General features: G+C 35.6%; 5 protein-coding genes across 9 annotated transcripts; 3 read left to right on the top strand and 2 right to left on the bottom strand.

Moving 5' to 3' along the window:
- Positions 1-36,976: 36,976 nt before the first annotated feature.
- On the bottom strand, positions 36,977-40,021 carry LOC141668710 (calcium-dependent protein kinase 17-like). The gene is made up of 8 exons (XM_074475701.1): positions 39,298-40,021; positions 38,990-39,133; positions 38,727-38,879; positions 38,464-38,579; positions 38,061-38,228; positions 37,833-37,960; positions 37,615-37,714; positions 36,977-37,374 (listed from the first exon to the last, which is right to left on the bottom strand). The coding sequence occupies exons 1-8, from the start codon at positions 39,968-39,970 to the stop codon at positions 37,246-37,248; spliced, it is 1,611 nt and encodes a 536-aa protein (XP_074331802.1). The 5' UTR covers positions 39,971-40,021; the 3' UTR covers positions 36,977-37,245.
- Positions 40,022-41,817: 1,796 nt separating this feature from the next.
- Positions 41,818-49,242, top strand: LOC141668720 (transcription factor TGA2-like). Of its 5 annotated transcripts, XM_074475718.1 has the most exons (10): positions 41,843-42,155; positions 44,493-44,575; positions 44,726-44,854; positions 45,038-45,097; positions 45,209-45,268; positions 46,827-46,904; positions 47,019-47,067; positions 47,429-47,700; positions 48,466-48,711; positions 48,811-49,242. In XM_074475718.1, exons 3-10 carry the CDS (start codon positions 44,786-44,788, stop codon positions 48,955-48,957), a joined length of 981 nt encoding a protein of 326 aa, XP_074331819.1. In that variant the 5' UTR covers positions 41,843-42,155; positions 44,493-44,575; positions 44,726-44,785; the 3' UTR covers positions 48,958-49,242. The 5 variants fall into 5 exon arrangements, with proteins under 5 accessions (XP_074331842.1, XP_074331819.1, XP_074331811.1 ...); XM_074475741.1 differs by lacking the exons at positions 41,843-42,155; positions 44,493-44,575 and adding an exon at positions 41,818-41,836; XM_074475710.1 differs by lacking the exon at positions 44,493-44,575.
- A 3,589-nt stretch (positions 49,243-52,831) lies between these two features.
- Positions 52,832-55,429, top strand: LOC141708615 (uncharacterized). The gene is made up of 4 exons (XM_074512329.1): positions 52,832-53,504; positions 53,582-53,700; positions 53,839-54,039; positions 55,181-55,429. Exons 1-4 carry the CDS (start codon positions 52,832-52,834, stop codon positions 55,427-55,429), a joined length of 1,242 nt encoding a protein of 413 aa, XP_074368430.1.
- Positions 55,430-56,848: 1,419 nt separating this feature from the next.
- On the top strand, positions 56,849-60,333 carry LOC141668703 (pentatricopeptide repeat-containing protein At5g40410, mitochondrial-like). Its single transcript, XM_074475688.1, has one exon. It carries the CDS (start codon positions 56,896-56,898, stop codon positions 59,782-59,784), a length of 2,889 nt encoding a protein of 962 aa, XP_074331789.1. The 5' UTR covers positions 56,849-56,895; the 3' UTR covers positions 59,785-60,333.
- A 2,484-nt stretch (positions 60,334-62,817) lies between these two features.
- LOC141708606 (uncharacterized) lies at positions 62,818-143,231 on the bottom strand. Its single transcript, XM_074512317.1, has 4 exons — positions 142,737-143,231; positions 64,417-64,524; positions 64,249-64,304; positions 62,818-64,059 (listed from the first exon to the last, which is right to left on the bottom strand). Exons 1-4 carry the CDS (start codon positions 143,229-143,231, stop codon positions 62,949-62,951), a joined length of 1,770 nt encoding a protein of 589 aa, XP_074368418.1. The 3' UTR covers positions 62,818-62,948.
- Between the last annotated feature and the right edge of the window lie 948 nt (positions 143,232-144,179).

The following is a 144,179-nucleotide window of genomic DNA, read 5'->3' as shown; positions in this document are numbered from 1 at the left end:
ATTGGTATGTTATCCCATTCTATTGGCTCATCCTTGGGCACAATAGGTTCACCATGAATATTCCTGTAGGGATCCACCACCCTTATATCTTCAAATACCACAGAGGGTTTTGATGCTTGAGTTGTAGCTGGTGTGGGTTTCTTAGGAAATTGATCTTCCAATTCCTTGTCAACAATATCCAGTTTCCTTTTTGTTCTTTTAGCCAATTCTTTCTTCCTTGGATATTTCTTCTGTTCTTCAACTTGCTCCCTTGATTCAGTACCTTCAGATGGTTGAGAGGGAATTTGTTGGGATGAACTCACAGCCTGTAGCTTGGCTAAGATAGCAATCTGCTCTTTCTTTTGTTTAGCCTTCTTTGCATCTAGAGCAGCTTGCCTATTTTCCTGCTTCAATCTGGCTCTTTCTTCTCTCTTTGCTTGAGCAAATTGAGGATGTCCAGCTACCACATAAATCTCCTTCCCATTTCTAAATATCTTAGCAATCCTCTTTTTAGAAGCTGAATCAGTTGGATCTTTGTAGAAAAAAATTGATCTTGACAGAAGCTTCTTTTCATCAGGCTTGGGTGTCTCATACACAGTATCCAAGGGGTTCTTCAAGGATGATTTTGAATAGTTTGCCCTTGGTTTAAGAATCATTTCAGCCTTTGGAGACTTGATGCATGAAGATTATCCTCTTTCCAGATAGTTCATGCTCATCTCATTCACACTTATTTGCTTGACTTGAGAGTGATAGATGGCTGACTTAACTGGCTCCTTGACAAGTTGGAACTTCTTCTGTATCTCCTCATCAATCTTCTCCCAGTTGATCAAACTCAACTTTTCTTTCTCATCAACTTTCAAGTTTGCTACTGCTGCTTGAATCAGATCTATACCATCTGCAACTAGTGACTTTGAGATAGTAATTGATGGCACAATTACCTTAGTGATTTGTATCTGAAGCTTCTCTCCCTCACTTGGTCCTTTCTCCCCCTTTTTGTTATCATCAAGTTGAGGAGTCAGGCCTTGTGCTTTAGCCAGTTGCATTAGAAGATTGGTCTGAGACTGTTGATTTTAAAGAATGGTGGCCACAGAATTTTCAATAACTTAAATTCTGTCTTCCAAATTGACCAGCTTCTTTTCAGCATCTGATTCTCTTCTCAGTCTCAGTAATAGATCCTGCATGGTACCATATGGCATGACTGAATCCAGCTTCTCAGAATTGTAGGTCTTCAAGTCAGCTATATCCTTTTTGAGTTCATCTACACTCAGATTCTGTCTTAATTGATGTAGCTTCATTAGATGTAGAGAATCTAGGTGAGCTTAAAGAATGGCCTTGGTACCAGCATTTGAGCTCCTCTGAATGGCCTTTTGGATAGACATGTTTTGTTTGACCAAGGATACATTAAATTGCCCTGGTGTGGACTCCTTTGTCAAGGCCCATTCAGGTAAATCTGGAATATAACTTGGGACTTCATCCCCACCTAAGTTCATGCTTCCATCAAATGAAATAGAGTCATCATCATTAGAATTTACTCCAAATTCCTCAGATGGCTCACCAGCTGTAGGAGGCATTAAATTGACAACAACTTTATCCCTTTGTAGAGATTCTGAAGTATGCACCAGATTCAAAGTCTTTTCTGCCTCCTCATTGCCCTGAGTAGCCAACAATTGATAGGCTGACACGGGATGAGTAAAAGTGTCAGCATCCAAGGAAATGTGATCAATTGCAGCTTTGTAATATTGCTGAAATTGTCTTTCCTTTTCAGCATCATCCACAATCATTAACTCATGAGCAATGGCTGGATCCACCCTTATACCCTTTGTACCTGCTTTTCTCTTATGTTCTCTCTTTTATTGCATCAGGGTCTCACCCTGGCTCCCCACCCTCACACCCTCACCTTCACCTACTAAGGTGGGACTCCTCTTACTCCCTTTTTCCAATCCTGAATAAATGGATTGCTGATTTTCACTCATTTCCTCTCCTTTTGCCTGGGAGCAACCCAATCTCTCACTCAAGACACTCTCCTCTCTCAATCCTAAGAGTGACTGTACAACCACTAAATCTTCTGCACTTGAAATAATTGAAATTTGAAGATGTGCAGAGATACTCGACGGATGAGTGATATCCATCGAGTGAGTGGTAATGCTATCTGACGGATAACTATTGTTAGGCTTATCCGTCGGGATTCAATCACTACTCGACGGATGAGCAATATCCGTCGAGAGAGTAGAAATGAATGAGTTGGGAAGAGAAACTATTGTTAACTCTGTGCTGATTGAAGATATTTGGGGCACAAATGTCATAATAGTTTCTGAAAGAATTGGCAAGTGAGCCAACAGATCATCTAAAAGATGATGCTCACTTGTACTAGATTTTGGCTTCCCCGACAGAGTTAAAGAAGGGGAATCAGGAATTGATGCGTGTATCATATCCACATCCAGAGAGTTTGTTGGTGAGCACGGTGTATGAGGTGCTTCTATAACTAAATATTTTGGCTGTGACTCCATATTTATTGGAGCAACATCAAACTGAATTTGAGAGAGTGCAGAGACTGTGTCTTTAGCGCCAGTTTGCACTGTGTGTGTGCCCTGTGCATCCCCAAAGGTTTTAGATTTCTTCTTTCTTGTATAAGTTTGGGGTGAGCTTGTGTCCCTAACCCTTTTGGCTTGTGCTCTTGGATGAGAGCTTTGTTCAATAACCACACCCTTTTGGGATGATGCAGCTAGAAGTGAGCTTTTGTCCTTTTTAAGCACTGCAGTCTACTGGGAAACTACAGTGTGGTTAGGCTGGGATTCACTCAACTCTCCAACCTTATTCTTGGGGTTTCTTTGATGTTCACCCCTTCCCTCACCTGACTTACCCTTCTTCACACTCCCCTCTTTGGCTTTGGTGGATTTTTCAACTGATATCTTTTGAGAGATACCAGAGGGGGTTTTCTTTGATTTGGTTTTGGAAATAGTAGTAGGTTTGGAGGCTTTGGTAGGCAACTGTTTGGTCATTGACACAGTTGCCATAGCTACTCCTGAATTCAAAGAAATAGTGGAGGTTGGAATAGTTGTAGGGATGGATGAACTTACCTCACTTACCTGAGGTGCCTGCATTACAGGAAAGTAGAACATTGGCACATCCTTGTGATGGTTGGCCCTGTTCAAATCTGCAATGATCCTCCTCTCTTGAACCCAACAATCCAGTTTGTTGTTAGAGTTCTCAAGAAAATTTCTTCACAGAGGTGGTTAGCCAATAACAGAAAAAATCTGGCATAATAAACATTCTTCCCTCTTTTATTTAACTCTCCTAATTTATAACCTAACTCAAACAAGATAAGGTCACTGAAGTTATAAAATTTATCTGTAACTAGCATGTATAGCATGTTAAGCATGAAAATGTTCACTGAATCAAAATTACTGATTTTTCCAGAGAAAACTTTTGTAACTACATCACACATGAAACTCCATTCCTTCCTAAGACCCATTCTCCTAATATCACTCATTTTAGAAGTGGAAAGTGCATAGTGAATGGAATTAAGCATATTGATTATATCAGTGTCAGTGTGTGGTGAAGTCACATTGTTATTCGGTATTTTGAAACATGCTTTTATCATATCACTATTGATACAGAATTCTTTACGTTTAATGGTTAGAGTGATGGTCTTATCTGTAGAGTTGTAGGTAGCAGTGGTCCACATCTCTTCAACAATTTCACAAAAGATTGTGGGTGATTCTAGCATGGTGTAATTGAGCTTGCAATTCTTCACAAATTCCATCATCTTGTGATAGTCCTCTGATTGCTGAATACCCTTATTGACCAATGCAGTGAAATTGTTCTTCTCATAAATGAACCCAGTTTGAGACATAATCTTTACTACAGGTGCCATTGTTAGAGAATGAAAGCTTGAAGAGAAGGAGAGTATTTTCTTGAGAGAGAATGAAATTAGAGCAGTTGAATTTGAGAATGATAAAAGAAAACAATTGCAATGAAATAAGCTTTTATACTATCTCAAGAATAACTGATAAAAATAATAAAGTAAAGTAAATTAACCAATAGAAAATTGCCTAAAATAAACGTTTAAAAATAAACTGTAAAAATTCCACCCATTATCCTTCGTGTAATGCTTACAAACTGTAAGTATACTCGATGGATAATGTACAGGGAATTAACGGCTGAAATTAAGACACTTCGACGGATGAGGATAAACTGTTATCCGTCGAGTTTTAAAAGATTCCAGAAAAATAATTGATTTTCATTAGCAAATAGTATATCGACAGATGACTAAACTCGATAGATAAGGGTCATCCGTCGAGATGTAAATTTTGACTTAGCCAAAATTTCATCCAAGTCTGAAAAATCAATTGAATTTCTGGTTGCATAACAACTTGCAAAATAACTCAGATAGATTTAAGAGTAATTAAGCATACCTAAATCACTTACCAACCTTGAAAAGGTGGATTCATCTAGTGGCTTGGTAAAGATATCTGCAAGTTGCTTCTCACTTGGAATAAGATATAGTTCCACAGTACCATTCATTACATGTTCACTTATGAAATGGTACTTGATATCTATGTGCTTTGTCCTTGAATGTTGTACTGGATTTTCAGTGATGGCAATTGCATTACAGAAAATAGGAATTCTCTCAACTTGCAAACCATAGTCTAGCAATTGATTTTTCATCCATAAAATTTGTGCACAGCAACTGCCAGCAACAATATATTCAGCTTCAGCTGTAGAAGTAGAAACTGAATTTTGCTTTTTACTGAACCAGGACACAAGCTTGTTTCCTAGAAATTGACAGGTTCCTGTTGTACTCTTTCTATCAATTCTACAACCTGCATAATCTGCATCTGAATAACCAGTTAGATCAAAACCAGAATCTCTAGGATACCAAATGCCAAGGTTTGGTGTTCCCTTGAGATATCTGAAAATTCTCTTAATAGCTATCAACTGAGATTCTCTAGGATTAGCCTGAAATCTAGCACATAAACATGTAGCAAACATTATATCTGGCCTACTAGCTGTTAAGTACAGAAGTGAGCCAACCATGCCTCTATAACTTGAAATATCCACAGACTTTTCAGTAGTGTTTAATTCAAGCTTAGTTGCAATAGCCATGGGAGTTTTTGCAGATGTGCAATCCATTAGATCAAACTTCTTTAAAAGATCAAAAATATATTTAGTTTGATTAATGAATATTCCATCACTAACTTGCTTAACTTGTAAACCAAGAAAGTAAGTTAGTTCTCCCATCATACTCATTTCATACTTACCTTGCATCAATTTGGAAAACTTTTTGCAAAGTTTCTCATATGTAGAGCCAAAAATAATATCATCCACATAAATTTGAACAAGTATGCTAGAGCCATTAACATTTCTGAAAAATAAAGTTTTATCTACAGTACCTCTTGTGAAGTGATTTTCCAAAAGAAACTTTGATAAAGTGTCATACCAGGCTCTAGGTGCTTGCTTCAGTCCATAAAGAGCTTTCAGAAGATAATAGATATATTCTGGAAAATTTGGATCTTCAAAACCAGGAGGTTGACTGACATATACTTCTTCCTCCAAATCTCCATTCAGAAAGGCACTTTTGACATCCATTTGATAGACCTTGAAATTGGCATGGGCTGCATAAACTAAGAAGATTCTGATGGCTTCAAGTCTTGCAACAGGAGCAAATGTTTCATCAAAATCAATTCCTTCTTGCTGACAATAGCCTTAGCAACCAATCTAGCTTTATTCCTGACTACTATGCCATTTTCATCCATCTTGTTTCTGAATACCCACTTGGTGTCTATTGGATTCTTTCCTTTAGGCTTGGGTACCAGCTTCCATACATTATTCCTTTCAAATTGGTTTAGCTCCTCCTGCATAGCTAAAATCCAATCAGGATCCAACAAAGCTTCTTCAACCTTCTTTGGTTCTTCCTTGGAAAGAAAGCTGCTGTATAGACATTCTTCCTGAGTTGCTCTTCTTGTTTGAACTCTAGAAGAAACATCACCAATGATAAGCTCAAAGAGGTGATCTTTTGTCCATTTCCTTTGTTGAGGTAGATTAGCTCTAGATGAAGAGACCTCAATGTTGTCTTGATGTGTGATTGAGTTTTGATTGCTAGAAACTCCTACTGAGTTTGTGGATCTTTGATTTGAGAGAGGAGAATTTTCTATAGGTGATCTGTCTTGACCTCCTGCTCCTTTTGATAACCCGACGGATGGTGAATTTTGAGTACCGACGGATGAGGCAGGTTGTCTCCCGACGGATAACGCAGGTTGTCTTCCGACGGATGAAGCATTATGCAACTCGACAGATGTTGAGTTTTGTGCTTCATTGGTAGTAGATTTGTCTGCATTATCCTTAGACACTGTTTCTTGATCACTTTCATCATCACTGTCATCACTAACCATCTCCACATTGTCGAATTTGAGGCTCTCATGGTAATCTCCATCTTTCAGTCCTTCAATCTTTTTATCATCAAACACAACATGTATAGATTCCACAACAATGTTGGTTCTTAGATTGTAGACTCTATATGCTTTATCAACAGCATATCCAACAAAAATTCCTTCATCTGCTTTGGCATCAAACTTCCCATTTTGATCAGTTTGATTTCTCAGGATATAGCATTTGCAGCCAAAGACATGAAGAAAGTTTAGAGTTGGCTTCTTGTTCTTGAATAATTGATAGGGAGTCATGCATCTTGTAATATCCCGTATTTTCAGAATTATTATTAGTAATATTTGAATATGTTTATGTGATTTTCTGATTTAGAAAGAATAAAATGGTGGATATTTTATTCCTATTTGACAAGTTTGTGTTATTAAATGGTAATGTGCTAATTGTTGAGTGTTATATCGATCCTTGTTAATTTCTAAAAATATTTGCTTAAATGTATTATTTTCAAAAGTTATTTGAAAGCCGATTTTATTGATATCAGTAAATTGAGTTCGTTTAGTAATTTTAGGGATTGAATGGATATTTTGTCTGCTATGTGTTATATGTAATATTAATTGTGTGGGACTCAGTTGTGATTGAGGATTATTTGTATTATTAATTACTGAGTCGTATCGTTTTGTTTTCGTCTTTAAAAGTGATTTTATTGAAAATCTAATTTCATAAATATTTAAATTATCTTTAAAAAAATATTTTTATGACTTTATAATTACAATAATTATTTTTGGGATTTTATAAAATTTAGAAATCAATATTTCATCAATTATTTAGCCCTGTATGATTTTCTGATTGCATTTATTTGTAAAATCCGTATTTAATTCCAAAATTCTTCAAAAATTATGAAACTCATATTTATTTAAGTTTGAAATATTCTGAGAATTTTAAAATTATTTTGGGAGTTTTTAGGATTAATTTTACCCGCGCGTTGAATCGTTTAATTGCTAAAAGCGGGTATAAATTGCGTTTCAAAAATTGTTTTAAAATTTCGAAATTTATGTTTTTATAAACTTCGGGATATTTGCAATATTTTAAGACTATTTTCGTAATTTTCTGAATTTGTTTCAAGTACAGCTCGGTTCATTAATTGTAAAATGCGGGTATAGCGCGCAAGTCAAAAATACTTTAAAAATTATGAAAATTTTATTTTATTAGTTTTAAATTATTCCGAGAATTTTAAAACTTATTTGGTAATTTTTGGGTTAATTGTACCCACAAGTCTGCTCGTTAAATTCTAAATTTCGGGACAAAATTAGGCTTGTATGTTGATAAGTACTGCAAAATACAGTGGATAAAAGAAAAAGAAAAAGAAAAAAAAAACAGAAAACGTGTCAGCCTCTCCCCACCCCAGCCACGCACACCCCCCACCCCTGTACCCGAGTATACCCCCTCCCCATTTCCTTTAAAAAAAAAACAATACTCCCTCTCTCTTCTCTTCTGTCTCCCCTCTCCCGTATATTTATATATACTTTCAACTTTCAAAAATTCATATCTTACAAACCGTTCATCCAAATTTCAATTATTATATATATAAACGATCAGCGCTTCGATATCTACGCATAGGTATATATATTGCAAGGTTTTGATAAAAAAATTTGCGGGACATATTTCCGTTATATTTCCGTTTTAATTTATTTTCGGGACATAGAAAAGGAGTTTGAAGGCGTTGATTACTCCACATGGCATCTCAGCGTGTATATATCTACCGCTATTAATTTCGGATTTTTCTGGAGATATTTTCCGGACATCAGATTTTCTCTTCGGGGTGATCAGAATTTATTTTGGGTAACGATTCCGAAATTCCGCCTTCGTACTTTTGTATATTATAACATGTTCGTGTTTATATATTTATTTCATAATTTTTAGAAATTGTTGGAGAAGTCACTTTTGGTCCGAGTTTTGGTTCAGGTGGCCGTGTTATTCATTTCTGGAGTGTTTATACGCGTAAATATAAATTATTGTGTTGATTTTTGTTGGTTGTGTCGATATGATATCGACTGGCAGTCCGAGAAATAGAGGAGGTGCTGTCCGATTTCCAAGAAAATATTATTTTAAATTATTTTTCAGGCTCGATAATTCTTATAAAATTATTTTCGGGTATTCGAGCCCTATTATTTAGTTATAAAATGATTCAGAGACCTGTTTTAATTCCGAAAAATGTTCAAAAATTCATATTAAATAAACCGTTCGTCCGTTTAATACGAAACGAACGCGTACAGACTTAGAAAAATATTCCGCTTTCATTTAAAAATACTTTCGAGACCCAAATCCTTTTGTTTCGAAAGGTCGTTTGTTTTACGAATCATTCCAAGTCGATTATTGATCGATAAATCATATTTTTGACCCGATTTCAGTTTTAAACGTATCGAGTCGAACCTTTTGACGAACTGAGTCATATGTGATATGAATTATGTGATATATGAGTTATGTGCTTATGTGTTATGTGAATTAGGTGTGTATGTGGATCAAGGGTCCTATGTTTGTCTGTTATATTTATGTGATGGTCATAAGAATCTTGTGTTGGACTGTTTCTTTTATGTGCGGGTTATCGTATGGGTAGACGATAGGCTTTTGACGCGTAGTTCGTCGAGTGGTTATCATTTAGACGATTAAAGTTCTATATTTTAATTATAGATGCGGATCTCTCGAGTTGAGCGGGACAAGACGTTGGATAAAGAATGAGATGGAATGGTATTGGGTATCTGGCTTCTAGCAATTGCAGGAGCAGCATATCGGTGAAGTGTTGAAAAGAAGGACGGTGATGTCTTGAGACAGAATATCAGAATAGATGCGTGTTTGCGAGTGTGACTAACTGCTAAAACCCAAAGGCAAGTACCCCTGACTTCACCTATCATTCAAGTGACGTTTATTTCGAATTATATTATGCAAGTATTGTTTTCCCTATTCTCTGTTCGGAATAGATAAATGTTTTACATATCGCTGAATTAAATAATTTTGTTTATGCAAATACTCATCTGCTATTCTATATTCAGAATAGTCAAGTGATTTTACTTATCCAATTTCTGGATTTATAAATGTTTTGGATTTTGAGAAAAGTGATTTGGTTGTGAATATTCCTACCCAAGTTAATGGGGGAATAAAATTATTTCGGGTGTCGAGTATTATGACCCCTTTTCAATAAAAGGTTTTGAGATTTGATGGTTACTGGTAGCGTAAGAGGCCGAGGCACCGGTCCAGCGTGAGCTATTATACGGAAGTGCAATACAGAAGTGTAATATCTTACAAGGCTAGTTATGCCTTTTTCTGGCGCCCTATAGGTACCGTATGTCTTCGGGATACGGGTAGTACCTATATTTACGGTATACTGCGGGATACCGGTGCTGTTTCATGACTGATCATCAGGAACAGCATAGTGCATAATTTGGTTCCAATCGAAATTATTATATTGATTTTGACATCTTACAAGGAATGATTTATTAAGTATTTTATTTTCGGATAAAAGATGAAATGTGGTTTTGATTCAGTTTCTTATTTTGAGGATACTTAGTTTGTTGTTAAATATCAAAGATGGTATTAGTACAGATGATTGGTGTTGACTTCAGTATGGAATGTTGTGAGCATCAAAGTTCGTAGTGATATCTAATTTGATATGATAACAAAATAAGTATTAATTTCAAGAGTTCGGTTTTGAGTAAAGTTTACGATTCAATCCATAATCATTGTTTCATGTTAGAATTGTTTACGATATTTCCGTAAACACTGTTTTACGAGTTTTATTCTCGTCAAGATTCAAAGTAGTGCTGAAGCATTTCGCTTGAAAATATCAAAAAGAGTTTTATGATTCAGCAATTATGATTTCTAAATGTTCTGCACTGATGCAGATGTTAGTTTTTTTTATCAAAATGACCCGATATTTACTATAATGAACTTGCTGAGCATTTCTTTCGCTCATACTTGCCTGTTTTTAAATTTAACCTCCAGTGAGGATTAGCTTGCGCTGTTTAGCTGCATAATTTGAGGAAGCAAAGAAGAAGCTCTTGGAAGGTGGTTGATCCAGGGTTTGCGGGCTAGTGTAAGTTTTATTGTGTAAAATTGTTTATATTATATTATATTATATTATAGTTTTGTATTTTATTTGGGCCTAGTATACTTCATTTCGAAGTTATACTAGTGGGTTTAGTTTTGAGTTGGAATTTATTGAAAAGAGTTTTAAAAGAAAGAGAAAAATTTATTATGGAATTTGGATATCTTATTTCTAGAACTGTAACCTTAAAAGATCTTGGATTAGTTTGGGGTCATAAATGATAAATATCTTCCGCTGGCATTTATTTATTGATTTAACAGGTTATTTTGGATTGAGATTTCATCGTGACGACCAAATCTCTTGACCCCGGATTTGGGGGCGTTACACATCTTGCTTGATTAACCAGAGAAATTTTCTGAGTGTAGCATGCAGTATTTACAGCTTCAGCCCAGAAATATGTTGGTAGTTTAGATTCTTCAAGCATTGTCCTTGCAGCTTCAATAAGTGATCTATTCTTCCTTTCCACTACTCCATTCTGTTGTGGAGTCCTTGCTGCTAAAAACTCATGCAGAATCCCATTTTCCTCACAAAATGCTCTTATGACGAAATTCTTGAACTCAGTTCCATTGTCACTCCTGATTTTTCTAACTTTGAAATCAGGATGATTGTTGACTTGCCTTATGTGATTGATGATGATTTCACTAGCCTCATCTTTCGACTTTAGGAAATATGTCCAAGAGAACTTCAGAAATCATCTACAATTACTAGGCAAAATCTTTTCCTTGAGATGGACAATACATTGTCTGGTCCAAACAAATCCATGTGAAGCAGTTGCAAAGGCTCTTCAATTGTTGAATCAAGTTTCTTCCTGAATGATGCTTTGATCTGCTTCCCCTTTTGGCAGACATCACACAGTCCATCCTTTGAAAACTCCACTAGAGGAATGCCTCTTACCAGTTCTTTCTTTACCAGCTCATTCATGGTCTTGAAGTTTAAATGAGATAGCTTCTTGTGCCATAGCCAACTTTCATCTTGACTTGCTTTACTGAGAAGACAAGTTACAGATTCTGCATTAGATGAGTTGAAATCAGCTAGGTACACATTTCCTTTTCTCACACCAGTGAGTACCACTTTGTTGCTTCTTTTATTAGTCACAACACAGGCTTCTGAGTTGAAGGTTACTGAATTGCCTTTGTCACAAAGCTGGCTGATACTCAACAGATTGTGTTTGAGACCATCCATTAAGGCAACCTCCTCAATGATGAAATCAAGCCATATCACACAGTATAACCCTTGCTGTCATCTCCAAAAGTAATACTTGGGCCAAATCTCTCCTTAAACTCTGTGAGCAGGGTAGAATCACCAGTCATGTGTCTTGAACAACCACTATCCAAGTACCAAAGATTCCTTCTGTTTCCCTGCACACATCAAAATCAAATCAAGTTGATTTTAGTACCCAAGTTTCCTTGGGTCCTGCCTTGTTAGCCTTCATTTTCTGTTTCTTAGGCTTTATCTCATTTGACTCAGAAATTTCAGATTCATTTTTAGTCATTTGAGTTGAGCCTTTGAAACCATTCATTGCAACAGAATTATCGTGCATATTATGACTAACAGGAAATGGCATGCTATGAGTAAACATGTTATTCCAGTAAGGCATGCTAAATGACATTTGTGGCATACTATATGCAGCATAATAAGGATTATGTGCAAATGACATATTAGCAAACTGTGCATTCATGTTCTGTGTAGGCATATCATTAACAGGCATGGGAGCCATGGCATTCATGTTAGGAAATTGAGACTGAACAGACATGGGAGTAGGCCTAGCAGATTTGCAATTAACAGATAAATGATTTACATTACCACACTTGACACAGATTTTTCTAGGAGCATATTTATCAGGTGTGTAGTTATTGTGTTTGTTAATCCCTACTTTACCATTCCTATTTGTTATTCCTAGTGGACTAACAATGAGATTTACAGAAGGGGGGTTGAATGTAAATCTCAAAACTTTTTCAAGTTTTGAGCAGTTTATGAAAGTTGTGTGTTCAAGAAGAACAAGTGTGTGAATTGCTTTAAGCTAATACAGACAGATATATATTCAAGCACAAATGTAAAGAACACAACAGACCTTAAAAACTTTTCTGGTGGATTTGTTGTTCCACCAGAGATGGTATTTTAGAAAATCTGTGATTAAACAATGTTGATCACAGCTGCATCCTAGTACAAACTAGATGAATTTTCTCTCAATATTTTTCTAAACAGCTCTGGAAAATCTCTCTTCTAATTACTAGCTTCTACTTGGTTTATATATTACCAAGTGTACAAGTGAAGAACAATATAAAATACAGTAATAAAATACGATCTTCACTTGCTTCTTTTCCTGTTCACTCCAGTACTTTGTTGACTATTGCATCTTTGTACTAAAGAAGAACGGCTGCTTTTTCTGTTGTTCCTGAAATTCGGCTACCACATCTCAGTTGTCTCTATCAACCCATGTGCCTCTGTTTGTAGGTACAACTACCCCTTATCAACGGCTAATCATCAGAACATCAGTTGAAGCTTTCATCCGTTGATGCACTCATCCGTTGAAGGATGTTATCCGTTGATGACTTTATCCGTTGAAGCTTTAGAGACATCTGTTGAAGCTTAGCTTCTCATCCGTTGAAGGTCTTTAAGTCATCCGTTGATACCACTTCACTTATACAAAATTACAAGGCATGAAGTATTTACAATTGGCCTTCCTATCTGCATATCATCTAGTAGTCAACATGACTCATAGTTTCTCTCAACTTCCAAGAATTACATTTTAAATACAGAGACTGAAATGTGCTACAACACTAGACTTATTTCTAAGTAAAGCTACACCATCAACGGATAGCCAAAGTGGTCTTATCCGTTGAGGCTACAGACACTAAATTTCTACTTAAGTATTTTGTTAAACATATCATCAAACTAATGCACATACATTCCTAACAATCTCCCCCTATTTATGTCTATAAGACTTGTAGGCATAAATTCAGGGTTGACTTGATGATAACAAAACACTTAACAGATATATGAATTGAAACTAAGTAGAAATTTAAAAATGCTGCAAAAGTGTATGTACTAGGAGATAATTGAAGATTTACAGTGTTTCCAAGGACACTCCTTTAGTCTGAGCAAATCATCTTTTTCTTCTTTGTTCCCTGGTTTTCTTTCCTAGCCTTTTGTCATTTTCCTCAATTTGGAGTTGGAGTTGTCTGAAGAATTCAGCTTCATCTTCAACACTGACATCCAACTTAGATTGCATTTCTTTGAGAGTTTCATTGCTGGCAATCTTGAGTTGGTCTTCAAGTCTGAAAAATCTTCTGACTCCTTTATCATCTCTAAATTCCATCAACCAATGAGGTGATTTGTGAATTTTCATTTCCCTTTCTTGAATGAGTAAAGTCCTTGGTAAAGCATTGGGCTCCCTCCAAGTTTTCCTTATATTGGCTAGCTGAATAGACTCTAATCAAGGTAGAGTAGCCTTCATCCAGAATCCTGTGGAGAGGCCATGTTCTTTCCCCAACTCCTTTATATCTGAACACTAATCTCTCTGGTAGCTGTCTGTAGGCAGCTATTCCCCTTACATCCTCCAGCTCATCCAGATAGAGTTCAATGTCTGAAATTTCTTTTATGTCACAGATGTGAACATAATCATCTTTAGAAATGGGTGACTTAGGCTTAGGTTTTTGTTTTTGAGTGAATTTCTTAGAGGTTATGGGAGGTGTAGATTTTGGTTTTCTTTTCTGTTTCTTTGGTAGTGGAAGAGTGGTTAGAAAGGTAGGCAATTTGATAGTGTCCCAATCAATAGGTTCCTCTTTTGGAATGATTGGTTCACCATGGATGTTTATTGTGGGATCAGCAACAAGGGGTTCAGGTATGGAAGGTAGTGGTTTAGATATAGATTTGGTTACTTCAGTGTTATCTCCACTCCTTCTATGTGCCTTGGCCTTTCTTCTGTTTCCCTTCTGCCATTCCTCTCTTTCTTCCACACTCTCACCAAATATACTCCCTAAAACCTCATCTAGGTTTGTAGTCTTGTCTTCACCCCTGACTTCAATCCCTTTTTCTTTTTCAACTAGACTTGACTTTAGCTGTTGTTCAAGCTTTGCTTGTGCTCTTTTGTCAGCCTTTAATTGCTTGTCTTCTTCCTTTTTGGCTATTGAGAATTTGGGATGTCCTTGCATCACACATATGCTCTTTCCCTCTCTAATGATAATAGCTCTATTTCTCCTTACAGCCTCATCCATGGTCTTTTTGAGATAAGCAATACTCCTGCCTAAAATCTTGTTCTCATCAGCTTTTGGAGGAGGAAAGTCCACTTCTTTTAAAGGATTCTTTGTTGAGTCCTTATTGGATCTTTCATTGGGCTTGAGAATTATAGCTTGTAGTTCTTTGGAAGAAGCTTCTCCATCCTTATGACTCCCTACTGGCATGAGCTCCATGTTGATTGGTTCAATTTTTGTGCTGTATTTCACAGATGTTGATTTGTCTTGTGTAGAACCAAACAACAGTTGCAACCTTTCATCAATTCTCCTCCTTTGTTCTTTCACTTGAATTTCAGCTGCTGCTAGCTGAATCAAATCAATTCCATCAGGCTTGCCCTTGATTTGAATGATTGGAGAAGTAGTGATGGCAGGAACTAGCACTTTAGATATGTTAACTTTTGTAGATGGCTCTCCTTCCCCTTCCCTTTTACTCTCCCCCTTTTTGTTATCATCAAGGAGAGGGGTCAAGCCTTGTGCTTTTGCCAGCTGCATCAGGAGACTGGTTTGAGATTGTTGATTGTGAAGAATGGTGGCCACAGAATCTTCAATAACTTGAACTCTGTCTTCTAACTTGGCCAACCGTTTTTCAGTAACAGATTCTTTCTTTAATCTCAAAACCAAGTCCTGCAATGTACCATAAGGCATGACTGAATCCAATTTTTCTGAAGTATAGGTTTTCAAGTCAGCAATATCCTTCCTGAGATCATCCATACTCAGATTCTGCTTCACTTGCTGCAGCTTCATGAGATGCAGTGAGTCCAGGTGAGCTTGAAGGATAGCCTTGATACTTGCATGTGAAGTGTTCTGAATGGCCTGTTGAATAGTGTTGATTTGTTTGACTAAAGAGACATTGAATTCCCCTGATCTATACTCCTTAGTCAAGGCCCATTCAGGTAGATTTGGAATTGAACTAGGGCCTTCATCTCCCCCTAAGTTCATGCTTCCATCAAAAGAAATAGAGTCATCATCATCAGAATTTGCTCCAAATTCCTCAGATGGCTCACCAGCTGTAGAAGGCATTTTGGTAATGGCAGCTTTATCCCTTTGAAGAGATTCTGTTGTGTGCACTAGATGTAGTGACCTTTCTGCCTCCTCATTGCCCTGAGCAGCCACCAGTTGATAGGCTGGCACAGGATGAGTAAAAGTGTCAGCATCCAAGGAAATGTTATCAATTACAGCTTTGTAATGTTGCTGAAATTGTCTTTCCTTTTCAGCATCATCCACAATCATTGACTCATTAGCAATGGCTGGTTCCACCCTTGTATCTACTGTACCTGCTTTTCTCTCTTTTTCTCTATGTTCTTGCATCAGGGGCTCCCCCTGGCTCACACAACTCACTCCCTCACCTTCACCTACTAAGGTGGTACTCCACTCACTTACTTTTGCCATGCTGGAAGAAATAGCATGCATTTTTGAGCTCTCAATCTCTCCTTTTGCCTGGGAGCAACCCAGCCTCTCACTCAAATTGTCACTCCCTTCCCTCAATCCTAAGAGTGATTGCACAGTATTCATGTCTTCTACACTTGGAATTAATTCAGTTATTTGTGTAGAGACTGTCAACGGATGTGGAATATCCGTTGAAGGTGAAACTGATGTTATCAACGGATAACTGCTGTTAAGCTTATCCGTTGAAGAACAACCACTTGTCAACGGATGAGTGATATTCGTTGAAGAAGGAAAAGAAGTTGAAATTGAAAGTGATATAACTGTTGAATCTGTGTAGATTGATTTTAGATGTGGTGACACAGATCCTTCAATTATATCTGAAAGAATTTGCGGGTGATCCAACAAATCATCTAAGAGATGATGATCACCTGTATTTGAGTGGGGCTTCTCCCTGAGTTGTAAAGAGGGAGAATCAGGAATTGATGGGAATAACATATCCACATCCAGAGATGGTGATGAAGTGTTTGGTGATTGATGTGTGATTATTGTGAGAGAATGGGGCTGTGACTCCACATTTATTGGAGTCACATCAAACTGAGTTTGAGAAGGCATAGATACAGATGGATGTATCTGTGCAGTGTGTGCACCCTGTGTAGAAGATTGGGTTCTGGCCTTCTTTCTTCTAATAAAGGCTTTTGTTGGTGAGTGTTTGGCTTTAGTGTCCCTCCCTCTTTTGTTCTGTGTTCCTGGTTTGGAACTATTTTCAATAGTAACATCCTTTTGGGAGGATGCTACTAGGGATGTGCTAGATACCTTTTCAACCACCACAGCTTTTTGAGAAACTGTGGCTTGGCTAGCTTGGGAAGCACTCAACTTTCCTTCCTTATCCTGGGGGTTTCTTTGATGTTCACCCCTCCCCTCACCACTCACACCCTGTTCACTCACCTCAGGATTAATAGTTGGTGTTACAACTGTTGTCTTTTGAGAAACAACAGAGGTGGATTTCTTTGTCTTGGATTTTGAAAGTTTAGTTTTGGTGACCTTGGTAGAAATCTGTTGGGGCATCACAGATTTCATGGCCACACTAGAAGATAAAGAAATAGAGGGGTTGGAGGAAGTAGGAGTTGTAGAAGCAATTACCTCACCTACCTTAGGTGCATTCATGATTGGTAAATACACCAATGGCACACTGCTGTTAAGATCCATTCTCTTCAAGTCTGCAAGAACTCTTTTCTCTTGTGCCCAGCACTTGAGTTTATTATTCTCATTGATTATGACTAAACCTTCAGCAACATGGTTAGCCAATAACATAAAGAATCTAGCATAATAGATGTTATTAGGTCTATTAGCTTTATTACCTAATCTAGTACCTAATTCTAGCATCACATAGTTGCTAAAGTTAAAATACCTATCAGAAACAAGCATATAGAGCATATTAACCAGAGATGAAGTTATGGCATCAAAATTACTAATTTTCCCAGAGAAAACCTTTATAAAGGCATCCCCAAGGAAACTCCATTCTTTCCTAAGGCCTTTTCTTCTAATACTCCCTAAATTAGCAGAGTTAAGAGAATAACCTATGGAATCTAACATGCTGGATACATCACTATCAGTGTGTGGTGTCATGGCATTGTTCTCAGGCAATTTAAAACATGCTTGTAAATCATCACAGTTAATACAGTGAGTTTTACGTTTGAGAGTGAAGGAGATAGTCATATCCATGGAGTTGAACTCAGCAGTTGTCCAAATCTCCTCAACTACTTCACAGAAAATTGTTGGGGCTTCCAGCATTGCATAGCTAAGTTTACAGTTTTTGATGAAGTCCATCATTTTGTGATAGTCTGAGTGGGCTTCATTCTTTTCTACCAAAGCTATGAAATTGTTCTTTTCATAGATGAACCCAGATTGAGACATAATCTTCACGACTGGTGCCATTGTTGTGAGTAGAAATTGCAGAGAATAACTTGAAGTTTTTGCAGAGAGAAAATGGTAAATGCTTGAAATTTCAAGAAAGCGTAAAGTAAAAATGAACAATCAGAAGGACTTATATGCTTTCTCAAATTAATAAACAAAAATATAAAATAAAGATTTATCAATAAATATGCGTTAGTGAATTTCAGCCGTTTAAGAATAAACTGTAAGTATTCTAAAAACTACCTTTAAAACCAATACATACAGATGTATGTATGAGTATCAACGGTTAAGAGAATAGAATCAACGGCTGTTAAACACCTGAATCGATTGATGTGACATTTCAACGGATAAGGCAAATTGTCATCCGTTGAAAGGTACTTCAGTTTTATCCGTTGACGGATAAAAATTCCAGAAATGTATTTGTCTTTCAACGGATAATGACTATCCGTTGATAGAGCAATTTTGACTTTCAACGGATAGGGAACATCCGTTGATGGAATAAACTATGTTAAAAGTCAAATTTGTTCTTAGCAACTAATATATTTCAGGCTTCAAATCAAATTGCAATAAAGACATGAATTTTAAGAGTAATTAAGCATACCTAGCTCACTTACCAATCTTGTGAATGTTGATTCATCAAGTGGCTTGGTAAATATGTCAGCAATTTGTTGTTCACTTGGAACAAAATGTAGTTCCACTGTACCATTCATGACATGCTCCCTAATGAAATGGTACTTGATATCAATGTGCTTGGTCCTTGAGTGCTGCACAGGATTCTCTGTTATGGCTATGGCACTTGTGTTGTCACAAAAGATAAGAATTCTATCAACATGAAGTCCATAGTCAAGGAGTTGGTTCCTCATCCATAACACTTGAGAACAGCAACTTCCAGCAGCAATGTATTCAGCCTCAGCTGTAGAAGTAGAGACTGAATTTTGCTTTTTGCTAAACCATGATACAAGCTTGTTTCCCAGGAATTGGCAGGAGCCTGTTGTACTTTTCCTATCTATTTTGCAACCTGCATAGTCTGCATCTGAATAACCAATTAGATCAAAGCCAGATTCTCTAGGATACCAAATACCTAAATTTGGTGTACCCTTGAGATATCTGAAAATCCTTTTGATAGCAATTAAGTGAGACTCCCTAGGATCAGCTTGGAATCTAGCACAAAGACATGTAGCAAACATTATATCTGGTCTACTAGCAGTTAAATATAAAAGTGAACCAACCATGCCTCTATAACTTGTAATATCCACAGACCTTTCAGTCTTATTTAATTCAAGTTTGGTGGCAGTGGCCATGGGAGTTTTTGCAGATGAACATTCCATTAAGTCAAACTTCTTTAAAAGATCATAAATATATTTAGTTTGACTAATGAAAATTCCATCACTAACTTGTTTAACTTGTAAACCAAGAAAATAGGTTAGTTCTCCCATTAGGCTCATTTCATAATTACTTTGCATTAGCTTAGCAAACTTTTTGCAAAGTTTATCATCTTTAGAGCCAAATATTATGTCATCTACATAAATTTGAACAAGTATACTAGAGCCATTAACATCCCTAAAGAAGAGAGTTTTATCAACGGTACCTCTAGTGAAGTGATTCTTCAAAAGAAATTTTGATAATGTTTCATACCAGGCTCTAGGTGCTTGCTTCAGTCCATAGAGTGCTTTCAACAGATAATACACATAGTCTGGAAAATTTGGATCTTCAAATCCTGGAGGTTGACTTACATAGACTTCTTCCTCTAATTTCCCATTTAGAAATGCACTCTTGACATCCATTTGATAGACTTTGAAATTGGCATGGGCTGCATGGGCTAGAAATATTCTGATGGCTTCAAGTCTTGCAACAGGAGCATATGTTTCATCAAAATCTATTCCCTCTTGCTGAGAATAGCCTTTAGCAACCAGTCTGGCTTTATTCCTTATGATAATGCCATTTTCATCCATCTTGTTTTTGAATACCCACTTTGTGTCAATAGGACTCTTGTTCTTTGGTTTGGGTACCAGCTTCCATACTTGGTTTCTCTCAAATTGGTTCAGCTCTTCCTGCATAGCTAATATCCAATCTGGATCCAATAGAGCTTCTTCCACTTTCTTAGGTTCCTCCTGAGACAGAAAACTACTATACAGACATTCATCTTGAGTGGCTTTTCTTGTTTGCACTTTAGATGATGCATCACCAATGATCAGTTCAAAGGGATGATTCTTGGTCCATTTCCTTTGTGGTGGAAGATGTGCTCTAGATGAGGTGGCCTCAGTATTGTCATGATGTGAGACAGAGTGTTGACTAGTTGAAACTCCCCCTGAGTTGTTAGTCCTTTGCAGGGAACTTGGAGTTCTATCAACTGATGATGTAAATCGATTATCCGTTGATGAACTATGATCAACGGATGCTTCATTTTGTACTTCAACGGATGATGCACTATGTCTTTCAACGGATACTGCATTGCCTCTATCAACGGATGCAGTATTTTGTGTATTATCCAGGGGCATGTTTTGAATCCCTTTTGAAGTGTCATCTCCATCAGTCTCCTCTTCACTATCATCACAATATATCTCAATGTTGTCAAATTTGAGTCTCTCATTATGTCCCTCATCTGTTAGTCCATCAATCTTTTCATCATCAAACACAACATGCACAGATTCCATAACAATGTTGGTTCTTAGATTGTAGACCCTATAAGATTTTCCAGCTGAGTAACCAACAAATATCCCTTCATCAGCCTTTGCATCAAACTTCCCTTTATGGTCAGATTGATTCCTCAGTATAAAGCATTTACATCCAAAGACATGAAGAAAGTTTAGAGTTGGTTTTCTTCTCTTGAACAACTGATAAGGAGTCATGCCTTTAGCTTGATTGATCAAAGAAATATTCTGAGTGAAGCAGGCACAATTAACAGCTTCAGCCCAGAAATATGTTGGTAACTTTGATTCTTCAAGCATTGTTCTGGCAGCTTCAATTAAAGATCTGTTCTTTCTTTCAACAACCCCATTTTGCTGAGGTGTTCTTGGAGCTGAGAACTCATGCATGATTCCATTTTCTTCACAGAACAGCCTTAATGTCGAATTCTTGAACTCAGTTCCATTGTCACTCCTGATATTTCTAACCTTCAAGTCAGGATGATTGTTGACTTGCCTGATGTGATTGATAATGATTTCACTTGCTTCATCCTTTGATCCAAGAAAATAGACCCATGAGAACTTTGAGAAATCATCTACAATCACTAAGCAATAATTTTTTCTTGCAATAGACAATACATTGACTGGTCCAAACAAATCCATATGTAGCAGCTGTAATGGTTCATCAATTGTTGTTTCAAGCTTCTTTTTGAATGATGCTTTCCTTTGTTTGCCTTTCTGACAAGCATCACACAAACCATCCCTTGAGAATTCAACTAGAGGGATTCCTCTAACTAAGTCCTTTTTGACTAGATCATTCATTGTCTTGAAATTCAAGTGAGATAGCTTCTTGTGCCATAGCCAACTTTCAACTGTGCTTGCTTTGTTGAAGAGACAAGTAATGGATTCTGCATCTGTAGAGTTGAAGTCAGCTATGTACACATTTCCTTTTCTAACTCCAGTTAGAACCACTTTGTTGTCTTTCTTACTAGTGATAACACAGGCTTCAGAATTGAAGGAAACTGTATTCCCTCTATCACATAGTTGACTGATGCTCAGTAAATTGTGCTTGAGACCATCAACTAATGCAACTTCATTAATGATGACATTCCTTGTTGAAATCAAGCCATATCCCATAGTAAACCCTTTGCTGTCATCTCCAAAGGTTATGCTAGGGCCAGCTCTTTCCTTGAACTCTGTGAGCAGGGAGAAATCTCCTGTCATGTGTCTTGAACAACCACTGTCCAAGTACCATAGATTTCTTCCATTTCCCTGCACACCATAAAATCAATCAATTTGATTTTGGTACCCAAGTTTCCTTGGGTCCATCCTTGTTAGCCTTTCTCCTAGACTTCATTCCTCCTGCATCTTTAGACTTAGGTAAGTTTGAGTCAACCTTGGTCTTAGATGTAGTTGGTTGAGGTGTAGGGTTAGTCACAGAATCATTTAGCACATTTGTAAAATTATTAGGCATTGATTGTGCAAACATGTTATTCCACATGGGCATATTGTATGGCATTTGAGGCATACTAAATGCAGCAAGATAAGGATTGTTAAAATATGGCATGTTTACAAAATGTGCATAAGGATTTTGTTGAGACATAACAGGCATAGCATGCAGAGGTGATGCAGACATATTAGGCATAGAAGAGGGTACAGTTATGGGAGTCTTCTTAATGGATTTACAACTAGCAGATAGATGATTAACACTACTACAATGCACACAACTTTTTCTAGGAGCATACCTATCAGGTGTGTAATTGTTGTGTTTATTAACTCCTACCTTCCCATTTCTGTTGGATTTTCTTTTAGATTCCTTTTTATCCTCAACCATCTTGAGCCTATTATTTAACTGTTCTAAGGTCATGTGCCCTACATTCACCTTACTGACATCTTTGGATGTGCTTGCTTCTTCTTTGACAAAGTTCTTTGAAGTTGAACCAAACTTTTTGTTGAGTTTCTTTAGATTCTCTCTTTTAGAAACATCTGCTTGTTTTGATTGAGGAACCTTCAACGGATGCTCCTTTTCTTCCTTCAACGGATAACTTTCATCATCCGTTGATTCCACATCCGTTGACAGCCCATCAATTAATTCCAGTTTCTTTTTATTTTTATCCCAGGCAGTTTCACAGAATGATTCAATTCCTTGGACCTTAGCAATTTGAGCACTTACATCCCTAGATGTCTTCCAGGCTTTAATCACCTCTTGCTCTTTCTCTAATTGATTGGAAAGTATTTCTACTTTCTTAACAGATTCAGCTAGTTCATTTTCAACAGATATACAATGCAACTTTGTTTTCTCTAGGTCAATCATCTTATCTTCTAACAAAGCATTTCTATTACTTAAAAACAGATTGTTCTCTCTAATCCTACTATTTTCTTTAGCAAGAGATTTAAGAGACACACGCAAATGATACAATTCAGTAGACATGTCATTAAAAGCATCATTGCACTCTTCTTTAGTAAGCTGTGTTAAGTCAGTAGTGATTACCTGATTGCTTGATGAACTAACTTCATTTTCTTCAGAATCAGCCATGAGAGCAAGGTTGACATACTCCACATCTTCATCCTCTTCATCTCCATTAGCTGCCCAGTCCCTTTCTTGAGTAATGAAAGCCCTCTCCTTTTGCTTGAGTAGATCAAAATATTTCTTTTTGTAATCTACTTGCTCAAATTTCTTCTTTTCAGAAGTTGGCTTTCTGCACTCACCTGCAAAGTGTCCACTTATACCACAATTGAAACACTTGAACTTGGATTTGTCCACAGTGTTTTTGTGAGGTTTAGTGGCTCTAGTGTTTTTCTTGAATTTCATCTTTGCAAATCTTCTGGACAGAAATGCAAGATGCTCATCAATACCATCTGAGTCATCTTGGCTGGAGTTGTCTTCATTTTCAGCAACTTGCTCTTTCCCTTTGCTTGATTCCTGATTTCTTATTCCAACTTTGGAGTTTGATGTAGATCTCGCAGTTTCTTGTCTGCATTTCCTCTCATCTTCAGCTACCAATGCAACTGAACTTCCTTTCTTTCTCCCCTTCTCCAATACCTCATCCTGTTCCAGCTCTAGTTCATAAGTCTTCAAGATTCCATACAATCTTTCAAGAGTGAAGTCCTTATAATCTTGAGAGTTTCTTAAGGAGACAGTCATGGGTTTCCATTCCTTTGGCAAGGATCTTAAAAATTTAAGATTTGAATCCTTTACCTGGTACACTCTTCCATACAGCTTCAGTCCATTCAACAGCTTTTGGAACCTATTGAATGTTTCATTTAAAGATTCATTTTCTTCAAAATGAAAGTATTCATACTGTTGAATGAGAAGCTGCATTTTGTTTTCTTTCACTTGTTCTGTACCTTCACACAGTAGTTGAACTGTGTCCCAAACCTCTTTGGCAGTTGTGCAATTTATCACATTATCAAACATATCCATGTTAAGACCATTAAACAAAATGTTCATAGCCTTCTTATCCTTGTGGACTTCTTCTGTGTCTTCCATTGTCCATTCTGCTCTAGGTTTTGGAATGGATTGACCAACAGCAACTGTGGCTGTAGCAACTGTTGCTACTTTGTGGGGAATGTGAGGACCATTCTCAATGCAGTTTACATAACCTTCATCTTGGGAGAGTAGATGAAGGTGCATTTTCACCTTCCAATGGTGATAACTGTCTTTGTCAAGAACTGGGATCTTTACTCCAATATCCTTCTTACTCATCTTTGTTAGATTCCAAGACCTTTAAACTCTTTGTATGTCAAGAGCCTGCTCTGATACCAATTGTTATTCCTAGTGGACTAACAATGAGATTTACAGAAGGGGGGTTGAATGTAAATCTCAAAACTTTTTCAAGTTTTGAGCAGTTTATGAAAGTTGTGTGTTCAAGAAGAACAAGTGTGTGAATTGCTTTAAGCTAATACAGACAGATATATATTCAAGCACAAATGTAAAGAACACAACAGACCTTAAAAACTTTTCTGGTGGATTTGTTGTTCCACCAGAGATGGTATTTTAGAAAATCTGTGATTAAACAATGTTGATCACAGCTGCATCCTAGTACAAACTAGATGAATTTTCTCTCAATATTTTTCTAAACAGCTCTGGAAAATCTCTCTTCTAATTACTAGCTTCTACTTGGTTTATATATTACCAAGTGTACAAGTGAAGAACAATATAAAATACAGTAATAAAATACGATCTTCACTTGCTTCTTTTCCTGTTCACTCCAGTACTTTGTTGACTATTGCATCTTTGTACTAAAGAAGAACGGCTGCTTTTTCTGTTGTTCCTGAAATTCGGCTACCACATCTCAGTTGTCTCTATCAACCCATGTGCCTCTGTTTGTAGGTACAACTACCCCTTATCAACGGCTAATCATCAGAACATCAGTTGAAGCTTTCATCCGTTGATGCACTCATCCGTTGAAGGATGTTATCCGTTGATGACTTTATCCGTTGAAGCTTTAGAGACATCTGTTGAAGCTTAGCTTCTCATCCGTTGAAGGTCTTTAAGTCATCCGTTGATACCACTTCACTTATACAAAATTACAAGGCATGAAGTATTTACAATTGGCCTTCCTATCTGCATATCATCTAGTAGTCAACATGACTCATAGTTTCTCTCAATTTCCAAGAATTACATTTTAAATACAGAGACTGAAATGTGCTACAACACTAGACTTATTTCTAAGTAAAGCTACACCATCAACGGATAGCCAAAGTGGTCTTATCCGTTGAGGCTACAGACACTAAATTTCTACTTAAGTATTTTGTTAAACATATCATCAAACTAATGCACATACATTCCTAACACTATTGTTTTTCCTTTTAGTCTCTGTTTTTACCTCAATTTTCTCAAGTCTGTCACTTAACTGTTTGACAGTCATGTGACCAACATTAGCCTTTTTCCCTTTCTTAACTTGACTTGACTCTCCTCAAACAAAGTTCTAGGAAACAGACCCATACTTCTCATTTAGCTTAACTAGTTTGGCTTTGCTACTGGGCTTGCTCACAGCCGACGGATGAGGATTTTCATCATTCGACGGATAACACTTTTTGTTATCCGACAAATAGTCCTCATCATCCGTCGAGTCTACATCTGTTAGCAGTCCATCTACCAAATTAGGTTCTAGTTTCTCTTTGTTCTTTTTCCAGGCTTCATCACAGAAGGACTCGATTTCTTGAACTTTGGTGATTTGAGTATGGACATCCCCGGATGTTTTCCAAGCTTTAATCACCTCTTGTTCACGCTCGAGCTGCTTCTTTAAAATTTCTTCCTTTTTCAAGGACTCAGTTAATTCTTTCTTAACAATCTTACACTCAATTCTTAATTTCTCAAAATCAATAAACTGAGACTCAAGCACATTATTCCTCTCACTTAAACACAGATTGTTTTCTTTGATTTTAGCATTTTCTTTAGTAAGAGACTTAAGTGTAACACGCAAGTGATATAACTCTGTAGACATGTCATTTATAGCATCATTACACTCAGCTTTAGATAAATGTGCAAGGTTTGTGGTAATTACCTGATTGCTTGAGGAACTTATCTCTGTCTCATCAGACTTGGCCATTAGGGCTAGATTGACATAGCTGACATCTTCATCTTCATCCAGACCATCTGCTGCCCAGTCATTTTCTTGTGTAATAAAATCCCTTTCCTTTTGTTTGAGTAGATCAAAGTATTTTTTCTTATAATCTACAGACTCAAACTTTTTCTTACTGGAATCTGACTTTCTACATTCATTGGCAAAATGCCCTGCCAAGCCACATTTGAAATATTTGAATTTTGACTTATCCACCATGTTTCTATTTGGCTTGGCTGCTCCAAAGTTCTTCTTGAACTTGAGCTTGGAAAATCTCCTGGAAAGAAATGCTAGGTGCTCATCAATGTCCTCCATATCATCTTGGCTCAATGAATCTTCACTTTCTACTGCAAGCCCCTTGCCCTTGTTCTCACAGACCTTTGAAGTTGATTCAACAGCTTCCATCTTCACTTCCTTCTCCTTTTCCAACTCAGCAACTAGTGCAATGGATCCTCATTTCTTCTTTCCTCTCTCCATCCTTTCATCCTGCTCTATTTCAAGCTCATAGGTTTTCAGGATGCCATACAGTCTCCCCAAAGTAAACTCCTTATAATCTTGTGAGTTTCTTAATGAGACTGTCATTGGTTTCCATTCCTTTGGAAGAGATCTAAGGAATTTCAGATTAGAGTCTTTAGTCTGGTAGACTCTCCCATGCAACTTAAGAGCATTTAGTAGTTTTTGAAATCTACTAAATATGTCAGTGAGAGACTCACTTTCCTCATTGTGAAAATGCTCATATTGTTGAATCAAGAGCTGCATCTTATTTTCTCTAACTTGCTCAGTGCCATCACAGATTATCTGTATAGTATCCCAGACTTCCTTGGCAGTTTTGCAGTTGATGATGTTGTCAAACATGTCTGCATCAACTCCATTAAACAGAATATTCATGGCCTTTTTATCCTTCCTGACTTGTTCAATGTCAGGATCAGACCATTCATGCCTTGGCTTGGGAACTGATGGCTCGTTTCCTGTTGCAGCTCTCATTAGAACATGAGGGCCTCTTTCTATGCAGTCCACATAGGCCTCATCTTGAGAAAGCATATGAAGATGCATCTTTACCTTCCAATGATGGTAATTATCTTTATCTAGAAAAGGAATCTTGACTCCAACATCCTTCTTGTTCATCTTGCTGAATTGGTTTGATCTTTAAACTCTTTGTTGATTAAGAGCTTGCTCTGATACCAATTGTTAGTCCCTTAACAATATAGCAAGAATTACAGAAGGGGGGTTGAATGGAATTCTTGAACCTTTTTCTTAAAATAAAAATATTCAAACTCGAATACAAATATAAGTGTTTTGATTAGCACAATGCGGAATAAAAACTTAAGTGAATCAAAACATAAGTAATTAAAAACAAGAGTCTTTAAAAACTTTCTGGTGGATTTAAACAATTCCACCAGAGGTATATATTATATCAAGAGAACTTTGTGTGCAAGAATGCTCACAGCTGCTTACAAATTTGAACTACTGAGAATACAGAGAAATGCTAATAATTCTGCTTACAAATGTTTCTCACTTTTTGTATCTCAGAGCTTTTTTTCTATTTGCTACTTCTTGGTTTATATATTACCAAGATTATAAAGTCAAAAGATAGAATCATTATAAAAACTATCGGGTCTAATGCTTTGTTACTTTGTTCTCTATTACCCGGTTAATAGGCTTCCTCATTCCATTTGCATACATCCCGACGCATGTGACCAGTTGTCACTGTCAACTGATGTTTGAATTCTTTATCCGTTGAATACATGATTATCCGTCGACTTTATGATCATCCGTTGATGGCTTCATTGATCATCCGTCGACTGCTATATAAAACATCCGTTGATAGCCATTTGATCATCCGTCGATGGCTTTGTTAATCATCCGTCGGTAACGATTTTGACACTTGACTTCAATTCATTTATGCAGAATTACAAGACATCATCTATGTACAATTAATCAACCTATTCTGCATATCTAAATAATGTCAACATGACTTATATGCTACTACAGAATTTATACAAAGGTGTATGCAGAAATGTGCTACCGACTCATTATTACATAAGCTACTCACTCGATGGATAATAAGTCATCATCCGTCGGGACTATAATGAGTTATCCGTCGGGACTATAATTCTTATCCGTCGAGTGCTACATTATTTCACTAAGTAAAATCTACTTAGGTGTTTTGTTTATGAAATCATCAAGTACACAACATATACACAACAGTATAAAAGCCCCTTGAATTCTTATTTTCACTTTACGCTTTCGAGTAATTTTTCAAAAGCTTTTACTCTCTTTCTCTCCTAAAACTCTCCACTTTTCTCTGCAACCTCTACCCACTACAATGGCACCAGTAGTAAAGATAATGTCCCAGTCTGGATTTGTCTATGAGAAAAACAATTTCGTAGCTTTGGTGGAAAAGAATGAAGCCCACTCAGATTATCACAAGATGATGGACTTCATCAAAAATTGCAAACTAAGCTATGCAATGCTGGAAGCCCCCAACTATTTACTGTGAGTTAATTGAGGAGATTTGGACAACTGCAGAGTTCAACCCCACTGATATGACCATCTCTTTCACTCTCAAAGGTAAAGATTACTGTATTAACTGTGATGATATATAGTCTTGTTTCAAACTACCTGAGAACAATGTCATGACACCACACACTGATAATGATGTATCTAGCATGTTAGATTCCATAGGCTATTTTTTGATTCTGCTAGTTTAGGGAGTATTAGAAGAAAAGGCCTTAAGAAAGAATGGAGCTTTCTTGGTGATGCCTTTATCAAGGTTTTCTCTGGGAAAATTAGTAATTTTGATGCAATAACTTCATCTCTAGTTAATATGCTCTATATGCTAGTTTCTGATAGGTATTTTAATTTTAGCAACTATGTCATGCTAGAATTGGGTACCAGGTTAGGTAACAAAGCTAATAGACCTCATAACATCTACTATGCTAGATTCTTTATGTTATTGGCTAACCATGTTGTTGAAGGTTTGGTCATAACCAATGAGAGTAATAAGCTCAAATGCTGGGCACAAGAGAAAAGGGTCCTTACAGACCTTTTGAGAATTAACCTCAACAATCAGGTGCCATTGGTATATTTGCCAATAATGAATGCACCTCAGGTAAGTGAGGTAAATGCTTCTTCAACTCCTACTACTTCCAACCCCATTATTTCTTTACCTTCAAGTGTGGCCATGGAATCTGTGTCCTTGACCCAACAGATTCCTACCAAGGCCACCAAACCTAAAGTTTCAAGACAAAAGTCAAAGAAAGCCACCTCTGTTGTTTCTCAAAAGACAACAGTTGTAACAACTAACATAAACCCTGAGGGGAGTGAACAGGGTGTGAGTGGTGAGGGGAGGGGTGAACATCAAGAAACCTCCCAGGATAAGGTAGGAGAGCTGAGTGGTACCCCAGCTAGCCAAGCCACAGTTTCTCAAAAGACTGTGGTGGTTGAAAATGATTCAAACTCATCCCTAGTTGCATCCTCCCAAAAGGGAGCAGCTATTGAAAATAGTCCCCAACAAGGGACACAGAACAAAAGAGGGAGGGACACTGAAGCCACACACTCTCTTGTAAAATCCTTTACAAGAAGAAAGAGGATCAAAACCTTAGTTTCCACACAGGGTGCACACACTGCACAGATACACCCACCTGTATCTATGCCTTCTCAAATTCAGCTTGATGTGACTCCAACAAATGTGGAGTCACAGCCCCATTCTCTCAAAATTGACACACATCAATCACCAAATTCTCCATCACCATCTCTGGATGTGGACATGATATTCACATCAATTCCTGATTCTCCCTCTTTACAACTCAGGGAGGAGCCCCACTCAAATACTGGTGATCATCATCTATTAGATGATTTGTTGGATCATCAGCCAATTCTTTCAGACTTAGTTGAAGAATCTGTGTCACCTAAATTAAAATCAATCTACACAGACTCAACAATTGTGTCAATTTCAATTTCTACTTCTTTTCCTTCTTCAACGGATATTCCTCATCCGTTGACAAGTGGTTGTTCTTCGACGAATAAGCTTAACAGCAGTTATCCGTTGATACCGTCAGTTTCTACTTCAACGGATACTCCCTATCCGTTGATAGTCTCTACATAAATAACTGAATCAATTCCAAGTGTAGAAGACATGGTTACTGTACAATCACTTCTAGGTTTAAGGGAAGGGAGTGAAAATTTGAGTGAGAGGCTGGGTTGCTCCCAGGCAAAAGGAGAGCTTGAGAGTCTAAATATGCATGCTATTTCTTCCAGCATGGCAAAAGAAAGTGAGAGGAGTGCCACCTTAGTAGGTGAGGGTGAGGGTTTGAGGAGTGTGAGCCAGGGGGAGCCCCTGATGCAAGAAAAAAGAGAAATTGAGAGAAAAGCAGGTACAGAAGGTATAAGGGTGGATCCAGCCATTGCTAATGAGTCAATAATTGTGGATGATGCTGAAAAGGAAAGACAATTTCAGCAACATTATAAGGCTGTAATTGATAACATTTCCTTGGATGCTGACACTTTTACTCATCCTGTGTCAGCCTATCAATTGTTGGCTACTCAGGGCAATGAGGAGGCAGAAAGGACCTTAAATCTAGTACATACTTCAGAATCTCTACAAAGGGATAAAGCTGCTGTCAACTTGATGCCTTCTACAGCTGGTGAGCCATCTAAAAAATTTGGAGTAAATTCTAATGATGATGACTCTGTTTCATTTGATGAAAGCATGAACTTACGGGGAGATGAAGGCCCAAGTTCTATTCCAGACTTACCTGAATGGGCATTGACAAAGGAGTCAACACCAGGACAATTCAATGTCTCCTTAGTCAAACAAATCATGTCAATCCAAAGAGCCATTCAGAACACCTCCAATGCTGGTACCAAGGCTCTTCTTCAAGCCCACCTAGAATCTCTACATCTCATGAAGCTACAACAATTAAGGCAGAATCTGAGTGTGGATGAGCTCAAGAAGGATAGAGCTGACTTAAAGTCCTATAATTCTGAGAAGCTGGATTCAGTCATGCCCTATGGTACCATACAGGACTTGTTACCGAGACTAAGAAGAGAATCAGATGCTGAAAAGAGGCTGGCCAAGTTGGAGGACAGAGTTCATGTCATTGAAAACTCTGTGGTCACCATTCTTCAAAATCAACAGTCTCAGACAAGTCTACTCATGCAAATGGCTAAAGCACAAGGCTTGACTCCTCTCCTTGATGATAACAAAAAGGTGGATAATAAAGAAGGGGGAGGGGAGCCATCTACAAATATCAAAATATCCAAAGTGCTAGTTCCTGCCATCACTACTTCTCCAACACTTCAAATCAAAGGAAAGCTTGATGGAATTGATCTAATCCAGCTAGCAGCAGCTGAGATGAAGGTGAAGGAGCAAATAAAAAGAATTGATGAAAGGATGCAACAAGTGTTTGGCTCTAAAACTTCAAAATCATTATCTGTGAAATATAGCACAAAGGTTGAGCCAATCATTATGGAGCACAAGCCAGTAAGGAGGAATAAGGGTGGAGAAACTTCCTTCAGGAATTTGAAACCCATGGTACTCAAGCCATCCACTAGATTCAACAGGGACTCTACAAAGAACCTTCTAAACTTTAGTCAATCAAAAGAAGTAGATTTTCCTCTTCCAAAACCTGATGAAGACAAAGTTTTGGGTGGCAGCATCATAAAGCACAAAGAGACTAATGATGTAGTGGAAAGAATGAATATGGCTATCATTTATAGAGAGGAAAAGAATATCTGTGTGATGCAAGGACATCCCAAATTCTCTAAAGCCAAGAGGGAAGAAACCATGAGGTTAAAGGAAGAAGCTAAAAAGCTGAAGGCTGACAAAAGAGCACAAGCAAAGCTTGAAAAATAGCTAAAAGTCAGGATGAAGAAAAGAAGAAGATTGAAGACAAGAGTGGAGAAGACAATATTGAAAGCAGAAATGTGGATATGGGGAATGTGGTTCGTGAGAGTGTGGAGGAAAGAAAGGAATGACAGAAAGGGAACAGAAGGAAGGCCAATGCAAAAAGGAAGAGTGGAGATGACACTGAAGAAACCCAATCAAAATCTAAACCACTACCTTCCATTCCTGAACGTTTTGTTGCTGATTCTAGTATAAATGTCCATGGTGAACCAATCATCCCTAAAGAGGAACCTATTGATTGGGACACCATCAACTTGCCTACCTTCCTAACTACCTCTCCACCACCAAAGAAACTGAAAAGAAAATCCAAATCTACACCTCCTCTAACCTCAAGTAAATTCACTCAGAAATATAAACCTAAGCCTAAACCACAAGCCTCAAAGGATGATTATGTTCACATTTGTGACATAAAGGAGTTTACAGATATTGAACTCTATCTGGATGAGCTGAAGGAAGTAAGGGGAATAAGTACATACAAACAGCTCCCAGAAAGGCTAGTGTTCAAATATAAAGGAAGTGAGGAAAGGACTTGGCCTCTTCAAAGAATTCTGAATGAAGGCTATTCTACCTTGGTTAGATTCTACTCAGCTATCAAAAGGGTTTCTGGCTTTACCAGGACTGCCAAAACTGAGTTTCTCAACAAGATTGCCAGCATAAGGAAAACTTGGTGGGAGTCTAATTCCTTGCCTAGAACATTACTCATACCTGAGCATGGAATTAAAATTCATAAATCACCTCATTGGTTGATGAAGTTCAGAGATAATAAAGGAGTCAGAAGATTTTTCAGACTTGAAGACCAGCTTAAAATTGCCAGTAATGAAACTCTCAAGGACATGCAATCTAAGTTGGACATTAGTGAAGAAGATGAAGCTGAATTCTACAGACAACTCCAACTCCAAGTAGAGGAAAATGACAAGAGGCTAGGGAAGAAAACAAGGGATCAAAGGAAAAGAAAATAATCTGCTCAGCCTAAATGAGCATCCTTGGTAACAATATAATTCTTCAATTCTATCTCAGTTCATACACTTTTGCAGCACTTTTGAATTTCTACTTGATTTCAGTTCATATATTTGTTAAGTGTTTTGTTATCATCAAGTTAAACCCAAATTTATGCCTACAATTCCAGTAGACATAAATAGGGGGAGATTGTTAGGAATATGTGTATTAATTTGATGATAAGTTAAACAAAACACTTAAGTAGAAATCTAGTGTTTGTAGCCTCAACTGATAAGACCATTCTGGCTATCCGTTGATGGAGTAGCTTTACGTAGAAATAAGTTTAGTATTATAGCACATTTCAGTTTCTGTATTTAAGTTATAATTCTTAGATGATTATGGGAAATTATAAGTCATGTTGACTACTAGTGGATATGCAAATAGGAGGGCTAATTGTAAATATTTCACGTCTTGTAATTTTGTATAAGTGAATTAGTATCAACTGATAAATTAAAGGCCTTCAACGGATGAGAAACAAAGCTTCAACGGATGTCTCTAAAGCTTCAACGGATAATATCCATCAACGGATGAGTGCATCAACGGATAAAGCTTCAACTGCTAATGCATCAACGGATAAAGCCATCAACGGATGAAAGCTTCAACGGATGCTCAGTTCAATAGCAGTTGACAGTGACAATTCATAAGCTGACAGAGGCACATGGGTTGACAGAGACAATTGGAATGTGGTAGCCTCTTGGAGGAATCAAGAAAATGCAGCATTTCCATTCTGGTGCAAACAAGAAAGTATTCAAAGATTCACAGATCATCCTAGATCGCATTGGATAGAGAAATGAAGAAGAAACATGCGAAGAATCTTTTTAATTATATTTATACTTTTGTCTTCACTTGTAAACTTGGTGATATATAAACCAAGTTACAGCTAGTAATTAGATGGTGAATTTTCCAGAGCTGTTTAGAAAAACATAGAGAGAAAATCATCTAGTTTGTACTAGGACGCAGCTGTGATCAATTCTTTTGAATCACAGATTTTCTGAAATACACATCTCTGGTGGAACAACAAATCCACCAGAAAAGTTTTTAAAGCCTTTGTGTTCTTTACATTTGTGTTTTGAATATATATTTGTCTGCACCTGCCCAAAGCAATTCACACACAACTGTTCATCAAAACACTTAGCCTTTGAAACTGCTCAAAACTAGAAAAAGTTTTGAGATTTACATTCAACCCCCCTTCTGTAAATCTCATTATTAGTTCCTTGGGAATAACACTCTCCTATGCCTATTTCCTTACACATTGAGTCCAAATCAACCATTCTAAAATTTCTAAGAGAGCACATATCAAAAAAATTGCATTCCCCGTCAATGTACGCAGTAAAATCTTGATTAAACTATCCCCCATATAACAGTTTAATGGAGAAATTAAGTGAATAATCTGAAAAAAAAAACAATTTTGTATACATGTAAATAATAATATCACAACATAAACACATTATCACAGTTAAAAAAGAACACGAATTGGACAAAAAAAACCCTAAAAACTCAGATGACAAAATAACCCCACAACTGATAACTGAAATTGCTAGATGACAAAATATTTAGGGACCACCAATTGTTCAATAAACCATAGAAACCCTAAAAATCATGCATGCAAACATATTGGGTTTAATCGACACTATACAAACACTATAACCAGACTTGGAATAGAAATTTACCCCCATATTCTGGTATTTCAGCATCATCTTCGATTATTGGTGCTTCAATCACCGGGATTTCAACTCCTTTGTCCAACACTTGCAGCCAATAATCCTCTGGAACTTCATTCCAACTTATTGTTCTCAAGTTATCATCACTTACTACTCGCATACGGCCTCTCATTTTCTCACAGATGCCTAGGGTTCACAAATTAGGGGTTTCGATTTGGGGATGGAAATGAGAGAGTCGTTGATGTGGAGTTTCTTTTGTTTTTAATTACGGTTTCCTGTTTTGGTTTGTTTTACTTTGTTTTTTTGTTTTTAATTAGTAATTGACTAAAATGCCCCCATTCCCGTTAACGTTAACGGCACAGTTGGATGGAAAAGCGACCATGAGATGCAAAAAGAAGCGAAAATAATTATTTAGGTTCAAACTGACAGGAAAAATAATATAGGACCAAATCGGAAAAATGAAAATAATAGTATGGTACAAACTGCTTTTAATTACTCTGATAATAATGAAAAATAATTTCCGCCAAGTCAACTAGCCAAAACTAACACTCAACTGCCTTGACTAACGATGTTGTCGTTACTCTCAACTAGAGTGGTGCAAATGAGACCCCAATAATTAGAGTGTGTTTTTTGATATGTGGTCTTCTGACTAATTTGAGATTTAATCCAGATTGTTTAGGAAAATACTAAATACCCCAAATTTTTAACCCAAAAATTTTCCCAAATCTAATGTGTCACATGAATGGTTGGCAACCTTCCTAATAATAATAATATGGGACCCCGCGTGTATTTATATGCGCCCACAAATCAAAATCAGCCATTTATCAGCCACGTCATTTGATAAAATTTTTGGGGAAGATATTTGGGGTACGTAGCACTGCTCGATTGTTTATAGTCCTCTTTGCCTTGTCAATTGTTTATAGACCTCTTTGACTTGTCATAGAGCAAGTCACTAATCACGTGTATTCAATCCAAATTTTAGATTTTTTATAATAATTCATTGATTTTGACCGATTTTTGAGGATTTATAATAATTTTAATTGTACGCGGATTTATCGAATTTTAGCGGAGTTGTTGAATAAATCTCGTAGAGTCTTGCTGATTTAAGTAGTGATTTTTACACATTCATCAAAATCTCTTGGATATTTATAAGATTTCTTTAAATATAAAATACACTAGCAAATTCATCAAAATCTACAATTTTATAAATACTATAAAAAATCCATGGACTTTTGAATTAGAGATGCACAAAAAACTCATCGGGCCGGATTTTATCCGGGCTTTAAAAAGCCCGTTAATTTTGAAAACGGATCGGGCCGGGATTTTTAAAAATCGGTCAGGGCCGGGCCGGGCTTGCTAAGAAATATAAGGCCCGTTTTAGGCCCGTCGGCCGGCCGATCGAGCCGAACCGGGCTTTATCCGGGTTATTTATATATATATATATTTATTTATTTAATATTTTATAACTCGAATTATGAGTAGTTTAAATACGGGAGAAAATAATATTTTGATATATCAGATAGAGTAGTTTAGACACTGAAATAAATATTTAATTTTTAATATAATATATAAATAATCATTTATACCTTAATTGCTTCTAATCTTATAATATAATATTTTAAAAATCATAAAAAGTTTTGTATATTTTCAAATTTTATATAAAAATTCGGCTTTTTAATTAGGCTTTTATCCGGGCCGACCAGACTTTTATCCGGACCGACCGGGCTTTTATCCGGGCCTTTTTTTAGATCTGGGTTTTTATCAAGTTTTTTTTAGATTCAGACTTTTATTCGGGCTTTTCGGGCTTCGGACCGGGTCGAATTTTCGAGAAAAAATGAGGTCCATTTAAGGCCCGTGGACCGGGCTTTTTTCCGGATCGGGTTTTTCGGGTTTTTTTCCGGATCAGATCGAATTTCGGGCTTCACATTTTTTAAACATCTCTATTTTGAATACCACCATATTTTAATGGATTTTTTAAAATCCAAATTGAATATCAACAGATTTTAATGGACTTTTTTAAAGTCTAAATTGAGTACCATCAGATTTTAAAAAAATTTTAAAATCCAAATTAAATATCCTATCAAAATCCAATTTTTTTTAAAAAAATCCCCATTGCTTACACCCCTCTAAGAGTCAATCGCCCGTATATTTTTTTCATTCTTTCTAATATATTATATTTAATAAAAAATCAAAATTCAGAAGAACGAAATTACTCTATATCTAATATTACCAGAAAAAAATTAACAATTAAAAAGGATAAAATTAGTCTATACCTAATGTTACCAGAAGAACTGTACAATTAGAATTAACTTTTCCTAATCTACTGCCAAATTACAACTGATCCCACAATTCATGAATGTATTGAACTAAACTATTCCAAGTCCTTGTATGCACTCTACGTAAATTGTTATCTCAAAATACTTGGCCATTCATCAAGCTATAATCACAGGTGACCAACTGCTAATCTTCGGCACTAAAAAAATGCAATACGAATTTTATTCTCCGAGTTTTGGCACGATATCTGTTGAACTTGAAAGTTCAGGTCGCTTTTTAATGTTTGTGGTAACCTCTTGGTGACCTTTTCTCATCATGGTTACGAACTCATCGTAGTTTATCCGACCATCCTGCAATATTCAAAGCAATTCATTAGTCTCTATTATTTACCTTCATCCTGAAATGATGGCTTGAATGCACTCCGATGAGCAAATTATGTACACTGGACTGTGCAGTTGCATTCTTTCGGGCTCTTGGTGGGTCGTAAATTGTACCTTTTTACTGAGGATCGAACTCTGAGTTCTTATATTACGTTATCAACTTGTACGTGCTTAAGTTATTAGTATATTTTGTGTTCTTGTTTTGCTTACGTTGTCACTATCGACTTCTGATATAATTTCCTTGATGTCACTGTCATCATTCATGCCATACTCTCTCAGAGCATGCTCTAGTTCCTCGATTGTAATGTACCTGGCAACAAAAAATGTCAGTATCTGGATGAATAGAAAGCCACATTCAAACAAAAAAGGCGCTACTAACTGGCAATTAAACTAGCTGATAACGACGATATAATCATGATCATAATTACCCGCTATTATCTGTATCAAAGTATTGGAATGCAGTGTAAAGATGTTCTTCCTTGTCCATTCTGTTCAAATGCATTGTTGCTGTGATGAACTCGTCATAATCAATAGTTCCATTTCCATCAGCATCAGCCTATTGTAAGATTTTTTAAAAGAAAATGCACAGAGTAAGTAGCAATCGACAAATTTTATGATATCTATGTATATTTATATTTGGATTTTTGAGAATTTACAGCTTCCATCAACTGTTTAACTTCCAAATTTGTTAGGCTTGTCCCTTGTTTTGCAAGACCTTGCTTTAATTCGTCTAGTGTTATGGTACCACTGTTGTCACTGTCCATGCCTTTGAACATCTGTTTCAACCCCACAATCTCTTCTTCTGATAGACAACCTGCAATAATCTGCACATTGCCAGAGACATGAACTTATTAAGAGTAATTAAACATCTTAAACAGAGGTGAAACTAAGTTTGGCTCAAGCTTATTTGGCCTAAATGAGTCATTTATTAAAAGGCATCTCCCGTGTGAGTGACACGTTAGAGTTCATAAGCAACCCAGGCCATCATAAGCTATGTTTCTAACTATGAACATATGTATTTTATCCGCACACAAATCAAGGTATGAGAATGTGTTGTACCCGAAGAGCAACTTTTTTGAATTTATTCATTGCTCTGAACTGTTTGAGCCTATCAATAACAGCATTATCAAGCGGTGTATCAGGTGCTTCTCCATCCTCCATAATCCAGGGATGAGCTGAAACAAAATATTCAGAAGAAATTAGAAATATGAAGTTTGGAAATTGTTAGTAGTTCTTATTTTGCTTTGTGTCCAACTTCTATTGATGCCTTGTATATATGCACAAATCTTTCTATGCATAAATTTGTTACTGATTATACTTACCGAGAACTTGACCTGCTGTCAGTCTTTTCATGGGGTCTATCGTCAACATCCTTTTTACAAGATCTTTTGCTTGAGGTGAGATTGTAGGCCATGGATCACTAGCAAAATCAACATGACCACGCAAAATTTCATTGAATATCTCATGCTCCGACTCTGTCATCGTATAAATTTCACTATTTTTTCAGCAGACTGATACACGTAAAAATACAGAGAGTACAAGAAGAAGATGTCACCCTTTTGTTTTGAAGAACACAATATGTTACCTGCCCAAAATGGAGGGACACCACATAGAAGAATATATAACATGACCCCAATGCTCCAGATATCAACTTCTGGTCCATATTTTCTCTTTAGGACTTCTGGTGCAATATAATATGCACTGCCAACAATATCTCTAAATTGATCTCCTGCCACGAGTAAGATAAATCAGTTCATTTTTGAATCAGATTTTTTTGATAAAATTTTATATTTTTATGTTACTGTTATTTTATGGCGCCATGTATAAGAAAAATATATCATGAAACGGATAATCAAGAATATCAAACAAGCATTCCTTATCAAAATATGTAACCTTGTTTGTAGAAAACTGATAATCCAAAATCTGTTGCCTTAAGAGGTGAATCTTCATCTCCATTTAGAAGTAAGAAATTTTCGGGTTTAAGATCCCTATGAATGACTCCCATTTGATGACAAGTGCGAACTATTTGAACAATGGTTCGTAGCAATGAAGCTGCAGCTCTTTCTGTATAATGTCCTTTTGCAATGATCCGATCAAACAATTCTCCACCAGCACATAACTCCATCACCAAATGTACATCATGTTTGTCCTCAAAAGCACCCTTAAGTTCCACAATATTTGGTTGTCCTGTTAAATGATGCATTATTTGAACTTCCCTCTTAACATCTTCCACATCTTCTTTACTAGTCAGCTTTCTTTTCGCTATTGTCTTACATGCGAATTTCTCTCCAGTTTGTTTATGAGTACAAATGTGTGTGATGCCAAATTGTCCCCTTCCAAGTTCTTTACCAATGTTGTACTGTGCCTTAACATCGTCCATTGGCCTGCCTAAAACTGGTCCTATAGGATTATTTTTTTTGGGAGCACTTTCTCCCTTTGGAGAACCCTGTTTAGCTTGTTGATTACTCTGTTGGCTAGCCTGTTGATTTTTTTGGTTTTGGTCATTTTCAGCGTCTTCTTTAGCTGCATTTTGTGCCGCCTTTCCTAGGGAACAGCAGTTTCCCATCGGAGAACACAAAAATTCTGATGAATTTAGTCTCTGTGGGATGAATGTGATCAAACAAAAGAAACCTGACCTTTGGGGCGTGGAAAAAAAAAGAATGCTGGAGGATTGATAGTGAGGGATTGTAGGAGTGTTAGAAATTACAGAGAACAAAAGGATCAGAGGTTTTCCCGGGAGAAGATGCTGGTTTTTGTGTTGTTTAACGTGCAGTAAATTCATTCCTTATCATACATTCTAAAAGCAAATCATTATAAATGATAAATATTGAGCTTCCCACAATTTTAATTAAAACAAGATAATAAAACCTTATTTTAACGGTGACATAAAATGCATGATTTTTATGAATTTCTTTTTGTTTCTTCACATGATATGAACTTTAGGTAGACAAAAACACAAAAAAGATGGGTTAAAGTAAGAGGTCAATGGTGTATTTTTTTGAAATAATGTTAAAAATAACAATTTTTTAATATAAATGGTTAAAAATACCCATTCTGTAAATGAATGGCTGAAAATACCGTTTTGGAGACGCATTTGCCATTTGGATATCCTATTTTCTACTAGATACGCATTTGTCAAATGGGTATCCAATTTATTATTTTTTTTATTTTTAAGATACTCATTTGGCAAATGCGTATCCCAATGGTAATACCCAAACCACAAATGCGTATCTTTAGTAATTTTCTTGGATACCCAATTCTCAAATGCTTATTACACTTACCCAATTATAAAATGCGTAACCAAAACGGTATTTTCATCAATATATTTTAAAAATGGGTATTTTCCGCCATTTACCTATAAAATGGGTATTTTTAAACATCAGCCTATTTTTTTAGAACTAAAACACTAAACATGTTTGAAGATAAATTTGAAAGCCTTAAAAAATTATGGCACAAGTACTTATAAGTGAAATATAAAAACCGTAACATTTTAATATTTGATAACAGTACATAAATGAATTTAAACATAAGTATGAAATAACATGAAAAAAATATAATTCTACTTAAGATGAGAATGGAAATGGGGATGAACTTCCTTTTTGATTTTATTTTTCTTTATCTAAAATAAATGAGGATGCAATTAATATCTTTTTGTGGGCTCAAAATAAAGAATATGTGAGAAAACCTTTTTTATTATTAATAATACGTAACATCATAGATATATTCACACAAAATCTAAACGTATTTAATATTTACTATTCTTTTGTTTTTTCTTGCATATGTGATAAGATATAAACGATAACGTATTTTTTGGGATTAGTATTGATAATTTTTATCTCATTCAAAGCATATATTTTGTCAAATTTAAAACTTAATTCAAAAATAATGCATAAAATTTAAAATTGAATCAATATTTAATTAAAATTAAAACGAAAATATAATTTAAATTTATTTTAATTGAATATTTTATTAAAATTTCATATTGCACATGTTTTCACAATATTAAATTTCTTTATAGATAAGATTATTATTTTTTATCTTGTATAGTTTACATTTTGTTAGTGACAAAATATATTTCATTCTTGTAATGAAAATATTGTATCAAAAGTTTTAAGATTTTTAAAAAGTTTTATTTTTGAAAGTAAAAACATGTTTTACAATTTAATTATTAAATAGAAGGATGATTTATTCTTTTTAGAAATATTTTTTTTAGAAATAAGATTTAGCACATATTCTACTTAAACTCATGTTTACCAAAAAATTGTGTAAAAATGGTAAATTAATTTTTATAAAATTTGTGGGACCCTGTGTATTCATAATCTTATCTGTTGAAATCATCATTTTCACACATATTTTTAAATTATTTTAATGATATTACAGCCAAAATGAATGATGAAAGCAAAGATGGGAAAAAGAAAAAAAGTCAAAACAAGTGAGACTCTGCAGATTTTGTACATACATACAAAATCAAATATACAGATTTTTACATACATGTTCTTGTTCTTAAACCAGCACTTACAAAAACTCATAAAAATTTGATGTTTTTTAACCCCATCCAATTTTACCATCTGGGTATTTATTAACTCAAGCTCTTGTTTCTACTGTGGCCCACTTTTTTTTACTGCTCTGGTTAATTTTTTATTAAGGCCTAGAAGAAGCTGGTGCTGTAAATTTAAGTTCTTTAATTTGGGGTTGTAAATGTTGGTAAAGCGGAGATTTTTGTGTGTTTGAGTGCACTTTTTACATTCACTGTAAGCCCCCTTTCTGTATCTCTCTTTTACTGTATGTGTTTGCATATGCTTATGTTTATTTACATGTGTTTTGTATGTTTATGAAGGATTTGCGTTTTGTTCAACATGTTTTTTTTATTGGATTTTGCTGAATTATGTTCTTGCCACTTACCAGCAGTCCTGTACTATCTCTATTATTTTTTCGATTTCGAAAGAATTTATATTCATTTTAATGTGTATCTTATGTATTGTTGTCGTTGTTGTTTAATGTATGGTTTATATCTGTGTGATGTGATGTGTCTGTTATTCTGTTGCACAGTAATATGTTGTAGTTTTTTATATTTAAGGTTTTACTACTAGTATAAATGAAGGATGTGATGTACATAATTGCTAGTGTTTATGTTGTGTTGATGCTTCAAAGTATAAACACTCGATTTTTGTAGTTACCTTAATCTTAGATAATCGAGCATTGGATTCTTTTTGTTCTTGAAAATGGTTAGTTGTAGATATTAATGAAATCACACACACCAATGCCTCCATTGAGGTTGGCAGTCTTGAACTTTTGTTACCCGAGAAGATGGGATCTTGTTCATTGGTAAAATGGTGATTGCATTTTACATTTCGTTTCTTGCTATATGATTGATACCTATACTACACGAATGTATGCAAGTGTGTCTGAAGAGATTGGATCTATAGAGTTAGACGTATTAGTGTCTTGTTGTTCATCTTTTTATTGATAGATTTGGTTGATCTTTCTAGGTAAGTAGTTTTATTAAGGAAGTTTTATTAAGGTATTAATAGATACATATGATATTCTAGTAAAGCTTTTATTTAATGTATTGAACTTCTCTTTCTGCATTAGCTTGTTTTATCCGGTCCCTAGGCCCCTTGATTTGGTTTATCCTGCATTGCGATGTACAAAAGTAAGTGGTTTCGTTAGAGACAGACATGAATAAATATTTGAATGTGGAAAGAGCTAACCTCCTTTTGCAAGTCACAATTTAAGATCTTATGCCCTAAATTTTTTTCGCTGTAAGCTGCAAATAAACTAGACCATTGTTATCGCGAAGATGACAAGTTGACGACTATTCAACGCAAAGGTACTCGCCGAGAGCCTCACAGCCCAACTTGGTTCTTCATAACCATGATTGTGGTGTACCATGACCCAATCCAGCCAATGATAGTACACAAGAAAGAGACGGAGATTATTATGATATTAAGATAGAAAACTTTGTTTGATATTCATCATACTTATGTTTTTATTTGCATGGAAATCTTTGTTTGGAATATGAATGTTATTATGCAATAACTATGCATGTTTTGAACTTATATTCTATTACTTTTGATTTAAATTATGGAATTTATGTGTTTAGTTAATAAATCTAGTTTGTTGACCTTTTATGATTAGTCGGACGACTTGTTGACTAGTCTTTTCGAAGGTATTCAGGCGTTGAGGCTTGACTTGGCTCTGTTATAACCATGAACTAGACATGATTTTTAAGCAATTTCGCTTGGTTACCGGGCCAAAAAATTACCAGAATAAGACAACTAAACGATGCCTTTGGTTATTATGTTAATGTTGTTTTTTATTGATATAGGGTGGAAAGGATGAAAACCGTCATGCTAAAAATTAAAGGACCTCAGTTTTTTCTATTCGAATCATATGTATACATATAGAAGAAATAAACCTAAAGTTATATGAACAAATGCCTATCATTATTTACTCCCATATTTGTTTTGGTTCTATTTAGGTTATAAAATTTACGTAACCGGGAAAAGAGATGGATACGCATTAAACAGTCAAGTTCTCTGTCCATTATTTTGTCTGTTTGTATATTTTACTAACTAGCAACACGATTTGAATGATGAATATAAACTGAAGAGAGGTTTATCAATATGTTTCAACATTTTGAAGAAGTTATTTAGGTTAAATTACAACAAGACGCTTTCTGCTTACTCAGAGATCAAGTGGTAGGTAATTAACCTGTACCAAGAACTAATTATGAAGATCCTTTAATTTCTTGATCTTTTCTGGAGCTACATTACTTCATGGGATTCTATAATCTTCCATGACACTGACTGTATATTCCTAAAAGAAGTAATTTACTTGTCACACATGTTTATGTTAGTTACGTAACTTGGTACTAGGCCCTTGACGGTTTTCCTCTACACCTTTATCGAACATGTTATTCAACTTATTGAACTGTCTTACTGGTTTTGCTATATTTTAATCTTTACATTAGTTTTTTTTGTTCTTTATACATTTCCTATTTTATTCCTCGAATATAGAAAACCAAAATAGTCATTTTTTTTTCTAAAATTGGTTTATTGTTATTTTTTCCTTTTTCCCATATATAGAGATCCAGGGTATCGTTCAGAAGTGTCAACGGTCAAGTGCCAACTCAATTCTTCTAGAATCGCTTGGCATAAAAGGCGAACTTGTAACTTATGCTTTTTAGTTTTTACGTTTTAGTTATACATGTCTTAATCGTGAGGATTTAAGATCATGCTCTCGATCTTTAGAAATGTTGTGTCAAGTAAATCATTTGCATAGTTATCTATCAACTCCATCTCTTAATTTTTATCTGCAGTTAGTTTGGGAAGTCAGCAGTAGCATATATTTATTTCAATAATTCATTTTGAGGAAGAAGATGTTGAGGATTGCAAGTCCTAGGACTGATACATCTACAGATGGGGATATCGACGACAAGGCTCCTGGGGTGAGATTCTTAACAACAAACTTCAGCTGCATTATTCCTACCGCTCTATATATTTCTAACAAATTCTGGTTCCTTCCATTATTTGTAACATATTTTAAATAACTTCTTTTAACTGTTACATTTTAATTTAATATTTGGTTCTTAAAGTTTAGTCATACTTTCTTTTGGTTTTCATGGTTGCAGTTCCAAAGCAGTCAAGGTATGGTGGTTTCTGATGCTAGCGAGAGGTCAAGGGATCAAAAGGTTTTACTTTCTGGCCTGTTTATATCGTATATCCTATATTTGTAATATAAATACATGTATTTTAATCGTTTTCCTTAACTTTATGAGCTATTGTTAAATTTTATATTACAGACCCTTCGTAGACTTGCCCAAAATCGCGAAGCTGCAAGAAAGAGCCGGTTAAGGAAAAAGGTATACTTTCTTGTAATATGCTGCCTCCATAATCTATTTCAAAAGAATGATTTATGCACATTTTGAAGCTGTCAACTGAATTGGGAATGTCAGACTAACTCATATCCATATCGACAGACACACCCACACACATTATCCCCTTCTCCCTTCACAGTAATCCCCAATCACCGGTATACATTTATAGCGGTTTACAAGCTCTACTAATTTATTATAGTAAAAAGAAAGAAAGAAAGATTAAACTCAAAATTAAACCATATAGAAGGCTGTGGTTGGCGCAATAGTCAAGTGTCTGCTTGCTATTCACAAGGGACATGTTTCTTATTATGAAGAGTAAGGGTATGGCTGCCTATAAAGGGAAACTTCGCCTGATGATCCTGGATCCTATTAAAGCTTCCAGTTGCCTCATTTTATTTTGATGTTCAAGTCAAATTTTTTTTTTGGTCTAGATTGCACTGCACAGGTTATTTCATTTGGTTAGTTGTCCCCTCCCCCTTCCCCGGGATTTTGCAAAAGGCTTACCTTAGTTGATTTAAGTAGTTTTAAATATTAGAATACACCCTGGTTGAACTATTGGCATGGAAATAGATGTATTTGATAGTAGCATTTGCATAAGGGTCTGTTTCTCCTTGCTTCATCACACCTCCCTCTTCATTATTCACGGGATTGGCATAAAATTCAAACCTAATTTATAGTTTTTATATTTAGTGTATGTGTGCAGAACGTGCTAATGCCTATTTATTCTTTAATCAACCTCATTTCATTTTGTGAAAGCCGATTCTTATATATATGAATTGTGAGTGCGTGTATTATTACGTTGTCTTTATCTTAATTCTGCATTGTTCATATAGCCGCCACCAACTGGTTCTGCAACAAGGCTTAGAGTTCATTAGAGTAGTCTTAATTATTAGAATACACTTAGTTGAACTATTGACATGACTATATATTTTGTCCACTAGCAGATTGCATCAGGGTCCATTTCTCCTTCTTTCTTTCTTTCTTTCTTTCTTTCTTCATCATACCTTCAATTGTTTTGCATTAAAATGGTGTAAATTTAAACATAATCTATTTTTGGATACTATCCTTGATCTGCGCTCACACACGTATTAGCACATCTTTTTAATTTCATGGTGAATGCACAAGTAGCTATCATGTGTATTTGGAGAGACTAATGTAGGTAAAGATTTAGTCACAACATTCGGGCTTTTCCTGCTATTTTGTAGTGATAAGAGTCTTCATTGCAAAGTACTAAATCAAACAATGATTTTAATCATGACCACTACCATTGTGGTCTTTAAAGTGTCATACTTCTCCCTGTATTCATCTTTGTATGGCATTCCTCGCATTTTAGGTACTTGTAATCGCATTCCTTCCCTGATAGTTGCACACTGTAGCATGCATTATTAGGTTGTACTGCATAACCCCTTTCTACATTTCTACATTATTAGGTTGTACTTCTTTTTTGCATTTAGTAATCAGCATCTATTTTTTAATTTTCCTCAGATTTTAATGAAGTTTAAGTAAATGAAGTTGTTCCCTATTTATCTATGCTCTGTTTTAGGCTTATGTCCAACAACTTGAGAGCAGCAGAATGCAGCTGACTCAACTCGAACAAGAGCTTCAACGAGCTAGGCAACAGGTTATATCAATATCCTTGGTAGCATGATCTCTACTATCTAAAATTAGTAGTATATTCTCTACTATCTAAATGTTTGCTTCCAGTTGATGATTTTTTGTTTTCTTTCGTATGAAGGGTAAATATATCTCAAGTTCAGGGGATGCTCAGTCGATTAGTGGAAATGGTATGGCCATTTTCTTATGTTTTTTTTCTATTTATTGAGAATGAAGACGTTGATAACAATAACCTCACATATTTGAATTCGTAGACATGTTAATGGTTTGATCTGCTTCTGCATCTATATTCATTAGATGCATCAGATTTTTGTTTCTTTTCTAGGGGGGAGGCTGTTGCCTGTCGATTAGGACTAGAGGTCTGCACTAGTTGTGTAGCATGTCAAATTGGGTACCGTAAACCTGCCAAACTTACGTGTCACTAACTAATCTAGCTAGCTGTAGGAACTGTAGGAATATATTTCCATTAGTAAACTGTTATTTTTGGATTTGTTTCAGAAACCTGAGCTAAATGGTCCAATGACTTTGCAGGAGCCTTGGCATTTGATGCAGAATATGCGCGCTGGCTGGAAGAGCACACCAGGCGAGCTAATGAGCTGAGAGGAGCTCTCAGTTCTCATGCGGGTGATGCTGAACTACGCATCATTGTGGATAGCCTCTTGACACACTATGATGACATTTACAGGATTAAAGCTGAGGCTTCCAAGGCTGATGTTTTCCATATCTTATCAGGAATGTGGAAAACACCTGCAGAGAGGTGCTTTCACTGGCTTGGAGGATTTCGTCCATCTGAATTACTTAAGGTGAGGATTCTTTTTTGGGTGAACACTTCCACATGTTGTAGATGTCCCATTGATGTCAAGTATGTACTCAGTCTGTTGTTTTTAATCTCTTTCATGCAAGTATAGATTTGAAGTTGATATATATTATTTTTAGTTTATATATCTTTTTGTTCAAATGATAAAAAGTTGCCTAGGATTGTGCAAAATTATAAGACTTTGTGCAAGGAAGGAAGAACTTGATGAAAAGGAGTTATTATAATGTTACCTTTTGTTTCAATTTCTTTGCCGTGGATTTTAGGTCAGATTTATCAAGTAGGAATATAGAAGAATTAATATGAAGCTAGACGAATAACTTGCCTCAACCGAGAATATAGTTAATTATGTGCAATAGAGTGACAATGTCCTAAAGCTATTTTATGTTCAACTTTAATTCTACTCTCTCGCCAACTATAATACCAACTCAACGAGTTTCATATCTCTGTATATCGTGTCTCAATTTCCATTAGTTTGGGCATGGAAATAATAGATGACTGGTTAAATTGAAGTGAAAATTCATGAAGTCCTGTGGCATTAACATTCTTGGTCAGATCCCCAATCTGACGTTAAAGTCACATTTAATTCTCTGATGTTATTATCTCGTGTTGACATTCTTATCACTTATGCATTCATTTAATATATATGTGATATTTAATTATGAGTTTTAATTTGATTACTTTTTCTTTAATCATTATATTTCAGTATTATGTAAGTATACAATTATCTATACTTTAAATTTCATGGTTGTAGCTGCTTGTGAATAAGCTGGAGCCTTTGACTGAGCAACAGTTGTTAGCTATCACCAACTTGCAGCAATCCTCCCAACAGGCAGAGGATGCTTTGTCACAGGGAATGGAGGCATTGCAGCAGTCCTTGGCCGACACATTGGCCAGTTCAAATGCTCAATCAAATTCACCAGGAAATGTAGCCAGTTACATGGGACAAATGGCTATGGCTATGGGAAAGCTTGGAACACTTGAAAATTTTATTCGTCAGGTAATCCTTTATCATTTTATGCATAGAACCAATTTATTATTAATAATTATTCTAGATGAACCAAAAACAAAATGTCAAACAATCATTTTCCATTACCAGGCGGACAATCTTAGGCAACAAACGCTCCAGCAGTTGCATCGTATACTGACAACTCGCCAGTCTGCTCGTGCTGTCATTGCAATCAATGACTATTTTTCTCGTCTCCGAGCTCTTAGCTCTCTCTGGCTTGCCCGCCCCAGGGAGTGAGAATGTACTTGTTTGTTACACCATATAGGATTTTAGTGCTGCCTTTCGGACTTAACTAAACTGAGTTTTATAGCAGAGGCAACCAAACAGGGCATGAAGACAAAACATCAACAAACTTAACTTTGTTACAGATGATTTTTAGTTATAGCTGAATCCAGCCTAGCTTTGTGTAGCTTGGATATGTGATTCCAGCAAGTCGTTTTCTTGAATAATTACAAAAATAGTCATTGCTTTTTATATTTATTGAATATTTGGTATAGATACTCAAAATCAGATTTGTCTTTTGTTTTTCATGCGTTGAAGTAGTTATTCTGTGTAGAATATTTTTTGCTAAGTGTTATTGTGGGAAGTTACTGTTGTCTGAGTTTGAAAGAATTGTTATGCTTTATGTCTTCCAACTAATCAATGTTTAATAAGCAGAAACTTCATCAATTTTAACTAATGAGACCATGAAACTTATGTTATACATGCAATAGTCCCTTAAGATTCAGAAATGTACACAACGCCATGGAGAGCGAAAATCAAACTCCGTTGTGAAGCGGAGGGCGAGTCTTTGGTGGTGAATAATCCATGTCAAACAATAGCTTCCAACTTTTCATTTGCGGCGCGCGCCTTTCAGCAGAAGCATGAGATTCAGCTTCTACATTGGCATCTTTACTGTTAACATTCACATATTCATCGCTTTCTGATCGACGATCATCTCTACAATCGGTTTGTATGTTACCATTGTCTTGGGCCACTACAAGTTTTGTCAACGAGGAAGGTGGAAGATAATCCTCGTGGTTTTTCTGCCCAGAAAACATCAGACATTAGTTTTCCAAGTCAACTAACTACTATTTATTTTCACCAAACTGTCACTTTCGTAAATGAAGCTCCATTAATGGAGTTTAAGATGCAGATATGAAACATATACATACGGCAATCATGAAGAAGAAGAAGATATTCATTCAGTAAAAACAAGTTCATTTTACAATTCTAATCTTTACTTCTCTCTGAGTGACTTGTATACTTGATACAAAACTCATTGTGAGTCACTAATCTGTAACTAACTTTTGCTTGCTGAGCTGTGTTGTGCTGAAACCGAGCTGTCATATGCTGGACCTGAGCTGACATATCAGAGTTTATATCAAATTTTATCATATCAGATTTTAGCATATCAGAGTTTAGCATATCAGAATTTATTTTTGCTGTGTCTGAAGACTGCAGCTTTTGCTGCATCAACTTTGGCTCTTGCTATTTGCCTATATGATTAACATCCCCCCTCAAGTTAGGAGGGGAAAACAGATTACAAACTCCTAACTTGGAGTTCAAGAAAAGCAACTGAGCAGAAGATAAGGCCTTTGTAAAAATATATGCAGGTTGTAAAGTAGTGCTGATGTAGGTCGGTTAAATCATGCCCAGTTGTAACTTCTCTCTAACCAAATGACAATCTAACTCAATGTGTTTTGTTCTTTGATAAAAAACTGAGTTGAAAGCAATATAAATGGCTGACTTATTGTCACAATAAAGAGTAACAGGAGTAAGAGACTGGATTTGAAAAGTTTTAAACAAATTCAACAACCAAGTCAGTTCACAGCAAGTATCTGCCATACTTCTGTACTCAGCTTCAGCAGATGACCTGGAAATAGTTTGTTGTTTCTTCCACTTCCAGGAAATTAAAAAATTGCCAAACTTAACACAGTAGCCAGTAAGAGAATGTCTAGAAGTTTTATCACCTGCCCAATCTGAATCACAGTAAGCAGATAGAGACATTGAATTATGAGAAGACATTAAAATACCTTGGACAAGAGCATTTTTGAGATATCTAACAACCTTATGAGCAGCTCGTAAGTGATCAGACCTAGGAGTTGCTATGAACTGTGATAACACTTGGACAGAATAACAGATATCAGACCTGGTGACTGTAAGATATAGTAATCTACCCACAATTCTTCTATATGAAGAGGCACTGGAATCATGTAATAGAGGACTGACATTATCCAGAAGATTGTGATTTTGCTCAATAGGAATCTTGGATGGTTTAACAGCTAGTAAACCCGAATCCTTGAGTATGTCAAGAGTATACTTACTTTGATGTAAGTAGATGCCAGCTGAAAACCTGGCAACCTCAATGCCAAGGAAGTATTTAAGGGATCCCAAATCTTTAACTTTGAACTTTGTAGCCAAAAAATCAATCACTTGCTGCATAAGAGACTTGGATGAACCTGCTACCAGAATATCATCTACATAGACTAATATTGCCACAAATTGATTGTTGGATGTCAATGTGAATAAGCTGTTGTCAGAATGTGACTGACTACAACCATACTCTATTAAGGCCTTGGAGAATTTAGTAAACCAACATCTTGGAGCTTGTTTAAGACCATACAAGGACTTTTTGAGTTTGCAAGCAACATTTGAAGAATCTGTGATACTAGTAAGATCAACACAGGTGGAAAATTGAAGATATCCAGGTGGAAGTCTCATATATACAGTTTCATTCAAATCACCATGTAAGAAGGCATTTGTAATGTCCAATTGAGAAATTGGCCAATCTTTAGCAGCTGCAACAACAATAAGTAATCGAACGGTAGTCATTTTAGCAACTGGTGCATAAGTTTCAAAATAATCCAATCCATAAGTCTGAATGAAGCCTTTGGCCACTAATCTTGCTTTGTACCTTTCAATACTCCCATTTGGATTGTATTTGATTTTGAACAACCATTTGCAATCTACTATATGGCGATTCTTTGGTTTAGGAACAATTTCCCAGGTGTTGTTACTCTCTAGTGCATTCAGCTCAATTTTCATAGCTTGTAACCAGTTGTGATCAGTAGAAGCTTGCTTATAGGTGTATGTTATAGATGACTGAACAGTAGCAACTAAAAATTTGGAGTATGATGATGACACATTGTCATATGATATGTAGTTTTGAATTGGATAAGAACAAAAAACAGTGTTTACCTGATCAGTTATAGTAGTTGCAGAGTTGGGAATTAGATGCCTTCGCAAACCTGTAAAATCTCTTAGTTTGACAGGAAGAGTTTTGTTTCTTACTGGTCGAATGACAGAAGTAGTTGTACTGTTAGTATCATGATTAGTAGCATGATCAGGAAGATGAACAACAGAATGATCAGTGTCATGTTGTAAAAGAGATGCTTATCAGAAGGAGTATCAGAAATAGGAGCATATTTTTCTTTAAATAGATAAATATCCTCTTTAAAGACTATATCTCTGGTAACATAGCATTTCTTAGTATCAAGATCAACCACCTTATATCCTTTTTTATTGAAAAGGTAACCAACAAAATAGGCATTTGAGTGCTTTAGGAGCAAATTTATCACCATCGGTATCAGAGCTAGATATATAGTATCAGCTAGTTAAATACATATTTATGTACTCATACACATCTGCTCTTCGATCAAACTCATCAAATCAAGATAATCGAACATCTACAATGGCGAATAATACAGTCATTGATATAAATCATCCATATTATCTCAGTTCATTTGATCATCCAGGCTTATCACCAGTTACAGAGTTGTTAAACAACCAAAACTATCACCAATAGAGTCGTTCGGTTACGATCGCACTATTTGTAAAATTAAAGCTTGGATTCATCGATGGTACACAACCAAAACCTGTGAATAACTCTCCTCAGTTGAGTTTGTGGATGAGAAGTAATGATCTGGTTATATCCTGACTTCTCAATTTCATCTCATCAGAAATTCGCAAAAGTGTTGTTTATCTCACCACTACAAAGCAGATCTGAGATGATCTTTCTGCAAGGTACTATCAGAGTAATGTTCCTCGCCTGTTTCAACTTCGAAAAGATCTAGCATCTCTAAGTTAAGGTACGAAATCAATAACTACCTATTTTACAACATCTCGAAGTATGATTGATGAACTTGACAATCTATCACCAATACCTAAGTGTGTTTGTACTTCTACTACTTGTGCTTGTGGAAATGCTCAAAAATTGTTTGAGTATGAGAAATTAACTAAGTTGAGTCAGTTTCTGATGGGATTAAGTGAGCAATTCATATTTGTTAGAGGTCAGATTCTACTCATGAATCCACTACTTGATATTAGCCAAGCCTATTCAATATTGTTCCAAGAGGAAAATCAGAGAGACTACTCTAGTAATGTGATTGTTGTTCCTGAAAATATTGCTATGAATGCAAAAATGCACAATAGCTTTAAGGCAAAGCAAGTCAAGAAATTCACAGATTCAAGTGTGATGTGTGATTACTGTAAGATGCAAGGTCATATGAAGGATAAGTGTTTTACACTTCATGGATATCCTGATTGGCATAGGCTGTATGGTCAGCCAAAACCAAAGGTCAAATCAGCACAAAGAAAGTTTAATGCTAATGCTGTAACAACTACTGATGTTGAACAATCTGAAATTTTTGCCATCACTGGTACAAACAAGGAGTCTACTTCAATGTTCACTGAAAGTCAATATCAGCAACTTTTGAATCTACTTCAACAGACTCAGGGCAAAACACCTGCTATCTCTAATGCTACATGGATGAATACTGCTAAGTCTGAAACAAACTGTGCAGGTACACTTCAATGCATGTTCCTGCTTGTCAAGTCAATAATGTTCAGTTTAATAGTCTTGCACATACTTGGATTCTAGACTCTGGTGCTACATATCATATAACTCCTCATAAAAATCTATTAGTCAATATACAACATGTTGAATCTGAATTGCTTCTTCCAAATGGCCACATAGCTTGTGTTACCCAAACTGGACATGTAATTCTTAATTCATAAATTACTCTGAAAGAAGTATTATATGTTCCAGATTTTTAATGCAATCTGTTATCTATACCTAAACTCACAACAAATAATTCTTGCATTATTTCTTTTTCTTCTTCAAAATGTCTGTTTCAGGACCTTACTGTTCAGAAGAAGACAGAGATTGGTGAATTAGATGCAGGCCTGTACAAACTTCATACAAATCATCTCATTCCTTCTGCTAATATGTGTAGTGTCTCAAGTAATCAGTGGCATATAAGATTATGGCATCCTTCATTGTCTGTTCTTAAAAACATTTCAGAATTAGGAGTTCATGATAATGCTGATTGTTGTGATGTTTGTCAATTCTCAAAACAAACTAGAATTCCTTTTCCAGACAAACAGTCTTCTGTTAGAATGTTAATCATATAGGCAAAAAGTAAGAACCAAATTTGATGCAGCAAAAGCTGTAGTCTTCAGACACAGCAAAAATAAACTTTGATATGCTAAACTCTGATATGCTAAACTCTGATATGCTAAAATCTGATATGATAAAATCTGATATAAACTCTGATATGTTAAACTCTGTTATGCTAAACTCTAATATGTCAGCTCAGGTCCAACACATGACAGCTCTGATACCATGTCACTTTTGTAAATGAAGCTCCATTAATGGAGTTTAAGATGCAGATATGAAACATATACATACAACAATCGTGAAGAAGAAGGAGATATTCATTCAGTAAAAACAAGTTTATTTTACAGTTCTAATCTTTACTTTTGCTCTCTCTGACTGACTTATATACTTGATACAAGACTCATTGTGAGCCACTAATCTGTAACTAACTTTTGCTGAGCTATGTTGTGCTGAACCTGAGCTATCATGTGCTGGACCTGAACTGACATATCAGAGTTTATATCAGATTTTATCATTTCAGATTTTAGCATATCAGAGTTTAGCATATCAGAGTTTATTTTTACTGTGCTGAAGACTGCAGTTTTTTCTATATCAACTTTGACTCTTGCTCTTTGCCTATATGATTAACACGAACACGCATGGGACTTTTTCTCTGCATCTTTCAGAAATGATTGTAGTCAAACTATCTTCACATTTGTTTTAGGGATTAATTGATCTTCGCATATGGCCTATGGGCTTATGTTCTATAAAAAAATTGCAAGTGTTGTTTATCTTATGGAATTTAAATTCAGTACGTAAATGAGATTGATATTCTAGTACATTTTTGTTTTGGAGTTTCATTCCAATTTAGGTTAATCGGGCTTACGTTGAGTAATTTAAAAGGCACCATCTAGTAACACATCCAAATTAATGATGTCTAGTTAAAAAAATATTTTTGAAGTTACGGGCGAACATTAACATCAGTCATCCCCCCATTTATCGCCCAACTTATTTCAACATTTAAAATCACTTTTAAAACTGACGTGTGTTACAAAATCATGGTGCAAAATCATTGATGATCCATTTTTCGCTCACATGCAGTATGATTCTGCTGAGGTTGAGCACAAAACACTGCTGATCCCGAAATTGCACACTGCGCGACCAACAGAGATGGCTTTGTATGTAGCAAGTGAAAATGGAGAAGGTAGGATACTACATGCATCAACAATTTCGATGGTAGAGTTTCAAGCTAGCCGCATTGATGGTTCTTGCCACGGGTTGCTGTACTTTGCAGAAACCTACACAAATCCCCTCAGGAGTCAGTTTAGGATTCTGCCTCCTGTTGAGTAACCAGCTCATCTAAAACCTTAAGGTGTTAGAGGAAGGCCCCAATAGGATCATATATTTAACACTCCCCCTCACTCGAAAGCCCATTTATGGGTCGAAGAGTGGAACACCGACACCCATCTTTGGGGTATAAATTGCCTTTAGTGTCCATAATAAATTGTTGGGGGTGGCTGTGAATCGAACATTAGTTCTCCCGTCAGCTTAAGCTCTAATACCATGTTGAGTAAACAGCTCATCTAAAACCTTAAGGTGTTAGACGAAGGCCCCAATAGGATCATATATTTAACACTTCCCCTCACTCGAAAGCCCATTTATAGGTCGAAGAGTGAAACACCAGCACCCATCTTTGGGGTATTAATTGCCTTTAGTGTCCACAATAAATTGCCTAAGCTCTGATACCATGTTCAGTAACCAGCTCATCTAAAACCTTAAGGTGTTAGACGAAGCCCCCAATAGGATCATATATTTAACACCTCCGATGCACATAAAGATGTACTATTCTTGGGATTCATACTGGAGTGCGATTGTATTAGGTTTCGATAGCTTAACCAAGACCTTCAAGATGGTTTGTTCAAACAAAAGACCATCATCTAGTTACTTTACGCTAGTGCACACTTTGGGGACAACATTGTGGTGATAGGAATCTGGAGCTCCTGCTTATAACTGTAGTAAGACTATCGATTATAAGTCTGTCCTTGATTAATAGCAAGGAGATATTTAAGGTAAATCCTCATCCTGAAATTACACCGAAAAAATAATTTAAATTCTGTCAAGTACTGGAGTTACAGTAAGAGGACATGCAACATAACTGAGTGTGTAGATCAGAGTTGTAAGCAAAAATTTAGAGTCTTAGTGGGAGCCTGATTTCCATCTCTAGTGCTACCGAAGTTTCTTAGCTGGATTGTACCATAGACAATTATATAAATTCAAAAATCGCTATCAGTCTAGATTTCTATTAATTTTTGCTGTTGCTCATCTCTATAGTGCTATGGAACTTACCGCACTTTAAACTAATGTAAACAGATTATACCCCTGCCAACAACATAATTTCCGACTTCTCTCTAGAAAGCGACCAACATATTATAACACATTTTTTCTATGCACTCCTAGTGATATGAAGGTTAAAGAAATATTACCTGATAGATAAAAACATGAGAACGAAAAGACTTATATGATCATACGTTTTTTTTTTTATAGTACATAAAATCACTAGAACCATTAAAAATATACAAATTTTGTTACCGAAACTTCATGAGAATGCAAAGAGTTATAAGATTTTACGATATTTTGTGTTAAGTCATGACATCGCGAGAACGATTAAAAATACACAAATTTTGGTACGGAAACTTTCAGATTTTATGGTTGTCATGGCAAAGCCTGTGTGGACATTCTATTTCCATGTGTGTGTAATATAACTGCAACCTCAACTTAGTTACATGTATTGGAGATAACACTCTTGACAAAAAAACATGGCCATTTCATCAACATTTCATTTTAATCTTTTATATCAGCACAAGCAAATTTCACCAAAACACTATCTCCCCACTACAAATTCATGTAATTTTGCTTATACAATTTACCCAAAACATGTCAAAATCAATACTAGAAGTCAATATAGTGTTCATAGTAGAGTTGATAAAAACGAGTTCGTGAAAAATGTGACCTTTATGCTTCAATCATTAGATTTCACAAACCCATATGAATGTGTGGAAATTTATGCTTTGATTCTGCAAAAATGTAGAAATTTTGGTGATTTGGAGCTGGGTTTTCAAGTTCATGCTCATATGATTGTTTGTGGAGTTGAGTTGTGTGTGTTTCTTGGAAGTCAGTTGGTTGAATTGTACTGTAAGTTGAGATTTGTCAACTGTGCGCGTCGATTGTTTGATCAAATGGGTGAGAGAAATGTGTTTAGTTGGACTTCTATTGTTGGGATGTATTGTGATATTGGTGATTATGAGGAGGTGGTTAAGTTGTTTTATGTGATGGTTAAAGAAGGGGTTAGGCCGGATCATTTTGTGTTTCCGAAGGTTTTTAAAGCGTGCGCGGAGATGAAGGATTATAGAGTTGGGAAGGGGGTTTATGATTATATGTTGAGTATTGAGTTTGAGGGGAATTTGTGTGTTAGGAGGTCTGTGATTGATATGTTTGTGAAATGTGGGAAGTTGGATATTGCGAAACGGTTGGTGATGGATGATTGTAAGGATGTTGTTATGTGGAACATGGTTGTTGATGGTTATGTAAAGAAGAAAGAGTTTGAAAAGGCTTTGCGGTGCCTTAGTGATATGAAGGTTAAACAAATATTACCTGATAGAGTGACATGGAACTCCATTATTTCAGGATATGCTCGAGATGGACAGTTTGAGACAGCATACAAATATTTTCGTGAACTGGGCTGGTGGGATAATTTTGAAGCCAATGTGGTGTCATGGACGGCACTGGTAACAGGACAGGAACAGAATGGGAATTATTCCCAAGCGTTGTGTTTGTTTAGGGAAATGGTAAATGCAGGAGTAAGGCCAAATTCGATTTCTATTGCTAGTGTTGTTTCAGCCTGTACTAAATTGTCTTTGTATAAGCATGGAAAAGAAATTCATGGATATTGCATAAAAACAGATGAACTGGATTCAGATTTGCTTGTTGGCAATTCCTTAGTTGATTTATATACGAAATGCCAGCATTTGGAGGTAGCACAAAAGAAATTCAGTATGATCAAACATAAAGATATAGTGTCATGGAATGCAATGCTGGCTGGCTATGCCAGTAGAGGTTACCACGAAGATGCAATTAAGCTACTCCATGAAATGGAGTTACAAGGAGTTGAACCTGATGTTATTACATGGAACGGACTGATATCAGGGTTTACTAGATATGGTGATGGTAAAACAGCTCGAGAGTTATTTTATAAAATGTGCGTTAAGGGCATATATCCTAATGTAATCTCTATTTCAAGTGCATTGGCGGCTTGTGCCCAAGAAAAGGATTTGGACTTGGGGAAGAAAATTCATGGTTTTATCATCAGGAACGAGATTGAGCTCTCCACAGGTGTTGGAAGTGCTCTTATAACGATGTACTCAAGATGCAATTCTTTGGAAACCGCCTGCTCTGTTTTTAATGAGCTCACAATTAAGGATGTTATAATTTGGAACTCAATTCTTGCTGCTTGTGCAAAAAGCGGGTTTGGAGTTAATGCTCTAAACCTGTTGAGGGAAATGGTTTTGACTAATGTAAGACCTGATACAGTTACAATGGTTTCGACCCTTCCTGCTTGTTCAAGATTATCTGCTATACGTCATGGCAAAGAAATTCATCAATATGTCATCAGGCATGGGCTAAACTTGGGAAACTTTGTTTGGAATGCCCTTATTGATATGTATGGACGGTGTGGTGCGATTGAAAAAAGTCGAAGACTATTTGACATGATACCAGAAAAAGATGTTGTCTCATGGAATGTTTTAATTGCAGTGTATGGAATGCATGGTCTTGGTATGGATGCTGTCAATACTTTTCAGTCCATGATAGCTACAGGAGTAAAACCAAATCATTTCACCTTTACAAATCTGTTATCAGCTTGTAGTCACTCAGGATTAATAGGTGAAGGTTGGAAGTACTATAATATGATGGAAAATGAGTATGCTATAAATCCTGCTATGGAGCAATATGCTTGTATGGTAGATTTAATGGCACGTGCTGGTCAATTAAGTGAAACTGTGGAGTTTATTAAAAGGATGCCATTTGAGCCCAATGCTGCAATCTGGGGGTCGTTGTTGGGCGCTTGTAGAATCCACTGCAATGTTGATATTGCAGAATATGCAGCAGAACACCTCTTTAAACTTGAACCGGAAAGTTCTGGAAACTATATTCTCCTAGCTAACATTTACTCGGTGGTTGGAAGATGGGAAGATGCATCAAGAATACGTTGTCTGATGAAGGAACGAGGGGTGACAAAATCTCCAGGTTGCAGTTGGATTGAGGTTGATAGAAAAGTTAGCAGCTTCATGGTCGGAGATACAAAACACCCTTTAATGGACAAAATATCAGCAAAGATGGATAGCTTGTACACGGAGATAAAAGACATTGGTTATGTCCCTGATACGAGCTTTGTTTTACAGAACATTGGGGAGGCCGAAAAGGAGTCTAGCTTATGTGGACACAGCGAGAAACTTGCTGTAGCTTTCGGATTAATTAGCACACAAGCTGGAACCCCTTTACGAATAATCAAGAACTTGAGGATTTGTGGAGATTGCCACTCAGCTATAAAGTACATATCTAAGTTAGAAAACAGAGAAATTATTATGAGAGATAATTATAGATTTCACAAATTTGTTGACGGTGTATGTTCATGTGGGGATTATTGGTAGCTGTTTATATATCTTATCACTAGTCTATCTTCTATAATCTGTAATCTGTATTGCAATGTCAAAGCTCGATGGTCTTTACCAAAACAACCACTACTTATACGAATAGATCTGCATATATCATCCTCCCCAGCTCCAGAAGCGTGATACGGCTATTTATATACTGGTTTCTTAGGTTCCGAGATCCTTTTTTATGACTGGGACTGGGATACATATTCGGTTACTAAGGAATCAAGTCGCAAAATAAGAGCCTGTCTTGTATTAGAGACTTTCAACATATGGCCTGGAATTCTATGCCGGTCAAAGCATATGGTTTCTCCAAGCTTATCACAGCTGTACAATCATATAAACTTGTTGAAGAAAATTCCTTTACAGAATACCAGAAGTTTTCATTCTGTTGTACATACGATACATTTCAGAGTCAGAAGTGATGAGAAGACGACACCGTGGGGCTAAGAAACCCAAGTATCGTGTAATCTGTCACGAGTTTAAGGATCAGTCGTAGCCCTTGTCACGAGTCATTTTGCAACATTACTAGTATTCTGCTGCCAGATTTTGATGATATGATCTTTTAAACAAAGCACACTTGTCTAGTGTTTGTCTGTTATTTTATATTCTAATTTTAAATATTGCACAACATAGACACTATCATCCATATTATATTAAATCTTTACGCTAACCACTACAATATTTTAGTTGATTTTTACTTGTAGTTGGGCTACACAGATAACATGTCTTGTGAGATAATTAAAATGTATAGACTACAGGATATACATAGCGATTAAATTAACATAAAGTTAATTTGAAATGGATTTAAAGCCACAAAACCTATAATGCTCGTATAAGGGGCATGCATAACCGAACATTTTGTTTTTATATATCAAAGAAAACCCAAAAGGACAAACTATAGTTCATGCACTAAGCAAAACTCCATTAAACTCCAATATATGGTATATATGTGTTAGTGCTCAAGTTGACTGCTTTCATCTTGCATATTGTGAGGAACATAAACAAGTATATTTGTCTTTGATAATTATTTTAGAAGCAAAGGGTCACACATGTGATTTAACCACCCTTAAATTGAGGACAACTTTTTTATATACTCAATCCTCCTTGCAATCAATCTAACCATTTCTTTCATCATCAGCAAAATGCTTCAGTTTAAGCCTCAAGTTTCATATGGTTCTTCTTATGGAACTGAGCCAAGCAGCCCAAATGATCCAGCTTTAGACACCATGCAGTATTATAGCGCGCCAAGTAGTCCTGTTCAACGCATAGGAAGTGCAATATTTGGCTATGAGTCCGATATGCAGAGTACAAATGAGGAAGATACAGACTCCAACTTATTTGAGTTTGCGAAATTTCAAGGGTTTTGTAATGATTCCGAATTTGAATACGAAGAAGTTAAGAATGAACCGATCAAACGTGTGGATTCATTGCCTACAATGGCGTTTGCGGATGAATTATTTTTTAATGGTCAAGTGAAGCCTCTGAAACTCCCACCTCGCCTACAAAATCGCAATGCAACAACTTGTCCTAGTCCAACTATGTCTCCTACATCTGTGATTAACATTTCTTTTACAAGAAAGAACATTTGGAACGATGATTTTGATCCGTTTATGGCTGCTTTGAACAAGGTGAGGGAAGAAAAAAGAGGACGAAAAAGTGTCCATAGAAGATCACAATCTCATTCACCATATAGGCCCACCAGTTGTGAGTGGCCAGTTGACACCAGCCGCTTTAACGAGGATAAGCACCAGCAACCAGAGAAGTTGGGACCATTGGAACATGGGTTGGCCAAGCCAAAAGGCTCGGCCTACGCAAGATGGGCTCGACATGGATCCATGGAAGACAATAAACTGACATTACTCATCGACTCGAGCCCAAAAGCTCCAAGTAAGCTAAAGGGGTTGAGCTTTAGAAAAAAAGTGAGACCAGTAAAAGTAGGCCAAGAAGAATCAAGCAAGCCTACATTGAAGGAATGTAAGAATAATGAAGAAAGTGAAGGAAATTCTAGTGGAGAAAAGAACAAGATGGAGAAAGTGAAGGGGATTCTAAAAAGGTATGCTTCACTTAAGAAAGAAAAGAGTGAAAAGAAGGTGCCAAATCAAGATCCAAAAATGGGAAAGCCTGGTCACTTTAAAAGCTTTAGCTCCAAATTTAGAAGAAGCAAAAATGGAAGTGGACAGCAAAAAGTGTTTAAAGAATCAAAGATGGTGATAGTGCCATTTAAGCCCACAAAACTGACATTATGTTTGGGGTATGGTGGCGTTGACAGCCCAAGAGCCTAGATTGTGCGTTTTTTTTCTTTCTTATTGGATATTTGTTCTTTATAATCATGTAAACATTGTTAAACATGTCCTGTTTGATTGCTTGAAGGATATATAGCTTTACATTGTTTTGGGAATAATAATAGGATATCATATTTTTTTTTCAGAGTTATGTTATCGGTTTGAAAACATTTACAACATATCTAATAAAATTTGAAACTCTGCTTAATTGTTTGCTCATCTTCACCATGTTCATTGAAAAAATTATTGTCCTTAGATGCCAGTGTGGTCGAGTCATTGCTTCCCGTCTGGTTAATAGAATTTTATCTGCTAATATTATAGCACAGAAATGTTTACTATTATGAAGGGTGATGCCATATGCTAATACAATCAAAATAACCTCTGAGAATTCCGAAAAGAATGATAGTCAGATGAGACATAGTGGCTTGCAGAAGAGCCTACCACCAGTATGGCTAACCAGCTAATTGCAGGTAGCAAAGGACATGCATAGATAGAAGTCTTGCAGAATGTAAAATTTGTTAGTGTCCAACTTGGTGTTACCCGTAGCAGCTCTTGTTTGGAGAGATTATTTTTCCAGTTATCATCCGCAGTACTCAACTGTTGTCAAACTATATAGGATATTTATCTTTCAAACTTATCTATATGATTCCCTTCGGACTTCTCATTATTCAACTTAAGTAATCTGTATAACTTGCAAGTAGTTAGTTGGCTTAAATCAGTTCGATTACCTTGAAACACTGCAGAAACTTATGTGCAGGAGAATGATTTGTAGTACTATCTGGTGGAAAAAGAAAAATGCTACGTGTAGCTTACAAGGAATACAATAAGTAGAATTTTAAAAAATAGTTTGGGAAGTTCACGAAAGATACTGACTTGTTACTCGCCCAAGATTTCAATAACACAGTTGCGACAGATGAGAAGACTACAACCATCACATTCAAATAAGATCTTCAACCTATAGCTGTGCCCGCAATTTCCACAAACGTAAGGGGGTAAATTCTTTCTTGGAGCCTTCTTTAAAACCAATGCAAGTGTGTGTGTTTGATTGCTAAACGGTAGTTCAATGGTCCCCCCTAACTTTATGCTCTCGTACCAACGGAGGCAGTCACAGTGAAAAGAATGATCACATTCACCACAGTGATAGAGCCACAACTGATTGTTAACCTGTTCTTCACATATTTCACAATAAAATACTCCCTCGTAGAAGAATGGAGGGTGTCTCAAGGTTAAAGGGTGAATCTCATATTTATGTTTCATCCTACTCGGATAAAATGCAGAGAGTATATTAATCTGGAAGTTGCTGCAAGTTTCATATGCATATTCCACTCCAAAAGTGATGCGTATCTTAACTACACAACACACAGAATTAGAGAATGGACGTTGAACAAGGGTGTGGTTCTTGTGAGATCTATGTTTGATCCTGGTGGGTAAGAATATACAACGGATATCAATATTAATATCACAGGTATCACAATGATAGTAAAATCCATTTGTGAAGTAGCCACAAACTTCACATGATACAAAGCTATAAAATTTATCCCTCTTCTGAAGCAAGAGAGAATGTTGTGGGTGAAATAGGGATGCTCCTGCAGGCAACACTTTTGGCAACTTACTTGCGCAGAAGGAGTGGAGATAGAAACCACACTGAATACAAGCGTAGTAAGATGGACGGGAAACAGTTATAGGCTGAATGCACCCATCACATATCAACACTTTTCTATCATCACTATCATCGTCGCTATCAATATCACTAAGAGTGAAGTGGAGCTGTTCTAATGGATGATTCTTGTGACTCCAGTGCTCATCAATTATGTGTGGACAAGTAGATGTCGTTGACACAGTGAAAGAGTTTTCACCTTCACCTTGAAAGTGAACTTCAAACTTGCCACACTGGGCAATAATAAAATCAAATATTGATTCCTCGTCAAGCAGAGGAAATTCTACCAAATCTGGTTCATTATCGATACCATTAGCTTCAATATTGCATCTGAAAAGGACAAACTAAAATTAGTTTAAAGGTACTAGCAGCACATGAAATATATAAAATAGTTGATCTAATTTGAAAAAGCAAACATTAAACTGAGAGTTCTCACATTACAGATGATGTATCCGAAGATGTAGCACATTTCATATGCACAAAATATGTGCATTTGTGACAATAATAGAGCCAGTATACGGTGTGAACTCGTTTGTTGCAGATGGCACAGAATCGTTTGAAATAGCGATGCATTTCTGGAATGGAGTAGACAAGATGGAGAGGGTGATGGTGAAAAGTAGGATCTGGAATAATGAACGGAGATAAGGCACATCTCTGATGGATCCAAAACTGACAGGTGATACATACATAAGAAGTGTCTTTAGCTTCCTCTCTACAGGCATCACACTTAAAAAAGGCTTCCCTCTGCATCAATGTTAGTACGTGATCCTCATGACCTTCATGACGAAGGAATTTCTGTTCAAAAGCACAAGACACACACACATCAAAATCACAATCACATGCATAAGAGAATGACTTCACACGACGACCACAAACATTACAAAGGTAATTATTAGGGCGTGGTTGGAGAGCAAGGTGGTGCTTGTTGTGCTTAGGGTGATTAATCTGTGTCGGTAATTCTGCACAACTCTTGTGCAAGTAGAAACTTTGACAATCACTATCGTCGCTAGTGCAAGTTTAAGTAAGAGAGCCTATAACTGGGTTGTAGCACAAACAACATTTAGCATCCACTTGAACAACATCATCTTCTTTTAATCTTAGAGGGTGCTTAGGATGGCTAAAGTGTTCTTGTGTTGAAATCATATTCCAATAGCAGAGATTCAGACATTACTTGTTATTAGTACTTTATTTTGGTTATGCGGAAGTTCAGGATCAAGGCATGTTGTTTGACATCATACAACATGCCACCTTGCCATCATACATGCCATTCCCTTTAGTTTACCCATGTCAACTTCTAATAAATTGTTATATTTAAGGCTTAATGATATTTTAAACTTCAAGGTTTACATGAATATAATCATCACCTTTGTTTTAAAAGTGTTTCTTTTTGTTCACTGAAATACTGAAAATGTATCTTTTTAACTTGGGATCGGGAAAAAAACCCAATGATCACGAAAAAACCGTTATAAACTGGGCGGTTCAAAATTTAAAAAATATGTTTTCAGTGCTTCATCAAACAAAAAAAAACATATATATTCTTACAAATCTTAAGTCTCAAAAGGTCATTAAGCCTATTTTTAATAATATATAACTTTGATAACTGACCAATGCTCATCAACTGGCCTTCCCCAGTAGTTCACTTCCACCAACACTCTCGAGCATTCATCCCGGTGTTTACCCGAGCTTTATATGCCTTGAGATCAAATCTCTGCTATGCAAATATGGGTTTTAGATGGCAGTTACCTGTCTGACATACTTCATGCCATAGGCTGAACTATGCATATGTTGAAATATGCATATTTTAAAAGTGGGTTGACGAAAGTTTGATAGTCCCTGCAAACTGATGCCCATATCTGTCTGACATACTTCATGCCATTGGCTGAACTATGCATATATTGAAAAATATGCATATGTTAAAAGTGGGTTGACAAAAGTTTGATAGTCATGCCCAAGAGTCTGGTGTTCATTTCAGATTTTAAAATATTGATAATAATTCATAAATTTTAATTTTTTTTTGTTAATTTATTATTATTGAAAAATCCTACTAAATCTTACTGATTTTGTGAAATTTTCCACAAATCCTTCGAGTCTCATATATTTTAAAAGATTAACAATAAACTAGCAAATCCATCACTTTTTTCAAATAAAAAAATCGAGGGACTTTTGAATACCATCAGATTTTAATGGATTTTTAAAAATCCAAATTAAATACCGCCAAATTTCAGTAGACTTTTTAAAATCTAAATTGAATACACTCATATTTCAGAAGACTTTTTCTAACCTCTATTGAATACCATCAGAGTTTTAAAGGATTTTTTAAAATCCAAATTGAATAACTCTTGATTTCAAAAATCCAAATAAATTATTTAAAATCTTGATTAAGTACACCTTTCTTAGGCTAAGAGCATCCGGAGCTTCTACAACGGTCTATCTAAAGAAACTCTTAAATCAAAATTTAGAGAGTATAAGAAAATAAAGTTCAAATAAAGCTTCTAGTTGCTCTTAATTTTTTAAGGAACTCGAATGGAGGGTATCAAGAGGCAACGCCATGTGGCATGACATGGCTTGACACCCTTTTTTGGGATGTCAAATGAATTGACATAGGGTGCAAATTTGGGGTGTCAAAAGTTGGCATTACATAAGAGCATCTTTAATGGTTCGCACTTTTCAAAGGGTGTCAACTTTCCCGTAATAAAAATATTATATTTTAAATTCTCTCTATTTCATATCAGTTTTAGCACCCTTTTTTCAAAAAATACTTCAATAATTGACACCCTAAAATGTCAACTTCACTAATTCAATAAAAAAATACAAAATAAAATATATTACATAAATGATATTTTATACACCATTGAGACCGCAAATGAAATTGGCACCGTATTTTATGGGACGTCAAACTCTGACACCCCAAGTTGGCACCCCATGCTAACTCATTTGACACTCAATGACATCTTTCAACTTCACTGAAGTGCTAATAAGGGTGCCAAATCACATTATGCCATAAGGCGTTGACACCCTCCATTTGAGTTGCTCTAAAGTAGGGTGCTAATTTCATTTGTGGTCTTAATATCATTTCTCTTATATATTTCTATTATGCATTTTTTATTGAATTAGTGAAGTTTACATCTTAGGGTGCATTAGAGTATTTTTTGAAAAAATGGTGCTAAAGTTGGTATGAAAGAAAAGTATAAAATATATTATTTTTAATTATGTGGCAAAATTGGTACCATTTGGAGATGCTCTTGGAGCAAGGGATGTCAAGAGAGGTGCTAAATTCTACGTGACATGACAAGGGTGCTTGAAGAGTGCTGAGAGAAATAGTTAATTTTTGGCACCCTCTTGGAATTTTATTTGAGTTAGTGTGAGGACCATTTAAGCACCTTGAGAGTAAGGTTGAGCAAAAACGAACCGAAACCGAAAAACCGAATCGAATTGTGTTAATTTGGTTCGGTTCAGTCCTGATTTTTCAGAAATTCGGTTTATTCGGTCCAGACCGAATAGACCGAAATAAAATTCGGTCCGGACTGAATAGACCAAATCATAAATACTATAATTTTATATTATATGTATTTTACATATATCTTAAAAATTATAATTATAAATTTTAATTTGTAATTATATTTATACACTCTTAGAACTCTACATATCACCTTACATTAATTATATTTTAGATTTCATAATTTTTGGTTTAAAATTTTAATACAATTATATTTTTTTTAAAAATCCGGTTCGTTTGGTCCAAAACCGGACCGAACCGAATTATTTCGGTTCAGTTCAGTCCGATCCATAATACAATTTCGGTTCGGTTCGGTCCAAAAAGAATGATAATTCGATTTTTCGGTTTATTTGGTTCGGTCCGGTCCGGTTTTGGACCGAAAGAACCGAATGCTCAGCCCTACTTGAGAGTGTGTGAGCTATTGGAGTTGGTGTCAACTTTGACATGAGAGATAAGTGAAAAAATTAAAATTTTATGTGAGTTGATAATGGTTAACACCCCTTATCGCAGATACTTTTAGGCCATCTCTAAGTGTGGTTTATTGGCCTAAATTTAGATCAATTTCAGTCTAAATCTACTAAGAGTGGTCAGTGAATAGTGCAGGTCTATGTTTAGGCCGACACGACCTAAATTTTTTATTTAATAAAATATTAACCATTTATGTTTATATATTTGTAGTTTATTGCTTTAGTGTTTTTATATATTTATTGGGTAGTTTTATAAATTTTTTAATATTTATTATTTTTCTTTAATTGAATGTAATATTAAATTTTCTTTATTTTTTTGTTTAAATATAATATTTTTCTAATTTAATAAATTTATTTAGTTTTATATTAATATGATATCTTATTCATTTTCGGTCTAATAGAATTTATAGGTATGCGAATAAGTATAAAAATATTAAAATAATAATATTTTTTATATCAGATTAAAATAATAACATTTAAATAGTTGAAAGAATATTATATTGATATATGAATTTGGACCAAATTGGAATTGAAAGTTGTCTCGGTCTAAATTTAAACCAAAATTTAGACCAAAAATTTTGAAAAAAGGCCCCAAATGTCACTATTTGGGGTAGAATGACCCTCCTTTTAAATTGTTGTCTTCAAATGTCATTTCAAAACGGGGTTTCGGTTGAAGTTTTTCAAAATAAACGAAAACGCAGTTTCGTGTTGAGTTTTTCTATAACAAAGCGCAACTTGAAGTCATATTTTTTTAAAGCGGTCAACAAACTCTGTTTTTTTAAATAAAAGAAAAACGTAATTTCGTTTTATATTTTTGTTTAAAAATGTGTGTTAGGAATATGTTGTGTACTTGATGATAAGTTAAACAAAACACTTAGTATATTTAATTCAGTGATTTTGTAGTCTTCAATAGATGATCACTTTAACATTCATTGAAATATTAATAAGTTTAGTAGCATATTTTTGCATATTGTATTGCCTTAGAGAACCAGATGTTGTAGAATGTTGTATGTCATGTTGACTACTAGATTGATATGCAAGATAGGTTGGTCAATTGTAAATATTAGATGCCTTGTAATTTTGTATAAATGAAATGGAGTCAACTGCCATAAAGATAGTCTCAACGGATGTTCCACAAGGTTTCAACGAATAATCAACTAATGTCTCAATGGATGATCAACCACACTCTCAACGGATGATCTAACTGAGTTCCAACAGATAAACAAATTCAAAAGAGCAGTTGATAGTGACTTAACAGTCACATGCGTTGATTATGTGCAAATGGAATGTGGCAGCCTATATACAGGTTATAGAGAACAAAGAAGCATTTTCTTTTCCATGCTAAACTGAAGATATTCAAAGATGCTGGACTGAGAAATGAAGAAGCATGAAATTAGACTAGAAATATTTTGTCTTATTTGTTTGTCTTTTTATCATGTAACTTGGTGATATATAAACCAAGTGTAGCAAGTAGAACAAAAAAAATAAGCAATCAATTACCAGAGAAATAGATAAAGCTATATGTGTAAAGAATTTCTCTATTCTTGTAAGTTCAACTTGTAAGCAACTGTGTGCAAATACATTGCATCACAGAGTTCTCAAATTAATATATATCTCTGATGGATAAATTAAATTCACCAGAAAGTTTTAAATACTTGTATTTGATTACTTTGTGTTTGATTTCTTCAATACTTACATTTCGCACTTTAGCCAAATCAAACACTGATATACATTAATAGAAGAACAGTTCTTAAAATTGAAAAAGTAGCCAGAATTACATTTAACCCCCCATTCTGTAATTCTTTGCTAGATTGTTTGGGAATAACAATTGGTATCAGACCAAGCTCTTGAAGAACAAAGAGTTTAAAGATCACAACAACTAACAAGATGAACATAAAAGATGTTGGAGTGAAGATTTCATTTCTGGACAAAGACAATTATCACCACTAGAAGGTGAAAATACACCTGCATCTTCTTTCTCAAGATGAAAGATATGTGGACTGCATTGAGAAAGGTCCTCATGTCCCTATGAGAGCTGCTACAGGAAATGAGCCATCCATCCCAAAGCCTAGAGCATGATGGTCTGATCCAGATATTAAACAAGTTCACAAGGATAAGAAGGCCATGATGGTGACATGTTTGACAACATCATAAACTGCAAATCTACTAAGGATGTCTGGGATACTATTCAAGTTATATGTGATGGAAATGAGTAGGTAAGGGAAAACAAAATACAATTCTTGATTCAGCAATATGAGCATTTTCATAGTGAAGAAAGTGAGTCACTCACTGACATGTTTAGTAGATTTCAAAAACTACTAAATGCTCTAAAGTTGCATGGAAGAGTCTATCAGACAAAGGACTCAAACCTCAAATTCCTTAGATCTCTACGAAAGGAATGGAAACCTATGACAGTCTCATTAAGAAATTCTGAAGATTACAAGGAATTCACCTTGGACAGACTGTATGGGATTCTAAAGACCTATGAGCTTGAAATAGTATAAGATGAGAAGCTATAGAAAGGAAGAAAGAAAGGAGGGTCCATTACATTGGTTTATGAGCAAGAGAAAGAGAAAGAGATAAAGGTTGAAGCTGTGGATTCTGCAACTAACTCTAGAGTTTGTGAAGGCAAGGGAAAAAGGCTAGTAGCTGAACATTAAGATTATCTTAGTCACGATGAGATGGATGACTTAGATGAACACCTATGTTTTCTATCCAGAAGGTTTTCCAAGCTCAAATTCAAGAAGAACTTTGGAGCAACTAAGCCAAACAGAAACATGGTTGACAAGTCAAAATTCAAATGTTTCAAGTGTGGCTTAAGTGGTCATTTTGCCAGTGAATGCAAAAAGCCTGATTCTGATAGAAAGAAGTTTGAGTCTGTAGATTATAAAAAGAAGTATTTTGATTTGCTCAAATAAAAGGAAAGGGCCTTTCTAACTCAAGAAAATGAATGGGCTGCTGATGGATTGGATGAAGATGAGGATACAAGCTATGTCAATCTAGCCCTGATGGCCAAATCAGATGAAGCAGAAGTTAGTTCTTCAAGTAATCAGGTAGTCAACACTAATCTAGCACATTTATCTAAAGTTGAGTGTAATGATGCCATAAATGGCATGTCTACTGAATTATATCATCTACGTGTTACACTCAAATCTCTCACTAAATAAAACACTAAAATTAAAGAGAATAATCTGTTTTTAAGTGAAAGAAACAATGTGTTAGAAACTCAATTTGTTGAGTTTGAGAAATTGAAGATATAATGAAAGACTGCTGAAGAAGAACTAACTGAATCCCTAAACAAAGAGGAGATTTTAAGAAAACAGCTTGAACGAGAACATGAAGTAATCAAGGCATGGAAATCATCCAGAGATGTTCATGCTCAAAATACTAAAGTTCAAGGTATAAAATCCTTTTGTGATGAAGCCTGGAAAAAGAGGAAAGAGAAACTGAATTCCAACTTGGAAAAAGGACTTTCAACGGATGTGGATGCGACGGATGATGAATGTTATCCGTCGAATAATCAAAAGAATTATCCGTCGAAAGACAAGGAACCACATTCGTTGAGTGAAAAAAATCCAGTTAACAAATCCCAGCTAGCTAAGTTAATGAGAAATATGGATCAGTTTCCAAGAACTTTGTTCCAGGAGAAACACGTCAGGTGAAAAAGAATAAGAGAGTCAATATAGGGCATTTTTCAATCAAGCAATTTAATGGCAGATTGGAGAAAATTGAGGTTAAGGAAGAATCTAAAAGGAAAAACAATAGGAATAGGAAAGTAGGTGTTAGGTCACACACACACTGTAGAGGGGGTGAATACAGTGTATAGTACACTCAAATCGAACTTTAAGAACTTAAGTAACAGAAAACAAACTTTATTGAAACAATAAACTCTATTACAGTATGGAACTGTTACCTCTCAGTGATGAACAAATATCACGAGAGCTGCTAGGGTTACAATGAATAATCTTCTCTAATAATGATAACATTTATAGTATAAACCCTATATCTGTGTTATATAATACACAGTTACAAGATAATCGCTAATTGATATGGAATATAATTCTGCTTCCTAAAATATATCAATCAGATATCTTTTCTTCCAAGTATTCCATTTTTCATGGAATTCCTTCTTCATGCATATCTCTTCTTATGTTTATCTTGATCTTCTTTCCTTTAATCAGCTACTGTCCTTATCTGATTGTCCTTCAGCACTTAAGTTCTGATATCTATCTTCTGATGATTATCTCCTAATAACATACGTACTGATATCCTTAAGTCCTGATTTCCAGTATAAGTACTGATCAACAGTTAAGTACTGATTTATCCTGTTCAGTAAGATCTGAAAGCTAAACATAAAACATATTAGCCATGACATTATCAAATATATCTAACAATCTCCCCCAACTTGTAAATTAACATAATATACAAGTTTAACAGATATTTGATGATGTCAAAAACATTAAGTACAAATGCATGAGAATTAGACTAGATAACTATAACTTACAGTCCTTAAAGTTTTTACCAATTTCAACTTCTGATAACAACTTCAGTCTGTATAAATATCAGAATTTAAGCAGTTGTAGATCTTCGACTTGGCTTCTTCATTTTCTGATCTCTCTGATGTCAGGAGTTGTTCTGAGATAGTTCTTCAACAAACATTTCTCAGCATATCTTAGTTCATCAATCATTCTCCTTTTAACATCTTTAAGCTCTGCAGTATCTTCACCAGTTTGAAAGATTGCAGCTCTGAGATCATTGATCTTTGCTTTTCTCAACTCCTGATCTAGTCTTATGACATAAGCTTTGTCAGACTCTAGATTGAATTCAAGTCCCTTAATACCAAGATACGTTCTGATCTGTGCAGTATTAGGCTTCATATCAACAATATCACCATTGTGATCTCTGTACTTTGGAACATATATGCTGTCAGACTTAACAGAATAAAGCCTTTTTTGTCTCTGAATCTGTTCTTTTAAGTAGTTTGCAGCAGTCCCTGTTATTCTGTCATCCACTTGAAGTAAGAAAAGTACATGCTCCAATTCTTCAAAATACTTCAATGGAATGGCATTTTGTCTTATATGATAAACCCTACCATCTGTCATGAAATACAACATGATGTATTCTTTCAAGTAGGTATGGTAAACCATCTGTACAGATTTCAGTTGATTCAATCTCTCAGGAGTTGCTCCAATACCTGGTTCACTCAAGGAAGTTGGATCATTGGTAGTGTTGTGTACTCTTCTTTCATCAGCACTTCCCAATCCAGTTTTATCTCTAGCTTCCTTTCCAGTAACTACTCTTGCTTCAAAACCACTTGCAGTAGTCTTCAAAGATTGAGTCTGTTTTGCTTTAGTGAATCCTGGTAGGAGTGTCTTTGATCTATTTTCTGATATCAAGTTAACTTGAGCTCTGTCAGAGGTTACTTGCTTCTTCTGAATATCAGAACTTACAATTTCTTGAATCTGAACAACTTGAGCCATGTCAGAGGTTGTTTTAAGAACTTTTCTTGAAGTCAGAGCAAGATCATCTTTTTCATCAGCAATTTCTTCTTCCTCAGGAGGTACATAAACCTTGATAGGTTCACCAACCTTTTCTTTACCCTTGGATCTTGGATCTACCTGTGGTTGTGATCTAGCCAATGTTGCTTCAGTATGTGTCCTTTATTTGATCACAATGCCTTTAAGTTTTGGAAGTGACTTATTATCAGAAGCTTCAGATTTAGATGACTTTCTCTGATTTAAGTCTGGCTTCTTCTTCCTTTAAACTTTCCAAGTCCATTCCTGGATTTTCTTGAAGAAATAACTGTCTTGACATTTCTTCATCAAGATCTAGAAGTTCATCAGAACTTATCCTTTTACCAGCAGCAGAACTTATTCTTTTCCTAGTATCAGAACTTGTCCTGTGACTAGCTTGTCTTGATGTGAACCTTCTACCTTGACTATGACCGCTACCCATTCCAGAGTATCCTTGGTCATCTTTTCCATCATCCTTTCCTTGCAGTGTCTTGTTGGTTTTGCATTTGGACTTAATTACCTTCTCCCCCTTTTTGGCATCAGCAGGTAGTAAAAGAGAGATAAGTAATTCCACTGAGGTCTGGATTTCAGTAAGTTGCGATTGCTGAGAAGCTTGATTTGTCAGAATTTGATCAATCTGAGCCTGTTGTTTCTCTTGAGTTTTCTCAATATAAGCAATCCTGTCAATGGTAGGTTGAAAGAACTTTTTCTTATCAATTTTCCAAACTTGTTCTTGTTTGATAAAGTTCTCCTGAATCTTGTGTAGCTTTGCATGAGTAGTTGAATGAAGACCTTGTAGATGTTTAGTACTCAATGCAGTGACTCTAAGCTAGGTTTTAAAATCATCAGAATTTAACATTTCATCAGCTTTAGTCAAGTGCTCAGCAAGATGTAATGCATTTGGAACACATGAAACTGAGTTCCATTCCTTAGTCCACTCCTGACCTGCAGGAGTTTCACTCCAAGGTACTGGTGCATCCCTGATAACAAACTCCTTTACCAGTTCAGACTTAGGAAGAGTCGGTTGAGGAGTATGTCCTGAAGGACCTGCTTCATCAGCATCTACAGTTGGAGCAGCATCACCAGTATCTCCAGCATTTACAGCATCAGAACTTAAAGAATCAGTATCTTCTGATAAGACAATAGTGTGAGTAGCAATGGAGGCTTCAGCATCCTCTAATTGCTGAGCTGATACTAAGTTCTGATCAACAGCCATATCCTGATGCTCACCTAAAGTCTGATCATCAGCATCTTGATGCAGAGAAGGTGTTGTTGATAACTCTGGAGTTTGAACAGCATCAGTAACAGGTGTTGTGGAAGGATTATTTGCTGTTGGAGCTTCTAAAAGAAATGTTTCAGGCACAACCAAGTGTTGAACCTCAATATCAGCACTTGTGCCTGGATCAACAAGAGACACAGATGGTGAGTTAGCCTTGTCAGATACAGCTTCCTGAGATGGAGTTAATGGAGAAGAAGTGACTGGAGCAAATTCCTTGTCTTGTGAGATCAGAGATTCCTGATCCCCTTCCTTAGCTGCTTCCTCTTCATCATCTGAAACTGGCCTTTGTGCCCTCTGTTTCTTGTACTTCCTTGTTGATGTGGATTCCTTGGGAGTTTCAGGAACTATCATTCGTCTAAGCCTCTTGAGAAGCCTAGAACCCCCAATTTCAGAATCCTTCTGAGAAACCTCTTTCTCAGCTTCAGTTACAACAGGTTCTCTAGCAGGAACCGGTTCTTCAGAATCAGAGTCATCTCTCAAGGCAATCCTCCTTCTCTTTTGAGGTGTTTGAGGAACATTCTTTGTCCTCTTTGACTTGGAAGATGAAGGCTTCACAGTAGGTGCTGAAGATGAAGGTTGAGCAGTCTGTGAAGTGGAGAGATAGGATTTGAGATATGTTCTGAGGGTAGGCTGAGATATACCATGAGTGGTAGGGACAGAATCTGTTTCACAGACTGAGGAATCTGTAATGGTCTCACCATTGATTTCTTTGTGTCAGCATTTATCAGGTCGTTAAAGTACCTTTTTGCAACCTTAAAAGGTGGGTTTTGAGTGCTGACTAACTGGGGTTCATCAGTACAATATGTATAAATAAGTTGACAGAATCGAGCAAAGTAAACAACAGTTCTATCCTCTGTCATCCTATCCCCAATAAAACCAATTAAAGCAGTTGCAAAATCAAAGTGAGTTTGATTGATAAGTGCATACCCGATGTGCTGACTATTAATCTTCCACTTCAACATATTCTAGTTCGAACTGAGACTGTTATCAAATTTTATTCACAGATAAGCCAAGTAAAGGATTAGACTGAGAAATCAGAACTTAGACCTATACCAGAACTTAACAGTCATCAGAACATAATTTCTTAACTCAAAAAAGGAATGCCCATCTTAGTAAATCCTCATACAAGTTCTGAGTTATAGACGTCAGAACTTAATCATCAAAACGTGTAACTAGAACTTGTCCTCAGATTTTGTGCAATAATGACACAATGACTGTTTATCTAAAATAATATAGACCACCACAGAAATTTTCATCATTCAGATGGAGTGATTAGTGTGTGCATTAAGCTAAATAACAGACAAAGAGTAAAGTCTGATTCACTTCAGTACATCTTAGAAATAAGGCATAACTAAAATTTTGCTAAAGAGCTGTCATTGTCCTGAAACCTACTGATGAATGAGTTCATGCTTGAGTCCACCTCAACTGTTGTGTGCTAATTTTATGCATCTTTTGAAATTCTATTTTACAGTGGCTTCTCAGTGTAAGTGAGTCACGACTGTTTATCAGAATTTATGCTATTATCAGAGTATTTCTCCAGTAATCATAGAGTGTGAAAAGTCACCAAGAAAATATTTTGCTTTTCTAATGCATATCTACTTAATACCAGCAATGCACTTGGGTCGTCCCTTCCACATTTGTACACTAGATCTCAAAGGAGTACCTGATTTTATTCTTTGATCTTTTTGCTTTTTCTTTTGATAAGTGAGGTTTATCAGCACTTAGTACATTCAGCAGTTTTACTAGTATCAGAACTTAACAGATGAGTAGCATTATTCTAATTTGTGATTTAGTAATAAGATATACAAAGTAAACTTAACTAAGCTCAATTATCAGAATTTGCTAGTGTCATAGGGTTTCCACTGAAATAATTACTTCTTACATGGAATCATTTGTTTATTGAAGACTACTAGGTCAGTATCTAGCACAATTATCCTCATAGGATTGAATAGGTACTTGAACAGACATATCACTTATCAGAGTCTAGAAACATATATCAGACAACAGTCAGTACTTAAAGACATTTATCAATTAAGCACAAAATATACAATGAGATTAATTCTGTAAATACTGAGCATAAAGTTTGATAACTCAGAACAAGTCTAAGCAGATTTAGAGAAAGAACCTGAAACCATTCCAAGTTCATTTACCAATCTTGTAAAAGTAGCTTCACACAGTGGTTTTGTGAAGATATCTGCCAGTTGTTGATCTGTGGGAACAAAATGCAATTCCACTGTACCTTCATCCACATGTTCCCTGATGAAGTGGTACCTGATGCTGATGTGCTTTGTCATTGAGGGTTGAACTGGATTACCTGTCATAGCAATAGCACTTTGATTATCACAGTAAATAGGGATTTTGAAATATGTTAACCCATAATCCAGTAACTGATTCTTCATCCAAAGAATCTGTGCACAACAGCTTCCTGCAGCAATATACTCTGCTTCTGCAATTGATGTGGAAATTGATTTTTGTTTCTTGCTGTACCAAGAAACAAATCTGCCTCCAAGAAATTGGCAGCTTCCACTTGTGCTCTTCCTGTCAATTTTGCACCCTGCAAAATCTGCATCTGAGTAACCTATTAGTTTAAAATCTGATTCTCTAGGATACCATAATCCCAGAGCAGCTGTTCCTTTAAGATACTTAAAGATTCTTTTTACAGCTGTTAAGTGAGGTTCTCTTGGATCTGCTTGAAATCTTGCACAAAGACAGGTAGCATACATGATATCAGGTCTACTAGCAGTTAGATAGAGTAGAGAGCCAATCATACCTCTGTAGTCAGTAATATCTACTGATTTACCGGTATCCTTATCCAGTTTTGTAGCAGTGGCCATTGGAGTGGATGCACTTGAACAATCTTGCATTCCAAATTTCTTCAGCAAGTTTCTGGTGTACTTGGTTTGACAAATAAAAGTATCTTCCTCATTCTGCTTGACTTGAAGGCCCAGAAAATAGCTAAGTTCCCCCATCATACTCATCTGATATCTTGACTGCATTAGCTTGGCAAACCTTTTGTAAAGTTTGTCATTTGTAGATCCAAAAATGATATCATCAACATAAATCTGGACCAGAAGTAAGTCCTTTCCATGGTTGAGGTAGAACAGTGTTTTGTCTATTGTCCCTCTGTTGAATCCACTTTCCAGAAGAAACTGAGCTAAAGTCTCATACCATGCTCTAGGAGCTTGCTTAAGTCCATAAAGTGCTTTATCAAGCCTGTAGACATAATCTGGATGTTTGGTATCTACAAAACCTGGAGGTTGTTCAACATATACCTCTTCTTCCAATTCTCCATTGAGAAAAGCACTTTTCACATCCATTTGAAAGACAGTAAACTTTTTATGAGCAGCATAAGCCAAAAATATCCTTATGGCTTCTAACCTAGCAACTGGTGCAAATGTTTCATCATAATCAATTCCCTCCTGTTGAGAATATCCTTTTGCAACCAGCCTTGCCTTATTCCTTGTAATTATGCCATCACTGTCAGTTTTGTTTCTGAATACCCACTTTATACCAACAACAGATCTATTCTTTGGTCTTGGCACTAGGGTCCAGACTTTGTTTCTTTCAAATTCATTCAACTCTTCCTGCATTGCTTGCACCCAATCAACATCTTGAAGAGCTTCTTCCACTTTCTTTGGCTCAGTCTGAGAGAGAAAAGAATTGTAAAGACATTCATTTGAAGTACCTGTTCTAGTTCTGACACCTGCATCAGGATTTCCAATTATCAAATCAGGTGTATGTGATTTTGTCCACTTCCTTGCAGATGGAAGGTTTTCTCTAGAACTGGATGCTCCCCCATGATCCATGCTATCTTCATTTTCATTTTCTGATGCTCCCCCTGAAACTATGCTCTCTGAGTTGGATTCTTCAGTATTTAGATTTTCAGCACTATCAGAACTTGGCTTATCAGAACTTGACGAATCAGAACTTGAAGAGCCAGATGCATGTTCTGATGTTTCTTGAGATGTGGTAGGATCTTGAGTATGCTCCCCCTGCATAGGTGCATCTTCCTTTGACGTAGTCACCACAGTTTCAATAACATCAGAGTTTAATCCATCAGAGTTTACAGTATCAGGACTTAGACTTTCAGGATTTTCAGTATCAGAATTTGAGTCTTCATTTTCAAATCTCAGCTGATCATGGTCAATGAAATCTTCAAGACCAGTGATCTTCTTGTCATCAAAAGAGACATTGATAGATTCCATGACCACTTTTGTTCTCAAATTATAGACTCTGAAGGCTTTTGTGGAAAGTGGATATCCAACAAAGATTCCTTCATCAGCTTTTAGATCAAACTTTGATAGCTGTTCAGGATGAGTCTTGAGAACAAAACACTTGCATCCAAATACATGAAAATATTTCAGATTTGGCTTCTTTTTCTTCACCATCTCATATGGTGTTTTTCCATGCTTGTTAATGAGTGTTGCATTTTGAGTAAAATAAGCAGTCTGCACAGCTTTAGCCCAGAAATAGGTTGGAAGCTTTGCTTCTTCAAGCATTGTACGTGCAACTTCAATGAGAGTTCTATTCTTCCTTTCAACAACTCCATTTTGCTGTGGAGTTCCAGGAGCAGAAAATTCCTGCTTTATTCCATGGCTTTTGCAGAACTCTTCCATTATCAAATTCTTGAACTCAGTGCCATTATCACTCCTTAAAATTTTCACAGAATCTTTGACCATTTTATTCAGCTGTGTGACATGATCAATCAAGATAGATGCAGTTTCACTTTTTATGTGCAAGAAATACACCCATGTGTATCTGGTGAACTCATCCACTATGACCAACGCATACTTCTTTTTTGCAATAGACATGACATTTACTGGACCAAATAGATCAACATGTATTAGATGATAAGGCTCAAGAATTGATGATTCAGTCTTGCTCTTGAATGAAGATTTTCTTTGTTTGGCTTTCTGACATGAATCACAAAGACCATCAGGAGCAAATACTGTGTTTGGCAATCCTCTCACAAGATCTTTCTTGACCAGTTCATTTATATTGTTGAAATTTAAATGAGAGAGTTTCTTATGCCAATTCCAGCTTTCTTCAATTGATGCTCTACTCATCAGACAGATTGCAGAACCATCAGTACTTGTTGAAAGCTTAGCTTCATAAATGTTACCACGCCTGCATCCTTTCAGAACAACTTTGCCTTTAGATTTACTCACAATTTCACAGTGTTCTTCAAAGAAATCAACATGATAACCTCTGTCACAGATTTGACTTATACTTAGTAGGTTGTGTTTAAGTCCTGAGACCAGAGCTACTTGTTTAATTATGACATTTCCAAGATTGATATTGCCATATCCCAATGTTTTTCCAATGTTGCCATCTCCATAAGAAACACTTGGGCCAGCTTTCTCCACAAAGTCTGATAGCAGGGCCTTATTTCCAGTCATATGTCCTGAACATCCACTGTCCAGAACTAGAATATTTTTCCTGTTGCCCTTCAATCACAAAGACCACTAATTATTTAAGGACCCAGACTTGCTTGGATCCTTTGGCCTTATTAAGTTTGTTAACATTTGCAGCGGATTTAGCATCAGAGTTTATGTTAACATTTTTCTTATCAGAACTTACACTATCAGACTTTGAATCAGAATTTACACTAGAAGGAACAATGGAAACTTTCTTCAAAGAAGGTTTTATTTGATAATAATCATAGTACAAACTATTATATTCCTTACAAGTATAAATGGAATGCCATAAACTACCACAATGAAAACAAGGATTTTGTGGTTTGTATCTAACAGACTGACTCTTAACTCCTGATTTTGAAGGTAAGGAGTTAATATTCTTATTCTTCCTGCAAAAAGAAGCCAGATGGTTAGAACTTCCACAGTTATGACATGTTTTCCTAGGAGCATCAGGAACAGGTTTATAATCATTGCTTTTATTCACACCTTCCTTTCCATTCCTATTTTTCCTAGGTGATTTTACCTTGTTTGCATTCTTAACATTCTTCAGCTTATGTTTAAGCTGCTTCTTTGTCATTAAGCCTATGTTCACTTTAGCTGTCTTTTCCTGTTTTAGTTTGTCAGAAGTTAATTCCTCTTTAACTTCTGATTTCTCATTTTCAGACTTTACATTTACAAACTTAACAAGTTTAAACTTTGGCTTTTGCTTAACAACAGGCTTAATTTCTTCAGTTCCTTTATCATTCTTATCTTCTCCATAACCTAAGCCATCTTTCCAGTTTCCACTACTTAGCAAATTTTGAGTTGTTTTGCCAGAGTTAGTCCAAGTCCTGATAATCTCTCTTTCCTTTTCTAACTCAGTTTTTAGAGATTCATTTAATTTTAGCACTTCATTCCTAACATAAAAGCATCATCTCTATCCTTCTGAGTTTGATGGAACATGACTAACTCTTTTTCTAAGAAATCATTTCTTTTCTTATATGCAAGATTTTCAGAAGTTAATCTTTCACATGTTAAAGTTTGATCTCTATAGCTAACAAACATGGTTTTAAGATATCTTCTCAACTCATTAATATCATCAGTATGAAAAGCATAAGTAGTCTGAGGTACCTTTGTTTCAGCAGCTTCAGAACTGCTCTCAGCACTTTCTTTATCAGCATTTGCCATCAATGCATAGTTCTCCTCACTTTCAGAGTCTGAGGTGTCTGTCCATCTTTTCTGCTTTGTGACAAGAGCCTTGCCTTTGTCACCCTTTACCTTCTTGTAGTCAGGAGATATGTGGCCTTTCTCACCACAGTTATAGCATTTAACATTGGTGTAATCTCCTCTGTCAGACTTTCCTCCTCTGACTTCAGATCTTCTGAAATTCTTTTTATCAGAACTTATGCCTTTCCTGGAAAACTTCTTTCCCTTCCTGAACTTCCTGTATGCAATCTTTGTGATTCCTTTCACCATAAGAGCACACAGCTTCATCATCTCCTCATCAGCATCAGTCTCAGGCAAGCTTTCAGAATCTGAGTCATCATCACTCTCAGAACTTGATGACTCAGTATCAGACTTTATGAAAAGAGCTTTACCCTTGTCTTTCTTTGAGGAAGCTGCTTTGGGGAATTCTTCTTCAGCCTTAAGAGCAACTGTCCTTGACTTTCCTCCTTTCCTCTTGCTTCTTTGTTCCATCTCCAGCTCATGAGTCTTGAGCATTCCATAGATTTCGTCAAGAGTTGTTTCATCTAGATTGTAGTTGTCTCTTATTATCGTTGCCTTCAAATCCCAGCATTCAGGAAGAGCTAATAGGAACTTAAGGTTTGAATCTTCAATATCATACTCTTTATCAACCAATGACAAATCATTCAAAAGTTTGACAAATCTATCATATAAATCATTCAATGACTCATTAGCCTTTGATTCAAAGTGTTCATACTCTTGAGTGAGTATTGTCTTCCTGTTCTTCTTAATTATGTCAGTTCCCTGACACCTTGTTTCCAGAGCATCCCATATCTCCTTAGCAGTCTTGCAGTTGATTACCCTTTTTGACATTACATTATCAATGGCACTATGCAGTAAGTGTCGTACCTTAGCATCCTTAGCAATTGATGCTATGTCTTCAGCAGTATAATCACTCTTCTCCTTTGGTACGGTCTTTGCTGCTTCACCTGCAACTGCAACAACGAGTTTGGTTGGTTTGTGAGGACCTTCCTTGATTCTATCACGGTATTCTGGATCTGTTGCTTCCAGGAATATGGTCATCCTTACCTTCCATATGGGATATTCAGATGGTCTCAGTATGGGGACTCTGATGGTCTCATACCGACTCTGAATTTGTGTCTTTGGTGGTTCCTCAGTTGTGGTAGGCTTAGTTGGAGTTTCTGTGTCCGACATGATTGTGTTTGGATCTTTAACTGTATGTATGTTAACAGATAGGCTGTGATACCAATTGTTAGGTCACACACACACTGTAGAAGGGGTGAATACAGTATATAGTACACTCAAATCGAACTTTAAGAACTTAAGTAACAGAAAACAAATTTTATTGAAACAATAAACTCTGTTACAGTATGGAACTGTTACCTCTCTGTGATGAACAAATATCACGAGAGCTGCTAGGGTTACAATGAATAATCTTCTCTAATAATGATAACACTTATAGTGTAAACCCTATATCTGTGTTTATATACTACACAGTTACAAGATAATCGCTAATTGATATGGAATATAATTCTGCTTCCTAAAATATATCAATCAGATATCTTTTCTTCCAAGTATTCCATTCTTCATGGAATTCCTTCTTCATGCATATCTCTTCTTATGTTTATCTTGATCTTCTTTCCTTTAATCAGCTACTGTCCTTATCTGATTGTCCTTCAGCACTTAAGTTCTGATATCTATCTTCTGATGATTATCTCCTGGTAACATACGTACTGATATCCTTAAGTCCTGACTTCCAGTATAAGTACTGATCAACAGTTAAGTACTGATTTATCCTGTTCAGTAAGATCTGAAAGCTAAACATAAAACATATTAGCCATGATATTATCAAATATATCTAACAATAGGAATTAACAAGCATAACAACTACACACCTCATAAATATTCTCCTAGAAAAATATGTGTGAGATGTGGTAGTGTTAATCATTTGTCTGTTAATTGCAAACTTGCTATGCTTGCTCCCATGACTGCACCTCCTTCATTTCCTAGTATTCCTATAATGTCTGCGAATGTTATATCTGCACATAATTTGAATGCACAATTTGCTAATATGCCATTTACACAAAATTCTTATTATACTGTATTTAGTATGCCACAAATGCCATTTAGCATACCTTACTAGAATAACATGTTTGCACATAATATGCCTTTCCATGTTAACTAGCCCGTGCATGATAATTATGCAATGATGAATGGTTTTAAGGGTTCTACTCAATTGACTAAGGATGAATCTCAAATACCTAAGTCAAATGAGGACAAGCCTAAGAAACCCAAGAAAAAGGCTAACAAAACAGGACCCAAGGAAACTTGGGTACCAAAATCAACTTGATTTGATTTTGTTGTGTACATGGAAATAAAAAGAATCTTTGGTATTTAGATAGTGGGTGCTCAAGGCACATGACTGGATATTCTACCATGCTCACTGAGTTCAAGGAGAGAGTTGTCCCAAGTATCAATTTTGGAGATGACAGCAAGGGTTATACTGTGGGATATGGATTAATTTCTAAAGATAATGTCATCATTGAGGAAGTTTCCCTAGTGGATGGACTCAAGCACAATCTTTTGAGTGTCAGCCAGCTATGTGACAAGGGCAACTCAGTAACATTTAATTCTGAAGCCTGTGTTGTGACCAACAAGAAAAACAACAAAGTGGTTCTCACTGGCGTGACAAAAAGAAATGTGTATCTAGCTGATTTCAACTCATCAAATGCAGAATCTGTCACTTGTCTCTTTAGTAAGGCAAGTCAAGATGAAAGTTGGCTATGGCACAAGAAGTTGTCCCACCTTAACTTCAAGACTATGAATGAGGTAGTCAGAAAAGATTTGGTAAGAGGTATTCCTCAAGTGGAATTCTCAAAGGATGGATTGTGTGATGCCTGTCAGAAAGGAAAGCAGATTAAGGCATTATTTAGAAAGAAGCTTGGTTCAACAATTGAAGAACCTTTGCAACTACTGCACATGGACTTATTTGGACCAGTCAAAGTATTTTCCATCTCAAAGAAAAGATACTGCCTAGTAATTGTGGATGATTTCTCAAAGTTCTCTTGAACATATTTTCTAAAATCCAAAGATGAAGCTAGTGAAATCATCATCAATCACATAAGGCAAGTCAACAATCATCCTGATTTCAAAGTAAGAAGAATCAGGAGTGACAATGGAACTGAGTTCAAGAATTCTGTGATGAGATCATTTTGTGATCATGCATGAGTTTTCAGCAGCAAGAACCCCACAATAAAATGGACTGGTGGAAAGGAAAAACAGATCTCTTATTGAACTGCAAGAACTATGCTAGAAGAATCAAAATTACCAACATATTTTTGGGCAGAAGCTGTAAATACTGCATACTACACTCAGAATATTTCTTTGGTTAATCATGCAAAATGCATGACACCCTATCAATTGCTCAAGAACAGGAAGCCAACATTAAACTTTCTTCATGCCTTTGGCTGTAAATGCTATATCTTAAGAAATTAAACTGATCAGCATGGAAAGTTTGATGCTAAAGCAGATGAAGTTATCTTTGTTGGATATGCAGTTGGAAAAGCATATAGAGTCTACAATCTCAGAACCAATATTTTTATGGAATTTGTGCATGTTGTGTTTAATGATAAAAAGATTGAAGGACTGCCAGATGGAGATTTCCATGAAAGCCTCAAATTTGATAATGTTGAGATGATTTGTGATGATAGTGATGATGAAAGTGATCAAGAACCAATATCTAAGGACAATGCAGAAAAGTCCACAACTAATGAAGCACATAATTCAACATCCGTCGAAAGACCTAGTGTATCATCCGTTGAAAGACAATCTGCATCATCTGTCAAAGACAAAGAACAAAATCCGTTGATCCATCAATAGGAGTTGATAGCCAATACAGATTACAATAAGAAATTACCCCAACTTCAAGTCATAGATCCAAAAACTCAGGGGGAGTTTCTTCTAATCAAAACTCAGTCACTCATCAGACAATTATGAGGCCTCTTCATCTAGAGCTAATCTACCACAACAGAGAAAATGGATAAGAGATTACCCATTTGAATTAATTATTAGTGATGCATCTTCAAGAGTGCAAACAAGAAAAGCAACTCAAGAAGAATGTCTTTAGAGTAGCTTTCTATCACAAGAAGAACCTAAAAAGGTAGAAAAAACTTTGTTGGATCCTGATTGGGTTTTAGCTATGTAGGAGGAGCTAAACCAATTTGAAAGAAATAAAGTTTGGAAATGGGTACCCAAGCCTAAAGGAAAGAATTCTATTGACACCAAGTGGGTATTCAGAAACAAGATGGATGAAAATGGCATAGTAGTCAGGAACAAAGCTAGATTGGTTGCTAAGGGCTATTGTCAATAATAAGGAATATATTTTGATGTTGCAAGACTTTAAGCCATCATAATTTTTCTAGCCTATGCAACGCATGCCAATTTCAAAGTCTATCAAATGGATGTCAAAAGTGCCTTTCTGAATGGAGATTTGGAGGAGGAAGTCTATGTCAGCCATTCTTCTGGTTTTGAAGATCCCAATTTTTCAGAATATGTCTACTATCTTTTGAAAGGACTTTATGGACTGAAGCAAGCACCTATAGTCTGGTATGACACTTTGTCAATGTTTCTCTTAGAAAATCATTTCACAAGAGGTATTGTTGATAAAACTTTTTTCTTATAGAAATGTTAATGGCTCTAGTATACTTGTTCAAATTTATGTTGATGATATAATATTTGGCTCTACAGATGAAAAGCTTTGCAAAAAGTTTGCCAAATTGATGCAAAGTAAATATGAAATGAGCATTATGGGAGTAATAACTTACTTCCTTGGTTTACAAGTTAAGCAAGTTAGTTATAGAATATTCATTAGTCAAACCAAATATATTTATGATCTTTTAAAGAAGTTTGATTTAATAGATTGCACATCTGTAAAAACTCCCATGGCCACTGCAACTAAACTTGAACTAAACACTATTAAAAAGTCTGTGGATATTTCAAGCTATAGAGGTATGGTTGACTCACTCTTATATTTAACATCAAGTAGGCCATATATAATATTTGATACATGTCTTTGTGCTAAATTTCAGGCTGATCCTAGAGAATCTCATTTAGTAGCTATTAAGAGAGTTTTCATATATCTCAAAGGAACACCAAAACTTGGCATTTGGTATCCTAGAGATTCTGGTTTTGATCTAACTGGTTATTCAGGTGTAGATTATGTAGGTTGTAAAATTGATAGAAAAAGTACTACAGGAACCTGTCAATTTCTAGGAAATAAGCTAGTATCCTGGTTCAGTAAAAAGCAAAATTCAGTCTCTACATCTATAACTGAGGTTGAATATATTGTTGTTGGTAGTTGTTGTGCACATATCTTATGGATGAAAAATCTACTATTAGACTATGGTCTACAGGTGAATAAGATTCCTATTTTATGTGATAATACAAGTGTTATTGCAATTATTGAAAATCCAGTTCAGCATTCAAGGACAAATTACATTGACATCAAGTACCACTTCATTAGAGAGCATGTTATGAATGGTACTGTGGAACTTTATTTTGTTCCAAGTGAGAAGCAACTTGCAGACATCTTTACCAATCCACTTGATGAATCCACCTTTACTAGGTTGGTGAGTGAGTTAGGTATGCTTAGTTATTCTTAATTTGCTATGAACCAATTTATTATGCAGCCAGAGTAAAACTTGATGCTTCCTGTTAAAGATGAAATTTTGGCTAAGTCAGAATTTACATCTCGACGGATGTTCATTATCCGTTGAAGCTGAATATCTGTTGAATTCTATAATTCGTTGAAGTACTAATTATTACTCTGGGTACTTTATTCTTATCCGTCGAATTGCTTTTAATCTCAGCTGTTAATTCTAGGCATTATCCGTTGAATTTACTTATAGCCTGTAAGTATATTTCGATGGATAATCATTAGAATTTTGACAGTTTTCTTTATTTATAAATGACTATTTTGAGCTAATATGATTGGTTACTTTATTTTCACTTTTTAATTCTTGACAGTTTATTTTTGATAGAGTATAAAAGCCAATTTCATTTTCACTTTTACTTTTATCTCTCTCAAGCAATTTATCTAATCTCTCTTCGTCTCCAAAGCAAAAACCCTCTTTCTGCAACTACTCTCAATCACAACAATGGCACCTTTAGTCAAAATCATGTCTCAAACTGGGTATGTCTATGAAAAGAATAACTTTGTAGCTTGGATGAACAAGCAAATTCATGTATCTGAAGACTATCTAAAATGATGGACTTCATTCAAAGTTGCAAACTGAGTTATGCTATGCTTGAGTCTCCAATTATCTACTGTGAGGTTGTTGAGGAGATTTGGACTACGGCTGTGTTCAACTCCAAGGACAAAACCATTACCTTCTCTCTCAAAGGTAAGCAACACTGTATTAACTGTGATGCCATTGAAAAATGCTTTAAATTTCCTGAAAATAACACTCTGGCCCCATACACAGACACTAATGTGAGTAATATGCTTGTTTCTATGGGTTATGCTCTCACTGTCACCAAGTTAGGTGAAGTTAGGAGACTAGGTTTTAGGAAAGAATTGAGCTTTCTATGTGATTCTTTTATTAAGGTGTTCTCTGGTAAAGTTAGCAATTTTGATGCTTTAACTTAATCACTTGTTAACAAGCTTTATATGCTTCTTAGTGATAAGTATTTTAATTTCAGCATCTCTGTGATGTATGAAATAGGGAGTAAATTAGGGGATATAAAGAAGAGGTCTAAGAACATATATTATGCTAGATTCCTTATGATGATAGCTAATTTTTTTTTATGAGAATCTCTCAATTGAGAACCCAAAAAATAAGCTAGATTGTTGGGTCCAAGAGAGAAGGGTTATTGTTGATCTTAATAGGGCCAATCACCATAAGGAGGTTCCCTTAATCTACATGCCAATCGTGGAGCAGCCTCAGGTAAGTGAGGTAAACACTTCTGTCCCTACTACTTCTCTACCACAAATTTCTTTGTCAACATCTATAGCTATGGCATCTGCTGCAATGACCAAACAGGTGCCTACCCAAGCCACAAAATCAAGAATTTCAAAATCCAAGTTAAAGAAAACCTCCTCTAGTTTCTCTCAAAAGAAGCTAGTTGTAACATCCACTAAAAACCAAGATGGGAGTGTGAAGGGAAGTGAGCCTGGTGAGGGACAGGGTGAACATAAAAGAAACCCTAAGAATACGGATGGAGAGGCGTGTGTATCCCAACCTAGCCACACTGCAGTTTCCCAACAAACTGTAGTGCTTAATAAGGATTTAAGCTCATTACTAGTTCCATCCTCCCAAAAGGATGTTACTATTGAAACAAGCTCTCAACCAAGAGCACAAGCCAAAAGGGTAAGGGACACAGACTCACCCCAAACTTACGCTAGAAAGAAAAAATCTAAAATACTTGGCGATACACAGGGTGCACGCACTGTGCAAACTGCAGTCAAAGACTCAGTTACAGCACCTTCTCAAAGTCAGGTTAATGTGGCTCCTTTAAATGTGGAGTCATAGCTAAAATCTTTAATGATAGAAGCACCTCACACACAAAATTCACCCACAAATTCTTTGGATGTGGATATGATTTACACATCAATTCCTGATTCTCCATCTTTAACTCGCATGGAGAAGCCAAAATCTAAAGGAAGTGAGCATCATCTTTTAGATGATTTGTTGGCTCACTTGCCTTTTCTTTCTGATTCTACTGAGAGATTTGTGCCAAATCTCAAATCAATCACCACAGATTTAACAGTAGTTTCCACTCCAAACTCTTTCATTTCTACTATCTCGATAGATATTGTTCATCCGTTGACTAGTGATTGTATCTCGACGGATGTGCTTAACAACAGTCATCCATTAAAGCTCTCAACTACTAACTCGACGGATGTTTCTCATCCGTTGACTATCTCTGCACCACTTGAAATATAAACTATTGTTACAAGTGTAGATGAATTAGTAGTTGTACAATCACTCCTACGACTGAGGGAAGGGAGTGAACAGAGTGAGAGGCTGAGCTGCTCTCAAGCAAAAGGAGAGGAAAAAGGTGAATCTATGCAAGCTATTTCTTCCATCTTGGAAAAAGTGAGTGAGTGGAGTCCCACCTTAGAAGGTGAACGTGAGGGTGGGAATCCAAGGGGAGCCCTTGATGCAAGAAAATAGAGAAAATGAGAGAAAAACAGGTAATGAAAAATGGGAAGAGCACATTGTTAGTGAGTTAATGGATGTCAATGAGGCTGAAAAGAAACTGCTATTTCAGCAAGATTATCAAGCCGTCTTAGGCTCTGTTTCTTATGAAGCTGAGGCATTTACTCACCCTATTCCAGCTTATCAAGTTTTGGATGAACAAGACAACATGGCTGCTGAGAGAATTCTAAATTTGGTGCACACAACTGCCTCCATGCAAAGGGCTAAGGATGTAATGACTGCCATGCCCTCCACAACTGGTGATGATCTTGAATATCCAACTGGTGACTCTGAAGATAATTTTGGGGATGATGATGAAGATGATGAAGGAGATTTCATTGACATAGGGGGAGAAGTAGGCCCTACCTCAAGTACAAATACTCCATCATTAATGTTTAGCAAAGAATGCAGTGAGCATCACTTCAAATCAACTCTCTTCAAACTAATTCATCAGACTCAGACAGCTCTTCAAGCTATCACAGATGCCAACACCAAAAGTCTTTTCCAAGCACACCTTGAGTCTCTCCAATTACACAAAATCCAATCTCTCAAGCAAAATCAAGATGTGTGTGAAATCAAGACAGAGATTGGATAAGTCAAAAAGGACATCTAGGCAAGATTAGAGTCTATATTTCCTGCCATTACAATGTTAGATATATCCAGGAAACTCATGAAGAATTATGAACTCAGTAGCAAAGTGAATTTTTTGGATACCAGGCTAAAGACTCTAGAAACCTCTATTACTCAAATCCAACTCCATCAAGCTCAACAGACTCTGCTTCTTCAAAAGTTGGTGGTGCACAAACCTCAAACTCTGCTCAACTTGATGCTAACAAAAAGGGGGAGAAAGACTCTATCATTCCAGTTATCCAGGGAGAGTCAGCTAGTGAGGGGGAGAAAGTGCTAAACATCAATGTTAGCAAGGTAATAGTTCCAACAATTTCCTTCACAAAGCCACCAATGCTTGATAGCGTTGATTTAATCAACATAGCAGCATCTGAATTGCAGCTGAATGAAAAATGGGAGAAGCTTGATAAGAACATCAAGAAGAAATTTCGTCCAATTGAGAAACAAGACAAAGCCTTTTATCATTTCTCTCAACTGAGACCAATTTCAGCCAATGATATGAGCTTAGGGAACATAAAAAGGGGTCAATCCTCAATAATCAAATCTCCAAAGGCCAATGTGATTTTTCATCCAAAGAGAAATTATCCAAAGAACTCAGACAAAAATCCATTAGACCTGACCTATAAAACTCCCAAGCCTGATGAGGAGAAGCTGCTTGGAAAGTCTATTGCTTTCTTCAATGATCCCCGAGATTCAGTACTAATGAAAAGAATTGCTAAAATCTACATGAATGGCAAACTAATTTGTGTGGTGGCTGGACATCCACAGTTTGCAGTGGCTAAGAAAAAAGAAAAGGTGAGGCTCAAATAACAACAAAGACAAGCTGCTTTATATGCCAAGAACCAGGCTAAGAAGCCTGCAACTACAGATTCTGTAATGCCCACTGGGACAACCGAGACTAAAACTGAAGAAAAGCAAGAAGAACCAAAGCAGATTAAGAAATAAAAATACAAGTACAAACCAAAGAGGAAGCTGGGTTTCAATGAATATAAGGAAGAATATATGCCAACTCAATCTATCACTTCAAGTCAAACAGCCATGCCCACAATGGAGCAGGGTGAATTCAAGGTATATCCTAACAAGAACTTTCGTGGTAAAACCATAATTCCCAAGGATGAACCTACCGATTGGAATAGCCTGCCTCATCCTGATCTAAACATTCCAATCCTATCCAAGCCAAAGAAGATAAAGAAAAGAGTAATCAAGAAGGTCAAGCCTGTCAGACTTCAATCCAAATCAATGAACAAACCCAAACCAACTGTCAATAAGGAAGATCAACTCTTCATCTGTGACATCAAAGAATTCTCAGACATAAATCTTTATCTGGATGAGCTAGAAGAAGTTAGAGCTATTGATGCTTACAAACATCTTCCAGAAAGATTAGTCTTCAGGTACAAGGGTGGAAAAGAGATGACTTGGCCACTTCACAGGATTCTCAATGAAGGCTATTCTGTTTCGGTGAAGATTTTCTCCTCAATAAAGAATAATTTTGGATTCAACATTTTTGCCAAGAAAATGGTATTGAACAAAATTTAGGAGATAATGAACAACAGAAGAAATCCGAATGCACTCCAAAGAGTATTAACAATTCCCTTCACTGGAGATAGAGTGCATTTGAGTCCATACTGGATAATGGAGTTCAAAGATGAAAAATGCATCAGAAGATTCTTCAGATTGGAATATCAGCTAAAGATTTCAAGCAATGAAACTCTCATGGAGATGCAAGAAAAGCTAGATCAGACAAATGAGGATGAATCTGAATTCTACAGACAACTTCAACACCAGATCGAAGAAAATAATAAAAAGTTGGGTAAGAAATTCAGACAATCAATGAAATAATTTAAATATGCTCAGTCTAGAGGAGCACCTTGAAAATGGCTTGTGAGACTCTCTACAAACCTTCCTCTGTATGTTTGTCAATAATTGTAGCACTTGTTAATTTTATCTACTATAATTTAGTCTGTATTCATAGGGTGTTTTATTATCATCAAGTTTTTCTTAATTTATGGCTACAATTCTAGCAGACATAAATTGGGGAGATTGTTAGGAATATGTTGTGTATTTGATGATAACTTAAACAAAATACTTAGTAGATTTAATTCAGTGATTTTGTAGCCTTCAACGGATTATCACTTTAACATTCATTGAAAGGGTAGCTTATGTATTAATAAGTTTAGTAACACATTTCTATATATTGTAATGCCTTAGAAAACCAGATGTTGTAGAATGTTGTATGTCATGTTGACTACTAGATTGATATGCAAGATAGGTTGGTCAATTGTAAATATTAGATGCCTTATAATCTTGTATAAATGAAATGGATTTAACTTCCATAAAGATAGTCTTGTTATTCCCTAACAAAACAACAAGAATTACAGAAGGGGGGTTGAATGTAATTCTAGCTTCTTTTTGAGATTTATGAAAAATGGTTCTAACTCAATAATATATATATATGTGTTTGATTTGTAAAATGCAGAATGAAAGAATTATATAAATCAAAACACAAGTAATAAAAACACAAGTTTTTAAAACTTTCTGGTGGATTTGAATGTATCCACCAGATATATATATATGTATATATCAAGAGAACCCTGTGAAGCTTGAATAGCTCACAGCTGCTTTACAATTAAACAAACAAACTACAGAGAAATTTTACAGAATACAGCTTACAAATATTTCTCTGCTAAGAATGTGTTTGCTTAGTTTGTTGGTCAGTTTATTCTACTAGCTACACTTGGTTTATATATTACCAAGTTTACATGATAATAAGACAGGATAATAAAACAAAAGCTATCAAGTCTAATATCATGCTGCTTCACTACTCTATTCCAGTATCTTTGAATATCTTCAAAATAGCATGTAAATGGTAATGCTTCTTTGTTCTCAAAACCTTGCTAAATAGGCTGCCACATTCCTTTTGCAAACACTCGATGTATGTGACTGTGTTGTCACTGTCAACAGATATTTGAATTGATCATCCGTCGGGTACATGCTTGTTATCCGTCGGGTAGCCTTGTTGATCATCCGTCGGGTAGCTTTGTTGATCATCCGTCGGGTAGCCATTTATCACTTGACTCCATTTCATTTGTGCAAAATTACAAGACATCTTATATTTACATTTAATCAACCTATTCTGCACATCTACTCGAAGTCTACATGATTCATAAGCTACTACAGAATCTTATACAAAGTTGTTTGCAGAAATGTGCTTCATGACTTATTGTTACATAAGCTACTCATCCGGTAGATATCAATTAGTCATCCGTCGGGACTATATTGAATCATTCGTCGGGAATCTAATTGATCATCCGTCGGGTGCTACAAAATTCACTAAGTTAAATCTACTAAGGTGTTTTGTTTAGCTTATCATCAAGTCCACAACATATTCTTAACAATCTCCCCCAATTTATGTCTACTAGAATTATAGCCATAAATTAAGAGAAACTTGATGATAACAAAACATCCTAAACATACAGATTGAAAAATAGTAGGTAAAATTGATAAGTGCTACAATTTGCTGAAAGTTGAACAATGTAAAGTACACAAAGGAATTGCTCACAATTGTTATCAAGGTGCTCCTCTAGTCGGAGCAGATAGATCTATTTCCTTGATTTCCTGGATTTCTTCCCAAGCTTTCCGTTCTTTTCTTCAATTTGATTCTGAAGTTGTCTGTGAAATTCAAGTTCATCAGCTTCTGAGAGATCTAGCATTTCCTGTATTTCCAAAAGAGTCTCATTGCTAGAGATACTCAATTGGTCCTCCAATATGAAAAATCTTCTAACCCCTTTTTCATCCTTGTATTCCATCAACCAATAGGGCCTCAGATGCACTCTTTTTTCTGTAAAGGGAATAGATAGAGTCCTTGGAAGTGCATCTTTGGCTCTAATACTCCTCAGCCCCTCAATTTTCTTTAGAACTTGTCTTCTTGCAGTCACATTGTAACCAAAGTTCTTTTTGAATGATGAGTAGACCTTTATCAGCACATATTGGCTTTCTAGGAGAATCCTGTGAAGTGGCCATGTGAACTCTCTTCCTTCCTTGTATTTGAATACCAGTCTTTCAGGAAGATGTCTGTAATTATCAATTCCTCTAACTTCTTCCAATTCATCTAAGTAAAGGTTGATGTCAGAAAACTCCTTGATGTCACAAATATACAACATGTCTCCCTTATTTAATGTGGGTTGGGATTTGGTTAGTGCTTTGGATCTGAGAGATACAGGCTTCACTTTCTTGCTTGATCTTGTCTTTGTCTTCTTTGTCTTGAAGATGGGTAAATTTAGCTCAGGAATTGGTAAACTATCCCAGTCTACTGGTTCATCCTTAGGAACAATTGGTTCACCATGAATATTCCTTGTTGGATCAACCACTTTGAATTCTTCAAATACCACTGAGGGTTTTGATGTCTGATTTGTAGTTGTAGACTTTTTGGGAAATTGGTCTTCCAATTCCTCATCATTAAAGTTCACTTTCCTCTTGGAATGGAATTTGTATCTAAATCTCCTTTTCTGCTGTGATTCTTCTTGCATTTTCAGATCCTTAGGTTCAGTAATTACAGTTGGTTGTATATGAAGTTCTGTTGTGGTTTTTACAGCTTGAAGCTTGGCCAAGATAGTAGCTTATTCTTTCATTTGCTTTTGCTTCTTATCATCCAAAGTAGCTTGCTTCTTTTCTAGCCTGATTCTTTCTTTTTATTCCTTCTTAGCTTCCACAAACAGTGGGTGTCCAACCACCACACAAATCTCCTTACAATTTCTGTAATTTTTAGCAATTCTTCTTTTAAGCACTGAATCAGTTGGATCCTTGTAGAATGCTATAGACCTAGCCAGCAGCTTCTTCTCATCTGGCCTAGGTATTTCACACACTGTATCCATAGGATTCTTGTCTAAAAACTTAGAGTAGTTTCTTTTAGCCTTCATGATGAGATCTTTCTTTGGAGATTTGATGCAGAAAGTTTGACCTCTTTCCAGAGAGTTCATGCTTACCTCATTCACATAAATTTTCATGACTTTAGAATGATGATTTAATATCTGCAACTATTTTTCTCCGTTTTTCTTTTGTTTCCTTCTCTAGAGCTGTAACATCAAGCATCTTGGGATTTGATTTCAACTCAAGCTTTTCAGCTGCTCTTTAGATTAGATCAATGCTATCCAAAACTAGTGGCTTTGGGAAAGCAATTATTGGCACAATCACTTTGCTGACTTGTATGTTTAGCACTTTTTGCTCCCCCTCACTTCTTGATTCCCCTTGACTGAATCAGAAAATTGAGCTTTCTTTCTCCCCCTTAGAAGTGGTTTCTTTCTCCCCCTTTTTGTTATCAGCAAGTTGAGTAGAAGAAGAGGTTTGTGCTGCCACTAGCCTTTAAAGCAAGTCTGTTTGTTGTGCCTGATGTAGATGTATAGCTGTTACAGAAGCTTCCATTATTGTTATTCTGGTATCCAAGGAATCTATCTTTGTGGCAAGATCATAATTCTTCCTGAGTTGTCTCTTAATGTCAAGCATTGTAGCTTCTGGAAGTTTAGAATCCAGCTTCTCAGAAATGTCCCTTTTCATTTGATCAATTTCACCTTTGATAGAAGTGACATCCTGAGTATATTGAAAACCTTGGATTTGTTGTAATTGCAGATAAGCAAGGTGTGTTTGTAGGAGCTTCTTGGTGCTGGCATTTGTTATGGTTTGAAGAGCAGAATGTGCCTGACTTATAAGTTGAATCGGGGTTGTCTTGAAATAGTGTTCATCACACTGCTTTGAAAATGCCCAAGATGGCATACCAAATCTGAAACTAAGGCCTACTTCTCCCCTATATCTAGTGACCCCTCTTCACTTGCATCACCAAAGAAATCAGCAGATTCCCCAGTCCCATAGTCAACATTATCATCAGCTCTAGGTGGCATAGCTGTGATGGCATCCTTAGCTCCGTATTGACTGGGTGGTGTGCACCAAGTTCAGTATCCTTTCTGCATCTTCATTGCCCTGTCCAGCCAAAATTTGATATGTTGGAACATGATGAGTAAATGCCTCAGCATCCAAAGAGATGGAACTTATAACAGCTTGAGGATGCTGAGATAGTCTCTTAATGTCTGCATCATTGGCATTCATTAATTCACTAGCAATGATATCCAACCTTATCCCTCCTGTACCTGTATTTCTCTCATTTTCTCTCTCTTTTTGCATTTATGGCTCCCCTTGGCTTCCCACCCTCACACCCTCACCTTCACCATCTAAGGTGGAACTCCTCTCACTCACTTTTGCCAGTCCTGAAGAAATGGACTGCATTGGATCACTCTTTTTCTCTCCTTTTTCTTGGGAGCAACCCAGACTCTCACTCAAGTCACTCCCTTCCCTCAATCCTAAAAGTGATTGCACTACTACTAAGTCCTCTGCACTTGTAAGAATTGAAGAAATTTGAAGTTGTTCAGAGACACCCGACGGATGAGGAATATCCATCGGGTTAGCAGTTTGACTATCCGATGGATGACTGCTGTTAAGCTTATCCGCCGGGATACAATCACTACTCGATGAATGAAAAATATCCATCGAGTAAGTAGAAATGAATGAGTGTGGAGTGGAGACTATTGTAGATTCCGTGCAGATTGATGAAAATTTTGGCACAGATGTCTCAACAGTCTCAGAAAGAAATGGAAAGTGAGCCAACAAATCATCTAGAAGATGATGCTCACTTGCATGAATTTTTGGCTTCTCCAAGAGAGTTAAAGATGGAGAATTTGGAAGTGATGTGTTTATCATGTCAACATCCAATGAGTGTGTGAGAGAATTTGGTGTATCAGGTGCTTCAACTATGAGAAATTTTGGCTGTGACTCCATATTTATTGGAGTCACATCAACCTGACTTTGAGAAGGTGCAGTGATTGGGTCTTTAGCACCAGTTTGCACAGTGTGTGATCCCTGTGCATCCCCAAGGGTTTTTGGTTTAATCTTTCTGATAGAAGTTTGGGGTGAGCTTGTGTCTCTTACCCTCTTGGCCTGTGCTCTTGGCTGAGAGCTTTGTTCAATAATCACATCCTTTTGGGAGGATGCAACTAGTAATGAGCTTTAATCCTTTTTAAGCACTGCAGTTTGTTGAGAAACTGTAGTGTGGCTAGGCTGGGAAACACTCACCTCTCCAACCTTATCCTTAGGGCTTCTTTGATTTTCACCCTGTCCCTCACCTTTCTTGCCCACCTTCACACTCCCCTCTTTAGGTTTGATGGATTTTACAACTGATTTCTTTTGAAAGAAATCAGAGGGGGCTTTCTTAGCTTTGGATTTAGGAACTTTTGTTGGTTTGGTAGCTTGGGTAGGTATCTGTGCCTGTTTGGTCATTGGCACAGATACCATAGCTACACTAGAAAGCAAAGAAATTTATGAGGTTGGAAGAATGGAGACAGAAGAAATTACCTCACTTACCAGAGGTCCCTCCATTAATGGAAAGTAGTATAAGGGAACCTCCTTGTGATGGTTTGCTCTATTTAAATCTTGAATGATCCTTCTTTCTTGAACCCAACAATTTAACTTGTTGGTTGGGTTCTCAATCACAATATCTTCAATAAGATGGTTAGCAAGCATCATAAAGAATCAAGCATAATAGAAACTTTTACCTCTTTTATTGATCTCCCCTAACTTAAAGCCTAACTCAAACAGAACCAAGTCACTGAAATTGAAATACTTATCAGTAACTAGCATGTAAAGCATGTTAAGCATAGAAATATTTATAGAGTCAAAGTTACTAACTTTACCAGAAAACACCTTAGTTACTACATCACATAACTCCATTCTTTCCTAAGACCCAACCTTCTAATTTCACTTAATTTATAAGTAGTGAGTGCACAGCCCATGAAATTAAGCATATTAACAATGTCAGTGTCTGTGAGTGGAGCAGTTACAGTATTATCAGGAATCTTGAAGCATACTTTAACAATATCACTATTTATGCAAAACTGCTTACCTTTCAGGGTGAATATGATGGTCTTGTCTGTCGAGTTGTACACTGCAGTTGTCCATATATCTTCAACAACCTCACAGTAAATGGTGGGTGATTCCAGCATGGCATAGTTGAGTTTGCAATTCTTCACAAAATCCATCATTTTGTGATAGTCACCAGACTGTTGAATCTCCTTGTTCACCAAAGCTGAGAAGTTATTTTTCTCATAGACATAACCAGTTTGAGACATGATTTTTACTACAGGCGCCATTGTTAGAGGTTTGAAATTTGTAGAGAGAGAATTTGCTTTTGAGAAGAAAGAAATTAGAGCAATTGAATCTTGAGAATGATAAAAGAAATGAATAAAAGTGAATTGGCTTTTATACTATCTCAGAAATTAATTGTCAAAAATACTTAAGTAAAATAAAGTGACCAATTAAAATTGCCCAAAATAGCCGTTTAAAAATAAATAAACTGTAAAAATTCCGTCACTTATCCGTCGTGTCATGCTTACAGACTGTAAGTATACTCGATGGATAAAGTTCAGAGAATTAACGGCTAGGATTGAGACAATTCGACGGATGAGGATAAATCAGTTATCCGTCGAGTTATGAAATATTCCAGAAAAATAATTGATTTTATTGATAAATTGTATTCCGACGGATGATCAAACTTGATGGATAATTATCATTCATCGAGATGTAAATTTTGACTTAGCCAAAATTTCATCCAAAACAGAAAAATCAATTAAATTTCTGGCTACACACCCACTTGCAAAAATATCTGAAATAATTCAAGAGAAATTAAGCATACCTAATTCACTTACCAATCTTGAAAAGGTGGATTCATCAAGTGGTTTGGTAAATATATCTGTAAGTTGCTTTTCACTTGGAACAAATTGCAGTTCCACAGTACCATTCATTACATGTTCCCTTATGAAGTGGTACTTGATGTCTATGTGCTTTGTTCTTGAATGATGTACTAGATTTTCAGTGATGGCAATTGCACTTGTGTTATCACATAAAATATGAATCCTATCCACTTGTAGACCATAGTCCAACAATTGGTTTTTCATCCACAAAATCTGTGCACAACAACTACCAGCAGCAATATATTCAGCTTCAGCTGTAGAAGTAGAAACTGAATTTTGCTTTTTACTAAACCAGGACACAAGCTTGTTCCCTAGAAATTGAAAGGTTCCTGTTGTAATTTTTCTGTCTATTTTACAACCTGCATAATCTGCATCCGAATAAACAGTTAGATCAAAACCAGAATCTCTAGGGTACCAAATGCCAAGTTTTGGTGTTCCCTTGAGATATCTGAAAATTCTCTTAATAGCTACTAAACAAGATTCTTTAGGATCAGCCTGAAATCTAGCACAAATACAAGTAGCAAACATTATATCTGGCCTACTAGCTGTTAAGAATAGAAGTGAACCAACCATGCCCCTATAACTTGAAATATCCACAGACTTTTCAGTAGTGTTTAATTCAAGCTTAGTTGCAGTGGCCATGAGAGTTTTTGCAGATGTGCAATCCATTAGATCAAACTTCTTTAAAAGATCATGAATGTATTTAGTTTGACTAATGAATATTCCATCACTAACTTGCTTAACTTGTAAGCCAAGAAAATAAGTTAGTTCTCCCATCATGCTCATTTCATACTTACTTTGAATCAATTTGGCAAACTTTTTGCAAAGTTTTTCATCTGTAGAGCCAAATATAATATCATCTACATAAATTTGAACAAGTATACTAGAGCCATTAACATTTCTAAAGAATAAAGTTTTATCCACAGTACCTCTTGTGAAGTGATTTTCCAAAAGGAACTTTGATAAAGTGTCATACCAGGCTCTAGGTGCTTGCTTCAGTCCATAGAGTGCTTTCAAAAGATAGTAGACATGATTTGGGAAATTTGGATCTTCAAAACCAGGAGGCTGACTGACATAGACTTCCTCCTCCAAATCTCCATTTAGAAAGGCACTCTTGACATCCATTTGATAGACCTTGAAATTGGCATGGGTTGCATAGGCTAAGAAAATTATGATGGCTTCAAGTCTTGCAACAGGAGCAAAAGTTTCATTAAAATCTATTCCTTCTTGTTGACAATATCCCTTAGCAACCAATCTAGCTTTGTTCTTGACTACTATGCCATTTTCATCCATCTTGTTTTTGAATACCCATTTGGTGTCAATTGGATTCTTTCCTTTAGGCTTGGGTACCAACTTTCATACTTTATTCCTTTCAAATTGGTTTAGCTCCTCCTGCATAGCTAAAATCCAATCAGGATCTAACAAAGCTTCTTCTGCCTTCTTTGGTTCTTCCTTAGATAAGAAACTGCTATATAGACATTCTTCTTGAGTTGCTCTCCTTGTTTGAACTCTAGAAGATACATCACCAATGATGAGCTCAAAGGGGTGATCTTTTGTCCATTTTCTTTGTTGAGGTAGATTTTCTCTAGATGAAGTGGCCTCATTGTTATCTTGATGTGTGACTGAGTTTTGATTATTAGAAACTCTCCCTGAGTTTATGTATCTTTGATATGATAAAAGGGAACTTTCTGTGAGTGATCTACCTTGATTTTCAGCTTCTCTCAATGACCCGACGGATGGTGCACTTTGTGTTCCGACGAATGAAACTGGTTGTCTCCCGACGGATAAAGCAGATTGTCTCCCGACGGATGAAGCATTTTGCAACTCGACAGATGCTGAATTTTGTGCTTCATTAGCAGTAGATTTTTCTGCATTATCCTTTGCTACTGTTTCTTGATCACTTTCATCATCACTGTCATCACTAATCATCTCCATATTATCAAATTTAAGGCTCTCATGGGAATCTTCATCTTGCAGTCCTTCAATCTTTTTATCATCAAACACAACATGTATTGATTCCATAACAATGTTGGTTCTCAGATTATAGACTCTATATGCTTTTCCCACAACATATCCAACAAAAATTCCTTCATCTGCTTTAGTATCAAACTTTCCATTTTGATCAGTTTGATTTCTCAAGATATAACATTTGCAGCCAAAGACATGAAGAAAATTTAAAGTTGGCTTCTCGTTCTTGAATAATTGATATGGTGTCATGCACTTTGCTTGATTAACCAAAGAAATATTCTGAGTGTAGCAGGAAGTATTTACAGCTTCAGTCCAGAAGTATGTTGGTAACTTTAATTCTTCAAGCATTATCCTTGCAACTTCAATAAGTGACCTGTTCTTTCTTTCCACTACTCTATTTTGTTGTGGAGTCCTTGCTGCTGAAAACTCATGCATAATCCCATTCTCTTCACAAAATACTCTCATAAAAGAATTCTTGAACTCAGTTCCACTGTCACTCCTGATTCTTCTAACTTTGAAATCAGGATGATTGTTGACTTGCCTTATGTGATTGATGATGATTTCACTAGCCTCATCTTTAGACTTAGGAAATATGTCCAAGAGAACTTTGAGAAATCATCTACAATTACTAGGAAAAATCTTTTCCTTGAGATGGACAACACATTGACTGGTCCAAATAAATCCATGTGTAGCAATTACAAAGGTTCTTCAATTGTTGAATCAAGCTTCTTTCTGAATGATGCTTTAATCTGCTTTCCCTTTTGGAAGGCATCACACAGTCCATCCTTAGAAAACTCCACTAAAGGAATACCTCTAACCAGTTCTTTCTTGACAAACTCATTCATGGTCTTGAAGTTTAGACGGGACAGCTTCTTGTACCACAACCAACTTTCATCTTGACTTGCTTTACTGAGAAGGCAAGTGACAGATTCTGCATTTGATGAGAAGTCAGCTAGGTACACATTTCCTTTTCTCACTCCAGTAAGAACCACTTTGTTGTTTCTTTTATTAGTCACAACACAGGCTTCTGAATTGAAGGTTACTGAATTTCCTTTATCACAAAGTTGGCTGATACTCAACAAATTGTGCTTGAGACCATCCACCAAGGTAACCTTCTCAATGATAACACTGTGTTTAGAAATCAAGCCATATCCCACAATATAACCTTTGTTGTCATCTCCAAAAGTATTACTTGGGCCAACTCTCTCCTTGAACTCTGTGAGCAGGGTAGAATCTCCACTCATGTGTCTTGAACAACCACTATCCAAGTACCACAGATTCTTTCTGTTTCCCTGCACACATCAAAACCAAATCAAGTTAATTTTGGTACCCAAGTTTCCTTACGTCCTGCCTTGTTAGCTTTCTTCCTTTGTTTCTTAGGTTTGATCTCATTTGACTTGGGAATATCAGATTCATCCTTAGTCATCTGAGTTGGACCTTTGAAACTAGTCATTAAAACAGAATTATCATGCACATTTTGATTAACAGGAAAAGGCATATTGTTTGCAAACATGTTATTCCAGTAAGGCATGCTAAGTGGAATTTGAGGCATACTAACTGCAGCATAATAAGGATTAGGTGCAAATGGCATATTAGCAAATTGTACATTCATATTATGTGCAGACATATCATTCATAGGCATAGAAAGCATGGCATTCATGTTGGGAAAAGGAGAGGGTATAGATATAGGAGTAGGCATGGCAAGTTTGCAATTAACAGACAAATGATTAACACTACTACACTTAACACAGATTTTTCTGGGAGCATACTTATCAGGTGTGTAGTTGTTATGTTTGTTAATCCCTACTTTCCCATTTCTATTGGTTTTCTTTTTAGTTTCTATTTTAACCTCAATCTTTTCTAATCTGTCATTCAATTGCTTGATAGACAGATGACCAACATTCACTTTCTTCTCATTCTTCACTTCACTTGATTCTCCTGGAACAAAGTTTTTGGAAACTGATCCATACTTTTCATTTAACTTGGCAAGTTTGGCTTTACTCACAGGTTTGCTCACAGCTGACGGATGAGGATTTATGTCACTCGACAGATAATCCTTTTGATTATCTGACGGATGACTCTCATCATCCGTCGAGTCCACATCTGTTAGAAATCCTTCAACCAAATTGGATTCCAGCTTCTCTTTACTCTTTTTCCAGGCTGCATCACAAAAGAACTCAATACCTTGAACTTTAGTGATTTGAGCATGGACATCTCTGGATGATTTCCATGCTTTAATCACTTCTTGTTCTCGTTCAAGCTGCTTCTTCAAAGTCTCTTCTTTATTCAAGGACTCAATTAATTCATTTAGCAATCTTACACTCAATTCTCAATTTTTCAAATTCAATAAACTGAGACTCTGGCACATTATTCCTCTCACTTAAAAACAAATCGTTTTCTTTAATTTTAGCATTTTCCTTAGTGAGGAACTTAAGTGTAACACGCAAGTGATATAATTCTGTAGACATGTCATTGATTTCATCATTACACTCAGCTTTAGATAAATGAGCTAGGTTAATGGTGATTACCTGATTACTTGAAGAACTTGTTTCTGTTTCATCAAACTTGGCCATCAGGTCTAGATTGACATAGCTCACATCTTCATCTTCATCCAATCCATCAGCTGCCCAGTCATTTTCCTGTGTAATGAAATCCCTTTCCTTTTGCTTGAGCAACTCAAAATATTTCTATTTGTTGTCAATAGGCTCAAACTTCTTCTTGCTGGAATCTGACTTTCTACACTCACTGGCAAAATGCCCTGCCAAGCCAGATTTGAAAATTTTGAATTTTGATTTATCCACCATGTTTCTATTTGGCTTAGCTGCTTCAAAGTTCTTTTTGAACTTGAGCTTGGAAAATCTTCTGGAAAGGAATGCAAGATGTTCATCAATATCATCCATATCATCTTGGCTCAAAGAATCTTTATTTTCAGCTACCAGCCCTTTGCCTTGTTTTCACAGACCTTTGAAGTAGACTCAACAGCTTCTACCTTCACCTCTTTCTCCTTTTCTAACTCAGCAACTAGTGTTATGGATCCTCCTTTCTTCCTTCCTTTTTCCATCCTCTCATCTTACTCTATTTCAAGCTCATAAGTTTTCAGGATGCCATACAGTCTCTCCAAAGTAAACTCCTTGTAATCTTGAGAGTTTCTCAGTGAGTCTGTCATTGGTTTCCACTCCTTTGGAAGAGATCTAAGGAACTTGAGATTGGAGTCTTTTGTCTGATAGACTCTTCCATGCAACTTCAGAGCATTTAGTAGTTTTTGAAATCTACTAAAAATGTCAGTGAGAGACTCACTATCTTCACAATGAAAATGCTCATATTGTTGAATTAGCAGCTGCATCTTATTCTCCTTTACTTGCTCAGTATCATCACATATAATCTGAATTGTGTCCCAAACCTCCTTGGCTATTTTACAGTTAATGATGTTATCAAACATATCACCATCAACTCCATTGAACAATATATTCATGGCCTTCTTGTCTTTCCTGACTTGCTCAATATCAGGATCTGACCATTCTTGCCTAGGCTTGGGAACAAATGGTTCATTGCATGTTGCAGCTCTCATTGGCACATGAGGACCTCTCTCTATGCAATCCACATAGGCCTCATCTTGAGAAAGAAGATGTAGGTGCATCTTCACCTTCCAATGGTGATAATTGTCTTTGTCCGGAAATGGAATCTTCACTCCAACATCCTTCTTGTTCATCTTGCTATTTTGTTGTGATCTTTAAACTCTATGTACTTCAAGAGCTTGCTCTGATACCAATTGTGATTCCCTAACAATACAACAAGAATTACAGAAGGGGGGTTTAATGTAATTCTGGCTTCTTTTTGAGATTTATGAAAAATGGTTCTAACTCAATAATATATATGTGTTTGATTTGTAAAGTGCGGAATGAAAGAATTATATAAATCAAAACACAAGTAATAAAAACACAAGTCTTTAAAACTTTCTGGTGGATTTGAATGTATCCACCATATATATATATATATATATATATATATATATATATATATATATATCAAGAAAACCCTATGAAGCTTGAATAGCTCACAGCTGCTTTACAAGTGAATAAACAAACTATAGAGAAATTCTACAGAATACAGCTTACAATGTTTCTCTGCTAAGAATGTGTTTGCTTAGTTTGTTGGTCAGTTTGTTCTACTAGCTACACTTGGTTTATATATTACCAAGTTTACATGATAATAAGACAGGATAATAAAACAAAACCCATCAAGTCTAATACTGTTAGATATATTTGAGATGTCATGTCTAATCTGTTGTTTTTAGTTTCAGAACTTAATATCAGGACTTACTGGAAATTAGAACTTACTGAAGTCAGAACTTATATCAGAACTTAAGGCCGTCGAGATTTATATCAGGACTTAAGTGCGGGTACTTCAGATAAGGAATGCAGCTGATTTACAGGAGAGGATCATGACTAAAACAATATAAGATATGCATGAAGAGTTGGACAGATAGAAGACTTATAGAAGATAATATCTGATTGATATATTTTAGGAGACAGAATTATATTCCATATCAATTAGATGATATCTTGTAACTGTGTACTATATTAACACAACTTAGGGTTTATACTATATGTGTTATCATTCATGAGGAAGATTATACATTGTAACCTAGCAGCTCTTAGTGATACTGTTCATCACTGAGAGAGAACAACTGTTCTATTGTAACAGAGTTTATTATATTGAATGTACTTGATTACTGTTACATACTTGTGTTGATAAATCGATTTGATTGTATAAACACTATATTCAACGCCCTTCTATAGTGTTGTGTGACCTAACAAGTGGTATCGGAGCCTCTCTGTTGATTTACAAACAGTGAGATCCAGTCTACAATCATGTCTGAAGAAACACAAACTCCACCTAAGCCCACCAAAACTCAAGATACTCAAAACAATCAAACTCACAGTCGATATGAGAGTATTTGGGTTCCCATACTGAGAGCATCTGAGTAACCTATATGGAAGGTAAAGATGGCTATATTTCTGGAAGCCACAGATCCAGAATACCTTGATTTAATTAATGATGGACCATATAAGCCTACCAAGCTTTCTGTTGCAGTTGCTGATCTACCAGCAAAGATGATACCAAAGGAGAAAAGTGAGTACACAATGAAGACATCTTATCTATTGCCAAGGATGCAAGGGTAAGGCATCTGCTTCATAGTGCAATTGATAATGTTATGTCAAACAGGGTAATTGGATGCAAGGCTGCAAAGGAGATATGAGATGCTTTGGAGACAAGATGCTAGGGAACTGATGCAATAAAAAAGAACAGGAAGACTATACTCACTCAAGAGTATGAGCACTTTGGCTCAAAAGCTGATGAGTCATTAACTGATTTATATGACAGGTTTGCCAAACTCTTGAATGATCTGTCACTGGTGGACAAGGAATATGATCTTGAAGATTCAAATCTAAAATTCCTTTTAGCTCTTCCTGAAAATTTGGATTTGAAGTCTACTACCATAAGTGACAACTATGACCTTGCTGAAACTACTCTTTATGAAATTTATGGTATGCTCAAGACTCATGAACTTGAGATGGATCAAAGGAGCAAAAGGCATGGAAGAAAGTCAAAGACAGTTGCTCTTAAAGCTGAGGAGGAATCTCATAAAGTGGTTGTCTCAAAGAGGGGCAAAGGAAAGGCTCTCATCATACAGTCTGATTCAGAGTCATCATATTTTAATGATGATGATTCAGAATCTGAAAATTTATCTGAAGTGGATGTTGATGTAGAGATGATGCAACTATGTGCTGTTATGGTGAAGGGTATCACAAAGATAGCCTATAAGAAATTCAGAAAGGGCAAGAAGTTTTCAAGGAAAGGTGGAAGCTCTGAAAAGAAAGGGTTCAAAAATCTGAAGACAAAGGAGGAAAGTTTGACAGAGGAGACAACTCAAATGTCAAATGCTATAATTGTGGTGAAAGAGGCCACATCTCTCCTGACTGCAAGAAAGGAAAAGGTGATAAAGGCCGGACACTTATCACAAAAAAGAAAAACTGGGTAGACACTTCAGATTCTGAAGATGAGGTGAACTATGCCTTAATGGCAAATGCTGATAGCAGTTCTGATGCTGCTGAATTGAAGGTACCTCAATCAACTCTTGCTTTTCATACTGATGATATTTCTAAGCTAAGATTATATCTTAAAATCATATTCATTAGTTTTAGAGATCAGACTTTAACAAATGAAAGATTAACATCTGAAAGTCTTGCTCTTAGAAACAGAAATGACTATTTAGAAAAAGAGTTAGTTTTGTTCCGTCAAACTCCGAAAGAAAGAGATGAGGCTTTGTATGTTAGAGATGAAGTGCTAAAATTGAATAAATCTCTTAAATCTGAACTGGAAAAGGAAAAGGAGATAATCAAAACTTGGACCAACTCTGTAAGAACAACTCAGAAAATCTTAGAAAATGGAAATTGGAAAGAAGGTCTAGGTTACCTAGATGATAAAGAAGAAAAGGAAACTGTGTCATCTAAACCAAACTTTACCAAGAAAGCTGAAAAACCTAAAGTTAACCCTGTTAAATTTGTAGCAAAAACTGATGTGTCAAAATCTGAAAAGATGAATGATTCGAAAATAGAAGTCAAAGAAAAGTCAACTTCTGACAAATTAAAACTGGACAAACCAGCTTCAGTAAACATAGGTTTAATGACTAAGAAGCAGCTTAAGCATAAGCTGAAAGAGATTAGAAATATGAACAAGGTAAAGGAAGCTAGGAAAAATAGGAATGGAAAGGAAGGTGTGAATAAAAGCAATAATTATATGCCTCTTCCTAATGCTCCTAGAAAGAAATGCTATAATTGTGGAAACTCTAACCATCTTGCTTCTTTTTGCAGGAAAAATAAAGATATAAACTCTTTACCTCCTAGATCAGGAGTTAAGAGTCAGTCTGTTAGGTTTAAACCACAAAATTCTTGTTTTCATTGTGATAGTTTATGGCATTCCATTTATACTTGTAAGGAATATCATAATTTGTACTATAATTATTATCAAATAAAACCTTCTTTAAAGAAAGTTAGTGTAATTCCTTCTAGTGTAAAGTCTGATGCAAAGTCTGATATAAAGTCTGATAAGAAGCATGTTAGCATAAACTCTGAAATTAAATCCGCTGCAAATGCTAACAAACTTAAAAAGGCCAAAGGATCCAAGCAAGTCCGGGTCCTTAAAACTAAACAATAGTGGTCTTTGTGATTGCAGGGCAACATGAAAAACATTCTAGTTCTGGACAGTGGATATTCAGGACATATGACTGGAAATAAAGCCCTGCTATCATACTTTGTGGAGAAAGCTGGCCCAGGAGTTTCTTATGGAGATGGAAACATGGGAAAGACTCTGGAAAATGGCAATATCAATCTTGGGAATGTCATAATTGAATCAGTAGCTCTTATCTCAGGACTTATACACAATCTGCTAAGTGTGAGTCAAATCTGTGATAAAGGTTATCATGTGGATTTCTTTGAAGAACACTGTGAAGTTGTAAGTAATTCTACAGGCAAAGTGGTTCTGAAAGGTTACAGACATGGTAACATATATAAAGCCAGACTTTCAACAAACTCTAATGGTTCTGCAATCTGTCTGTTTAGCAGAGCATCAATTGAAGAAAGCTGGAATTGGCATAAGAGACTCTCTCATTTGAATTTCAACAACATAAATGAGCTAGTAAGGAAAATCTTGTAAGAGGACTGCCAAAATCAGTATTTTCTCCTGATGGTCTGTGTGACTCATGTCAAAAGGAAAAACAAAGAAAATCTTCATTCAAGAGCAAAACAGAATCCTCAATTCTTGAGCCTTATCACTTACTGCATGTTGATCTATTTGGTCCAGTCAATGTCATGTCTATTGCAAAGAAGAAATATGCTATGGTTATAGTGGATGAGTTCACTAGATACACTTGGGTGTATTTCTTGCACAAGAAGAATGAAACTGCATCTACTCTAACTGATCATGTCAGACAGCTGAAAACATTAATCAAAGATTCTGTTAAAATCATAAGAAGTGATAATGGCACTGAGTCCAAGAATTCTATCATGGAAGAGTTCTGTAAAGAGCATGGAATAAAACAGGAATTTTCTGCACCTATAACTGAAAGGAATATGTCCTAAGTCCAATCATGAATTAGGATTTAGGAATAACTCTTTATGTAATCTGTTTTGATTTCATTGATATTAATAAAAGACTTGTTTTGTTTTCATTACGTGCTTTATCTATTTAAGTGTTTAAATAAGATATACCATAGTTTAGAGTAAAGCTTTTTATGGATTATGATGAGATCATAATAGTGAGACCTAAAAAGATGATAACTCTAAACTTAAATAGTTCCTGGTCATAGGATTACTAACTGGTAATTAATAATCCACAAAGATCGGTACATACTATGCTTGCTTCATTATGAATGATGTCTGTTCTCATAGACATTTGTGTGGTGACACTATAGCTAGTATGTAGGTGCTTATTATAGAATAAGTTCACTGAACATGACTCGCACAGCTGAACAACTGATGGAGTTCACTCACGTGTCAGCAGTTGTTCACATAGTGATAGTTGTACAAGTATCCTTAGACTTGAGGTCATCATAGTCATCTTGTGTACACTGAACTATGCTTTGGTTTAGTTCTTAGTCTCCAGGGACAATTATTAGGGCTCTACTGGGTATAGGAATTTGTACACGAAGATAGTGTATGATCAATATAGGATCTACCCCTTCCAGTGAAGGAAGCGAATGTGATTAATTAATTAATCATATTTAATAAATTAGAGAATTTATATAAATAATGGTAAAATAGTTTTATTATTATTTATTTCTACTACTGGCTTAATATTGAACCTACAGGGTCACACCATAAAAAGAGAATGATTTAATGGTGGAGGAATTAATTAATAATGGCTGATAATTATTTATTTATGAAATAATAATTAATTGGCAAATTTAATAATTGATTGAATGAGATTTAATTGATTATAAATTAATTAAAAAAAAGTTCTTAATATTATTAATTAAGGATTTAATTTTTGGAAATTAAATCAAGAGAGAGAATTATTTCTAAAGTGTTTAGAAAAAGGATTAATAATTAAAAGGTGTTTTAATTATTAAAGAGAATAATAAATGGGATAATAATAATAATATTTATGGGAAAATTTCAGCTGAAAATTTTGCCTATAAATACACTATTATAAACCCTATTTTATTCTAACCCACATCGAACCCGAAAACCCAAAAAATTTGGAAAACCCAATTCTCTCCACCTCCTTCCTCCTCCTTGACATCGTTTTCTTGGTGGATACCGGTGGAGTGCTTCACACTTGAGGAGCAACTGCTAAGGATCTCAGATCGTTGTCTCCGAATTATTTTAAAGGTTAGATCCGATCCCTCGAATTTTTATTCATGATCTGTATGCTTTTATTTGGATTTTATATGTTTAAAAAGTGTTTTGCCATGCCCCGCTGCGTTAAAAATCCAACATTGGTATCAGAGCATAGGTTGTATACATATAGATCTGTGGTAAAAATTTCAAAATTTTATGTGCTTGTATGAATTAATTATGATTTTTACAAGTTATATCATTGATTAATTTTGTCTGATGAGAAATCGTTTCTCAGAATAATTTTGAATGTTGATCTGGATTCTACAAGTGTTGTAGATCGTCTGGGTATTTTTTTCATAAATTTAGGATGTATAGATTTTTTATTATGAATTTTTGAAGTTCTTGTAATTAAAATTCGTAATTAAATAAATCTTAAATATATATATATGAATTGTATGTATGTATATATCTGTATCTGCTGTGCTGATTTGTATTTGCTGTCTGTGATTGCACGGGAGAAAGAGACAGAGAAAGTCAGATTAGGCGGCGGCACGGTTTCCGAGAGAAAAGGCGGCGGTTGCTGCAGAAAAAAAAAATAGGGGTGTCATGCATTCCGGGAATGCGTTACACACCTATGGCGCATTCACGGAATGCGTTACACCCTTTAATGGCTTAAAAGGGGTGTAACGCATCACCGGAATGCGTTACAGGGCTTGTAACGCGTTCCTGTAATGCGTTACAGCCCGTCTGTTGATTTTAAAATTGATTTTCTGGGAGTTTCGTAACTCCGTTTTGGGCGTGCAATATACCGTTGGATTCGTTTTTCCGAGACAGATCTAATGGAGTGATCAATTTTAGTTTATATAAAAGTTTTGAACTGTTTATATTTCCATGAAGTGTTTTAAAGATGTTTTTGACTGTTTTAATTGCTTTTAAATGCTTCATGTGATACATAGAGATGTATAATGCTTAGACTAATGTGCTAGATGATATAACATGCCTACCTTGATGTTTATTCATGTTTATATATGTGATATATGCTTAGTTTATCATGCGATGATAGATTTAGGTGAACTTAAATAAACATAAGGCGTTTGTTAGACAACCTAGCATAGTGAAATTGTTTCATAACCTTAATAATAATATTATGAATACAATCATGAGATTCTTGTGTTTATGAAACACGTAATTGAATATGAATTTTCGATATGAGAGAAAGGATGATTCTGTCAACAACAGATTTCTATCTGTAAGAAAGGGTTATTAAGTGACGCCTCTTGACAATGCTCCACCTGATCTGGGAATCATCTGATTATTGATTATTGATTTGAAATATTTAATTTAAAAGGAAGAATTTCTTTATAATATGATTATGATTGTAACGCAATATAATCGGTCTAAAATTAAATAATATCAAGTAGTAATTGGCCAATGATACAACGTGGTTGTGTCGGTCATAGCCTTCCAACATGATAGAAAGTAGTTCTTATTTTTGAATCATTGTTGGTTCGTGCTACAGCCGAGGGCTTTGATTTCGAAATAAGAAATACTTGTCTATTACATAGAGATGTTTACATTGAATAAGAATCTAAAGGTCGGTACGTGCTACAGCCGTGGGCCTTTGGGGACTGATTCAACTGTACGGAATATTGGGTTAGACTTGACTTAGAATATTGAGTTTGTCGTGCTACAGCCGAGACTCAATTATTCAAGAGGCTAAAGTTTGATTAGGGAATAACAAGAGATGTAATTGACAAGAGTTGTCTGCCTATTGAACATTAAATGGCGGTTCGTGCTACAGCCGGGGTCGTGTAATGGAATGTAGGATCCCTATTCCCACTAGCATTATGAATGCTTAATTTTTCACGTAGGGGGTTGAATAAATTAGGAAAACTAGTGGGAGCCACTTATGAATAAAGACCCGATTCATACAGTGTTTTGAAATGAAATCGAATATTTGCTAAGTGTTGTTATGTGTTTATCATTTACAGATTTACTTTGTACGTTATGTCTTCTGCACTATCACTCAGGAGCATACTAGATGCTCACAAATTGACTGGTCCTAATTATGCTGACTGGCTTCGAAACTTGAGAATTGTTCTCAGGATTGAGAAGCTGGAATACGTGATTGACTCACCTAAGCCTACTGAACCTGCTAGTGATGCACATAATGATGAACATGTTGTGTATCTTAAGTGGATAGATGATGCAAATGTTGCTCAATGCATCATGCTAGCTTCCATGAACATTGAGCTACAGAAGCAACATGAGCATATAGATGCTCACACTATCCTCATGCATCTACAAGAGTTGTATGATGTGGCGGGGAGGACAGCTCGATATGAGATATCGAAGGAGTTGTTCGGTTGTAGGATGTCTGAGGGATCATCTGTGAATGACCATGTACTTAAGATGATCAATTTGATTGAACGTCTTGGACAACTTGGTTTTGCCATGGATGGGGAGCTGAGCCAAGACTTGGTCTTGCAATCGCTTCCGAGTTCGTTCTCGCAGTTTGTTGTGAACTTTCACATGAATAAGTTGGATGCCAGCCTGCCTGAACTCCACAACATGTTGAAGACTGCGGAATCGAATTTTCCCCCTAAGAAGAGTTCTGTTCTTCTAATTGGTGAAGGTTCCAATCCTAAGAAAAGGAAGAGGAACTCTTCCAAGAAGAAGAAAGTAGGTGAGAAAACGCCGGTTCCACCAAAAGCTGAAGAACCCAAGAGCAAAGTTGTTTGCTTTCACTGTAACAAGGTGGGGCACTGGAAGAGTAACTGCAAGGTTTACCTTGCAGAATTGAAGAAGAAGAAGGGTAGTGAGACTACCGCTTCTGATTCAGGTATGTTCATGATTGAAGTGAATATGTCATTAAATCAAATTTCTACTTGGGTATTCGATACCGCCTGTGGTTCTCATATCTGTAATTGTTGCAGGGACCAAGGAGAAGTAGGACTCTTGAGGAAGAGGAGGTGATTCTATTGATGGGAAATGGAGCAAGAGTTGCTGCTGAAGATGTAGAATCATTTCATTTACATATGCCTACGGGCAAGACTATTGTTTTTAAAATAATTGTTATTTTGTTCCCTCGATTGTGAGGAATATTATTCCCATGTTAGACTTGGCTGGATTTTCATTTATTATTGAGAATAATGAATGTTCTATTCTTAGAGATAATATTCTTTATGGACGTGGTGCTTTAAATAATGGTCTGTATATATGTGACATAATTTACTTCAGATTGAACAAACTAATAAAAGAAAAGGGATGATGAAAATCTCACTTTAAAGTGGCATTGCAGTCTCCATTTAGTAGACATGGAGAGAGGGCTGCAAATTTGCTAGGAATGGTACACACAGATGTATGTGGACCAATGTCTAAGCAAGCCATGGGTGGATTTTCATACTTCATTACTTTCATAGATGATAGATCTAGATTCGGATATGTGTTTGATGAAACACAAGTCTGAGGCCTTTGAAAAGTTCAAAGAATAGAAGTATGAAGTGGAGAAACAACCAAACATAGTATTATAACTCTTCGATCAGATCGAGGTGGTGAATACTTTAATGGAGTGTTTCTAGATTATCTTAAAGTAAATGGTATAGTCTCCCAGTGGACTCCTCTAGATTGGTATCTGAAAGGAAAAATCGAACTTTGTTAGACATAGTTCGGTCCATGATGAGCTATGCAAATCTTCCAGTATTCCTATGGGGTTATGCATTGGAAACCTCAGCATATTTACTGAATATGGTGCCTTCCAAAATCTGTTCCTCAAACTTCGTATGAGATATGGAAAGAAAGGAAACTGAGTCTTAAACACGTTAAGATTTGGGGATGTCCAGCTTATGTCAAGAAAGTTGACCCAGATAAGCTGGAATATCGATCCGGAAAATGTAGTTTTGTGGGATATCCTAAAGAGACTTTAGGGTATTACTTTTGCACCGATCATCGGGTGTTTGTCTCCAGACATGCTACCTTCTTGAAAAGGAGTTTATCCTTGAAGGAAACAGTGGGAGCAAAATTGAACTTGATGAAGTTCAAGAAGCACAAACTACTACGGATCAAGTGGAAACACCTGTTCTGACTGAACAACCTTTTGTGGAACAGCCCATTCATAGATCAGGGAGAGTGTCTCACCAACCTGAGAGGTATTATGGCCTTGTCATTGAGAATGACAATGAGTTGTCGATCATTGATGATGACGACCCTGTGACCTATAATGAGGCTATGAGTAGTGTTGACTCAGAGAAATGGCATAGTGCCATGAAATCCAGAATAGAATCTATGTATACGGTATACAAAAGATAGATTATAGCAGATGGCCAGGTGGAGACCTATAAGGCCAGGCTTGTGGCAAAAGGATTCAAACAAAGGCAATGGATTGACTTTGATGAAACCTTTTACCTGTAGCCCTATTAAAATCAGTTCGGATTTTGCTTGCGATTGCTGCTTACTACGACTATGAGATCTGGAAATTAGCCAGATGGTTTTCTTTCCAAGAGAAATGAAAACCTAGTGTGTAAGCTACTGCGAACCATATGTGGTTTAAAGCAGGCTTTTCGAAAGATGGAACATTCGTTTTGATGAGACAATCAAAGAGTTTGATTTTATCAAAAACGAAGATGAACCATGGGTCTACAAAAGAGTTAGTGGGAGCGCGGTAACATTTCTTGTATTGTATTGAATTAGAGTTGACACACATAACAACATAGCAGACCCACTCACAAAGCTACTTTCTGAAAGTCACTTTGATCGTCATAAAGACTAGATGGGTATTAGATACCAGAGTGACTGGCTTTAGTACAAGTGGGAGATTGAAAGGAATATGTCCTAAGTCCAATCATGAATTAGGATTTAGGAATAACTCTTTATGTAATCTGTTTTGATTTCATTGATATTAATAAAAGACTTGTTTTATTTTTATTACGGGCTTTATTTATTTAAGTGTTTAAATAAGATATACCATAGTTTAGAGTAAAGCTTTTTATGGATTATGATGAGATCATAATAGTGAGACCTAAAAAGATGATAACCCTAAACTTAAATAGTTCCTGATCATAGGATTACTAACTGGTAATTAATAATCCGCAAAGATCGGTACATACTATGTTTGCTTCATTATGAAGGATGTCTGTTCTCATAGACATTTGTGTGGTGACACTATAGCTAGTATGTAGGTGCTTATTATAGAATAAGTTCACTGAACATGACTCGCACAGCTGAACAACTGATGGAGTTCACTCACGTGTCAGCAGTTGTTCACATAGTGATAGTTGTACAAGTATCCTTAGACTTGAGGTCATCATAGTCATCTTGTGTACACTGAACTATGCTTTGGTTTAGTTCTTAGTCTCCAGGGACAATTATTAGGGTTCTTCTGGGTATAGGAATTTGTACACGAAGATAGTGTATGATCAATAAAGGATCTACCCCTTCCAGTGAAGGAAGCGAATGTTCAAGGCTGATCCACTTATGCTAGTTCAGGAATCTCTGGCCAGAGTGAATGAAATTAGAAAGGAGTTTCTAATTTGCATAGAACTACGAATAGTAAATGGTAAGCAAGTGGTTAAATTAGATAGGCTTGACACGAGATCCATGCCTTGTATTTAATCGGGACATTGTAGGGTAGAAGGAGTTTATTGTACGGTAACTATTCACTGAATAGGTTCTTGGTATTCTAAGCAGTGAATTCATATTATCCGGATAGTCGCGATATGCTGAGAAGTATCCCTCACGATGTAGAATAAATGTGATTAATTAATTAATCATATTTAATAAATTAGAGAATTTATATAAATAATGGTAAAATAGTTTTATTATTATTTATTTCTACTACCAGCTTAATATTGAACCTACAGGATCACACCATAAAAAGAGAATGATTTAATGGTGGAGGAATTAATTAATAATGGCTGATAATTATTTATTTATGAAATAAATAATTAATTGGCAAATTTAATAATTGATTGAATGAGATTTAATTGATTATAAATTAATTAAGAAAAGTTCTTAATATTATTAATTAAGGATTTAATTTTTGGAAATTAAATCAAGAGAGAGAATTATTTCTAAAGTGTTTAGAAAAAGGATTAATAATTAAAAGGTGTTTTAATTATTAAAGAGAATAATAAATGGGATAATAATAATAATATTTATGGGAAAATTTCAGCTGAAAATTTTACCTATAAATACAATATTATAGACCCTATTTTATTCTAACCCACATCGAACCCGAAAATATAAAAAGTTTGGAAAACCCAATTCTCTCCACCTCCTTCCTCCTCCTTAACATCGTTTTCTTGGTGGATACCGGTGGAATGCTTCATACTTGAGGAGCAACTGCTAAGGATCTCTGATCGTTGTCTCCGAATTATTTTAAAGGTTAGATCCGATCCCTCGAATTTTTATTCATGATCTGTATGCTTTTATTTGGATTTTATATGTGTAAAAGTGTTTTGCCATGCCCCCGCTGCGTTAAAAATCCAACAGTAACTCCACAGCAAAATGGAGTTATAGAAAGAAAGAAAGGACTCTTATTGAAGCTGCACGAACTATGCTTGATGAAGCAAAGTTACCAACCTATTTTTGGGCTGAAGCTGTGCAGACTACTTGTTTTACACAGAATGCTACACTCATAAACAAGCATGGAAAAACACCATATGAGATGGTGAAGAAAAAGAAGCCAAATCTGAAATACTTTCATGTATTTGGATGTAAGTGTTTTGTTCTTAAGACTCATCCTGAACAGCTGTCAAAATTTGATCTAAAAGTTGATGAAGGAATTTTTGTCGGATATCCACTTTCCACAAAATCCTTCAGAGTCTACAATTTAAGAACAAGGGTTGTCATGGAATCTATCAATGTATCTTTTGGTGATAAAAAGATTACTGGACTTGAAGATTTCAATGATCATTATCAACTGAGATTTGAAAATGAAGATTTAAGTTATGATTCTGTAAACTCTGATGACCTAAATCCTGATCCTGTAAGTTCTTACGGGTTAAATTATGATGTCATTGAAACTGAGGTAACTACTCCAAGGGAAAATGCACCTGTTCAGGGGGAGCAAGCTGATGAACATACCACATCTCAAGACTCTTAAGAAGCATCAGAACCTGTCACTGGCTCTTCAAGTTCAGATTCATCAAGTGCTGATGAGCCAAATTCTGATAATTCTGGAAACTCTGATTCTTCAATTCCTGAAGGATCCAACTCAAATTCTGAAATTTCAGAGAGCATTACTTCAGGGGGAGCATCATAAAATGCTGATGGAGACAGCATGGATCATGGGGGAGGATCCAGTTCTAGAGATCAACTTCCATCTGCAAGGAAGTGGACTAAATCACACACACCTGACTTAATAATTGGAGATCCTGAAGCAGGTGTCAGAACTAGAATAACAACATCAAATGAATGTCTCTATCATTCCTTTCTATCTCAGACTGAACCAAAGAAAGTGGAAGAAGCTCTTCAAGATGCTGATTGAGTACAAGCAATGCAGGAAGAGTTAAATGAATTTGAAAGAAATAAAGTCTAGACCCTAGTGCCAAGACCAAAGAACAGATCCATTGTTGGCACAAAATGGGTGTTCACAAACAAAACTGACAGTGATGGCATAATTACAAGAAACAAAGCAAGGCTGGTTGCTAAATGTTACTCTCAACAGGAGGGTATTGACTATAATGAAATATTTTCTCCAGTTGCTAGATTGGAAGCCATAAGGATCTTTTTGGCTTATGCTGCTCACAAGAAGTTTAAAGTCTTTCAAATGGATGTGAAAAGTGCTTTTCTCAATGGAGAATTGGAAGAAGATGTATATGTTGAACAACCTCCAGGATTTGTAGATCCAAAATTTCCTAATCATGTCTACAGACTTGATAAAGCACTTTATGGCCTTAAGCAAGCTCCAAGAGCATGGTATGAGACTTTAGCTCAATTCCTTCTGGAAAGTGGATTTACCAGAGGCACAATTGATAAAACTCTGTTCTACCTCAACCATGGAAAGGACTTACTTTTGGTATAGATATATGTTGATGATATCATCTTTGATTCTACAAATGCCAAACTCTGTGAAAGGTTTGCAAAGCTAATGTAGTCAAGATATCAAATGAGTATGATGGGAGAACTTAGTTATTTTCTGGGACTTCAAGTCAAGCAAAATGAAGAAGGTACTTTCATAAATCAATCCAAGTACACCAGAAATTTACTCAAGAAATTTGGAATGCAAGACTGTTCAACTGCATCCACTCCCATGGCCACTGCAACCAAGTTAGATAAAGATACTGGAGCATCAATAGATATTACTAACTACAAAGGTATGATTGGCTCTTTACTCTATTTAACTGCAAGTAGACCTGATATCATGTATGCTACCTGTCTTTGTGCAAGATTTCAGGTTGATCCAAGAGAACCTCATCTAATAGCTGTGAAAAGAATTTTCAAGTACCTCAAGGGTATAGCTGAACTAGGATTGTGGTATCCTAGGGAATCAGATTTTAAGCTAATAGGTTACTCAGATGCAGATTTTGTAGGATGCAAAATAGACAAGAAAAGCACTAGTGGAAGCTGCCAATTTCTTGGAGGCAGATTGGTTTCTTGGTTTAGCAAGAAACAGAAATCAATTTCCACATCAACTGCAGAAGCAGGATATATTGCTGCAGGAAGTTGTTGTGCACAGATTCTTTGGATGAAGAATCAGCTACTGGACTATGGGTTAGAATTTTCTAAAATACCCATTTACTGTGATAATCAAAGTGATATTGCTATGACAGGAAATCCAGTTCAACACTCAATGACAAAGCATATCAGCATTAGGTACCATTTCATAAGGGAACATGTGATGGAAGGTACTGTCGAATTACATTTTGTCCCAACAGATCAACAACTAGCAGATATCTTCACAAAACCACTATGTGAAGCTACTTTTACAAGACTGGTAAATGAACTTGGAATGGTTTCAGGTTCTTTCTCAAAATCTTCTTAGTTTTTGTTTTCATGCATCAGACTTTATAATCAGTATTTACAGATTGTCTTATCTTCATGTAATCTGTGCTTAAATTGTAATATATTAAATACTGATTGTTATCTCATGTGATTCCATATACTCTGATAGTGTTTTGAATGTTCTGTGACTATTTAATCTAATGAGGATTATTTGTTAGATGCTGACTTAGTAGTCTTTCACAAACTGTGTATCCCATGTTTGAATTAGTTATTTATGTGGAAATCCATAACACAAGCAAACTCTAATTTTGATCTTAGTCAAATTTACTTTGTGTATCTTATTACTAAGTCACAAACTAGATTATTGCTTCTCATCTGTCAAATTCTGATGTCAGTAAATCTTAAGGATGAACTACATGCTTGATAAGCCTCACTTATCTGAAGAAAACAAAAGAAAATAAAAATTGAAGTCAGGTACTCCTTTGAGATCTAGAGTAAATATGTGAAAGGGAAGACCCAAGTGCATTGCTGGTATTAAGTAATATGCATTAGAAAAGCAAATAAATTTTTCTTGGTGACTTTTCACATTCTCTGATTACTGGAGAAATACTCTGATAATAGCATAACTTCTGATAGCAGTTGTGACTCATTTACACTGAGAAGCAACTGTAAAAAGAATGTCAAAAGATGCGTAAAATGAGCACAAACAGTTGAGGTGGACTCCTGCATAAATTTATTCTATAGTAGACTTCAAAATTAAAGAAACTTTTAAGCATTTTTCTTAGTTATGCCTTATTTCTAAGATATCTGAAGTTTATCAGACTTTAATCTTTATCTAATCATTTGCAAATGCACATGGTGATTAAGTTGTTTTTGACAAACAGTAAAGTATTATTTGCATAAATTCTGAGGACAAGTTCTGATGAAAGTTCTGATGATTAAATTCTGAAGAAATCAGTCAGTATTTGTGTGAAGAATCACATAAATAGTCATTCACCTTTTGAGTATAGAAGCCATGTTCTGATAACCGTTAATACTGATAATAGTCAAGTTCTGATGCAAATCCTGATGGAAACTCTGATGCTTACGTGGCATTATTTGATTACTTGGCTTATTTTTAGTATTTACTGTAACGGTTATATTTTGTCAGAATATAATTAAGTGAGATAAAAATAGTGATAATCATTTGGTTTATGGGTTGCGTGTTTGTTTTGGTAACAGTATGTGAGTAATAATTACTGCATGTTTACCATGCCCACTCATTACTTTTTTTACTGTTTGCATGCCAGGTGTAAAAAGTCTATTCTGCTTCACAAAAATGACCGTTGTCACGTGGAGTGTATAGATAAGAGAGTTAAAAGATTTTGCAATCTTTTACCTACTATTCTTATTTTCTAATCTCTCTTATTCTCTATCTCTCACTCTCTAATATTCTCTGAAGCTTTTTCTTACAGGCATTTTATCAAACACCTTTCATACACACAACTTTCACTTAATTTCTTACAGAAATGGCACCCAAGGACATCATGTTTAATGGAGCCAATTTCTTCCCCAACAATTACATGGCTATTCTCAGCAAGGATGATGCTCTATCAGATCTTCATTTTGTTCAAGACTTTCTAGCTCGAAGTGAGATTGGGTATGCCTGACCCAACCACAATTACTCTCAGGAACTCAAATACTGGAGTTTTGGAGGACTGGTGTTTATGATGATGGTGGTGAAGCTGGGTCCCCAAGTATCATCTTCACAACAAAGGAATATGAGCATCTGGTTACTTTGTCAACAGTTCGACAGGCTTTGCACTTACCAGAAAATTGCACTTTTAATGCTCAGATTGAGGAGCCACTTCTACAGGGTATGATGGCCAATCTTGGCTATGAGAAAGGATTGTCCAAGCTGGGACAACTGAAGAGGCCATACATTAGAAGGGAGTGGAGTTTTTTCTTTGATTGCATCACCAGAGCTTTTGCCAACAAATGCTCAAACTTTGATGCCATTCCCATTCTGAGTCAGCAAATAGGGTATGCACTTCTAAATCAAACTCACTTTGATTATGCTACTGCTATTCTTGGTTTTATTGGGGATAGGATTAATGAGGACCCAAATACTATGTACTTTGCTAGATTTTGTCAATTAATTTACAGTTTTTGTTGTCCTGATAAGCCTCAAAACTATAGTGAGACAATTCAACCTTTTACACTTGCTAAAAGGGCTTTCATAGACTTGTTATCTACTGATAACAAGAAAACCATACTAAGACCCCTTCAAATTCCTCAATCAGTAAAACAGTTCTTAGTAAATTCTGATCCTCTCACATACAGTATCATATATCCTGATGTAGCACTAGCACAACCATCAGCACTTACAACCAATACTCAACCAGCTCAATCCTCTCAACCACAACCATAACATACCATCAGAACTTATTTCCAACCTGCACAATCTTCTCAACCACAACCGTCTTCTACAACATCTAGACCCAAACCTTCAAGAGCAAAATATGTTCCTAAATCTCCACCAATGAGAAGAAGGATGATTCTTAGGGATGAGTCAGATGAAGATGAGCAAGTCCAGGTTCATGCATCAGAACCTGTAGAGTTAGAAGCTGGAAACACTGTTCATGTCACAGTGATCACACCTCCCGTCTCTCCTATCAAAGAAAATGTTCAAGTTGAAGATTCAGGATTAAGTCCTGAAATTGACATTCATAGGTTGATCATTCCATCTGTCCTGTTTCTGGAAGCACCACAAGGACAAGTGACAACTCCACCTGTTCTCCACTAAATGCTGAAGTTTCTACCACTCCAATTCTGGATGTGGAAACAGATGAAGTTGTACCAGAATCTCCTATAGCCACACACACACTTGTGTTGTCAGAAGATGATGAGTTTCTTACAAGTTCTGGAGAGTTAGCTCCAGTAAATACTCCAGCTCAAATTCTTGGAAAGGAGGCACTGATTAAGAAGTTTGTTGAAGAAGATGCTCTTGTTCCATGGGACGAAACTCACAGAGGAGTTGAGTGGACCAAGAAGTGGAATGAATCTGACTTTTCCCAGCTCCAAAGTTCTGTCAGAACATATTGCAAAAGCTGATGAGTTGTTGACAAATTCTGACTTCAAAGCTCAACTTAAAGTCACAGCTCTCAGTACTAAAAGTCTTCAAGGTCAACACTCCATTACTCATGCTAAGGTTGATAAGCTACAGGAAAATGCTGATAAGCTGGACCTGATGCTCAAGCTAGACAAGAACAGGTTTATCGGACCTATTCATGAAAAAGTAGAGGCTATTGAGAAAGTTCAAGAAAAGCAACAGGCCCAATTGACTGAGGTCCTGCAGAATCAAGACTCTCAACAGACTCAACTGAATGAAATCCAATCTTCAGTGGAACTTCTTCTCTCTCTACTCCTACCAGATGATGCCAAAAAAGGGGAGAAGGTAGTGAAGTCCAAATGCTCAACTAGTCAAGTACTGAAGAAGGAGGATAATAAAGGAGATGACCTGGAAAACCCTAGCAAGGGTCAAGGTCAAGGGAAAAACAACAAAGTTCCTTCACAGAAATTAAATTCCGATTCTAGCAAATCTTCTACACAGAAGAATTCAAGTTCTGAAGCTGTGAATGCTCATGTTCTGAAAGCAAGTTCTGATGATCAAAGTCTGATTTCAAGTTCTGATCTTCTCATTCAAGGAGGAAGTCAAGACTCTCAGAAGTTTTTGTAAACTCTGAAGCTTAAGGGAAGGGAGACTACAATCTATTATAAAGATCCCGAGATTCAGACACTTGATGAAGAAATTGCTAGAAGATTATTTCTCAAGCATAATCCTGGAATGGATTTAGAGACTTTAAAGGAGGAAGAAGCTAGATTTACAGCTGAGAAGACAAATCTTAAGTCTAAAGCTTCTAATACAAAGAAACCTCCAAGGCCTAAGGCAAAAGGCATTGTGATCAAGGAAAGCTCTGAGGCTTCAAAGTCCAAGACAAGATCACAAGTTAAAATTGATCCCAAAGAAAAAGAGAAAGGAAAGATTGATTAACCAAAAAAGACACAAGAGATGAAGATTCCTCAAATCCTGATGAAACCAGTGTGCAAAATGGTTTAGGTTTTTGATGATGCTGCTCCTGAAGATGAAATTGTTGAAACTCTGAAAAGAAGGAAGATAACAGAAGAATCTAAGACAACCTCTGACATAGCTCAAGTTGTTCAGAGTGAAGACATTTCAGAACATCAAGGTATAAATAAAACAGCAAATTCTGATCAAGTCATCAAGACATCAACCTCTGACAGAGCTCAAGTTGGTTTGGACAAGATGAAAATTACTGATAAAAGGAAACTCCTATGGAAAAATGTTCAACCATCAGATCCTAAGAAAAGTCAACTGCTATCTGATTTCATGACTGTTGGATTGAAAGCTAGAGAAGTAAGAGACAGAGCTGGATTAGGTTCTGAAGAAGCCAAGATCAAGACAGGAGTTGAAGTACTTACTAGAGATCCATTCTTATTAAATGACAAACCACTTAGGAAGTTATACAGAACACCTTGACAAGGTTATATCTGTTCAAGTGGTATTGGATGCTCATGATAAAAGTAATGTCAAAGAAAAGCTGATTCTGTTTCTTGAAGATGGAAGAACGTACATAATGTTAGAATCAGATGTGCTGAACAAATCTTTGAAAGAACTTCAATTCTTTCATTATCTTTTGGAGATAAAGTCTGAGATTACCAGGAGATGGTCAAATTTCATCATGAAGACCATAAGGGATAAAGCCAGAATCTCTGGATCAAGGGTTGCAGAATTTGTTCCAAATATAGTTGAAGATGATGGAAGTGAAATTCCTATGAAGAAGGATTCTGCTAAACTTGAGGTTATTTTGAAAGAGAAATGTCGGTGCTATAATGAAGACTCATCTCATCCAAGGGTAATCAGACTTGGTGATGGATTGGAAAGAAACCACATCTCAGCACTTAGGACTGCAATCTACCAGATTGGAAGTCAAGATGAAGAAATGAAGCAAGTCAAGGATACATTAGCTCAAGTCCTGAGGAATGCAGAAGAGAAGCTGATATCTAACTTTATCAAGAATCATTTTAGATTCAGATTGACTCAGTAAAATTGGTAAAAGCTACAAGGACTGTAAGTTGTAGTTAGTTGTTTAAATAAACTCTTATTGCATTTGTACTTAAATGTTTTTGACATCATCAAATCTATTAACTTGTATATTTTTTCATAATTTACAAGTTGGGGGAGATTGTTAGATATATTTGAGATGTCATGTCTAATATGTTGATTTGCAAAATGCAGAATGAAAGAATTATATAAATCAAAACACAAGTAATAAAAACACAAGTCTTTAAAACTTTCTAGTGGATTTGAATGTATCCACCAGATATATATATATCAAGAGAACCCTGTGAAGCTTGAATAGCTCACAGCTGCTTTACAAGTGAACAAACACAACTACAGAGAAATTGTACAGAGAAATTGTACAGAATACAGCTTACAAATGTTTCTCTGCTAAGAATGTGTTTGCTTAGTTTGTTGGTCAGTTTGTTCTACTAGCTACACTTGATTTATATATTACCAAGTTTACATGATAATAAGACAGGATAATTAAACAAAAGCTATTAAGTCTAATATCATGCTGCTTCACTACTCTATTCCAGCATCTTTGAATATCTTCAAAATAGCATGGAAATGGTAATGCTTCTTTGTTCTCAAAACCCTGCTAAATAGGCATGGAACATTCCTTTTGCAAACACTCGATGCATGTGACTGTGTTGTCACTATCAACAGATATTTGAATTGATCATCCGTCGGGTACATGCTTGTTATCCGTCGGGTAGCCTTATTGATCATCCGTCGGGTAGCTTTGTTGATCATCCGTCGGGTAGCCATTTATCACTTGACTCCATTTCATTTGTACAGAATTACAAGACATCTTATATTTACATTTAATCAACCTATTCTGCACATCTACTCGTTGTCTACATGATTCATAAGCTACTACAGAATCTTATACAAAGTTGTTTGCAGAAATGTGCTTCATGACTTATTGTTACATAAGCTACTCACCCGGTGGATATCAATTAGTCATCCGTCGGGACTATATTGAATCATCCGTCGGGACTATAATTGATCATCGATCGGGTGCTACAAAATTCACTAAGTTAAATCTACTAAGGTGTTTTGTTTAGCTTATCATCAAGTACACAACATATTCCTAACAAGTCTCAACAGATGTTTCACAAGGCTTCAGCGGATAATCAACTAATGTCTCAATGGATGATCAACCAGACTCTCAACGGATGATCTAACTGAGTTTCAACGGACAAACAAATTCAAAAAAGCAGTTGATAGTGACTTAACAGTCACATGCGTTGATTATATGCAAATGGAATGTGGCAGCCTATATACAGGTTATAGAGAACAAAGAAGCATTTCCATTTCCATGCTAAACTAAAGATATTCAAAGATGCTGGATTGAGAAATGAAGAAACATGAAATTAGACTAGAAACATTTTGTCTATTTGTTTTTCTTTTTATCATATAACTTGGTGATATATAAACTAAGTGTAGCAAGTAAAATAAAAAAAACAAGTAAGCAATTATCAGAGAAATAGATAAAGCTACATCTGTAAAGAATTTCTCTTTTCTTGTAAGCAGCTGTGTGCAAATACATTGCATCACAGAGTTCTCAAATTAATATATATATCTCTGGTAGATAAATTCGATCCACCAGAAAGTTTTTAAATACTTGTATTTGATTACTTTGTGTTTGATTTCTTCAATACTTTCATTCCGCACTTTAGCCAAATCAAACACTGATATACAGTAACAGAAGAACAGTTCTTAAAATTGAAAAAGTAGCCAGAATTACATTCAATCCCCGTTCTGTAATTCTTTGTTAGATTGTTTGGGAATAACAACGTGGTTTCAAACTGTGTTTTTGATGAAAACGCAATTTCAGAAATTGTTTGGTCAAAAACACAGTCTCATCTTTAGTTTATGGATATAAAAATGGGGTTTCAAACTTAGTTTTTCGTAAAAACGCAATTTCCAACTGAGTTTTTCTCAGGATGCGAAAAAAAACAAAACGTAAATCCAAAATGAGTCAATATGAAAAACTAATCTTGAGGTTACGTTTTGCCCCCTAAATATGAATTAAAGTTGCTTTTTCAAAAAAAATTTAAAAAAATGAAAAACGCAACTCCGTTTTTCATTAATAACTAAAACTTCAACCGAAACTCCGTTTTAAAGTGACATTTGGGGCCATTTTTCCAAAGTGACATTGAGGGTCATTTTCCCCAAAATAGTGATATTTGGGGCCAACACCCAAAACCTTGGTCATTGTCGTTAGGAGCTTCTTCTCTCTCTTCCTCTTAACCTATATTTTTTTTATTAATAAGATATCTACATGCACATGTTCCCGTTCAATTTTTTGTTATTTTAAAATTTCACATAGAAATATTTTAAGATAAAAGTATTGTTGGAGTTGTTACCAAAATTTATGCACTAATTTATTAAAAGGCATATTATTTATATTATATTAAAAAAATTCATGTACTAACTTTTTAGGAGTCACATTTTTTATATTATATTAGGGAGAAAATTAAAAGGGTGTTGGAAAATAACATAACATAACTTGATTTTTACACCAGAAAATATAGTAATCTTCTTTCATGAAACCAATATCTTTTTTCTTGTGTCTTCATCTTTACAAAATTAAATCGGCATATTCCGCCAAGTAAACGCATTGGTCATCTCTATACAATTGAGGGTCTACCATTGTTGTTTTATAAAAATTTGTATTTAGAGCTAGTCCAGTCCAGCCATGAATAGATGTTCTTAAATAAAATTTAGAACATTTTGATAAAATGATAGATCCAAAAAATAATGAGTTGTGCCTTAAATGATTAGGTTCTTAGATTACTAGGACATATGTCTTATTTTTAAGACACCATTATACATGTTCTATCTCATTTTAATTAATAAAAAAATATTTATCTCCACTTCTGCCCTTTTTTCTTCTTTCCTATTTCTTTTCCCTTTAATTGTAATTTAAATTTATTATTATATTAATAATAAGACACCATTATAAGATATATTTTTGATATTTATATATCAAAACAATATCTTAAATAATTACAATACTGTATTTTATTATTTTTATAAGACATTTACTATAATACTCTTGGACTACGTAGTCAATAAACCTTTTGTTATTATGTTAAAAAAGAGCAATCTATGTATCTTTTTAAGGAGATCAAGCCCCAAAATGAGAAAATCTTAGTTTAGTTGTATTTTTTGATTTTCTTGTCTCTCCTTGACCATTTACATGATTGAACACATATGTAAATTACTAAAAAATTGGAAAGAAACAATTTCGTTTACCTTTTTATTATATTTTAAGATTATTTTTCAAAATGTAAGAAACAAAATATGCATGATTATGGTGATAGATAAAAATATTATGGAATTTAGTATGATTATAACAAAAAAGTGAAAAAATGCAATCAAAATTTTATTTCAAAAATTCTATAAAGTCATTAAAACATAATATAAAATTATACTAAAAAAGGAATTTAGAGTTAAAATCAAAATTGGGCGAACCTAACGATTTCGTTTATCAATAGAAACTAGCTCTATAACCCGTGCAATGCACGGGCATGTTCTAGATTGAGCATATTCATGTTAATTAAAATGTAACTATTGACGGTATATTCATGTTATATTCTGGTAAATGAAGACGTATTTATTTGTTTATATGAGAGGTGTGATGCCATCGGTGTTGAACATATTCTTGGATATTTGACATTAAGCCAAAATAATAGAGTTCGGTAGTGGAGTTCCTTGTTGTCCACCATTACGTGTGATTCATCAGTTGCTGTAAAAATGTATGTGGTTGTTTGAACTACTACGGAATATCGTAGTTTGTACATTTATAATTTTGTTTAATAATTGTCATTTTAATTTAAGTCTTATTGAATTTTTATTCTTGATCTTGGTAATTTTTCTTCCTCCCTTGTACAATATTAAAAAATGCATATCTCTAAACATGCTTGGCTCCTCCTAATTGCTTTTGATGCATAAATTTTATGAAGTTTATCCGTTTCAATCGATACTATTTTTCAATCTGTGGCGTGTAAAGGCGCATCCAAACACCAATATAAACCTACATGATCAGATGTTTTATGAAGAATAATAGCTAAAGTTATATGTGTATTCATTTCCTACTATATATTTCAAAAAAGTAAGTAACGTTAATTGAGAAAGATAATGGTGTATTAATCTGTCTGGACGATAGAGAAAATATTAAGAAGATATCTTGGAGGTCGACTACTTATATACAATGTAATCTTTAGCCAATGTGATGCACGAGCATTCTCTAAATTAGGGGTGAACGCGGGTCGGGTTGGTCAGGTTAGGGGTAAAAAATCGAACCAGCCTAATTATTTCTGTTTTTAAAAAAAATTAACCCGTTAACCAAAAAAAATTCAACCCAGCCCTACCCTTTATACATTGGGTCGAATTGGTTTGGGTTAATACTCGAATAAATTTATTTAAATATTTTTTAGCAGTCAAAATTTCAAATAAATATAACCAAAAGTTGAAGTAAACTAGTAGTACCCCATAATTTAATGGAAGATAAATATTATTGGATACTATACGTACCGTATACTCTTCTAGTTTAATGTTAATAACCTATAGTGTGTTATCCCTAATGTTGTGCAAGACATGCCTACATAATAACAAGACTAAGTCAAATCGACAACCCTAAGATTCAATTGTAAATCAATTTTTATATCTTGCAATTGTATTCCTTGATTCTGTAAAAATGTTTAGTAGATGAGACTGGGGGATTTTTCTGTGAACAGTTTCAATCTAAGGAATAAATTCTGGAAGAAGATCAAGTCATGATCATGCATCAGAGAAAAGATGTAGAAGCTTGGAGTGAATTATGTTGTTCTCGGAAAAATGTTTCAAGTCAAGATATCGACAAGTCACAGATTAAGGTATATCGAGAAGTCATTCGAGAAGTCCAAAATGAGTTATAGAGAAGTCCAAAATGACTTATAGAGGAGTCTTAAAGATATCGACAAGTTAAATGAAGATGTAGAGAACTTGAGATATCGACAAGTCAATTTCTGCATGTAGAGATCTCAGAGATGTCGACAAGTCAAATGAAGATGTAAAGAACTGGATATATCGATAATTTAATTTCTTATATAGAGATCTCAGAGATATCGATAAGTCAAATTGTGTATATAGAGATCTCAGAGATATCGACAAGTCATTTCTACATCTAAAGATCTCAGACATATTGAAAAGTCATTTCATATATAGAAAACTGGAGACCTCGACAAGTCAAATATACCTATAAAGAACTCAGATATATCAATAAGTCATTATACTTATCGATATGTCACAACTCTATAGAATAAAAGGAGATCTCGACATACTATCTCAAATTCAGAACACAGACAAGTTTAAGATTCAAGATTATCAGTAAACAAACAATTCATTCACTGAATTAGAAAGTCTACAAAAGCAGCTTGAAGAATACAAGATCAAGGGTCAAGATTCACTGGACAAAGGGTGGTCACAGACCTTCAAAATTCTGCACAGATTTTCTAACACTAGAAAAGGAAATAGACAAGGTTACTTTAGAAATTGGTTTAGTACATTTTAGTGCAAGTTTTGTAAACCTGTGTTGCTAGTCTATAAAGCATGCATGGTCCTTAGTTTAGAAGTAACAAACATATCTAGATTTTCAAGTATTCTCTCTAGATAGAAGCTAAGTTCTTACCAATCTTAAGAACACAGATTTGTAGCAAGACAAACTTGATAAATACAATTTAGTGAGTTTTTGATATTTTATGTTTGTGTGAATTCTGTTAAAGATAATATCTACATTTTTTAACTGCTTTGTTCAAACCATAATCCATAAATCTTAAAGCAAAGAAAAATCCAAGAAACACATTCACCCCCTTCTGTGTTACATTTCATAGCATTCAATCTCTAACAAGTGGTATCAGAGCAAAATCTGAAAGTAAACAGATAAAGATTTTGGAAGGATGAGTGCTCAGAAGTTGAAAAGTATCAAGATACCTACTTTTGACAAGATTAACTCCACATTGTGGAAAAATAAAATGATGTTGTTCATAAGGATGACCAACTTCATATATGTTCAGATCCTCAAGAATGGACCTTTCATTCTTATGGTGAGAGTTTATGAATCTACAGAAGAAGACATGGTCATACCAGCACATTATACACCAGAAGACCCTTTAACCTACACACAACCTGAAAAGGAAAAGATTGCACTGGATAGCAGTTTACAACTCATATTAATTGAGTCTCTTGATAATGTACTGTACAATGACATTATCAACTGTGATTCTGCTAAACAGATTTGGGAGAAAATTGAGATACTGTGTGAGATGACAGAGGAAGTTAGATCTAACCAAAGGAGAATCTTGGTGTCACAATATACGGGTTTCACGGCTAGACCTAAAAAGGAATTATTGAAGTTTTTAAAAGATTCAACAAATCGATTAATGACTTGAAACTTCATGATAAATATTATGAAGCGAAGGAGGTTAACCTAAAGTTTTTGCTTACCCTTATTGACTATCTTGAACAGAAGATATCTGCTATTAGAGAAGGAAGAGACTTAAGCAGAATGACCTTAGAGGTCCTATATGGGATTTTGAAAATATATTAGCTTGAGATGTTGCAGAGAAATTCATTGAAGGAAAATCAAGGAGATGTGGTTGATGGATCTAGAGCCTTGATGGTCAATGATAGTACAATTCTTGAAGATGAACAAGAATCTCAAGCTTCAATCACTCATGTTGTTGAGCAAATGAACAAAGAGCCCCATAAACAAGTCATATTGGAGCTGGAAGAGGATGAATATTTACACCCATGATGAACTAGATGAGATAGATCAATCAATGGCTTACCTTGCTAGAAAATTTTCTAACACTGGGGTGAAAAAGCCAAAGTAGTTTAAGAGCAAGGAACAAACCTCAAACATTAATAACTGGAAAGGAAAAACTCAGTTCAACTCAGGTGGCAAAGGTGGCTACAAAATTGGATCTGTTGACATATCAAAAGTTAGGTGCTGCAACTGTGATGAGTTGGGCCACTTTGCAACTGAGTGTAGGAAGACAAAGAAAGTGAAAAAGGATAAAGCTTACTTGGAGTTGGAAGCAAAGTATGAAGCTCTCTTGAGAAAACAACAGGGAAAGGCTTATATAGTTGAAGCAAGAGTTGAGATGACACTGATAAAATAATGATAATGAGGAATTTGGAAATTATGCACTCATGGCTTTAGAGCAAGGAGAATCATCCACATCAAAATCTGAGGTATCTACTCTAACCACAATTGATTTAAATAGAAGCCAATATAAAGAAACTGTTGAAAAGATGAGTGTAGAAATGTTTCACATCCACACAAGTATGGTGGCAACTACAGAGAAACTTAGTAGACTGTCAAAGATCAACGAGAAGCTTGAGATTGAAAAGCAAGAGTTGGAGCTGCAGCTTGTTGAGCTTGAAACAGTCAAGCAAGATAATTAATATCTGAAAAACAAGCTCAGGTGTGCAAGTTAAATTAAAGCAGTGCTAAGGGTAAAACTGGAAAAGAATGAAGTAAAATTGAAGTCCTTTAAAAATGCATCTGAGTTGGTTGGAAAATACCATGAAAAAAATAAATTATGTGCTAACATAGCTATTGGTTTGGACTATGATGCCTTGAACAGACACAAGAAAAATGAATTTGACAAAAAAAAGAAATTGCAGATCAAGATGTCCCAAGTGTGCTGAGAAAAGTAAATACACCTTTGTTCAAGGCATGTGAGGTTAATTTCAGTGAGGTAATTGGTCATCAAGCAAGAACTTACAGATGAATACAGTGAAAAGAAGGATGTAGAAACCACTCCCACAAATAAACTTAAAAAGAAACCAATAGTCAATCAAGATATCAAGACACCAACCAAGGAGGTCAAGACTGAGAATGCTGGGAAAAAAGAAAAGAAATGGAAAAATAGGTGTGAATAAGAGCAACAACTATGCCTTTGTTGCAGATGCTCCCAGGAAGCAGTGTAAAAAATGTGGCTCAATAAATCACTAACTAACCTTTGTAAAAAGGCTGTTAGTTAGCCAAAGTTGGGAGCTTACAAATACAATGAGGTATTGACTGAAGATCTCTATTCATTATGTGACAAATTTGATTACATTCCTTGCAATATGAAAGTGATGACAAGCTGTCATAAATTGAGAGTAGATCTCAAAGAAGTCAATCTTGGTTCTACAGCTAAAAAGAAAATGCAAATCAATCAATAAACACCATTCTTTTTGAATCATCAAATTCTACTTCTGCTACTTCTGTGAAAAAAGAAGAAAGTACCCAACACTGCTTAGGTAGCTAAACACTCTTAATCCTCATTGTGTGTAGGGCAAGATGAAGAGAGTCATATGGATCATTGACAGTGGATGCTATGACAGGTGATAAGGCTCTGCTATCACAATTTGAGGAGATGGTTGGCCCATTGGTGACTTTTAGAGACAATAACAAATGATTACAATAAAATATGTCAAGCTAGTTTCAGGAAATGTTGTCATAAATGATGTAGCACTAGTTGCTGGACTTGAAGTAAATCTTCTAAGTGTAAGCCAATTTACTGAAAAAGATTCAAGGTGAATTTTAAAAAGAAGATTTCTCAATTATCAGCATAAAGACTAGTGAAACTGCTTTGAAAGGAGTAAGAAAAGGAAGCTTGTTTGTTGCAGATCTAAGTTCAGTAAACAAGGATGGAATTTTTTTCTTCTATACCAAGGCATCCATTGAGCAAAGCAAGCTGTGGCACAAGAAAATTTCTCACCTGAATTACAAAGCAATTAATACCTTGGTGAAAAAAATTAGTGAGAGACATGCCAAATTTGGAATTTGCTCAAGATGAAGTTTGTGAGGCTTGTCAAAAAGGAAAAATGAAGAGGTCCAATCACAAGAGCAAAACTTTGAACTCCATAAGTGCACCATTGCAACTTATTCACATGACCCTGTTTGGACCAGTTAATGTCTTGTCTATTTATGGAAAGATGGTGGATGACTACTCAAGGTATACATGGGTAGAATTTATGCATTCAAAGAATGAAACTCCACACATCATTATTGAGCACATAAAGAAAGTTGAAAAGCAGGCTGAAGATCAAAACTGTGTAAAAAGATTGAGAAGTGATAATGGAACATAATTCAAAAATGCAGCATTGAGTGAATTCTGTAAAGACAAAGGCATCTGTCAAGAATTTTCAGCTGCAAGAACACCTCAACAAAACGGTGTTGTTGAGAGGAAAAATATAACTCTGATTGGAGCTGCCAGAACAGTTCTGCAAGATGCCAATCTGCCAACTAGTTTTCGGGAAGAAGTTGTGAATACTGCATGCTATACTCAAAATAGATATTTGATCAACAAAAATCATGGAAAATCACCTTACTCAGTTCTATCAAAAGAAAGACTATTGTATCTGCATGTGTTTGGAAACAAATGATTTGTGCTCAAAGATAACTCCGAATATATGGGAAAATTTGACTCTAAGGTTTTTGAAGTAATTTTATGGGATATTCATTGGAAAGAACAGCCTACAAAGTTTATGTGCTTGAACAAAAGAAAATTATGGAAAGCACATATGTGACTTTTGATGATGACAAGTGTCCAGGCTTGGAATGCCTTGATGAAAATGAAGCTCAAGCTTTGAAGTTTGAAAATCTCAATATTGACAGTGATTCTGAGGAAGATGCTGAGATAAACACATAAAGTAGAATAAAGCAAGAAACAACCGATCAAGTGATCCTTGAAAATAAAAATTCTAATCAAGAAAGAATTTCATCTGAGTTTGATGGCACAAGTTCAGGGGGAGAAGAAGATGGTGGTTATGCAAGTCATGGCCAATGATGAGAACAATTCTAGTCAACAAGATCACAACAGGAAATGGAATAGAAGTCACACTAAAGATGCAATAATTGGTGATCCAAATGCTGGAGTGAGAACTAGAAGTTCTACTGCAAATGAATGTTTGCATATATATTTTCTGTAACAAATTGAGCCAAAGAAAATTGAAGAGGCCTTGCTTGATCCTAACTAGATAACTGCCATGCAGGAAGAATTAAATCAGTTTGAGAGAAATAAAGTTTGGGAATTAATTCCTGCATCAAGAAAAAGAAGCATTATTGGAACAAAATGGGTGTATGGGAACATAATGGATGAAAATAGAATTGTGACAAGGAACAAAGCAAGACTGGTTGCTAAAGGCCATTCACAAGAAGAAGGAATTGACTATGATGAAACTTTTGCTTCAGTTGCAAGACTTGAAGCAATAAGAATCTTTCCCTGCATTTGCTGCACACTCAAATTTTAAGGTGTATCAAATGGATGTGAAAAGTGCATTCCTCAATGGTGAACTGGAAGAGGAAGTCTATGTGCAATAACCACCTGGCTTTGAAGATCCAGAATTTCTAGACTGTGTTTATAAATTGTTAAAGGCTCTCTATGGATTGAAGCAAGCACCTAGAGAATGGTATGACACACTATCAGAATTCTTGATCAAACATGGATTTATCGGAGGAAAAATTGATAAGACTCGCTTCTACAAGAAGCATGATGATGATACTATCCTAGTTCAAATCTATGTGGATGATATCATTTTTGGTTCTACTAATGAGAAGTTATGTCAAAGATTTTCAAGATTCATCTAGAGTGAATATGAGATGAGCATGATGGGAGAGCTCGGTTAATTCCTTGGTCTTCAAGTTAGTCAAAGAAGTGATGACATCTTCATCAGTCAAACTAGATATGTTAAAGATTTATTGAAGAAGTTTGGGATGGCTGACTGCGCACCTGCATCTACACCAATGTCTACAGCTATCAAGTTGGATGAAGATAAGAAAGAAAAAAATGTAGACATATCTGGCTATAGAGGAATGATTGGATCTTTGCTATACTTAACTGCTAGTAGACCAGACATCATGTTTGCAACTTGTCTGTGTGCTAAATTATAAGCAAATCACAAAGAATCACATTTGATGGGAGTAAAGAGAATTTTTAGATATTTGAAGGGGACAACAAACTTGGGATTGTGGTATCCTCAGAGAACTGGTTTTGAAGCTGTTGGATACACAGATGCAGATTTTGCTGGATGCAGGGTTGACAGGAAGAGTACTAGTGGAAGCTGTCAATTTTGTGGACAAAGACTTGTATCTTGGTACATTAAGAAATAACAATCTATGTCAACTTCTACCGCTGAAGCTGGATATATAGATGCAGGAAGTTGTTGTACTCAAGTGCTTTGGATTAGACATCAACTAATGGACTATGGCCTCGTGTTACACAAAATTCCAATCATGTATGACAATACTAGTGCCATATCTATTGTTGATAATCCAGTTAATCATTCCAAAACTAAGTACATTAATCTAATGTACCATTTTATTAAAGAGCATGTTACAAATGTTACTACTGAGCTCATTTTTGTTCCAACATAAAAACAATTAGCTGACATTTTCACTAAACCTTTGGATGAAGCAACTTTTACTAGACTTGTTAGTGAAATTGGAATGTTAAATTCTTCATCCTAAAGACAATAACTTAGCTAATATGTTGTAGTAGATTAATTTATGATAAATCAAAATTAATTTGATTTAATTGGAAATTAACTGGAATATGATTTATAAATATTTCAGAATTCTCTGTATATATTTATTTTTCAAAATTTAAAATTCAACTTGGAATTTTTTGAATTCTAAGAAAAAATGTCTAAATGTTAATTTACATTTTGAATATGTGAAATTAATATAAGACAGAACTAAAAAGAACAAAAGTATGTAGAGAACTGAGTTCTCGATAAGTCTAAATGACTTCTCGACGAGTCATATTGAGACTTCTCGATAGAGTTCTCGATAAGTCTTTTCATGACTTCTCGAAGGACTTCTTGACAAGCTTCATTATGACTTCTCGATAAGTGTTGTAGAGATCTCGACATATGTTTATACATGGGGTTCTCTACAAGTATAATTTTAAACTTCTCGATAACTTAGAGCTGAAATAATTTAATTCAATTAAATTATTTTAGTAAAATACTTTTGATATAAAATCATTCTAATTTTATATTGATTTATTCAATAAAAATTGGAATAATTTAGTCCAATTAGCACAAACTGGGTATTTAATCTACATCTCGATGAGTCACTATCTAGATCTCGATAAGAGTCAGGATAGTGACATCTCGACATGAGTTTTGTAATTCACGTGACTTCTCGATAAGCAAATCTCAACCGTTTATTCCCACTTCTTGACAAGTCACTTATCTTTTTCTATAAATATCTCGACATCTCGACATAATCCTTATTTACGCTTTCGAGATCTCAATTGACCTAGCTTTGCAAAACTTCACCATTCTCTCTCATTTCAAGTTCTCTCTCTCTCAAATTTCTTACCCATTCAAACCTATACACTTACAATGGCTGTAAACAATGTTAGAGCTGCTATTCCAAAGGAGGGTACCAACTACCTAGCTTTCACTGATGTTAACCAAGCTCCTGATAGTTTGAAGAGTTTTTTTAAGTTTTTGTCTGAGTCCTATCTTGCAGGTGCCTTGACTGCTAATCCTATTCTATACCTGGACGTGCTCAATGAGTTTTGGAAATCAGTTATGGTTAACACTGTTGTGCATGAGAATCAAGCAGTGTTCTTGGTGGTAAATTGCTCAATTCAAGGAAAGCAGGTGGAATTTGATGCCTGTTGTGCAAGACATGCCTGTACTTTAACAAGACTAAGTCAAATTGACAACCCTAAGTAAGTTGTATTGTAATCTTAGTTTGCATTTTTACTTGTAACATTTAAAGTCTGTAAAAATATAAAAGAGCAGACTGAAGTCTTTTTGTTTAAATAGTATCAAGCCTAAGGATTATATCTGGAAGAAGATCAAGAAGATCATGCCTCAGAAGAATTATGAAGAAGCTTGGAGTTGAATAAATCTATTTGGATAAAAATATTCTAAGTCAAGATCTCTACAAGTCACAGATTTAGTGTTATAGAGAAGTCACTCAAGAACTTCAAATGACTTATCGAGAAGTCAGGAAAGCTACTAGAGAACTCAGAGAGATATCGACAAGCCAAATTGAAGACATGAAGATTGAAGATATCGACAAGTCATTTATTCACTAGAGAACTCAGAGTTATCGACAAGTCAACATTCATTAGAGAACTCTGAGTTATCGATAAGTCAAATTCCACTAGAGAACTCAGAGATATCGATAAACCAAAATTCACTAGAAAACTCTGAGTTAGCGACAAGTCAAATTTTACTAGAGAACTCTGAGTTATTAGAGAACTCAGAGGTATTGATAAGTCAAAGTTAAGCTATGAAGACTAGAGATCTCGACAAGCCAAATTCTCCTATAGAGAATTCAGAGACCTCTACAAGTCAAATTTACTATGGAGTACTAGAGATCTCGACAAGCCAATATACTTATCGAGATGTCAAGTTCTCTATAGACCAAAATGGAGATCTCTAGGTAAAATCTCAAAGTACAATTTGCAGACCAGTTCAATATCCAAGATTTACAATCAACAAATAATCCAAATAGCTGGATTGACAAGTCTACAAAAAGCAGCTTGAAGGATGTGCAAGATCAATGATGAAGATTAACTGACAAAGGAAGATCAAAGTAAACACAGGGTGCTAAGATATGCTAAGCCAGAAATAAAAGATACACTTTTCCTAAAATGGAAATGACAAGTGACAGTTTACTAAAGTTAATAGCATGTCTTATTGCACACTGTGTAAACCATCAATTAACTAAATTATAAAGTTAACACTGGTCCTTTAGTCAGTGAAAACAATTAAGATAGAAAATCTTGTAACACTCTCAAGCAGAAGCTAAGCTCTTTATTAACAAAAAGCCTAGAAATTTTGTAGCAAAACATTCTTAATTTTAATATAAAATTAAGTGAGTTTTGAAAAATTTGTGTTCTTTATTATTGCATGTTTAATTTCTGCAGTAACACATTTCACTACAAGATTTAATTTACTTTGTTCAACCATAAAAAGCTCAAGAAAAGCATAAAAACAGTAAAACACATTCACCCCCCTGTGTGTTATTCATTTCCTAATAAGTGGTATCAGAGCAAAATCTGAAAGTAAACAGATTTAAGATCTTGGAAGAATGAATACACAGAAAATTAGTAGCATCAAAATTCCTATATTTGACAAAGCTAACTACACTATTTGGAAAAAGAAAATGTTGCTGTTTATCAGGATGGCCAATCCACTTTATATTCAGATTCTCAAAAATGGGTTCGGTTCAAAGACCGGGCCAGGCCGAAGCCTGGGCTTTTAACTTGGCCTGACCGAGCCGGGCCGGGCTTTGCCTAAAAATATAGGGCCTGTGAAGGCTCTAAGCCCGAGCCGGGACCGGGCCGGGCTTGACCGAGGTTTGACCGGATCGGTTCCGGCCAGATTTTTGGGCCCGGACTTTTTGTGCATCAGAACACTGAACCTAACTCTAGATTTACTAGATTGCACCCCGTATGATGTAAAATATTTTTATATTTTTATTTATAAATATATAATTTTATGAAAATTTTAATGTACCTAATTAAATATTGAATTAAATAATTATATGAATATTATAAAATAGTAAATGATTAAACTTTGAACTATTAACTATATTTATAACTTTAAAAATAATTATATGAATGTTTGTTGTTGGTAGATTCGAACCTGAAATTTATTTATATTTTATAAATTATGATATAAATGTTTTGTATTTGAGGGATTCGAAGGTAGTTTGTATAGTGCATTATTTGAATATTTAGATAACTTTTGTTGTTGTTGGGATCCGTACATGTGATCATACCTGCATCTCTATAAATAATAATATAAATATTTATTCTTGGGGATTCGAACTTGTAAGATTTGGTAGTGCCTTATTTTAACATTTCAATCAAATAGTTCCGATCATTTGATTAAGAAGATCCCATGATCGTGATATAAGATAATCAAATTATACTGCATTATGATTGTTATAGTTTAGTATACTTAACATCATTTATCATATTGATACTAATATTTAAATTCACTATAAATTTTCACGAATTAAATATTTGAAAAGTTATCAACTAATATATATATATATATATATATATTAAGCATGCATATGTGCACTATAACCATTTATGCCCCAATTTGAATAAATTATACATACTCTTGTCATATTTAAAGTAAAATATTTTAAAGGTACAAATTCACATAAATATAACAAATTAAAGAACTTTCATGTATAAAAATATAATACAAACTTGTATTCACACTAAGTGTTGTATGACTAATTAATCAAAATTTTAACTTAACAAACAAATAAAATATTTTCAATCACATTTTTAACATACGAACAAACATAATAATTATAAAAAAAATCAATATTGTATACATTTAGAGTAGGGGTGAACAAAAAACCGACCACACCGCAAAATTGCCCCAATCCGCCTCTTATTTCGGCCGATGAAGCCGAACTATCCAAAACTCGAAGTTTAATTTGTTTAAATTTTTGTCAACCCGAATATAATGGGTTGGGTCAAGGTTTAAAAAATTTAAACCCTTACTAACTCAACTCAACCTGATTTTACAATTATACCATTATTATTTAAAATTTAAATTTATGTATTTTTTGTATTAATCAATATATTCGAAATAATGTTATTATTTTAGGTGTTAGATATTGAATACTATGAAATGTAACACGGAGGGGGTGAATGTGTTTCTTGGATTTTTCTTTGTTTTAAGATTTATGGATTATGGTTTTGAACAAAGCAGTTAAAAATGTAGATATTATGTTTAACAAAAATCACACAAACACAACATATTAAAAACTAACTTAATTGTATTAATCAAGTTTGTCTTGCTACAAATACGTGTTCTTAAGACTATAAGAACTCAGCTTCTCTCTTGAGAGAATACTTGAAAATCTAGATTTGTTTGTTACTTCTAAACTAAGGACCCTGCATGCTTTATAGACTAGCAACACGGGTTTACAAAACTTACAATAAAATGTACTAAACCAATTTCTAAAGTAACCTTGTCTATTTTTTTTCTGGTATTAGCAAATCTGTGTAGAATCTTGCAGATCTGTGACCACCCTTTGTCTCGTGAATCTTGACCCTTGATCTTGTTTTCTTCAAGCTACTTTTGTAGACTTTCCAATTCAGTGAATGAATTGTTTATTGACTGATAATCTTGAATCTTGAATTTGTTTGTATTCTGAATTTGAGATAGTATGTCAAGATCTCATTTTGTTCTATAGAGATGTGACATATCGATTAGTATAATGACTTATCGATATCTCTGAGTTCTCCATAGGTATATTTGACTCGTCGAGGTCTCCATTTTTCTATATGTGAAATGACTTGTCGATATGTCTAAGATCTCTACATGTAGAAATGACTTGTCGATATCTCTGAGATCTCTATATACACACTTTGACTTGTCGATATCTTTGAGATCTCAATATACACAATTTGACTTATCGATATCTCTGAGATCTCTATATGAGAAATTGACCTGTCGATATCTCCAGTTCTCTTCATCTTCATTTGACTTGTCGATATCTCTGAGATCTCTATATGCAGAAATTGACTTTTCGATATATGTAGTTCTCTACATCTTCATTTGACTTGTCGATATCTCTAAGACTTCTCTATAAGTCATTTTGGTCTTCTCCACAAGTCATTTTGGACTTTTCGAATGACTTCTCAATATACCTTGATCTGTGACTTGTCGATATCTTGACTTAGAATATTTTTTCTAGAACAACATTATTCAACTACAAGCTTCTACATCTTTTCTCTGAGGTATGATCATGACTTGATCTTCTTCCAGAGTTTATTCCTTAACTGGAAACTGTTCATGGAAAAATCCTCCGGTCTTATCTACTAAGTATTTTTACAGACTCAAGGAATATAATTACAAAATACAAATATTGATTATAATATAACTGAATCTTAGGATTGTCGATTTGACTTGGTCTTATTATTATGCAGGCATGTCTTGCACAACAATCTCCCCCAATTTGTGAGAAGATTGCTTGTCACAAATTCATGCCTGATAACAAGACTTACCCCAAGATAAAATTAAATACAATAAATTGACATATTAAATAAGAATTACACTTATATCAGTTCAAAATTACAAACATCAGGTGAATTTCTCATAACCAGGTTCTTTTCTAATGAGGTCCTTAAGATCTACTAGCACTTCAAGTTCTTCAATAATTTATGTCCCTCTTAAGGCTTCCACTAGTTTGAGCCATTCATCCAATGAGTAATTGTTGAGATAAATAACCCTAAATCTTGAAAATCTGCCAACTACAATATTCATAAAATGTCCATCTTTTAAAATTCTACTCAGCCACCTTGCCTTGAGTTCATTAGATTTTTGTTCAAACATTTCAATCTCCTTGGCATATTTCCTTTCTCTTTCTTCCCTCTCAACCTTGATCCAAGCAGGGTTAATTATCAAGTTGACCACTATATAATTAGAGAAATTTCAAATTTACCATCGATAAATTCGGGGTCTCAAATTGGTCACTTTCAAGTAGGTGAGTGTCAAATTGGCCACTTCTCAAGTTGGTCATAAGCTAACGATATCTCAAATTTATCACCGAAAATTAGCATTTATGTGTAAAAAATGGCCAATTTGAGACCCCGAATTTATCGGTGGTAAATTTGATATTCTGCTAGTTATATAGTGGTAAATTTGATAATTAACCCGATCCGCGCATGCCTTAAATCCCTTTCTTTCAACCTTTCAAACATCATAACCTTCCACATCCTTGTGCTTGAATCATTATCCTTCATCAAACTTATCACTCTCTTCGATTCTATGGTTGAAAATGTTTCCATTACTTCTCTGCTAAGCAAAATGAAGGAGTCATCCAATTAGTAGATTCTAACTTCTCCCAAAGAGACAACACAAACTTCGACTATCTCCTCAGCTAATTATTGGTGATAGTCATCATTTGTTATGCTCCCATTTATAGGTAGAAAATCAGATTGATTGAAGCAGTTCCAGATAGCACCGGCATTGGCTTGAATTTTCTTAGGTTTTCTCCGAGCAGTTTTGAAGTGAGTCTTGATTGGAGGCTTGAATGAAGGTAGATTTGAGATTTTCTTCGAAGAGACATAGCTGATTGTGATTGGTATTTTGAATAAGGAATTTGTAGTTTGTTTGTACAGGAATTTAGGCTTTGAGATTGGAGCTTGTTGAGTGTTTGATTTTCTAGGTTTAATTGTTTGAGTTTGAGTGATTTGGATTTCTTGGACTTTCTTCTGTTTTGTTCCTTGATCACCATCTTTTCTCCTCCTCTTATTGTCATCCCTCCCCTTATTCTCTTCTTGCTATTTCTTCTTCTCAACCACCTTGCTACCAACTATTTTTCTAGACTGACTTGGATTTGAGCCAGAAGATTTTTTTCATCTTTCTTCTGCTCATCATCATCCAAGTCATCTCTAGTGTTGATTTGAATTTTGGGCAGCACAGTTTCAGCATTTGTCAGATATCTTCTCAGAATCTTGATAATTTCTTCATCTTTAACAGTCTTCATCTTCTTTGTCCTCAAGTCAGTTTCCAATGTCATGATCAATCTTAAGTTTCCCATAACACAGTATTTAGGGATCATAAATTATTTGCATTTTCTGGTTGTAGAACAGATGTAGGCCACCCCTTACTTGGTTGAAGATAAGCTCCAGGAAATGCAGTAATTTTGCCTTTTTGAGCTCTCCAAGTAGTTGAGTGTCCTCTGGAATCACCCTCTTGACTTTCTCAATAATGACATCCAGCTCGGATGCTCTCTTGAATTGAAGATTTGAGAGACACACCTGCAAACACCTGTCTACATCACAGTCATTGACATTAGCAACTATTCTCTTTTCTTTGAAGTTTCCATTTGTCATTAACACCACTCTCAGAAAATTTATGTTTTTAACCAAAGCCCTTTTGTATGTGATGTAGTTGTTTTTTAGAGAAACTCTCAGTGCTGTAAGAAATTCATTGAACTCCTTGTCAAGGTAAGGTCCTTCTACAGCCAACCGAAGTCTGTCTTTACCAACATCATGTGTACTTCGAGTGGTTTGGCTTTGGCTTGTCGATTTTGGCTTAGTCACCATCTCCCCTTTAGTATGGTTAGCAGACATACTGATTAAAGGAACATTTAAGGCTCCCATGATAGCTCCCAAAGAAACTGAGTTCTGTATTTGGAGATTTTTATAGGAATCTACCAAGGACTTAATGTCCTATTGTTGAGATTGAACCAGAGTGGTGAGAGAACTGACTTGAGCTAAAAGAGAATCATTTGAAGCTTGAAGAGATGAGACTTGAGCTTGTAGAGACTAGATTTACAATTTTGTGGAAGTGGATGGTATGGACTGTAAACTGTGAGAGAGAGGTGTGCCAAAGGTGGCTTGAACTGAGTTCTTGATTTCCTCCATCAATAAGGCTGAAGGTTCATATCTTGATTAATGAAGTTTCTCCAACTTGACCTTTGTGTCATTGTTACTTGTAATTTATTATTGGACAACCTCATGCAAGGCAATAAATGATTGCCTTAGATTCTTGATGTTGGTCTCTACACCAGTTAAACTGAAATTGGCCATCTTTTCTGCATACTTGTTGAATTTATTCTTGATCTCAACCTGAGATGGCAGAAGTGCATCAATCTTGTCCTTTAACATCTTCCTTATTTTTTCTTGATGTCTACCCAGAGTTTGTTCCAGTGCTTTACCAATAAAATGGAAAGCCTTTAGTTGTTCCTTGTAGACCTTTGTATAGCATCATACACCTCCTGTGGAGTGAGGAATTTGCTATTCCTGCTCAAAATAGTGATGTATTCCTCCCTGAATCTAGCCAATGCCTCATCCATGATAACACTAAAATCTTTAGACATCCAGGCATCAACATTCCCATCCTACTCAGCTTCATCATCTATCTACTAGAAGATCATCCATTATAATTGGTTGAGTATGTGCATCCTGTAGCCATTGAGATATTAAGTGTGAGGGTTGATTTTGGGTTCTTGAAGTGGATGGTTGATTTGAAGTGTTTAGATTTGGTGCTTGGTGAGATATGTTTGAGGTTGAGGGTATGGAGGTAGGAACATCACATGGAACTGTGGT

This window comes from Apium graveolens, chromosome 1 (assembly GCF_009905375.1).
Source record: "Apium graveolens cultivar Ventura chromosome 1, ASM990537v1, whole genome shotgun sequence".
In the NCBI taxonomy this organism is placed as follows: domain Eukaryota; kingdom Viridiplantae; phylum Streptophyta; class Magnoliopsida; order Apiales; family Apiaceae; genus Apium; species Apium graveolens.
The sequence above is the reverse complement of the archived record's forward strand: the minus strand, read 5'-3'. Positions and strand labels throughout refer to the sequence as shown.

Excerpts from the sequence above, each read along its gene's own strand:
- LOC141708606 (XM_074512317.1), bottom strand. The coding sequence starts at position 143,231 with ATGGGAGCCTTAAATGTTCCTTTAATCAGTATGTCTGCTAACCATACT. Across the intron at positions 64,305-64,416 it reads AAGCTAAAGACACTTCTTAT|AAATGCATCGCTATTTCAAA; the intron begins GTATGTATCACC and ends ACTCCATTCCAG. Across the intron at positions 64,060-64,248 it reads GCAACAAACGAGTTCACACC|ATGCAATATTGAAGCTAATG; the intron begins GTATACTGGCTC and ends TGTCCTTTTCAG.
- LOC141668720 (XM_074475741.1), top strand. The coding sequence starts at position 44,786 with ATGTTGAGGATTGCAAGTCCTAGGACTGATACATCTACAGATGGGGAT. Across the intron at positions 47,701-48,465 it reads GTCCATCTGAATTACTTAAG|CTGCTTGTGAATAAGCTGGA; the intron begins GTGAGGATTCTT and ends TCATGGTTGTAG. Across the intron at positions 48,712-48,810 it reads TTGAAAATTTTATTCGTCAG|GCGGACAATCTTAGGCAACA; the intron begins GTAATCCTTTAT and ends TTCCATTACCAG.
- LOC141668703 (XM_074475688.1), top strand. The coding sequence starts at position 56,896 with ATGGCCATTTCATCAACATTTCATTTTAATCTTTTATATCAGCACAAG.
- LOC141668710 (XM_074475701.1), bottom strand. The coding sequence starts at position 39,970 with ATGGGAAACTGCTGTTCCCTAGGAAAGGCGGCACAAAATGCAGCTAAA. Across the intron at positions 38,229-38,463 it reads TCAAAAAAGTTGCTCTTCGG|ATTATTGCAGGTTGTCTATC; the intron begins GTACAACACATT and ends GGCAATGTGCAG. Across the intron at positions 37,715-37,832 it reads TTTGATACAGATAATAGCGG|GTACATTACAATCGAGGAAC; the intron begins GTAATTATGATC and ends TTTTGTTGCCAG.
- LOC141708615 (XM_074512329.1), top strand. The coding sequence starts at position 52,832 with ATGATTGATGAACTTGACAATCTATCACCAATACCTAAGTGTGTTTGT. Across the intron at positions 53,701-53,838 it reads GTGTTACCCAAACTGGACAT|GACCTTACTGTTCAGAAGAA; the intron begins GTAATTCTTAAT and ends TGTCTGTTTCAG. Across the intron at positions 54,040-55,180 it reads ATAATGCTGATTGTTGTGAT|TATGATTCTGCTGAGGTTGA; the intron begins GTTTGTCAATTC and ends GCTCACATGCAG.